The sequence below is a fragment of the Chironomus tepperi genome, unplaced genomic scaffold, assembly GCF_022539635.2.
Source record: "Chironomus tepperi strain 1889 unplaced genomic scaffold, CSIRO-AGI_Ctep_v1 contig_373, whole genome shotgun sequence".
In the NCBI taxonomy this organism is placed as follows: Eukaryota; Metazoa; Arthropoda; class Insecta; order Diptera; family Chironomidae; genus Chironomus; species Chironomus tepperi.
The window spans coordinates 210,463-354,641 of NW_027226495.1; the positions used below are offsets into that span (position 1 = coordinate 210,463).

General features: G+C 33.4%; 8 protein-coding genes and 2 non-coding genes across 12 annotated transcripts; 5 read left to right on the forward strand and 5 right to left on the reverse strand.

The window, feature by feature from the left end:
* Nucleotides 1–4,597: 4,597 nt before the first annotated feature.
* LOC139095679 (putative uncharacterized protein DDB_G0289263) lies at nucleotides 4,598–68,726 on the reverse strand. The gene is made up of 5 exons (XM_070647118.1): nucleotides 67,508–68,726; nucleotides 13,164–13,351; nucleotides 8,162–8,381; nucleotides 7,194–7,313; nucleotides 4,598–5,376 (listed from the first exon to the last, which is right to left on the reverse strand). The coding sequence occupies exons 1-5, from the start codon at nucleotides 68,719–68,721 to the stop codon at nucleotides 4,833–4,835; spliced, it is 2,286 nt and encodes a 761-aa protein (XP_070503219.1). The 5' UTR covers nucleotides 68,722–68,726; the 3' UTR covers nucleotides 4,598–4,832.
* A 12,180-nt stretch (nucleotides 68,727–80,906) lies between these two features.
* LOC139095680 (sphingomyelin phosphodiesterase-like) lies at nucleotides 80,907–86,101 on the reverse strand. Of its 3 annotated transcripts, none has more exons than XM_070647119.1 (8): nucleotides 85,624–86,101; nucleotides 85,352–85,570; nucleotides 85,081–85,297; nucleotides 84,908–85,021; nucleotides 84,832–84,847; nucleotides 84,711–84,772; nucleotides 81,339–81,826; nucleotides 80,907–81,284 (listed from the first exon to the last, which is right to left on the reverse strand). In XM_070647119.1, the coding sequence occupies exons 1-8, from the start codon at nucleotides 86,053–86,055 to the stop codon at nucleotides 80,949–80,951; spliced, it is 1,884 nt and encodes a 627-aa protein (XP_070503220.1). In that variant the 5' UTR covers nucleotides 86,056–86,101; the 3' UTR covers nucleotides 80,907–80,948. The 3 variants fall into 3 exon arrangements, with proteins under 3 accessions (XP_070503220.1, XP_070503222.1, XP_070503221.1); XM_070647121.1 differs by lacking the exon at nucleotides 81,339–81,826 and adding an exon at nucleotides 84,170–84,654 and having other exon boundaries at nucleotides 80,912–81,284; nucleotides 85,624–86,099; XM_070647120.1 differs by lacking the exons at nucleotides 80,907–81,284; nucleotides 81,339–81,826 and adding exons at nucleotides 83,695–84,110; nucleotides 84,170–84,654 and having other exon boundaries at nucleotides 85,624–86,096.
* On the reverse strand, nucleotides 82,256–83,219 carry LOC139095683 (uncharacterized). Its single transcript, XM_070647125.1, has 2 exons — nucleotides 82,777–83,219; nucleotides 82,256–82,715 (listed from the first exon to the last, which is right to left on the reverse strand). Exons 1-2 carry the CDS (start codon nucleotides 83,206–83,208, stop codon nucleotides 82,485–82,487), a joined length of 663 nt encoding a protein of 220 aa, XP_070503226.1. The 5' UTR covers nucleotides 83,209–83,219; the 3' UTR covers nucleotides 82,256–82,484.
* A 1,170-nt stretch (nucleotides 86,102–87,271) lies between the features above and the next one.
* LOC139095691 (salivary glue protein Sgs-3-like) lies at nucleotides 87,272–89,487 on the forward strand. Its single transcript, XM_070647132.1, has 2 exons — nucleotides 87,272–87,288; nucleotides 88,992–89,487. The coding sequence occupies exons 1-2, from the start codon at nucleotides 87,272–87,274 to the stop codon at nucleotides 89,485–89,487; spliced, it is 513 nt and encodes a 170-aa protein (XP_070503233.1).
* Nucleotides 89,488–89,947: 460 nt separating this feature from the next.
* On the reverse strand, nucleotides 89,948–93,296 carry LOC139095692 (dynein axonemal intermediate chain 4-like). The gene is made up of 6 exons (XM_070647135.1): nucleotides 93,193–93,296; nucleotides 92,268–92,436; nucleotides 91,965–92,189; nucleotides 91,440–91,790; nucleotides 90,787–91,392; nucleotides 89,948–90,670 (listed from the first exon to the last, which is right to left on the reverse strand). Exons 1-6 carry the CDS (start codon nucleotides 93,294–93,296, stop codon nucleotides 89,948–89,950), a joined length of 2,178 nt encoding a protein of 725 aa, XP_070503236.1.
* A 12,494-nt stretch (nucleotides 93,297–105,790) lies between these two features.
* On the forward strand, nucleotides 105,791–109,361 carry LOC139095682 (2-acylglycerol O-acyltransferase 2-A-like). Its single transcript, XM_070647124.1, has 6 exons — nucleotides 105,791–106,080; nucleotides 107,714–107,811; nucleotides 107,867–107,998; nucleotides 108,056–108,290; nucleotides 108,347–108,491; nucleotides 109,049–109,361. Exons 1-6 carry the CDS (start codon nucleotides 105,910–105,912, stop codon nucleotides 109,354–109,356), a joined length of 1,089 nt encoding a protein of 362 aa, XP_070503225.1. The 5' UTR covers nucleotides 105,791–105,909; the 3' UTR covers nucleotides 109,357–109,361.
* Nucleotides 109,362–114,445: 5,084 nt separating this feature from the next.
* Nucleotides 114,446–116,779, forward strand: LOC139095681 (uncharacterized). Its single transcript, XM_070647123.1, has 2 exons — nucleotides 114,446–115,908; nucleotides 116,263–116,779. Exons 1-2 carry the CDS (start codon nucleotides 114,465–114,467, stop codon nucleotides 116,643–116,645), a joined length of 1,827 nt encoding a protein of 608 aa, XP_070503224.1. The 5' UTR covers nucleotides 114,446–114,464; the 3' UTR covers nucleotides 116,646–116,779.
* Nucleotides 116,780–133,329: 16,550 nt separating this feature from the next.
* LOC139095693 (uncharacterized) lies at nucleotides 133,330–136,368 on the forward strand. Its single transcript, XM_070647136.1, has 6 exons — nucleotides 133,330–133,344; nucleotides 133,472–133,634; nucleotides 133,717–134,012; nucleotides 134,118–135,348; nucleotides 135,421–136,008; nucleotides 136,081–136,368. The coding sequence occupies exons 1-6, from the start codon at nucleotides 133,330–133,332 to the stop codon at nucleotides 136,350–136,352; spliced, it is 2,565 nt and encodes an 854-aa protein (XP_070503237.1). The 3' UTR covers nucleotides 136,353–136,368.
* Nucleotides 136,369–142,779: 6,411 nt separating this feature from the next.
* TRNAA-AGC (transfer RNA alanine (anticodon AGC)) lies at nucleotides 142,780–142,852 on the reverse strand. The gene has a single exon. It is a non-coding gene; the product is annotated as a tRNA-Ala (tRNA).
* Nucleotides 142,853–143,096: 244 nt separating this feature from the next.
* TRNAA-AGC (transfer RNA alanine (anticodon AGC)) lies at nucleotides 143,097–143,169 on the forward strand. Its single transcript has one exon. It is a non-coding gene; the product is annotated as a tRNA-Ala (tRNA).
* Nucleotides 143,170–144,179: the final 1,010 nt, after the last annotated feature.

A 144,179-nucleotide genomic window follows, 5' to 3' on the forward strand; every position in this document is an offset into this window, starting at 1 on the left:
CACAAAAATATTTACTTAAAAAATAACAGTAATTTTTTAGAGATTATTATTAGCAATTATTTGATGATTTTACAAAAAAATTAAAGCATTGTTGAATTTTTTTCCCTGACTTAATATCCAATAATGTTATTTATATTTATTTGAAAATTGTGTTTGAGCATTAATTTTATAAAAAATATAAAGCATAAACAGCTTTTAATAAAGCTAATTACTGTTTTGATTCAATGATTTTTAGGTGTTGTGTTGCTGTCAGCTGTGAAGCAAGAAACATTTTTTTGATACCTACAAATGAGTTGTTATTAAGGTACGTGGGGTGATGTGTGTTAAGTTTTTGTTTTGTAATTTCACTACATTTAATTGGAAATTTAGAGAAATATTAGCATCGCAACTTTATCCACGTACCTTGACTGATGTTTCACTTTTGAGGGGGTTTTGTGTCAATTTTTATTGCAGCTTTCTACTTAAGTGAGGCTAAAAGGGTCCATCAACCAGAGTTACAAAACAGACACTTGTGACAGGCGAAAACCATACAAATTCTTGATAATTTGTATTGTTTTTTTTTTTTCAAAACCATACAAATTATTAAGAAATTGTATGGTTTTTGCCTGTCACAGATGCCTGTTTTGCAACTCTGCCACCAACTCCAAAAAATCATCAAAAATCCACAAATTAAATCTCAATTCCAAATCCGACCAAAAAATCACAAACTCAAGACAAAGAGAAAATTCATGTTGGACATTTTAGTGACTGATCGTGAATGTCAGTCATCGAATCAACATCGAGAAAAGAGGAAAAGAGCATTTATGATGCAAGAGATAATGATTTTTTTGTGGGAAACTTAATTGACTTATTACAGGTTTCAATTTCCATCGTGCATGTCATTATTATTTTCTATTCATTTTATATCCAATAGTCTTATGATTCGTGTTATTATTATATTTTGTGCTGGAGCCAGGGGTATATTCTGGAGATGCTGGATCTTTTGGGTGTACATTAGGTAGAATCGCATGAAAGAAGCTATTGATTGAGTTAGCATGGCATTTGGTATCGGTAATTGGTAGAATAAAATTAGCGACAAAGCCAAATTTAGACATCTAAGGATCATAATTAATGTGTACGACCAGCAAAAGAAGGAAGTGAGTTTATTAGGCATCGTGTGGCCGAACTTATCCTAACATGCAAAGAGATCGCTTTTAGGCACCGTAAGGTGCCAACAAAAGCTATCCACCTGTCTATATTGAGAATTTTGTCTCGTAGCTTGTACAAATTCTCTGTTCACATGCTAAGCCATGATAAGCTGACATTTTTTCATCACTGTTCTGCGTCAAGTAGCTTTTGGAGTTTCTGGAGTTTCTGCCAAGGAACCCGGCAGATTTCATCCTAGGGCTGTATGAGCAATCCAGCAAAGCTCGAAGTCGGCTTGAGTCAAAAAACTTTGAGTCGACTTAACTAGATTTCAAGCTCTGCAAGTCCGTAATTGTCCAGTCGTACTTCCTGATAAGTACGTCTGTGTCCTTTTTCAGATGCATTGCTATTTACAGAAGCTTCTCACTTTAAGGCCAATCTTCTAGATTTCCATCGTAATCATCAAATGTATTTTCATTAATTTAAAAATTGGATATTTTGTTTCATTAATCTTTTATCCAGTCTCTAGATAAGGCTATACCCGTTTAATCGTTTAGAAAAGAATAAAATCCTAAACCTTCCTAAATTCTCGACAAAATCAATTTTTTAAAAACCCGAGTGACATCAAAATTGTTGCTGGAGGTAGCTTCCATTTATGATCATTAGCAAAGCCTTTAAAGCTCTATGACAGAGCTACTTTACCATTAGTATCAGAAAACTAAACCCCTGACTCGCATAAACTTAAATGAGATTCATTTTCTGTTGTGCAATATATAAAGTTCATTGTGTGAGTATTATGAATATGATTATGGACAAAAGCCTCCAGAAAGTCCAACAATAGAAGAGAAAATTCTCACTGAATACTTTTTTTTGTGCTTCGTTTGCATGACAAAACACAAAAAAAAGAGCTGAAATTCAATAATAAAACATTATTTCTCGTTCCTTCACCCGTAGACAGTAAATAAATGGTATTAAAATCCCATAAATATCGATGTTCATTGTGTGAGTCAAACAATACAGGAAAAAGAGCTTTTTTTTCGGAGGGATTTCATATCTCATTCAGCCACATGAAATGAATGAAAATAATTTCCATTTAAATAGGTGGAAGAGATGCTGAATAAAAAAAAAGGAGAAGGATTTTATCACCTCACATTATTAATGATACTGGATGGTATTACGATGTTTTGCATTGTTGCTTGTTGTTCATAATTTACAACAGAAATTGCATACATCATGTGGGGCTTCAGGAAAGGCTTATGCTGTGAATAATGTGTTTTATAGATTAGGCATTTTTATTTGTATAGAAATTAATGAAAAATTAGAATTTTTTGAAAATTTGAGTAATCAAGACCAAAAATTACCCGATTTTTCCACAAGTCGAAAACTCCATACAAATATTGGAATTTTGGACAAATTTTGAACATTTTCCTTTTGAAGGTCCGGGTTCAAGCCCAAAGCTGAAAATATTTTTTTCGGAATTTCAATTATTTTCTGCACTTTTTTGCAAGTTTCGTACGTAATTTAAGAATTTCTTTGAATATTAAGACTCAAAATAGTCCATTAGAACCCCAATAGTGCTAAATTTAGAAGTTTCCCGATTTTTTTCCAAAAGTGTGTCAATTTTTTGCGAAAATACTCTTTCCACCTTATAGATTAAGCATTTTTATTTTTGAAAAAATTAATAAAAATTCCAATTTATTAAAAATTTTAGTGGAATTCTTCAATTTTTTTTTTTTTCATTTTTTCAAATATTTTGGACCAAAAATTGCTAATTTTTAAATTTCTCGCTACAAATTAAGCTGTCTGTTGTTTCAAAGAGCATTTTAGACACCTTGGCGTAATTTATCACATGCTAGAATATGACACATCCCCTGATTGATCAAAAATTCGCTTCTCATGCCGTTGTGATATCGACTTGGTGTCGAATTCAATTTAAATCCAAAATTCGATTTAAATCCGTCAACATTGCAAACTCAAGCCGGTCTGATGCCGGATTTTGGATCCATTAACCGACTTAAGCTATTCAGAATGATAATCTAGTGATATATATCCCCTCAGGAACTGAAAATCTGCAATTCAATTAATGGAATTTTCAATACAAATTCTTAAATATTTTTTTAAATTTTTTATTCAAACAATTTCTTTTATTTACATTAATAATACATATCGTTAGAAACACAAGTAATATTTACAAATTATACAAGTAGGTATAATAATAAAACGAGTAATCAACGTGGTGCATATCATGATAAAATAATAATCGATTGTCGGACACTATCATAAAGTAAAGCAGAAATTGCAATTTTAATGATTTTTTCATGCAAATATTTACCATGTGAATCATGTGAACCGTTAGAACTAGTCATCAATTGGACGTTAAATTGCCATCTTCGATCAAAAGTATAATTAGAAGCTATAAAGTATTTTTTCCCACATGGGTTTTATGTTGAAAAAATTGCAAAAGCTACCATTTTTAAAGAAGTGTCCAATTCTTGATAATAACAGTTGTGATGAGTTTTTCGAAATTTTTTTGATTCATAATTTTAATAAACTTAATGAAAGTTTAATAATTTTCCAATAATTTTTTTGAAGAATAATTTTTTTGAACTATAAGGTTGTATTCAAAATAAGAAAAGTTGCTAACAGAAATCTAAAATTAATTTTGTCAAATAGTTTGCATTAAGGCACTTTAGCTAGCGTAGCTAAAATTAGAGAAGGAGTTTGTCGTTAAAATTGAAAAAATTAAAAGACAAAAAGACTGTGATACTGATTGTCAATTGAATCTATTCCTAGGATATTTAAAAATCGTTCGTTTTCAAGTAACGCCAAAAACTATAAAATAGACATCATTCAAAAAATTCTGACTTCACCTCGGCTAGCTAGCAATAATATCTCAAAAAAGTTTAATTGTTCGAAATTTACAGTAATTTAATTTTAATAAAATTCTTTTCTTTTTGTTCATCTTCTAATCTTTACAAAAAAATAATGCATGATTCTAAATTTATAGAAAAATAAGAAAATCACAAAATAAAAGATAAAAGAAGTTCGTATAACAACCGTATTTTCAGACCATACACTGGTATATAAATGAAAAAAAAATTAAGAATAATGAATTAATTTTAAGAAGAACTTCCAAAATATATAAAAAAAAGAAATTTTTTCACTAAAGGAAAAGATAAGCCCGAACGACACAAATGAAGAAGGTTTCTCCACAGAGCTTTTAAATGGTTAATTAAAGCTAGTTCATTAACAACAAATGAAAGGCTTATGGGCGCCAAACTGAGATTGTTACCATCACTAAATGGAAGTTTTATGGACGTCTAACGAAGGCGTCAAAGGGAAGCCTTATGGTCGCCAAACGAAAGCGCCAATTGTAAGCCAAATAGAAGCCACAGGAAGGCCGCGGCAAATGAAATCCACCTCCGTTAGGTGTCCATAAGGCTCCGATTGACGCCTCAGTGATACTTATGCGTTTATAAGGTTTCCGTTTGGTGCCTCAATTAGGCGTCCGTAAGACTTCCATTTGACGCCTCCGTTTGGCGTCCATAAAACTTCCATTTGGTGTTAATGAAAGCCTAATGGACGCCTAACTAAAGCGGCATCCAATTGGTATTAAAAGAGGTTTCCCAGAGCATTAAAAACTCCTAGTCGACCCTTTCTTTATCTGTGTCACTCGGGAAGGTTAAAAATAAGATAAATCACTGTCATCACACAAGTGTATTATTATCATTAATTAATTTACTAAGATTATTAGAATTATTATTAATTGTTACAATTGTTATCATTCCAGTATCATGTTCATTACAGACTGTCGTTGTCTTCTTCATTGGTACTGCTGTTGCTTGTGTATTTAATTTAGATGTAGCGTTGACAAAATCATTATTTACTGATGACTCGCATGAATTCACTTTAATTTGACTCTGATGATGCAAATTAGGAACATCTGTTGTGCTATTTTGATTAATTAAAATTTGTTGTTGACTTTTTTGATTAATTTGTGTCATTTCTCGTACTTGAATTGGTCGTGATGATAACTTAATGTCATTACTCTCCACAACATCTTTTGGTGATGGCACAGATAATCGATTGTTGCAATTTTGTTGTATATTTACTCCATTTGCCATATTACCAACATTGTTGCTTGTTATTCCATTCATTGTTGTATTATTATTGTTATTATTATGACTATTGCTATTGAATACGCTTGATGATCCATTTGGATGTGATATGACTGTATTATGACGATGAGATCTGTAATGGGAAATAGAGAATTTTTTGTTTAAAAGCTCAATTTTGGGTAAATTTGGGGGGATTTAATAGGGGATAATGCTGGAATATGGGATATATAGCCTAAACATGCAGCTATTAGCCACATATAAATCATAAACTTAGGGAGAAAAAATTGGAAATAAATTGCAATTCAATATAAAAATTCCTGCTCGCTATTAGGGGTCGTTCACATATTCCGTTAGGCTCTTAGAGTCAAGAGCGTAGTCTTGGTAAAGCCTAGTAGCCCCAAACCCTCTTTTTGTTCTAAAGACCGTTATCCCCGGCAACGGACGCTCATCGTCGACCGTTGTCCCTGTCCACAGACGCTCATCGTCGACCGTTGTCCCTGGTGGCCAGTTTCCAACGGCGTCGTTGTTCCCCAACTGATTTTCAGATGCCAAAGCTTTTAAAGCCATAGTTAAAAGTATAGCCGACAACGGCCACCAATTGGGACAACGGCTACCAACTGGGACAACGGCCACCAATTGGGACAAAGGTCACTAATTGGGACAACGGCCACCAATTGGGACAACGGCCACCAATTGGGACAATGGCCACCAATTGGGACAATGGCCACCAATTGGGACAACGGCCACCAATTGGGACAACGGCCATTAATTGGGACAACGGCCACCAATTGGGACAATGGCCACCAATTGGGACAATGGCCACCAATTGGGACAATGGCCACCAATTGGGACAACGGCCACCAATTGGGACAACGGCCACCAATTGGGACAATGGCCACCAATTGGGACAAAAGTCACTTATTGGCACAACGGCCATTAATTGGGACAACGGCCACCAATTGGGACAATGGCTGCCGTTTCGGCATTAGGCCCGTACCGGCATTTCAATTCTGCACGTCACCTAACATGCGAACAACCCCATAGGTATAAGTTATTGCCATCATTTCCTGAATTGGACAATTTGATTGCGAAAATGATAACACGACAATAAAAACTCGAAAGGAACAAAGCATTCAGAAGTTCCAAATAGGCAGGAGCAGTTATCAGATGTTCAATGCAATTCAGTTTTATGATTGCCACAAATATTTTTTTTTCTCCTCTTTCGATGCCATTGCTAATTCCGTACACAAAGGCACTCGCACACATTCATTTTTGGTGATGCTCACTTTTTCTAGTTGCGAAAGGCAATGGAGCAATAAAAAATTGGCACAAACTGAAATAAAATTCGACATAAAAGCAATTTTGTTTTTGAAACATGCCGTGAAGATTCTCTCCTTTGAACAAGCACAAGAGCAGTTAAATGCTTTCGAAGCACGCGCGAATTTATTTCTCATTGCAATAAAAAAATAAAGGAAAATACAAAATGTTATAGTCGACGGGAATAAGTTACATGGATTCTTGAATGAAGTACATGATGTTAGAAATTATCATAAAAATATTATGACCAGGAGATGCTGTGTTTGTTCGTTTATGTCTTTGGGGATATGCCGTTTGAGATGGAATGCTATGTTTCGTGGATGGTATGAGATATTTAAATTTATAAAATTGAATGTGAAAAATTCAAAATTAATTTTTTTTTGGAGCATTTGAGTTCAAGAGGGTAGCTAGGAGGGCAGTAAGGGGGCGTTCATAAGCTCCGTGTCCTCTCCCACCATTGAGGCGTTTCCTAACAATTGGGAATCAAAATTTGCACTGCTTAGCTAAATTAAGCCTCTCCATTGCTCCCTTAATCGTCACGTAATTTCCGAACGTCCCTAAAATTCGAGCCTAAAGCTCCAATCCAGCCCAAAAGATTCTATTCATATTAAACTGAAAAATTAATCTACAAACCTTAAATGTGGTGCAACATTCGAACGATATGATGGTGGTGGTGATGAAGATGATTGCTGATGTGCCACTGCAGCTAGCCTTCTACCATGTGACTGTCTGTCACGATCCAAGAGTAGTAACCTTTAAGAAATGAGAAAGATGGATATTAAATTTATTTGCAATTGAGGATTTGTTGTAGTTAAAGATTAAAATAATTTCGAACAATATAAGACAGCTGACAAGAGCTGAACCCGAACAGCACAAGTCGTTCAATGGTTCCAAAATCTGACACCAGGTCGGCAAAGTACCGGATTTACACTAGGGTCACGTCAACCCGGAGCTGGTTTTTCGATTTATTAAAACGATTTGTACTATTTTGACATATACAACGCGTAGAAATAACCGGGAATCCTACACCTGACCGACAAGATACCGAATTTAATCCAATTTCACCATTAAATCAATCTGGATCTGGATTTTTGATTGATTAACCGATTTGAGTTTTTTTATCATATAAAGTGTGTAAGAATAGCCGAAAATCCAGCACAAGACCTAAATGATGCTGGATTTAAAACAAATCCACCATCAAATCAGAGATGCCAATTTGGATCTGGATTTTTGATCGATCAACGAATTTGTGTTATTCGGACACACTAATAAGTCACAAGGCATAAAAATGGCCAAAAATCCAGCTCCCAAGTCACCTGACTCTAGCCTGAGATTGGATTTAGTCAAATCTAGCATTTATCTATAATCACGCTGGTCTGAGTCCAGAATTTCATCTATTTAAACCTCATGTGCCTTCCAGAATATTTGTTAACTATTCTAGTATCCAAATCCTGCCCCCAAGTTGCAAGACTATAGCTTGAGGCCAGATTTTGTCAAATCTAGCATTAAACTATAGTAAAGCAATCTTGAGTCCAGAATTTCAAACATGTGCCTTCCTATATATTTGTCATCTCTTAACTATCCTGTCACAAAAAACTCACCTCAATCTATACTCTTGCATGCTCGCCTGATACGTTGGTGGTGGTTGTCGATGTGTAAATTCCGAATAAAGTAGACCATGTGACATGCTACTATTTCTCAAGCATTGTTGTCGTCCACAATGATCAAATTCTGTCCCTTCCATACCAAAACATGCTGAGCCGTCAGCTGTGGTAATTCGCCATGCTACGCCACTTATAGTCACTAAAACAACACCAATTCCTGAAAAATGAGATGGACATTTGGTTAGTATTAAGATATATGCTAAATTTTGGGATATAGAGGATGAGAAGCATAAAAAAGTCAATAAATCTGAGCTATAATATGTATAAAAATTAATAAGCCATAAAGAGCTGTATCTATGGCACTAAAAACTAAAAAGCCATAGTTTTCGGAATTAAAAACTTTTTAATCACCAAAAAAATTTTTACGACTCAATTTTCTAGTCCATTATTAGAACTTTTCATTCAATTAAACTTTTCTATGGAAAATACGCTCCAAAAACTTTCTAAACGAGAATGTTTCCCAACCATATACAGCACAACGACTCTCAACATACTCATTCATGCCTGTCACGTTGCTGCAGTTACACGACAATCATAATTCTAAAAATTTTTAACATTTTGTGCTTTTAATTATTTTTTTGCGCCTCCCTTCCATTATTATTTACGGCTTTTCACTCGCAAGCTTCAGTCATAAATTTTAAAACTTTTTTGTTTTTTGCTGTTCTGAATGCTAAATAGATGTGCTTAATAAATTTCAATTAATTTATATTTTCTGAGAGATCTGTGTGATTGTGATTACATTAAGGTTGATGGATGTTGTGAAAATGTTATTGCGTATGAGTTTTTGCTAAATTATTGCTTAAATTTATAAGATTCGTGTGACAGTCGAGTAAGTGATGATGAAGGGTGATGTTTGAGGATGAATGAAATGCAATTGGATTTTAGGTTTGGATGATTTGATGATGTCATGAGCGACACAATCTTAGGAATCGTAATTTAATTCGAAATCCACCGTCATGCTGTCTTCAGGGTCTTATTGCTAATTTGGCGCCTTATAGCTGCCCTAGAGATTATTTTGCAGTAAATATGAGTCGAAATCCACCGTCACGATGTCGTCAGTGTCTTATTGTTAATATGGGTCCTTATAGCCGCCCTAAAGAACACCTTGTGCTTTTCGGGTATGTCTGTTGACTATTAGGTATTGCAAATAGTAAGCAGACAGTTAACCCCTGTAGCTAGTTCAATATTTGTAACAAACAAAAGTGATTCACTAGTTAGATACTTGTAGGTTACTTACTCCAGAATCACAAACACGCCCGAGTAGCATAAATCGGTTAATCGATCAAAAATTGGGCCTCGGGCCAATAACTCTGTATTGGTGATGGATTCGAATTAAAAGTCTCTTGCAAAAAGACTGTTAATAGAGATAATTGGTATCGGTAGTTGGCAATCGGCAGTCAGCGATAATACTTTAATTAAGACTAAAGCATTGACATTTCATCCGGCCGATGCAATCTTTCATCCGGATGAAATTTTTGTATGGAGATCAAGAATCCTTTCGTCCGGATGAAACGTGTGGCAATGCCTTGATTAAGACAGACCATGGATCACAATTGATCACTAAGGCCATCGAAGAAAGTACCATGCCAAAGTCACGTCCACCAGATGCTGGATTTTGGATCAATTAACCGACTTGTGCTATTTTGAGTATATTCCCTGCTGCAAGCTACATATCACGGTAGCCAGCGATAGAGTCAGCTTCAGGAGCCGACTGTGGGAGGCCATGGATCACACTTAATCTGTACGGCCAGCGAAGTAAGTAAGTAAGTAAGTAAGTACGCTATAATTCATGACTGGAAATTAGTCCTGGATATCCGAACCTGCATTTATTATAGAATGGGATGCATGTCAGATTGGCAGAAGTTATTTAAAGATAGAGCTGTCTACAGACGTTCTTTAAACTTGGCAATGGACCCCCGTGCGCCCCAGCCAAGGAAGTATGTAAGTAAGGATGCATGTGCTGTTCATTCAGACTATATTTGACCCTAACATCCTAATGGCTTCACATATCAATTATAACTCAATTCCTGATATAAGCTTTGTCGAAATTACATCCTTGCAAATTCCAAACAAAATTGAATTTCAATTCAAAAAGTAATTTATATAAATAATTAAATTTAAGCTCTATAAAGACTCTTTTCATTCAATAGTTCTCCTTAATTACTTAATACTATAGTATTGAATTCATTGAAATTGACTCGAATGCAATCAAGATGTGATGTAGTTTTCATCTTATAAAATGAAATCATTGAACTGACCTTTCAGTTTTCTACAATTCAGTAATTCCTTTATATGTTTTTCAAAGCCCGAGCAATACAGGGTGATTGGTGGGGTACCGGTTGGTCGTCGTGTTTAGGGTAAGGAGCAAAGATGGTCTTATGGCACAGATGTTGCTGATTTGACCAATTTTCACGGTCAACCACATTGTGCCGCTCGGGAAATACAATATAAAGCACACATGTAACTGAAAATTTATTTCAACTTTCAGCAGAGAAACAGAAGGACATGAGTAGTAAGGGGATATGGAATATTTATTGTCGACACAAAAAAAAAAGGAAAGAAAAGAGGAAGGAATAAAAGCTTATTGTTATTAAATCTTGTTAAATAATGTTCTCATGCTTTTACTTGAGTGAATTTTCAATTGTTAAAATCCTTTTAATAAAACTCTTCCTTCCTATTTCCTATCTTTTATTATATTTTATTATAAAAATAAATTTGAAATTTTCAAACTTTTTCATTTATCTTATTTGTATCACCTGATGAACATTTTCTTGACAGATGATTATTTCTCATGAGTTAAGTGAATTAAATGGTTTTAAATTAGCTTGGGGAATTTTGATTTTTTGGAATTGGAATTTATCAAATTCAGGTAAGTAGAAAAGGAAAGTAAAACTATTTAAAAATCAATATTTGATAGTAACTGATACGAACATGAACAAACTATAGACAAGGGCAATTTAGAAGCGTATTCAAGAACGAGGAGAGAGGTTGGTGGTTTGGGAGTCAATGCTCCTCCAAGTCTCAGATATTCAAAAAAAGATTGTTAAATTTTTTCAATTTTTCAAATTTTTGTTGAGCTGTCTGAGCCTTGTCCTAATAATTTTTGAAAAATCTCCAAATTGCTAGTGAGTTTTCGAGTAAAAATCGGCGATCCAACAAAAAAAAAAATAATCCCTAACATCCACTTGCCCCCTTAAAACATTTCTGACTACATTCCTGTGGTTGAGCGACGTGATTTCTTTAATAAGCCTAGATATTAGAGAACTCAATTTTTACCAAAATTTAACAGACTTGAATCGACTTTTAGATACACAATCCTAGTCGACATCGAGTTTCCATAGTAAGAACATATTAGTAAGAGTGTAGCAATTAATTATTCGTGCGTAGAATTTTTAAGCTTAATGTAATTTCTAATTTTCAGAGCTACTTGCTCCATAATCAACAAGAAGGGGTTTGAGTCGAAATTTGCTCATTATTTTGTACTTTTTCAACTCTTTGGAATGGTTTGAATTATTTTTCACCAAAATTTGGATATTCAAAGACTCTTACAAACAATTTACCTCCGTCATGTTCAAAGCATGGCAAATATCTCATGAAGAGAAGCTGTTTAAAGAGATGACATTACTTACTTACTTACTTTTGGCTGGGGCGCACGGGGGCCCATTGCCGCGTTTAAAGAATGTCTGTAGACAGCTCTATCTTTCGATAACCTCTGCCAATTAGGGATATTGAGAACTCTAGCGTCCTTATCCACACAACCAATCCAGGACATTTTCGGTCTTCCTTTTGCCGTCTACAAAGTCTGCAAAGGTTACTCTATATACTGGGGCATTCTGTGGTCGTCTGTTCATAGAGATGACATTGGGTATCGATAATTGCGATTGAGTCAAGTTTAGGAGGGCAACTCTAAGGGAGGTCATGGATTACAACTGATCAGTTCGACCAGCGAAGTAAGTAGATATTTCCAGAGCGATTTATCGATTCGAATTTTTTATGAATAGTAAACTCGACTCCATCCCAAATTCAATTGAATTTGAAGTTCATCTCATATCTACGCAATTGCTCATTAGAATAATTTGCTAATGAAATTAAAAAATCTCTTAAAATTCTACAGAAACATTTCACTTTGGCGTTAAAAACTTGAATTAATTCATTTCATGACTCGAATTTCTAAAACTTCCTTTACAAATTTCCATACTTTCAAGGCTTTTATCTAAGAAGAAATTCACAAATTTCATTGAAATTTTATCAAGGATCATTTCAAAGTTTTCCAAAGGAAATGTTCAAGATTTATTCATAAATGTCTGGCACTTTAATAAGAATGAGCAAAAAATGAGGGTAAATGTTGCAAAAATAACAAAATACTTGACTAAATTACAAAATAAAATAAGAATCATAAAAAGCTCATCAGCAAGCAAGCAAGCAACAAAATAAGAAAATTGCATGAATCAGTATCCGAACACATTATACAAATAAATGATGAAATTATTCATTTTTGAAGGTCCCCCCCATCCGACCGGTTCCATAAGACACTGTAGATGGATATAAGACAGTGATATATTTGCATATGCTTGATAAATACGCACAAAAACTTCCAAAAATTTGATAATAAAGATTGTCGTAAATTATGGAACTTGAAAATTATCGTCCATTTGTCTCTTGATGCCTGTTCCATGAATAATTTTACATTGCCTCTGTTTCATATCAGACGAAAACTTCAAAATTACTTTATTTCCATTTTTAAGTTGTTGCAAAAATCTGGTGCCAACCCAAAAAAAAATTTATGCTAATAAACATAAAATTTATTAATGTTACTGTCTGTGCTTTATTGTCATTTTAAACAATTTTCTTTGAGATATTTATGTCCGTACATGCCGAAAGGTTAAGGAAGTAATTTTTGTGTGGCATCTGGTATAAATTTGTTATAATAAATTCTTACCTATCATAAGAAGTGAAATGGTAAGGTGTGTTGATGGCTGTCCTGCAAGACCACTCGCACCCCAAGCAGCACCGCCGAGAGCGCACGCAACACCACCTAATGCTATCATCGCTATTATGCCTAATGAACGTGGACTATGAAAAAATTGACCGCAACATCCTTTCCGTCCGGAATGCTCTGATGGGGATCTGGAATGAGAAAAAAGGAGAAAAATTAATCAAAAATTTTTGCTTGTGACACGTGCGTTGATAATATTGCAAGTTATTTTTGTGCTACATAATTTTTGGGGCAGGGTTGATTTATTGATATTGGTGGATATTGGTGACATACGACACACTTTATGTCAGAGCATGAAGTCGACACGGATTTTGAATGGATTTGAGTTGAATTGAGTAATTCGAGTCGACTTCGACCTCTGCTTAATGTAGACTTGCAGTAAGTCCCCCAAAACCCAAAAATGTACCCTAAATTGTGACTTCCCATCCAACTTCCAATCCACCAATTCTGGAAAAACAATTCATTTCATTAGAAACAAGATGAAGACTTTACACTGACAAAGATCCAAACAGTCACACCAACAAAAAGTCATGCAATGTTCTGTCAAAATAAGAAAAATTGCAGAAGTCTGTGCCATATGGTAAATATTTTATTTTATTAAGAAATATAAGTCTTGCTTAATGAAAGCATGACAAAAATTTATTAATTAAAAATATGTCCGCTGTCATGTTTATTTTCATTCAGTCAGTTGTGCTTTAAACATCTAAATTGGATGTGTATTTAAAGAATTAATTTTAGAAGATATTTGTGTAGAATTTTTGTTAATCGGGAATTTAGGGTCAGACAGGAATGACTCTGAGTTTAGGCCGGATTTAATCGAATCTGTCCTGAGTTTAGAATCACTCTGTGAAGCTTAGGGCTGTATTTTCAGCCGTCATCTCTCCGAGCATGAATAACAATGTTTTGGGAAAAAATTGAGATGAATTCTGAATTGAAGACAGATTTAAGATTAATCCTGCAACTTAATCAGTAAAGTCAAGCCTTAATCTTTCCAAAAAATCACAAAACACCCCAAAAATTCCAATAATTTCACAATTTAAAGCCTCAACACTTTATATATTCATAAAGTTAACCATGTGTCCAAAAATAATTTTTTTTTCCTGACGAACACTTCCTAACAACCATGTTTACTTCCAAAATCTGAAAAATATTTTTGCTCCATCAATTTCCAATCATCATGTGATGTTTCAATTTCAAAAACACATTTTCAGGTTGAACTATCAAAAAAAAAAAAATATTTCCATACATCATCACATATTTGAACTGTAGAAAATATTTATGAAAATAGTATTTTAATATCCTGTACACATGCTTTCAATAAATTGCATGTTTCATCGACAGTAGCATATGCTGTGTTGCAATTGAATTTCTTTTTTTTTTGTTAGTGTAACGCCCACACGATCATATTTTGGAACGGATATTAGTTCCAACATTTTACTGCTTCTATTATTGCGTGTCGGGTCAATAACAGCACTATAATATCGAGAAAAAAGGAATAAAAACTGTTTTATATACTCTCAAGCATTTTATACAGCCATAACCCTTTTTAAAAGTGTATAATAAAGTTTTTTACTATGTCTGATTCTTTCTCCAGTTACTGAAATTGTTTAGTGAAGATGAAATATGAAAAGGTTTTTGACACCTGGCAGCTGACACTCAAATTTCATACATAAAAATGATATTGGGGAGAAATTAAGGAGAATTAATAGAGGAAAAGAAATATGGATAGAAACTGGAATGAGGTCTTTCAATATGGTTTTTGGGAAATTTATTTGGGATTTTATGAATCTTAGGATTGAGGATTTTTGAAGGTTTGGAGTTAGTTTTGGGGTTGAGCAGCCCCTTCCTTCATAAATTGTTGACCAAATTCTTCTAGTTACTAGAGTTTTTAAGGCAAGAATCTCAAACTTAAAGTTTGGATTTCATACAAATTATTTCAAATATTTTTGATAATCTCAGAGCAGATTCCGAACCGATCTTGAGGAGCTTACTCGAATAGTATACATCTGTTAATCGATCTAAAATCCTACTCCTGATCGAAATGACTCTGGTATGGTGTGAAATTAATTTAAATTCGACTTCTGGTCAGAGCCATGCCGGGGTCAAACCCAATCCAGAGAAAAAGCTGGAGACGCTGCAATTCTTACTGTCGACGTAATCGTGTGAACCAATGTAGTATATAGTTCATAATATGACTAAATCTGATTTAAACTGACTAAATTGTAATTTATAAACGTGCTCATTCAGACTCAATTTCATACAAAGATTGTCACATTTTTAATTTAATATCGAACACCAAAGAATCTCTATATGACTATACTATACTCGTTTTGACATCACGTAACACTGAAAATAAGGATTCTTAAGACTGATACCAAGACTTTCCAGTCTCGGTTACGAAATATGTCGATACTTAAATAGCAAAAATCGATTTATTAATCCCAAATATAGCACTTGACCGACGTGACTCTTAATATTAGTCGAATTAAGATTGAGACTCAGAAATATTCTCTTTTAATCTCGTATGCTTTTTCGCTATAGGGATCGGGATCGGGATATATCAGGATTTCCCGATTCCGAAAAATCTCGGGATCCCGAAAACTTCATAAGTCGAGATCCGGAATGAAAATTGCCAATTTTGGCCAATTTTGCATTTTAAATGTCAATTTTTTAAAATTATTCTAAAAAGATCTAAAACTCAATCTCAAGAATTCGTCAAATACGAGATTTTGGAAACCTCTGACTGAAAATGGTCATCCTTAGGCAACAAAATTAGGCACCCCAATACCAAATAACTTATTGAATTGATTTTAATTGCTCAAATCCTTCAAAAAATACAATAATAAAACAATTAAAAAGATATTCACAATTAAATAATTCAAAGTTATGCGTTTTATGCAATTCAGGGCTAATGGCAGTTCAACGAGTGAGTCGCCGATAATATGCTTTCTTGATATCGGGAGAGTCCCGTACCGGTCCCACTCCGAGTTCCGAAAATCTTCCGGGACCGGGATTTTGGGAAAGCATAGCCGAAACCACCGCACTCAAACCTAGATTTACAGTCTAAAGTAGCTTCCAATCCACTCCAAAATCCAATATACCATTCAATCATTTAATGACAGATTCAGATATCACTGTAATTTCATAACAGATTCAGATTCAATGTATGTCAATTACAGGACATTTAAGAATTAATTGAGTTTTACAAAAGCTTTTCATAACAGCCAAAAAAAAAATTAAAACGAACCCCCTCCAAAAAAAGGCTCTATTCAACATTTAATCACATAAAAGAAAATTTCCAATATTATTTCCGCAAAAAAAGCTCCACAGTGGATGTGATGGTCATTGAAAGTCATTGATGATGAAAATGTACACTATCAATAACATGTACACGAGCATAAGTGAAATTCAATGAGAAAAAAGGCTGATTAAATTGAGCAGAAAATCAACATTGAGAGAACGGCATCAGTGAAATTGAGAGGCGGAATGATCAACGACATCAGTAGCTAAAAGCTGTATAAATTCATTTTTTTTTATTATTATTATTTTCATTGAACAATAAGGAGACATAAAATGTTATTATCAGGAAGCAACGGCAGCAATAGTGGCTTAAAAAATAAATGTTTATTTAATAACAATATACAGGATGTGTATGCATCCACAGCATGAACATGGATTGATAACAGCATCAAAAATTTATGGTACAACAAAAGAACTGAACGCATTGTTGCGGAAAGCAAAAAAAACGCACAAAATTTCATCATTGTTGTGTCTATTGATGTTCATCGCCTTTATCATCATTGCCTGTTATGTCATTGACAATTTATCGTATGACTGAAAATTAATGTTCATTGAATTTATTTGTTCATTTCTCATTTGATGCTCCAATTATTATTGCTGATGCTGTATGTTGATGATCATGAAAACATTGTTGTGCGATTTGATGCTGTTTATCATTTTTATGTGCTGAATATTTTTATGTTTTTGAAGATTTGCATAATTTTTGGAGACGAGTTTTTTATCATTGTGACCTCAAATTGTGCAGAAAATGGGAATAACCTATGAATATGCAAGGCTTGAAATTTGCGATATATATGTGCAAGCCAAAATACGCTTGCAAGGGCACCGTTACGTTTTTGGACTAACGCAGAGTAAGACGCAAGGCACCTAGACACAAGGCACCTAGACACAAAGCACCTGGACGCAGGTAACTAGACTGACATCTACACTAGTTTGCCGTATTGTGCCGTAAATGCTGTCAGAGCAGGTCATTAACTAGACAATAACTCGCACTTAATGTATTTTTGCCCCGTTCGGGAATTACAGAATTTCCAGGCCTGGTGTATACGCTTTGTAATCAAAATTCAGATTTTTCAATGTATTGCGTCTCATGAGGCACCAAGGAATTGACACTTAAAACCATTTCATCCGATACAAAGACAAACGTTCATCCGGAACGATAGAAACTTTCATCCGCATTCATCTGGAACAATGTCAATGCCTTTATGAATGACATGCGTAAGTGAATCACATAATGATCATTTAGTCATGGGATCTACTAAGCGTCGAAATGTCGCTATTATACTGATGTAACGAATTGATATCGATGACAATTAAATGACAGACATCTCGAAAAGCAGATGGCTTTGAAATGGCCCTAAATTCTGCTGTAGATCGACTTAACACTGTCCTAAGCCCAGATTTCATCAAATTTGACAAAAAGCTAGAATCCAGCTGGGTTTAAGATGGATTTTCAGTAAATTCTATGTGCCATATAACTTCCGAGCAATATGATTGACATGCCAATTGACAAAGCAACACAATTCACACTATTTAAACTATTTAGCCTTCACAGCTCCTCACAGCATTCATTAACATCCAAGTTCAATAACAATACCCAATTCAATACTGATCATTCATTAAATTTAAACAAATAATTTGCAACCTCGCATCACGAACATCTTCTTATCCCCATCAGTTCAACTAACTCATGTTAACCTTCATGTTGTTCATTGTCTCATTAAAAAATGATTGACAACAGCTTTAATTGATTACAATATAAAGTGACAGACAAACAAAGCAAGAAAATTTCAACAAAAAAACTATTTTGACCATAAAAGTAAAGTCAACAACCGAATCAGAGGCCATAAATGTGATAAGAATTGGCAATTCAATTGTCAAGCTTTATAACATTGACACACTAAGGTTTGCCAAAGCTTTATAAATAGACATGTAAACAATACGTCACAAAAACGCTTATTGATGGACATACATGGGACATATTTAAATGATTAAATGACAAATGCTGCATTTTTGCTGCTCACATTCGCCTTAAATTACGAAAAAAAAATCAATTTGATTTATTTTGGACCGTGCGACACATGTGACAATTAAATTGAATGTTAAATAATTTGATTTACGTAACCTTTTTTGAAGCACATGAGGTTTTATTTTTTATTAATTGAATTTTTATGTTTCGCATTAAATGGAATATTTTTGCATTAATTGGATTGAGTTAGATGAATGAGTTTGGGGGGAGAGATTATTTAAATTTTTTTTTTTGGGAAGGTTAAAGTTGTTTGGAGCTTGTTTTTAAGGTATTTGCTAAATTTCGTTGGAGGTCATAATTAGGTCGTCTTGCAATAATTAATAATTAATAAGAAAATTTACATATTTTATTGATACTAGAGTTGCAATATGTGACAGATTGACGTAAATAGTCCACCTTACGACAGGCCATGACCTGTGATAGACGAGATCTGCGACAGGTCATGCTTGTGACAGGCCAAATCTATCCGTCAACAGGTCATCTTTTAATAAACACCTGTCACCTCTACTTGGGACAGGTACCTGTAATTGCAACTCTAGTTGACACTAAACCCAAGTTCCTACTCCAAACAGCACTCATGACTGCTTAGTCAGTAATCAAACAAACAAACTAAAAACGCTAAAAACACAATCAACAAAATTAAATTTTAATTTTCCTAAAATTAAAGCACTAACAATCAACTCCCAAAATAGTCAATAAAAATTCAATTCCAATAATCACATTCCATGCAACAAACTAGCTCCGAAAAATTGAAATTTTATGAAAGCATTATAAACTGTTTATTGCTATTGATTAGTTCAATTTTCACAAATGTGTCCACTGCACACTCAATTGGGTACGAGAGAATTTATGGCAATAAGTGAAATGGGAAAGACAATAAAAATTAATTTTTTTTGCTGTGGATTTTTTCATCGCAATTAAAAATTAATTTTTTATCAAATTGGAATCAAATTTTGTTGAGTAACAAAACAATAAGTTCTCAAATGTTGTCTATTCATGACTTGATTACAGACACAAACAAAGGCATGAGCAGTCATTTGAATAAATTCACACGCATATCATGTAATTGAAAATTGGAAATGACATAAAGCGAAGAGGAAAGAAAAAAAGTGAAATTAAAAAATGATTTAACATCGGCAGTAACACAGATACAGAGAGAGATATGAGATGAAAAGACTTCAAATGAACTCAACTGTTGCCATTTTTATGCTCTTTTGCTGTTTTTATTATTTTAGAAAATGAAAGTTTAAAAATTTCCGTATGAAAAGTAAAAAAGTTTTTAATTCTTTACAATTAAGTGAGCACAAAATCAGCAAAGTGTAAAGCATGAAGACAAAATTTTGAGGTTTTTTGTTGTAATTCTTAAGTAATTTTGGATTAATTTAAATTAGGATTATGAAATTAATTGAATTTCTTTAGGATAGACCCGAGCAAGCTGTAGATGGAGCTTTTAAGGCTCCTAAACCCTTTTCACTAATACCAAACGGAAGCAGCTTGATGTGAAGACCAAATGGCATCTATAAAACTGCCAAACGGAAGCGGCTTCATTTTAATAGTAAAAAAGGCTCCTCCAAGCCTTACAAGCTCCCTTGCCGAACCCATCTCCATCTGTGTCACTCGGTACCCAACTCTTCTATTGAAAACAATCAAATAATTTATGCCTGCTGAATTAAATTTATATAATTATTGAAAATTCACTCAAAATTTTCCAACCTCATGAGCATGTTTACTTTATGAGAAATTCCATTATCGCATGTGCCTTGTCTTAGCTTAATCAGTTGGAAAATTAATTTCCATATTCATAAGTTTTCATGATTTTAATTGGCATAAAGGCTTTATTCGCATATGCTGAATGTATGTAAAGTGTGTGTGTGGGTGCTTGAGATTGTTTTGAATGAGTTAAGTGATTTTAAATTATTAATTTTGTAATTTTTTGGAATTTTAGTGCTTTAATATTCTAGAAAAATATTGAATTTTAGAGCTTTATAGTCAAGTTTGTGGAACTAGGATTTAATTTGTTGATAAATTCAAGAAATTGGCATCAATTTTAACTCAACTTACGGTTTTAAATGTCACAAATATTAATCAATAATCCACAACGTACAAAATTCAGCATCAAATTGACCCACAAATGCAAAAATATTCATTACTTGACAGTAGCTGTCTTATGAGTTATTAAGGTGGATGAGGGCAAAGCTTGAAAGTCAAACCCTTTATTTGGATAAATTCTGTAATGTGCGAATAACTGATGCGGACGTGATTCGGAAAAATTTGAGATAATATTTGAATGTTTTTTCAGAAAAATTCCGCCATCTTGAAAAACATCAAAACATTTAAAAATTTTAGTTTTTCACTCAGAGACCCCCCAAACTCGAGGACCACCTTCAATAAATTTCTAATTTTTAGCTTGAATTGTTTCATTAAAATCAAGATAACCAACTTAATTATGTTCATTAAAGCTTTTTAATCATTTAATCGAAGTACAAAGCTAAATTAATCAGCTTAAAGTTATTTTTTTCAAAAATATTCTAAATTTTTGATTTTGTTTTCATTGTTTGTTTACAAACATTCTGAGAAAACAATGAAAAACTAAAATGTTTTTAATGTTCACTTTTCATCATTATTTGAGACTTTTCGTTTAATTTTCTATAATTATTTAGTTTAGTTTAAGCATAATCTTGCTTTAAATTCAATAATTAAAGGCTAATTAAGAGTTTCATTTTCTTGGATTATTAACGTTCATTTGAAATTCAAATTTGTTTCCGAAAATAAGGACCATTCGAAATTGAAATTCCGAAAATAAGAACTCGTTCGCACATTTTAGGACAAATTTAGTTAAGCGCTTGGAGTTTTTGTAAGAAAATGCCTAAAAACCACCTCCCGGAAGGCACACGAAATACAAATGAACGAAAATCATGCACTAGGTCGACTTGACTCTGATCTGAAGCCGGATTTCATCAAATCTGGTTTAGGGTCATCTTCACACTGACCACACATTGATTAAAGACTAGATTTTCGTTGGTTTGAGACCAACTCTGCCCTGGTTTGTGGTTGACTTAACAGTGGTATTAGGCTAATTTCAAACTGGTCTTAGGCTAACTTCACACTGGTCTGGGCCCATATTTTCGGCAATTTTTGGGGCATACGCCGTCTAGGCCTTAGTTGTTGGGTTTTCCAATAAGAAAATTCAAATTTGGAGACCCTCCAAACTCAGAGACCCCCCAAACTCGAGGACCACCTTCAATAAATTTCTAACTCCTTCCCTGCAACCTTGTTTCATTCTTAAACTACTTAAATAATCAATTAGAACCATCAAGTATCATATTAATAAATCACTGCCTTCACAAAACTCATATTAACTAAACTAATCCAATTAGGGCATCGAAAAAAGAAATTGACATGACTTCAATCTTATTTTCATACTTTTATTTAAATACTCTCAGAACTGGCACACATTTGACATTAAAGATTTATTGCGAAAAAATTTAAAAATTCTGTTTTTGAATTTGCTTAATATTTTTTCTTACAAGTAATTCGACATCAACGTTTGAATCTAGTTTAATATTGTAATAAAAATCGCTCTTTTGAATGTTCAAAGTGGGCGAATGCTAAAAATAACAACCTTCACCTTACAATTATGACGGTTCATTAAAAAGAGAAATAGCAAATTTTACATTCAATTACTTTTGATTTTATTCTTGAGGCACTGAGTGGAATTGAAAAGGAATTTAAATTGAAAATTAAGAAAAATAATTAAATTTTTAGAGACTTTTTTGAATTTTGAGTATTTAATGATTTTTGAATTTATTTTTTTTAAAAATATTTTTGAATTTTTTAAATTTCGAAAATTTAAAATTTTTGAATTTTTAATTTTTTTTGAATTTTGTAAAATTTTGAACTTTGTGAATTTTAAATTTTTATGTTTTGTGAATTTTTTAATTTTGCGTCTTTTGAATTTTTAAATTTTGTGAATTTTAATTTTATAAATTTTAAATATTTTTTTAAGTTTTGAATTTTGAAATTTCGTAAATTTTGTTTTTATTTTTGCGAAATTTAGTTTTAAAAATTTGGAAAAAATTGATTTAAAATGTTTTGAAATTCAAATTTTCAAAATTTTGTAAATTTGATAAATTTAAAATTTTGAAAATTTTTGGTTTTTTAAGTTTTAAATTTTGAATTTTTAAATTTTATGAATTTGAAATTTTGTAAAATTTTTAAAAGTTTACTTTTTAACATTAAATTTAAATTATGTAATTTTTTGATTTTTTATAAATTTTTAAAACTTTAAATTTAAAATTTTAAAAATTAAAATTTTTTAAATTTAAATTCAAAATTTCAATTCAACAGTTTTAAATTTTTTTAAATATTTTCCTTGAGTGTAAAAAACAAGCCTAACAATCTAAAACATCTTTTTGTTTTCTTCATTTATACACACATAGCCTGCATTGTGCCTGCAACACTCAAGTTTGATGAAATGAAACCTAATCGTGATTTATGTTAAACGTACAAATGCCCTAAATAAAAAGAAAAAAAAAAAATTTTGAAGCTTTCTGATCGCCATATTGAGAAAGAAGATGAAATGTGAGAAAAAAATTTCAAAAGTTCATCGGTATTTTAAAATGTATTGTATTTTAATGAAGAGTTAAATTAAGAGTTTTATGGGCTGAAGATTTGATTTCAGATAATTTTTTTAAATAGTTGAGAAATTTTGAATATGAAAATTAATATATGGGGGTCGTTCAGTTGTTCCGTAACGCTATTAGGGGTTAGGGTTCTCGTAACCGAGACCAAGACTTCAAGTTCTCTGAAGGATCAGGAAAATTTGCTTGCAGTCTGAGTTTTGATCTCGAAATTTTGTCAAAACCGATACTTCGGGAAACAAACTAAGGAAGAAGTTGGTGTGATTTAGGAACGGGTACTAAGGAAGAGTTGGAGGATCAAAATACTGATATATAATTACATAATAAGCAAATGACCCCAAAAACAGCTGATTTAAATGAAAATGAGTCATTATTTGTAATATTGAGACACAAATATGCATAAAATTTAATTTTTTTTAATTTATTCAGTTATTTTATTCATAATAACTGCAAATTAAGATAAGCTACTAAAATGTTGCATAAGTCTGAATAAATTGTGATTTTATGAATGAATGACGAATGCAAATTAACTCAGATTGGTATGTAAGAAATTGAAATTTGACAATTTAAGGCTTTGAGCAGTGTTGTTCAAACATTTGAATGCGACATGACACACATTGGTGGTGATTCTTGATCAAAACCTAATATGGCATACGATTTTTGACATTTTAAAATTTTTGGCGACACACTAGTGACCGCGGCTCTTGGTTTGCACAACGCTGGTTTAGAAGTTTTAATAAAAGTTTGACGTAGTCTCCCAGAAGGCACATGGTGTGCTAAAGTTAGACAAAAATGTCTCCAATCTAGTGTGGAGTCAGATTATGCCAAATCAGACGTAAATTTGGTGTCACACCAACCTGAAGACACAATTCTGAATTTTTCAAGTTCCTGAAAGTCAAACGGAGTTGAAAAACCCCAAAAAAGTGGCCTAGGCCAGCGTGACTCTAGCTTGGAATCGAATTTGGTGAAATTTGGTGAACATACTGGACTCAAACTGACTTGAGGCTTCATATTTCCCTTTTTTGTGTCGTATGCCTTTGAGATGTGCACTTTAGCAGGAATATGAAGCCACAATGCCCATATTCTAACATGAACTGATCGGAAATTGCCTTAACTGAATCTCAACACAATTGCAAGACTTTCCAACCCAAAAAAGAACCAAAACTAAAAAAATCTTTCATCGATTTTCAATTTTTATTCTCACTTTATCTCTGTTCGCTTTTATGTTTACGGCACAATTCCATTAGCATGATCATAAAAAGTCACAACTTCCTTTCTTTCTTTTACTTTCTATTGTGCGTGTTCCCTTCCTCATTGACATACGCAGAATGTACAGTATAGAAAAAAAAATATAAAAATGTGTTGAACTTTTTTTTTTTAGATGAAAATTTTTTTTTTCTTTTTACGCTTTTAATAAAATTAAATTGAATGTAAATCTGCATTGAATGTTATCACGTCGACAAGATCTTTCTCTCTTTTCATTTCTTTGCTATTTTGCATGAATTTTCTATTGAAATTTTATTTTTTTCTTGAAAATTTAAGAGCATTTTTCCTCACTTTATATTCAATTTTGCATGAAATAGAAACTTTTTTTCTCTTTCTACATTAGTGCTGGGTGAATAAATGACTTCAATCAATAACCTTTTTTCTGTTATTTAGCAGTTTATTCCTTAGAAATCTTTAGTTATGCTAATATAGTATTTTGAAAAGATTTTTTTATTCTATAAGGTTTTTTTGTTGAATTTTTTTGATATTATTAGTCGAAATTTTGGAATTTTTAGACAGTTCTTTGAGTGAAAATTAGGAAATTCTCTTAAATTTCTAGGAATAGAGGCGAGAAATCGACATACACTAATTATAAAACTTGGCTATACCCAGAAACAGACTCTAGGCATGATTAGACACTAATAAATACACATATTGCCTAGATCAGTCCAACTTCTTCATTCTACTTCCTTCACTGGCCATACAGATCAATTGTGATCCATGGCCACCCTCAAATGACGCCTTGTGCTGGCTCTATCACTGACTTCTGTCTCCCAATTTCCAATACAAAGTGCAATTCAAAGTGCAATCTATCGACAGTTTCCCTCTCAAACCAATCCCACTACAGACCAAATCACAAAGTTCTGCTTCACCAGAATCAGAATCAATTTTTTAAGCTTGATGGTTTTTATTCAATATTATAATCACAAGAATTATATTGCAAAATAATTGCAGAAAAATTAAAATTCATGATAATTTATTTCCAAAAATTACAAAACATTTTCCAATAAAAATTTCATTTCCTCCATTCAGTCATCCATAACTCCAATAAATTATTGCAAAAAATATCCACAATATCCACAAAATTTCTCTTCAACTAGCAAAACAATTAATTTTTATACGTAAATGTAATACTAAAATTGGATGAAACCTTGTTAAGACATCAACCTTCATATGATTGTTTAATGAGGAATAAAACTGAATACAAAATAATGCAAGAAGCTTAAAATGAAAATTAAATTGTTTGTAAATGATTCAGCAATTTCAATGTTTAATGGAACGTAACTAGCTTAATTTTATGTTATACATATATGATAAAGCCATCCATACATAAATCACCTTGAAAATGAACTTTAATGATATTGAAAATTTACTTTGTAGTTTGTTTAATTGTGGTCATCTAGTTGATGAGATGGTGAGATGGGTTATGGGATGGAATTAAACTCTATTGTCTTAAAAAACCAGTAAACTGTTGTCGTTTGGATGTTAATATAGATGAATTGGACATTGGTGTGTCAAGTAGGTTTGAATATAATGCAGATCTGTAAGTTAACCTGATTTTTAGATTGACTCCCGCGATTTGGCATGACTTGACTATTTATTAAAGGCATTTTCATTTCAAATTACTAAAATTCCATAAAAATGAGATCGTACCCTCAACTTGAGCTGCACAATGCATGGAACAGCATTTTCGACAGTGTCGTTAGGCCAACTTTCAGTCTTACCTCTAAGACGACGGCTCTTATGCTTTCTCGATGTCAGGACCGGGAACTCCCGGGAAAGTTCCATCGCAGTCCAGTATCATTGCCGAAAGTCTTACGGAATCAGATTCGTGACTCCGCCTTGGATCGACGATCTTGACCTAACGACGTTGACTTGGATCGACGACCTTGGCTTGGATCGACGACCTTTATCGCCGGAACTTAAGGTTGGTACATTATGGAGTTAAATTAGGAACATTTATCTATCTAGCTTGGATTTAAGACCTACATCGCGAAAAGGTGAGGTTGGTACATGATGGAGTTAAGTTTTAAAGCAGCTAAATTGATATTTATTAAGCGTTCGCCACCTTAAGAATGCCGTTAATGGAGCAACGTATTCCCTAACAGACAATAAGTATACGTACCTAAATGAGCGTGCTCATAAGTAAACTCAATCTTTATAAGTGAGTATGCTCAATTTTCTGAATAAACCAGGGAAGTAACTCATGAGTTTGCTCTTTGTCTGCACGAATTCGGCGCCAAAACGAACAAGTTGTGCTGTTCGGGCAAGCTTCATCAACTTCATATTCACAATTAAAACACTGCTAATCCAAATATTCAAATTAAATTCAAATCCACAGCAAACAAAAACCGACTACAAAAAGCTAAATTTGATACTCTAATAATCCTCTACATATCCAACACGCATCCATCAATTAAACAATACAACATGACAAAAACAACCCAAAAAAGCTCATAACTCTAATAAAATAACAACAAAACCGCCTTTTGTTTTAATCCACAGTATCTGTTGTTGCTTATCAAATAAATCCCACAAAAAAAATGTCAAATTCAAATATTAAATTTTAGCACTGGAACAGTTTATCGATGTTATTACACAAGCAGATGCAGCAGTAAAGGCATCACAACATGAAAAAGTCCCGCAATGCAAACATAAACAAAATAGAAATAAAAAAAAATAGCAAAATTGGAATGAGGAATAGAGGGATGGCAATTAAAATGACAATCACAATTGTGGAATTGTATAAAATGGCAATTGACAAGAACATGAAATGATTTTGATGCGCAGAGATGTGGAAAAATGTGGAACAAGTAATATAAAGATTTGTTGTTATGCAAGTTTTGAGATGAATGAGAATTGTTATGCAACTAGATTCTAGAAAATAATAATAATGATAATGGAAGTGGGAATTAAAAAAAAATTTCTAGAAAATTTTATGACATAGAAGATTAATTGAGGATTGTCAGTGCGATAAGAGAATGCATGAGATGGTTTAAATGGGATTTGTAGCTTAAGATTTGGTTATAAATTTAATTGTAATTTTCGAGATGATTTTTAGAGAATTCTGGAGGTTTTAGAGACTGTTGCTCAGAATTTTGACTCATAAGAGCACATAATCGACTTTTGAAGAAGCCTCGGAAGAAACTCTTGGAACGAAGCTGTTGATAGAGACAGTGTTGCACTTGAGATTAGGAATTGGCTAGTGGAAACCAGCTATAGAGCTAATGAAGACGCATGGTCTTCTATAGAAGTAGCTTCAGACGAGATCTATGAGAAGTCATGCATCACAACCGAGACGCTCCTGTACTTTTGTACCTTGCTGCTGTGTCCTAACAAAGCCTCAAAATGTCCCAATTTTCAATTATTTTCTTCACTTTTTTGCAAGTTTCTCACTTAATTAACGTATTTATTTGAATATTAAGACATTCAATGATTAGGTTTGCATGACTCAAGCTTAAAGGCAGATACGATGGAATCTTATCTCAGGCTAGACTCATGCGGGTCAAGAACCAGATGTCTGCCTTTTATTACGTCATGTGTCTTCCGTGCTGGTATATTTCAACGATTTGACCTTGAAGAATGTTCAATATTAAGCTACATATCTTCAAGAATCCCAAAAAATTCTGAGAATGTCGCCGAAAAAATTCTCAGCAATTCCGATGACTTGGAAGACACACGACCTAAAAATTACTGAAATTCTAGCTCTCAGCCCGACTTTACTCAAGACTAAACCCGGTTTTCATCGAATCTGACTTTAAACCAGAGTCACATTAGTCTGGGTCTGGATTTCACCGAGCTTGGCCTGAAGCATTCTAAAACTGTCCTTAAAAAATTCCTAACAATACCACTTACCCGAAAAGTAAAATGTCTATAAGTGACTGAAAATCTGGCTCTCAAGCCGACTTGACTCTAGACTAACGTCTGACTTCACTGAATCTGGCATGAAACTAAAGTCACACAGATCTTGAGCTAGATTTCACCAAATATGGATTGAAACCAAAGTCACACAGACCTGAGCTTGGATTTTCAGCCATGTGACCTTCAATGTATGTCAATTCTATGTCATGTACCCTTAGATTCACTCCCCATAGTTCCAATCACATCATAACAATAAAAGCACCAAAGAACAATTCAAAACCAAACCAAATTTTATTCCTCTTATCACGATTTACGAGATTGCTTTTTTTGTAATTTAACGTCAGTTCCCATTCATATTTCATCAGAGAATGTTAAAAAAATATGTGTATTCATAAAAAAACCTCAGTTACTGATGAGACAGAATAAAATATATAAAAAAAAGAGCTAGAATGGAAATGAAGCAGTTGAAGATGAACAAAACGACACAAGAGAGAATATGTTTTAATCCTCAGGCAGATTGAAGTGAAACTGAATTGTTCTCCTCATTTCTGGTTCATCAAATTTATTGCTGTGCTGTTGTTTTTTTGTGCTGTATGTTTTAGTTTTTCATTCTCAATTGCACATCCAAAAAAAACTTATTTTTTACTGTATTTTCATTTCACATCTCAATTGCATATAATTTTATAACATTTGAAGCTGTGCTTTGCTTTCGGTGATGAGAATGAATTGTGGTGGACAGTGTGGGATGGATGAGCGTTGTTTTAAGGATCATGTGTGGGATTTTTGAAGCTTTCGGAGTCATATGGTGGATGATTGTTGGTAGATTTGAAACCTTAGCAAGCAAAGAGCAGTGCAAATAGCTCTCAATAGCAGATGAAGCTGTAAGCAATGCTCATGAGAATTTTACTCTAACAGACAATAAGCATACTCACTTATCCGAGCGTGCCCATGACTATCCTCAATCATTATAATTAAGCATGCTTAATTTTGGAAGCATACTCATTAATATGCTCCTTGAAATAGGTGAACAAGCTGTCGAGAGCATGATCTTTACCTGTTACGGAAAGTTAGTCATAGATACAAATTAAAAAAATATTGAAAATCCCCTCGTTTGGGTCAATCAGACCATTTAATCAGGTAAATTTATGTGTAGACTAATAAATTTTCAAATCATTTTGGTAAAATGGATCATATTTTTGTTTTTAAAAATATCATTATTAATTAAGAAGAACCTCCTCAATTTCAAGCTGTTTTGACCCTCAATCAACAAGACATAAATCGTCCGAATCCAAGGGAGTGGTTTACTTATTATTATGAAACGCTCTTAGGGGTAAGATGGTCGAAAATTTGCTCTTTTATTCTAGTTTTAAATTAACAAATTAATGATTATGCCAACTTTGCAGGGTCAAATTATCGGGACTCTTTAAAATTCTCAGTGAGCAGGTCTGAAAGGCTCGAAGGGCTAAAGAGCCGGGAATTGCAAAAAGTCAATCTTTCGTATTACGTAATAACTGAACGAACTCCAGCCTCTGTAAAATTGGGGAAGTCAAAGTCTGAATTCTAAACTGAATAAAGCAGCCAACTATATAAAGAAGGTTCTCATGGTATTCCTAGATATTGCTAAATACACCCAGAGTGACCAAGCCATGATAAGGAGGATAAAGAATAGAGTAAAACCCTATCCCAAATATGTTGTCTGAAGGGTGTTGCTGCCCAGGAGGCTTAAAAACAGAGCATGTCTAAAATCAACTTGTACAAAGCAATGCTCGATTTCAACTCAAATTTCAGTCGAGTAAATTTTTTTATGCAAAATTCGAGTCGAATTTGAGCTCTAATAGAAAAAATGCAACAAAACAGCCATGAAGTATGCTGTCATGGTCCAGAAATACCACTACGGTACCTAAAAATGGACTTATTGCCTATTGAGTAGTTATGCGAACAGGAAAGCAATAACAAAAAATACTCAATGCAAACATCAATTAACCCCAGTCTTTATTCCTAGAAATTCACGCTAATAAAACTTTTTTTTTTCATTAAATCCCCCAGATCAATTACGATTTTAAGCTTGAAAATAGACAGCAGCATGACACTTGAAAGTCCAAATGACAAAAATAAAAATATTCAAATTTATTTGTTTATTCACTCATGTGACGGAATAGCATGAAGGATATACATGGCATAAAAATATATATTTTCGTATTCTGATCTATCATCATCGCTGATAAGGGGTTATTATGGATTATTGTGACAAAAAATAAAATGCATTAAAAATAGGAATTGCCTTGCATGATTTTTAGGTATTTTTTGGGTATGGGCAGGGGGTGCTGGTTGGTATATCTTTGTTATTATGTCAATTTCGGGTTTTATTGCCGCATCATACAAAATTTTTTACGGCCTTTGCTTATCTCAGCTTTCTGTAATGAGTTTGCGCATTTTTTGTTGAGGCATGCAATGAACAAATTTGGAACTCGTACTTGAAATTTAGATTGTCGTAGATGCAAAACTTGTTAATTTTTGATCACGTTTATAATTGACTCAAAGCCTTGAATGAAACCACAACATGCCCGATTCCAATCAACAAAGCTTTGAACAACCATAACAAGATCCTTCAAAAACTGCCCCACAGTCATCGGTTCTATTGTTATTTATTTCATTGCTGCCGGTTCTTGTGCAAAAATAATCATTTTTATGCGAATAAAAAAAAAGCTGTGAATGAATGAGAAACGTGACTTGATACATTAAAATTTTTTGTGTATCGTGCGACACATTTATGTATGAGCCTATTTAATCCTTCAATGCACGTTCATGCGTTAGTGTGTCAAGCTCAGATTGAGAATTTTGTGGTGAAATTAATTTTTTTCCTTTCCATTTCTTATTGTCTGCGCTTCACTTCGTCGAGATACTTATTATTGCTTGTCCATATGTGATGATTATCACTATTAAGACTGACTAATGAGCTGAGAAAATTTAATGGGAATGTCGAGATGAAATCGAGATGGGTTTGGTGTTGATGAAATTTATGGGATGAATTTATGGCAGGGTTGGTGATTTTTAGGTGCTTGATATCGATGTAGATAGTCGATTTGAGTTGGGTAATCGACTTGAGCAAGATACTTGACTTGAGGCAGTTAATCTACTTGATCAAGCTACTTGAATTGAGCTGGCTAATTGACTTGAGCAATCTACTTGACTTGAGGCAGTTAATCTACTTGATCAAGCTACTTGAATTGAGCTAGCTAATTGACTTGAGTTATCTAATCAATTTGAGCCAGATACCCGACTTGAGCTGACTAGTTGACTTGAGCAAGCTACTTGACTTGAGGCAGTTAATCTACTTGATTAAACTACTTGAATTGAGCTAGCTAATTTACTTGAACAATTTACTTCAAGTGAGTAAGCTAATCGACTTGAGCTAACAAAACTGCTCAACTTGAGCCAACTTCCTGGACTGATGAGTTGACGCTACAAGTTTTGGTGGTAAAATCAAAGTTTTGAGAGCTAAATTAAGACTTTATTCAACATGATGGTCAAAATAGAGCAAATGAAGCTGTAATTTCCAGCTCCACCTTCTGCCTATATTTGTTATGACATGGTCATACTAAAGCAGTCATTCAACATCAACTGACGTAAATTATACCTTGCGAATTCAACATTTTGGCTTAATTTTAGCCAATAAAACTCTATCCGATCATGAAACTTCCCATAAAAATAATTTTCAACTCAATCTCCCCAAATTTGATGATCGATTTATCAACCTGAGCTCATAAAAGAGCTTTTAGCAAATTTTTAAAAACCTCAAAAATTAATGAACCAAAAACGAAATCATGACTCTAATATATCATGTATTAATGATAATCCACGTTCCATTTACTTCAACTTCTCAGTACAATCAGCAAAAAGCATCTGAAATGATCCATAAAACTCACATAATCTCCTTTAAAATTTAGGTTCCAGCCATATTAATCACATCAAAACATAACAGTACAGAAACAGCGTAAGTAGTTGTTAATGGCGCGAAAAACAAAAGCCAGCATGATGAGACAGTCGTTAAACTGTACCATGGTAGATCTACTTAGCAGAAAAATAATTTGTGCTGATTACACTTTGTGTCTCTTCTCTTTTTTTGTCATATTTTTTACTGTCACATTCTGCCTACATTCATTTATTCTCTTCTTTTGTCTATCATACCTTTTTATTGTCATCGCATCGTCTAATTTTTGCTTTTGTTCAGAGAGGCTTTTTTATAATGTGCGATATTTTTGTGCATGCTGTTTGGAGATGATGAACAGTTTGATCTTGGAAATGAAAATGTTTTATGATTTGTTATTAATGTATCAATATTAGATAAATCGGAGTCTTGGGTCGGCTGTTTGGATTACTCTAAGGTACGCTCTACAGCAATGTTGTCCAAACCGTGGCCCTGGTAATAACCTTTGGCTTGCCCTTGACCAAACCACGGACTACGTATCCATATTTCCCTCCACTGCATTAGATCACATTTTTTTTAGGCTATAGCAAAATGTTTCTCGAACTTTTTTTGATTCAGGGCACAATATTCAACATTTTGAAGAACTATCGTCACATCAGAGTCTTAAAGAGCTATGTTACGACTCACAAGTAGATGCTTTACTACGAAAAGGTCATCAGCAAGTCAATTTAAGCTCTTACACTGGAAAATTGAATAGAGTTTCGACCCTAAGATCCCTTCTTCAGCTAGGCATCAACTTTAGTAGTGGTTTAAAGGAGAAAACTAAAACTAAAATAAAAAGCATTATGACCAATATAACATCAATAGTTTAAAAATTGAAGTATGAGTCGAAATGTTTGACATAGAACTTCCGTGTCTAATGATTGGAACACCTACTCTGCGGCCGTGGGTTCGAAACTCAGCAGCAGAAATTTTTAGATTGTTCTTTTTCAAATCATATTTAGTAGAAAGGCAGCTTACAGTCTCCATTTGGCAGTAATTTCATCAAAAGTGTGATTCAGATTCCCTCTAAAATGTGAAGATCTGCTGAGTGCAGTGATTTTGTGCACCATCACTTGATAAACAATCATTATACCCTACCACAGCTTTGGATCTCAATGAATGTTAGCCAAATTAAATTCCTTGAGCACCAGACCAAGCAGTAAACCACCCTAAACCTTCATTAAATGCGCACAATTCATATCCATCCAACAACTTATCTCTCCATCAATTTCATCTTTGTCTTTGTAAAAAGGTAGAAAAAAAAACAATTTAGCAGTCACTTTAGAAAGACAGTAAAGAAGAAAGAGATGTAACACGATGATTAATAAATATGAGCAATGTGAAAGAAGAAAGAAGAAGTCAAAGACATCATGATGAGTCTCATGAGAAGAACCAAAGTTGAACTTATATACATGAACACAGAGATGAGTCCAAAATCAGGTCAAAGAAAGTCTCACATTCACAATAAATTAACTATTTCCTCGACTTTACTAATGCCTGACTCTTTTTTTTTTGTTCTTCATCCATGACTCTTATGCTGTTTTATGACCACAATAATGCGGTGCGATTGAATTAAGTCAAACATTGGAGGCAGCAGTAGCTGCTCAATTCTTTTTTTCTCCTCAATTTTTCATGCATGGAAACGATGAGACGATAACGGATTCTTCATGCACTTACGGCATGTCGTCTATTGGCAAGTAAGCAACAAGAAAAGAATGAAAAGCGGACCGACTGCAGTGATGTTTTAGGTTAATATTATGAAGCCAATTGAGATTACTTTGATTAAATTTTTTTATTTCTTTTCTTTTCTTCCTGCAACTAACCGCAACGGCATCGGATCGAGATGAATATTAAATTTTTGTTATTTTTTTTCTCATGTCGTGTTTTTTTTTTTGCTGCTTCATGTGGTTCTGGTTTTTTAGCTTATTAATTTTTGTGTTGTTGTTGTGAAACTTGATGCTGATGAAAAATGAATGAAATTGTCTTAGAAATTTTTGAAATTAGTCTTGGTAACGTATGGTGTTATTAAGGGAGTATTTAGGGGAGTTTTGAGGAACAGAATTTCTTTGAAACTCCAATTTTTGAATCAGGCAGTTCACAGTATATACACAGTACTTACACAGTACATTCACAGAACATGCCAGGTAAGATAAAAGGTACTGATATCAATTATAAATTCACTTTCAGGTGCTATAGATCTTTGCTTTGTTATCGACATCTAATGATTCCTGAGGTTCAGGTAATGATGAATTTTCAAGATCTCGATTGAGGCTGAGATTGGATAGACTCTGATCGAGAGGTGAAGCCTGTGATAAAGTCGAGAAGACTGTGACTGAGATTAAGGAACTATAAACAAGATATGGAGACTTTGAATAAAATCAGGAAACTGTGACCAAGATGGAGAGACTGTGACCAAGATTGAGAGATTGTGACCGAGATGGAGAGACTGTGAACAAAATGGAGAGACTGTGAAGAACATAAGAAGACTGTAACCAAGATGGAGAGACTGTAATCAAGATGCAGAGACTGTGACCAGATGGAGGGACTGTCACCAAGATGGAGAGACTGTGACCAAGATCTGGAGACTGTGGTCAAGAGATTGTGACCAAGATGAGGAGATTGTGTTCAAGATTGAGAGACTGTAGCTGATATGGGGATTGAAGCCGAGACAGACACAAAACAGACGAAGACTGTGACTGTGACTGAGACAGACAGGGACAGTATCGGAGACAGACAGGTTACAGTCCCCAGTAATTGAGAAAAATGGGGACTGTAATCGAGACGGAGTAAATCTCGGAACCCAATCTGTAAAATCTTGTTCTCAGTCGCATGAAATCTTACTAACCCTCACATGGCCCTCCCATCTCAAGCCAAAACTTAAAAATAATCAATTTCTCAATCCAACACACCCAACAACAACGTCCATCACCTCACAAAATGCTATCATGTCTTACATTACCACAAACAACTAAAAATTTCATAACAACATTTTTCCATCAATTTAATTTTTCTAGAAATTTTCACTCAATCGTGAAATCAAAAGCACTTAAAATTATTTTGCATTAAGTCATACATACGTGCATATCCGTAAGTAAGACGGAAGCAAAATATGTATGATAAAAAACATAAAAAATTAAAATTATTGCGCAACAAATTTTCATTTAAAAATAAAATGCAAAAAAAAAATGAAAACAGAAATTAAATCATGAAGTTTAATGAGGAATAATTGCGATATGCTTCATGTCATGAAGCATTTGCCTGTTTATTTATGATAAACAATCCGAATGTGCGTTTGAAAGTGAAATGAAGACTCTCTGAACTGACTTAATTGGCTACAAATGGATGAGATTATGTGGATGCGATAAGAAAGTAAGGCAAGCAATAAGAGTGAAAGTTTGTTGGATGTCAAAAATTTTACATTCACGTGTCATGCTGACCAGAAGTAATTTGCGTGTTACTTAATGGCATTTTAAAGTTTAAATTCTCAGAAAATTAAGGCACATTAATACCCTCAGTTATTGGTAATTTTATGGATCATTCTCATACCTTTTACGTACCCAAACACCTTAATCTGAATTTCGTGAGTCTAATTTTTATTAAAGATCAACGGAATTAAACTGCCTGACATTTACCCAATTTCAGAATCAATAAAAAAAAGACTTGATGAAGTTGCGACATACAACAAGCTTTAAACTTTTGTTCCAATTTATCAACGTCAAAAATAACATTGTTCATTATTGAAAATGAAAATGAAAATCGATGTGATGTGATGAACACTTGAAAGTGCCCTACAGCTGATTTAATGAGCGTCAAAAGTGATTCAGCGTGAAATGTGACTGGCTTTTTATGGCTCGTCTTCTTTTTCATTTTGTGTGATTGATGGGGAATGGTGGGATGCTTTTGTTTTTTGGAAATTTAATGAGTAAAATCAGAAAGTACAAAAAAGGTATCTAAGCATGTTAATGGAATAGAGTTAAAGGCAAAAGGTAAGAGGAAATGGCATATCTTGGGGATTTTGACGATTCTTGGGATATTTACAACTCTTTCTCTAACAAAAAATGAGTATACTCACTCTCTGACAGTCAAAGAGTGTGCTTGGTCTTATTAAGTAGACATAAAAGTTAAGCATACTCGCGAGTTTGCAGCTAACTCTGATATTAACAGCTTTCTCCTCGATAGGGATCTAAATGAGCTTGATAATGAGTATACTGAATTAATATAATATTGAATATTGCCAATTTTGAGAACATAGTCATGAACATGCTACTTGTCTTTTGGGGATTCAAAATGCAATGACTGGAAAATCAGATTTTCATGAGAATCAACAGATCATAGTCAAGCGCTTGATGTTGACTCGGGTTTTAATCGAAAATTCAAGAATTTGGATCTTGAATATTGATTGTGAAGTATGATCTCAATTAGATAATGCCTTAAGCTTGTTCTGTCGCTTAGTTGTCTGCTTATCAATTACCAATATTAAGTGCAATAATATCTCAATCAACAGCCTCATTTCTTCTAGAATTCGAACTCCAAAAGTCCAAAAAGACACATTCACTGTAGTTCAGGGTCCAATAGAGGTGTCTTTGCTGTAGAATCTTGTTAAATCTGATTCAATAAGCGAAAAATCGACCCGATATCAAGTAGATACAATTACGTTCGACCTAGTCATTAACTTGACTTCAATTAGTCTTAACGAATTTTAATCCACTCCGGGATGTTTCCTTACAGTAGACGACTTCATGTTCTTGGGCTAAAGTCTAAAAGTCTTGGAATTTGGGTCAGGATTTGGAATTTGGGTATTTGGGTCATAAAAATACTACAGCTCTTAGGAAGTAGTTTTCAAAAGTAAAATTTAATATTAAATGGAAGCATCCAGTCCTATAGCATTTCTGCATCATTAGATTTATTTCAAGATCATTTCGGTCCTTAATTTTTTAGGATTTGAGGTATGTATCAGATTTGGGTTTCGATACCCCTAGTCACTGCAGCCTCACTCTCATCTCTACAGAATCGTCTATATAACATTAGTTATCTCATCTTCTAATCTACCCCAACACAACACCTTACAATTCAATTAAATCCATCCAATTCAATAGATTCCTAAATTTTAAAAATATTTAAATTACGCACTTAACTCCATCTCAATTACATTAACATTTTATTACGCGCTATCCTTTTTTTACAAATAACAGAATTTAAATCGTTTAAAAATAACATCCGAGACTATAAAGTCCTTTGATAAATTGAATTAGAAAACAAATGTAGAACATTAACATCAGATTTAAGCGAAAGGACATAACAATGAGAAAAATTGGGTCGACCTTTTTTTAAGCACAAAAAATGCCTTTTTTAAGGTTCACGTTTTAATCATGTCCACGTGATAATCATTGAAATGTAATCAACGAATATAAAATTTCTGTCCTTTTCATGCTTCACGCTATGCTTCCTCACTGACTTTCTCTGTTGGTGACACCAAGGAACATTTTGCAAATGACAATCTAATTGCTTATTTTCATTGCTTATTCCTTTTTCATTTCACCTGAATGACTTCCAGCAATACTGAATATTTTTTTGCAGACGTCTGATGAAAAAGACACGATAAGGAAAATTGCAGTTCCAATTTTAAACATTTTTTCAACTATTCTCCCACTCCATTTATGCTGCTCGTTCCTTCCAACAATTACAATTGTATCATTTTACTTTGTTTGTGCTGCTTGTTGTCATTTTGTACCAATTTTACGACAAACAACAATGAAGGGCAACATCAACAACGTTTAGGTATCAGTAGCAGTAGGTGGACGGGTGGAAATAAATATAAAAAAAGGAATCAGGCACAGTCATGAGTAGAGTATGAGGATGGAATTGATAAAGGCACATTATGTATTCATTGAGGTTACATGTTCGGTCAGTTGAAATGAAAAATATATGTGAAATGTAAATTTACAAAGAACAGATGAATACGGAAGTAAGGAAGCAGGCAAAAAAAGAAGAGATGAATTTTATTTATTTTTTGACTGTGGAGCACAGAAAAGAGAAAAGAAATTGGAAGATGCTGAATGAAATGAATAAAGAACTGATAGAGAAGTAGAAGAAAGAAGAAATTGTAATGAATGACTTGATGGAGATGAAGCTATGACTTCTGTGGGGGACATGGTTGCTTGCTATATCCTTATAATGGGAGCTACGAAGATGGTCTAGCTATAACCATTAAGGATGAGCATTAAGATCCCTTGAGGTGTTCAATTCCATGTCTAATAGTTGACATGGACCATGACTAGGCAGGTACAGGTGCTAATCAGTGTAAGTACAGGGACTAGTCAATGCAGGTGTAGAAGATAGTCAATGTGCATACCGGAGCTAGTCAATGAGTGTACAAAGGCTTCTCAGTGCAGGTACAGTAACTAATCAGTGTTGATATAGCAATTAGTCCGTGCAGTTACAGGGCCTATTTAGTGCTGGGACAGGGGCTAGTCACTAGTTAGTGCAGGTACAGAAGCTAGTTAGTGCAGTTACAAAGGCTAGTCATTGCAGGTTGAGGGACTAGTCAGTGCAGATATAGATGCCAATAATTGCAAGTACAGGGACTACTCAGTGCAGATATAAGGGCCAGTCAGTACCATCATGTACATGGGCTAGTCAATTCAGGTACAGGGTCTAGTTAATTCAGGTGCAGAGGCTAGTCAACAGTGCAGCTACAGAGACTAGTCAGTGTAAGTACAGGGGTAAAGCAGTGCAAGTACAGGGGTTAGTCAGTGTAAGTACAAGGGCTATTCATTGCAGTTACTAGTAGGGTTTCTGGAAGCGGTTTTTCAAAAACCGCACAACCGCACTTTTTGACCTTAAAATGCGGTTTTTAAAAAACCGCGGTTTTGAAAGAAAAAACCGCGGTTTTAGAACTTTGTATGGAAAAAATTCATTTAAATCCACAAAATGTAAATTTTTGAAGATAACTTCGAAAATAAATAGAAATTTTCTATTAACTTGAAAAACTGGACTAAAATTTTGCAAATTGATAAGAACAACTTTAAAATAGAAAGATTTAATACTTTCATGCATAAAACTCCAAATTTAAATTTTTTAAAAAAATTCATACATTTGTATGAAAATTGAAAACCGCAAAAAACCGCAAAACCGCGGTTTTTGAAATTCTGAAAAACCGCAAAACTGCGGTTTTGGAAAAACGCGGTTTTTCAGAAACCCTAGTTACAGGGGCTAGTCGGGTAGGCACATGGGTCAGTTAGTGCTGCTTAATGCTCTGTCAGTCCTTCTCTCATCATAAAATCTCTGGCTATTTACCGGAATCAGTAAAATTCAATCTTTAATACTAGATTTTCAAGTCAAGATTCCAGTCGTTTCAAAGTAAAATTCACCAGGAAGTTGACAATTCAATTTCATATCCAACATTAAAACCACACAAAAATATGAAATATTCATAAAAAGTAATCCTTTATGGTCATCCATTACAAGATGTAAGAATCAACATTGAATTTCATTTGACTAAATAAATACAAATTTTTTTATTAGTTCCAGTACGGAAGCAAAGGTTTGAGGAAGATATAATGTAGAATTATGTAGAAATTGATAAATGTGTGTGCACGCAAGAATGAATAATGTAAATATTTGGTAGTTCAAAAATCTTTTTAAGGAAATAACAATACAAGGTTATGAGCTGCTGAGAAATTATGAATGATTTTTCACATAACAATGACGTAAAGTAATTACTTTTTTCTCTCTTTTTTAACATTAATTTTCGCTTTTTTGGTGATTTTTTTTTCGTGGCGGTGGGTTTTTTGGCGTTGTTTAGAATTTGGCAACAAAAGAACTAATCCCGTGGAAGAATTTAGAGGGATTTTGGAAATTGATAAATTGTTAAAATTTAAAAAAAATTGAAATTTCAGAAGAATTAAAAAATTTTAAAAAAATCTGAGTTTGAAAAAGTTTAGAAAAAATTTGAAAATTTAGAAAAATTTGAAAATTTTAGAAAAAGTTGAAAATCTAGAATAATTTAAAAATTCAAAACAAATTTAAAAGAAATTTTGAAAGTTTAAAAGAAATTTTGAAAATCTAAAAGAAATTTTGAAAATTTTGAAGAAATTTAAAATTTTTGAAGAAATTTAGAAATTTTGAAGAAATTTAAAAATTTTGAAGAAATTTAAAAATTTTGAAGAAATTTAAAAAGTTTGAAGAAATTTGAAAATTTTGAAGAAATTTAAATAATGTTGAAGAAATTTGAAGAATTTTGAATAAATTTGAAGAATTTTGAATAAATTTGAAGAATTTTGAATAAATTGTAGTAATTTCAAAATATTGAAAAAATTGAAATTTAACAAGGAACTTTAAAAATTTAAAAGAAATTTAAAAAGTTTGAAGAAATTTAAAAATTTAGAAAAAACATATAATTTTTTTAAGAAATTTTTTTTTTTTTTTAAAATAAAAATCCTATGGGGATTTTTATTATTTATTCATCCTTCCTCTTAAATCGAGCGACAACGTTACAAACAAGAACTCTTAAAGCGCTACGATTTTAAACTTAACAATAATTCTTTTATAATATTTTCTTATAATAATTTAAAAAAAAAGTTTAAAAATTATAAGAAAATTTAATAATTTTGAAGGAATTTTGAAGGAAAGTTTTTGAAGAATTTTGAAGAATTCTGAAAATTTTGAAGAATTCTGAAAGTTTTGAAGAAATTTAAAAGTTTTGAAGAAAATAAAAATTTTTGCAGAAATTTGAAATTTTTTACGAAATTCAAAAACTTTGAAGAAATTTAAAATATTTCAAAAAAATATTAAAACTGCTCAAAATTTAATTTGTTCCAAATCACAAAAGCCAAAAGCAAAAACTTTCAATTTCCTCACAAAATATTCCCACGGAACCACCATACATTCACAACCATTAGCATTCAAATATTTTTATTAAAATATTCTCGCAAATAGCACCTTCAACAATCATAAATCATGCTAAATACAATAATACATTCAGTAACACCGAATATAACGCACAAGAAAAACTTTCAAGAGAATAAAATTTATGTATTTTAATAACTTTAACACAATAGCTCCACACATGTACGCAATACCGGAGTGTTTATGTGATTAAGCACCTTCATCTATTATCTTTTATGATTGTGACTCTCATATCAACACGAAAAATTAGGAAATCACATCAAAAAAATCAAATATGAAGGTAAAATTCCATTTTTACCTAATAAAAATTCATAAAAGTGGATTAACGATTGACTATCGTTAGATATTGAACATAAATATTCCATAAATGGCCTTCAAATGGTCTTCAACATCGTAGACTTTATGGATTTATGATAAATTTACATTTAAATCACTTGACCATATTGAATATTGATCAAATAGAAAATAATCAATTAAAAGCAGGTTTCGTTCTTCCGCTATCGATTATTAATGCTTCATTTAAGGTCTATTACAAAGATTATTGATGCTTCTAATCAAATAGTGGGTTTTGTATGTAAATTAAGGAAATCAATTGATTTTTTTGGTTAATTTTTTAAGTCATTCTGTTTGTTTAACGTGCTTTTGACGGCGCTTTACTGTTTTTTTGTTTGATTAAAATTCATTTTCTGGTAAATTCAACACGCTTGACTTTGAAAATGTACAAAAAGTTTTATACGAGGTGTACATTACCGTTCCGTTATATTTGCTAATGGAGCAGCTAAATGGTCGTTTATATGTGATGTCTAGATGTTTAAAAAGAAGGCCCGAATGGCACAATGTGACGAATCTCATTATTCGTCGTAAGAAATCCGTCTAGAATCTAGAAGAAATCGGGTCTAAATCCGGATGGATGACATCAGGACAACTTCGCGTCATGACGTCAATAAGGCTACGCAGCGGTAGCCTAGCAGACATGCTGCGCTGTTCGAAATGAGCTCTAATGCTGCATGATAGTTAAATTTTTGGTTTTTTATAGACATCACTAGTAATCAACCCCATAACAATTTTTTTAATGATTTATTTTACTATTTATCGCCAAATTTTGAGTAAAACTAATTGTTTACTTAACCATATCCAGCGATTCATTGCTTGCGACAAAATCGATTTTAGATAGTAATTATAAGGTTTTATAAATAAATTTCCTTAAGATATAAAGAGCATGATAGTTTAAATGAGCTACATAGATCATTTAAGATCAATGTTTTCTTCAAGTGGACATCTTGACATAATATCTAAGAGATTACTACCACTTATAGTGGACTAATGATATAATATCTATTCAATAACTAGATCTATAGTGGACTACTAATTACATTATTTTTGGAATTTTCCAAAAAATTAGTCATTGGTCGACATTAAGTCTGGTTTTTTGCAAGACATTATGTTAAGCTATCAACTCAGTAACCTTCCCGGAAAGCACACGATACAAAAATGGTCAAAAATCCGACTTGGCTCTGAACTGAGGCTCATCTAATTTGGCCTAGAATCAGATTCACGATAACCATAGTTCAGATAGTTAGTATATTTGAGAATTTTTAATATTTTGAGGAAAAATCATGAGCATGGTCTTTGTATGTTAGGATTTATTTCATATTGTATGCTTAAATTCATGAAAATTTCAATCCAGACAGAATTATAGACTTCAATTATTCACCTATGTTTCTCATTTTATTCCATTTAAACATAAAGTCAATATACTTCTAATCAATATTATATCTAGCAGTTGTACATTGAAAATATCTCTCTCTTTAACATCCAACAATCGACATTCTCAAGCCAAGACATTTATTCAAACATTCCTGACCCTCCATAAAACAGAGAATGAAAAAAAAAGATCCAAAAAATCACTTCTAAAACTAACCAATTTTAAGTTAAAGCAGAACTTCTTTTCCTTCATTCCTTCACATCCTTTCTATACATGATAAAAATGACAATTTATGTGATTCTGTGTTAACATGAAATTTGTGGCACATCTGAAAATGGGTTTTTGTGGTTTTCGATGCTCATTTATTTTTCTACTATTTATTCGATTCTCCCTGCCTCTTGTATCTTATTACTCCCATTGGTGTAGTTTTTGACACACTGAAAGTAATTTCAATGTTTTTTATACTTTTAGCACAAAAAACAGCAACAGCAAAAAAAGTAGAAAGTGAAGAAATAAAACAGCAACAAAAAAATTGAGTAGGAGAGAAATAAATTAAATTAAGTCCGATGTAACCCATTGTGTGTATGCAAGTTTATACAATTCTATACACATATTATCAGGTTACTGGACTGCTTTATGTGGGTCTTGTATAATTTCTTTAAAAGTTTTTGTTTTTGGCAATTTTTTTTACCTTTTTCGAATAATTTTTCGTGTTTTAAGGATTGTCATACGAAGGAGGTGGAGTTGGAGGATGTTTGTAAAGGATGTGGAAGATTGGGTGAATGGAATAAATCTCATAAAGCTCAGATTTTGATTGAAATTTATCTATTTCGGTAGATTAGATGGAGATAGTTTAATATGATGTTCAGTTTACGTAAATCATTATTTTAAAAGCTTAACGTTTAGTTAAAACGTGACTATAAATCTCGAAAATGACATAAGAATAATTTTGAAATTATGTTGTGATGAGAAACGTTGCTTGAAAGATCAGCTTTCAATTGAAGAGTTGCTCTGAATTTCAATATTCAACTTTATACTCTAACAACCAAAGAGCATACTTTCAAAAGCTTGCTGTACTTAAGTATACAAGTTGAGCATGATCACAAGCGTGTTCTCAGCTTATTCTGCTGTTGAAAGCATGCTCTTTGTCTGCTAGGGATAGTTTAACTATGGTTCAAGTTATATCGTTGTAAGTAAGTACAACTTTCGATTAAAGCGTTGCTTTAAAGCACATGTGCTGATAAAAGCGCTACTTTGACGTTGAAAATTTAGATAAAGCGTAGCTTAATTAAATTCCATCCTACAATTGAAGCATTGCTTTGGAGTTCAGTATTCATTAAAAGCATTACTTTAAAACGAAACGTTGTTTTCATTTCATCTTTCAACTAAAGTGTTGCTTTGGAGACTAACTTTCTATTGAGGCGTTGATTTGAATCCCAGAATATAGTAAATCATGGCTTGGAAGCTAAATTGTATTGAAGTATATCCAAAATCAAAGCTTGATAAAAGCAATTGATATCAAACCTTTAGGAAAAATGTAGTTTAGAGGACTAATTTGGAGTAGAGGCGTCACTTCAGAGATCAGCTTTAACCACAAGAATTGATTAAATTTTCAACTTAAAATTTGAATCTCAGCTTAAGTGTTGCTTTAAAGCTTAATCTCAGCTCTTAACTCTCAGCTTTAAACATTCCTATATTATTCCAAAACATTTTAAGCATTTTCAGCATCACTTACCACACAATCGACAAATCAATCTCAATCTCCAATTCCTAATAAACTCTTAAATTATTCAAATACTAAATCGATGTAGTCTGTCTGCTGAGTGTGTAAAAAAATAAAATTCTTCTATTATCTACAAAATTCATTGAAATTCGATTCCTTCTTCTTCATTATTATTGTTATGGACGGATATGTTGTTATGTGACATGTAGATGTCCATTTTGTCCAATAGAAGAAAAAAATTGTCAACAATCAAGTATGTCCATTCAAATATTCACCACATTGAGGCAGAAGACAGCTTTTTTCACATTTGTTCATGTCAATTACATGCAACATTGTGTATTTGGAATGGAAAGGTCCAAACATAAGAAGTAGGAATGTAGAGTGAGTGGTAAAGTTCATGGATATAAGAAAAATCAATACCAAATTGATGAATACAAATGTTGTGACTGACTAGCAGAAGAAGAAAATTGAAAAAAAATGGAAGCATTGCTTTTTCATGTCAATTTTTTATTGGATATTTCAGTTCTTCAAGTCATCAATTCTCAATTTTTTTTTATATCCATAAAAATTCATCTTCATGTGCCGCATCGTCATCACGAGATGAAATCAAAATGTAATAATATTTTTTTTTTTTTATTTTATGTATGCTGCATCACAGTTCAACATCATTTCATGCCTGCCATCAAATTTTATTCTAATCTCATCGAATTATGATCATCGAGCATGAGAATTCAATTCGGCTTGCGTCACAGGGTGAGATTTCTCTTTTATATTCTTGGACATGGATGATATTGGAATTTTATTATACTTTTTTTGGGAATCTTGGAGAGGTTGAATGGATGGATGATTAGTAATGGTCAGTTTTTATAGCTCTGATGCTTTGAGTTCAATTTTAATGTGGAATTTTAAATTTTGATGACTTTGATATTTATTGGTGATGACTAGTTGAAAAATTGAGATCATGTTGAAGTTTACAATCAAAGCCGCATCAACAGTCAGTTCTATTGTGATACATGGTCTCTAACAGTTGGCGTCTGGAGCATTCCTGCGGGTTTGCCGATGTTTCGTTGACTAACAATCCACTAAAATTGACTTGAAAGTCTCCAAACTATCCTAATGAGTGCCTAAGCCTTGTTTCTTTCCAAAACAAAACCTTCAATTTCAATTCCAAATCAATTCAATATATAAATAACAAATGAAACTAAATTACATAAAAAAAGTTCAGCATCAACTAAAAATCAACGTCCAACTCCACAAATAATCCATTAAATCACTCCTAAAATCGCTCAAACTGTTCAATTTTCATCTGAATTTAAAAAGGTCATGAATGACAAATTAAGAAAAAAAAATAAAAAAAATGAAAGCAAAATTGAGAATTAAAAAAAATGTTGAAATGAAGAAAAAAAGCGATTAAAACTGCTCGCTCGGAGCTACAAAAAACTATTGAAATTGAAGAAAATAAAAAGCATAAATTCATCACAATTCAAGAAACATCGAGCGATTGTTTGGAAATCGAAATGAAATAAAAAAAAGCTCCGAATAAAAACAATTTTTCTGGATGATTGAATTTTTATTGAATAAAAATAAAAAAAAAGAGAATTGAAAATAAAGAGATAAAGAATGAAGAACAAACGGAATTAAATAAGCTCGTGGGACGTTGGAAATGAAAGTCTAGAGATGAAAACTTTGAAAATAAATTAAAAATAAATTGATGAGTGAATTTTAATGATTATTTTTTAAAATAATTGTTTGAATTGTCTTTGAGGTTAAAGGAGTTGTTATGATGTATTGCGCTTGGAGTTGGTTCATTTATTACGTAACACAATAAATCGACTATCTTGTCCCTCTCCTTCCATTATACACTTTGATCATACCTCTAAGAAGTTACGTAATAAGCTAACAATCATTAACGAATAATGGTTTAATTTAGTGATAGAGCAACATCACCATGCTACACCATGCTACAATTTTATCAATTTAAATTTCAACGCTGCTTTAATTTGCATTTGAAAATTATACTAGTGGTGAATAAAGTATGAATGTATCATAATTGAGAGATTTAGACTTATGCTATATTTCTAGTATGCTCTAATTACTTCAAATTAACTCTTTTATACTCTTTTATGTTCAAGTAAGGTCAAGGAGACTTGAATGGTTTCTAATAACTTTAAGAATGCTATAGAATAAGATCTAGAAGACTTTATTAGAGGTATATTTTATTCTCAGGAACTGACATTCTTTTTGAGCAATAAAAGTCAAAACAGTGTTCTAAGTCGACTTAAAGTTTGTATGAAGTCGAGTGAACTTGAGTCGACTTTGAGTCATACAAAATCCAAATCAAATTAAATATCAATCCAGATAAAATCATAAATCTATTCCCAAATTATCCTAAGTAATAATAATCTTCACCTAATCAAAATACCGTTCCTCAAAACCAATCAGATTGCAAAATTTCCGAAAATTAATCTATTGTAAGATTCTTGCTAAATTCTCTTTAACTTCCTGTGAATAATCGACTCAATAATCTCATTTGAAAATTTCAAAAGCTTTAACTTCGTTTTATTGAAAATCAACAATATTGCAAATTAAAATCTACAGCCAATCTGTTATGTAATCACTACCAAAATTCAGTTATTGGGAAATGAGTGAGTTAAAATTTGGCAATAAATTAAATGTATGAGAACTATTTCCATTAGAAATCAGCAAAAAATATTGAAATAATTCTAAATATTTCAACTAATGCTGCATGAAATCAGCACATCAGCATAAATTCTACCAAAAAAAGAATGGAATCATCACATTTGATGATATTAATTCAGGAGGATTTTCATCTTATGATTACATCCATTATGCATGTTGAATGATGATCATCTTACGGTATGTACAATTTATTTCAATTTTAGTTCAACATTTTTTGATGAGAAAAGATGAAGATTAAGAATGAATAAGAATATATAGGAACGATGAAATAGAATTAAATTTAATTAACAAACTTAGATGATTTACATTTGGGCTTGCTCAATGAATTATCGGGAGATTTATTACTTTAATGGCTTAGAATTTTTTTTAAGCATCTTTGATTTTAATAAGGAATTGAGAATAATGAAGGAGAGATGGGCAAAGTAACAACAAATTAATGGTTTTTAAAATTTATAATTTTGAATTTTTTAAAAATTTTTGCCTGTTCTAAAAATTTTAATTTTTTTGAAATTTAAAAAATTTAATATTTTTTTGTAATTGAAATTTAGGATTTAAATTTTTTTAAAATTTTTTGAAATTCAAGATTAAAATTTTTTTGAGATTTAGAATTTGAAATTTTATTAAAATTTCAGTTTTATAGTTTTTTAAAATTTAAGATTTGAAATTTTTTGAAATTTAAAATTTGAAATTTAAGATTTGAATTTTTTAAAGTTTTAGGTTTTGAGATTATTTTAAAATTTCAGATTTGAAAAGATTTTGAAATTTAAGTTTTGAATTTTTTAAAATTTCAGATTTGTATTTTTTGAGGTTTAAGATTTGAAATTTTTTAAAATTTAACATTTGAAATTTTTTGAAATTTAAAATTTTTTTAAATTTTTAAAATTGAAAAGATTTTAATTTTTTTGAAATTTAATATTTTAATTTTTTAGAAATTTAAGATTTGTTATTTTTTGAAATTTAAGATTTAAAATTTTTTGAAATTTTACATTTGAAATTTTTTGAGATTTAGGATTAAATATTTTTGAAATTGAAAAGATTTAAAATTTTTTGAAATTTAAAAATATTAAAATTTTGTAAGTTTTGAAATTGAAACGATTTTAAATTTTTTTAGTTTTCAAGGTTAAAATATTTTAAATTTTGAAAATCAAAATCTTTTCAATTTTCTGAGTTAAAAAATTAAAATTTATTAAAAATTTAAATGTTCAAAATTTCAAGATTTTCAAATTTCAATTTCTCAATTTTTAGTTTATTCAAAATTTAATGTTCTTTATAATTAATTTTTTGATTGATTTTAGTTTTTTTAGAATTTTAAGTTCATTTTAAAATTTCTTATTTTTGACTTTTGAAACTAAAATTTAAAAATTTTTTAAATTTAATAAATTAAAAACTTTAAAAAAATTTAAAATCTTTTAAAATTGAAAAATTTAAAAAATTTTAAAATTAAAAAATTAAAAATCTTTTAAGATTTGAAATTTTTAAAAAGCACTTAGAAGTCCAATCAAAAATGTCAAAACTTAGCCCATCTCACACAAAAAAAAAACTTCACAGCCAACACCTTAATATTCCGCATATCTTCCTCATCTTTTATAAAGCAGCACTCAACACCCTATAACTCATTCTTATTATTAAACAGACATTCAAAAACGCACATTTACACATTCTATTATGAATTATAATAATAATAATAATTTATGAATTAACATGAACAATTTTGAGCTTATTGTGCCTGTACATATTTCCTTCTCAGCACATTACGTATTTACACGACTTACAATGACTTTAAAGTTTTTAATTCTCTACATACTAATGACAATAATGATGACGATCGTGATGATCTAATCTAAAAAGTTTTAAGCATAAACTGCTACATGCTACATGAAATTCAATTACCATGAATGTGTTATTGGATAATACAGAATAATCAGCTACAATGATTGAGAATCAAAGAACAAGGAAATGGCCATGTGCTTATTACAATTATATGTAATTAGTTGGCATTGATGCTAATGTACATGAATGGTTTTGTTATTATTTTAATTCATCATTATTGCTTGATAAGATATGTAAATGCGAGGATTTTGTGCTGATTTTTGAGGTTAGAATTTCAAATTTTTTAACGGTTTTCTGAAATTTTCATGAAATTTTGAAAAAAAAATTTGAGATAGTTTTAACTGAAATTCCCACAAACCTTAGTCACAACCTTAATCATTCACAGCACAACCATTTTGAGGTTAAAATCTACAATTTTTAACGGTTTTTTAAAATTTGAATGAAATTTTAAATTTTCATGAAATTTTGAAAAAAAAAATTGAAAAAGTTTTAACTGAAATTCTCACAAACCTTGGTCACAACCTTGAACATTCACAGCACAACCGTTTTGAGGTTCAAATTTTAAATTTTTTTAACGGTTTTTTAAAATTTGAATGAAATTTTCATGAAAATTTGAAAAAAAATTTGAGATAGTTTTAACTGAAATTCCCACAAACCTTAGTCACAACCTTAATCATTCACAAGCTCATGCCAAACCACAACATGTCCCCTATACCCCCCCCCCCCTCATACCCCCTCAAAATCTACACAATTTTCCCACAACAACAAATTAAACAAGAAAATTTAATTGAAATGAAAAACAACTCGCATTTCCAACCTTGGGTAAAGCGCTTCGATTGTTATGTATTACTGTCAATTTCTGTTATTATTGTAGATAATCGTATTCATAGTCAATCAACATTAACAATTGCATCCAAGCTTCTATTTTATATTCAATTTGAAGAAAATAAAAATGTTTTGAATAGAAAAATCTTAAAAAATAAAAACATGAATTTCATTGATCTGTTAGCATTGATAGAATGTACAGCTAGAATTGAACATGAATCGTCCATGATGTATCAATCTTTAAAAAGCAATCACGTTTCTACATCTTTTACAGGCTCATCATTATTTTTTTTTTCTTTCTTCTTTAGCTTGTAGAAGAAGCTTGTATTGAAGAGGAAATCATGTTGATGGCTGTAATTCGTCTGTTGGTTTGTGGTCGTTGATTCTTAAGTGTCTTGCATATTCTGAGCTTATACAAATGTTAGGTCATGTACAGGTGTCTAGGTAGCTACAACTAACAAACAATGAGCATGCTCAAATGGTACCTTAATGATATCACGTTAAGGCAGATAAAGGTTTGGGTATTATTAAACTTGTCTAAGCAAACACTGGATACATGAGCGCTTCTCATCAGGTCTTCAAAGAGACTGACATGGCAAAAGTGACCTGTTGGAACTCCTTTAAGGAAGGTCTTTGAATTTGACTAATATTTGGAATCGGCAATTGGTAAGCGGAAGATAGCGATAAAGATGGTTTTAAGTGACACCTATGGGAAGTCATGGATCTCAATTGAACTCAGTACAATTAGTAAATAGTTGGTTAAAAGGCTTATATTGTCTTCAAGCACAGCTGACATGTCTAAAATATAATTAATCTGGGTTAATATATTCAATTTCTGGCTTTTTACAACTTAATCTATACCAGACAGTAAAATTAAATGCAGTAGAACTAAATAACTAACTTAGTATACAGAATTACACCTATTAAGGTAGTTTCCGAAAAGCACACGTCGTAAATATGGTCTAAAATACAGAACCAGACCAGTGTGACTTTAGTCCCAGACCAGATTTGATTAATCAAGTTTCAGGCTAGAGTCAGTCGGCCCTTAGCTGAATTTTTACCTATTTTTACCTTTCGAGCAAGTTGATATCAATTTAATAAGAATTTCAAAAATTAAAATCAGAGAATGGCTTTTTCAAAATCGACCGTTAATTTTTTTCAAAAAAATATTTTTTGTCGTTAATATTAAATTTTTTCATCTGTTACTTTTCTTCGTAACAGAAATTTGTATTTTAAAATAAGTTGAGATCGAAATGTTCGAATTTTTTGTCGAAAATCGAAAAACTCGAATTTGAGACGGCCACTTTTTGGTCAAAATGACTTCTAACTCATGCGTATGCTCATTAGGTACCCTATGGGACTCATATGCCAAGCATATACTCGTATGTAAAGGAACAAACTTCATAAATCCCCAAAAAATTCTAATTTTTCCCCAAGTACCACCCATCAATGTCTTTCATACTTGACCTTCCCACCAACAAAAACAAGAACCTAGCATAAATATAAAAAATAAATTCGATTTATAAAGGATGATGAATAACAGCAAACGCAAGAAAAAAAATATAAAAAATATTGTAATTGACATCTTACGTAGCATAATGGCAATGTTGTGCTTCGTCTCCCATCATAAAATGTCATCAATTATAATCTATGTCAGCATATTCTTCATTCGTTTCACCTGCCAATTCATTATTCTAAGCTTTATATATTTTTTTTATGTGCGATGCTTCTCTCAGCAGCACTCAAGGAAGATGTAGTGTAAGATTTATTGTGTTAAATGTGTCAATTGCGGTGAAATTCAATTTTTTTTATCCTATTTGTATCAAATGAGAATGAATGGATGAAGACAGCCTTAACTTGCACGAGATGTAGCCATAAGGAAATAAATTTTTATTTTGTAATATGACATGTTGTGGGACGAAGATGATGATTGCTTTGTAGACTTTTAAATTTTTAATGAGATTATGAGGTGGAATTGATTGGAATCGATTGATTTGTAAAGGATTTTGAGGGAGTTGGATGTAAAATTTATGAAATTAGATTCAATTTACATCGATAGATTGGTATAGAGCAGTTGTGGGCAACCTATTGTTTGTTGTGGCACACCTTTGAGGTAAGCCTTGGTTAATCCTCAATTCATGGCAATATCAATAATTTTTGACGACAAACAGGTTGCCCATTACTGCCCTGAATTAGAAAACATCTACAGCCACCCATAAATCTATAAATACAGACCGGAATCAAATTACTTGTCGTGGCCCACCTTGGTGATAAGCCTCGATCAGAGTTGCCAAATAGGTGCCTGTGGGTAGGTGTCTAGCAGTATCATGGTAGCTTTTGACTTTGTCTAGGCTTTGCCTATGGAAAGGCAAACTAATCGACTCGAGGACATCACGTCATAGGGGTCAAATTACAGTCCAGAATCAAATTATTCGTCGTAACACACTTTGGTGGTAAGCCTCGATTGGGCCTCGATTCAAGGCATTTCAAATAATTTTTGGCAGTTCACAGGTTGCTCACCACTGCCTTGAATTAGAAAACATCCGTAAATACAGCCCCGGAACCAAATTTACAATCGATGACTCTTTTGTGGGCTGCAAGGAGATTTAGGTCATAGAAAAGTGAAAATTTTTGATGAATAATTGACATATTGAGTCCAATTATCATCAACTTTTTTTTATGCCTAATATCCGATCAAGACTCAACAATTAAGCAACTATTTTGCACAATTTTTCCATTGTTTCACTTTTTATTGTTCATCTTATATCAGCATAACCTCATTGTCTCTCACTTTTACCACTACTATTCCATTGTTACGTCATTAAGAGTGCATTTAATTGAAAAAGTTTTTCCTTCTCTTTGCAGCAACAACCAGCAGCAGCAGCAGCATCTCGACTATTACTTCCAACACCATCCAGCACACAGAACACTGAATGTGTGTTAATTTTTGTGATGCACTTTAAAAAGCAATTAAAATGAAATGAAATTGCGGTTACAGTTGAATAGTTATTTCTGTGGTGATTCATAGCTCCTTATATAGCTGACTGCTGCAATAAAATATTGTTGTCTCGTACTTTTTTGTGTGCAAAATAGTCGCATCACTCAATCTTTTATTTGCAATTAAGGAAAAGTTGGTATTTTGTGCAAAAAGTTTCTTCGTTTTTGAGTTTGTTCTATATTTACTTAACTATGACTGCTCGTTCAATTTTATACTGACATAACGGTATAGAAAAAAAAATGGAAAGGAAGCACTTTGAGGTCTTTAACTAATTGGTTTGAGCAATCAAATTCAAGGAATGGGAAGTTTAGGTTTGGAAACATGTTGAAAATAATTGATGGATAAGGTGAATTTTGGTGAATTTTTGAAGAGATGTATAATTTTGGAATTGATGGGGGTTGTTAAGTAAAGTATGAGATCCAGTCAAATGTCTATTAATAACTAGGGTGGCCAGAGGATTTTCGCAAAATATCGAGACACTTTTGGAAAAAATCGGGACATTTCAAAGTTTGGCACTAAAGTACAGCAGCGTCAAAAATACAGCAGATGGCCGCCCAATTAATAACCCTAAACATCCAAAGAATATTCTCATAAATATGCCGATTAACACGCTCATTTAGGTGAGTATGTCCATTGTTGAGCGGCATGTTGCAGAAATTTTCATTTACTAAGGCAAAATGAGTCATGAACACTCTGTACTAGGGGTGTAGTTAGAAATATTATAAGGGAATTTTGAAATTATTTTGTATGGAACATTTAGGTAGAATTTTTGGATTTTTGTCTCGAAAAACCCTTAGAAATTGATGATTTCTTCCAATATAATTGAGTTATGATTCCAAAACACTGAACCTTCTGTACTGCACGATGTCGTTAGGTCATCTGTGTAATTTTGTCATTTTGCCGTCAATAACGGTGCCCCAACGACTACGCGTTGTCACTCTATCCGAAATTAGGATGATTTTTTGCATTTGCGGGACAATTTTTGATTAATTCCTTAATTTTGATTAGCTGATAAGCTCAAAAATTCTCTAAATGCATGAACTTAATTATGAGCATTGAGGCTTGAGGCTAGAGTACCTAAAAGAACTCATGACGACTAGGGTCGAGTAACTTAAATGACAAATAATGAAAGAAGTACCAAAAAAATTAATGAAAATTGTCTAAAGATGACAATATTGGCAAATTGACATACTTTGTCACCTGTGCTTTATGCCTCCTACATGACAGCCTCATATGACACTACACCAAAAATTCAAATTTTAATCTAGTTCCTTCCCATTGCAAAATTTCCTCTCCAGAAAAAAAAAAATTGATAAAGAGAAAGTTTTACTCGGTTCTTGTGGATTTATCATGATGACATGAATGGAGATGGATAGTTCTTAAGTGTCTGAACCCATAGTTATAATCTTTGATATAAATTATGAAAAAAAATGGGTTTTTATGGTGATGATGATGATGAACTTCGTTTAGTTTTGTTGAATAAATTGTTAATATTCTTAAAATGTTCATGAGAAAAATGGAAGATGTTCAAGCTTTTGTTTTACAGAGAGGATTAGCTGTGGAATTTGAATTATTCATTGATGATTCTTGAATGGAATTGGATTGTGTGGGATGGATTCCCGAGATAGACAGTGTCGTTAGAGTTGGAATCAGTTCCAACGGTGCCATTAGGGTAATTTCACATTTCTTTCTGCCTGTTAGGGGTCATGGATCACAGCTGATCTGCACGGTCAGCAAAGTAAGTCCGACTACCTAGCAGTCCCCTAGCGAGCACATAGTGCTGCTCAGTATTGATTGCTATTTTATGAACTCAATTGATCATTTTATAGTCTGTTAAAGAAAGATCTACGCCCGTCAATCATTTACTGAGTTAGCCACTCAGTCTACCTACAAAATCATCTAAAATCCTACTTCATCTTCAATAAAAAGCTCAATGAATAAAATGTTCATAATGTGTATCCATAAAAAACCCTTTTTCGACCTTCACATAATTTTGTTCTCTCTCTCTACTCCTATTTTATATTCAATTTAACAGTAGTTGTAGTCTTATAATATTACAGAATGAAAAGCAATTTAGTGTGTCACTTGTAGCGCTCATACCCGCAATTCAAATGCTCCTGTTCATGTCTTATGAAATTGCTTTTTTTTTATATTGCTTTGCATTATCATAAAAAACTATTTTTTCTTCAGTCATTCTTTAAAGATGTAGAAAGAGCTGTTGGTATAAACATGAAAAGGACTTTATAATGTCTACTAAATCTATAAAAGAATGGATTTTTTATTCCATTTTATATTCATGCCTCGTAGAATTGTTTTGCAACATAAACTTCATCATCATCATCATAATAATAATAATAATGCTGGTATAATAAATGATTTCTTTCTTCTCCACTCCTTCAGTGTTTTTCTTGTGCTATAAAAATGAAATAGAGATAGTTGGAATGGTAAGATCGAGTTAATGGTAAGTATAGGCGCTTTTAAATTAGTTTTTATGGATTCTTACTAATAATTCGTCATTCTGTCCATTTCCTAAACAGTTTTGTGAACAAAGTCTTAATTTTTGGGAACAAAATAGTCTATAAACAACTATCAAGGTACCGATAAGGAATATTCGCCGTATTTTGATGTTTTGGCATTACTTTGGCGACAAATTGGCTACAAAATTATGGTTTAGCGATTTCGCTGCATCGCTTGTCGACAGAAATCCTAAATTAACTCTCGAGTTAATCAAAACTTGGCATGGTGATAGCTATGAATTTATGTAGGACTCCCTCATTTAGTTTCATGAAACTGCATTAACTATAGACCCATGGACCTTTTTTTCTATTAGTCCATTAATGAGCTCTATTGTTGCTTTGGCTCTAATCAACTCTATAGTGCACTTGATTCTGGTCAATTTTATGATTCCATAGAAAGAATTCTCCAGACCGAAACTGAGAAGTGTTGGTCTTGAAAAACTTAAAATATGCCATGTTGCTGTAATATGCCGTGGCAATTTTCATGTTAATTGGCTTGATGCTATGTTGCCGCCACCTGGACCATTTGGACTTGTTCGACTTCGTCGAAACTGAATTTTGGGAACATTACTACAACTAAGGTTCCGGAGAGTAAAGTACAATACACAGCATCATCTGAATAGGACTCAAATCCACATCCTCTCGATTACATGTCCAGTACTCTTGCCAAATGAGCTACCGAGGGTTGCTAGGGAGCATGCATCGATGCTAACTTTTACTTTCTTTCTTTACCAATGTTCAATGCACAGCTCTTTTCATTGTACTGGACTGAGACACTAAATTCCAGCTCCAAGACTTCAAGCAACCATATTCACTAGATTATTAACAGGAAAGCTTCTTCTTCCTAGATCTTAATCGAGTATTAACTAAACTCACTCCCATACTGCTTCAATATCTCTCCACCGTATTCATATAGCACAGAAATTGTTGAACACAACAAGTGAGTAACAATTTAATTCCACAGGAATATTGCTATATCTACACATAAAACAGTCATAAAATAAATGAATAACGACCAATGCAATAAAACAAGTAAAATTTATCTACAGACAAAGTGGGAACCATAGAACATGAAAATTAAGCAACAAAAGGCTTAGAAAAAAAATATAGCTATAGATACGGGTAGATGAAATATATATGAAAGAGTTATAAAGCATCATAAATAACGTTAACAAAAAAAAAATTGCATATAGACGAGGCAGCAACAACAACAAAAAAAATCACAACAATAAACTTTCACTTACCGCACGAACTACAAAACAATAAAAAACGATGAAAAGCGGAGCAAGGAGAATAAAAAAGTATTTAACAAAAAAAAGAGAGAGATCATAAAAATAGTTTTCCGACACATAAAGAAAAAATAAGAGAGAGAATGAATATACAGCATTAAAAAAAGTGCAATTTATGCAACAACAACAAACAGTGCGCAATAACACCACATTTTCATCATTAAAGAAAGCTGCTGATGCTGTTTCAGCTATTGTTTTCTCAATGTGCATTCTGCTGTGCCCGAGTGGCATATATGGAGAAGGGCCCGGCACGGAGCATTTAAGGCTCTGTCATGGAGTATTTACGATTCTACCCCGGAGCATTTAAGGCACTGTCATGGAATATTTAGGATTCTACCCCGGAGCATTTAAGGCTCTGTCATGGAGCATTTAGGATTCTACCCCGGAGCATTTAAGGCTCTGTCATGGAGTATTTAGGATTCTACCCCGGAGCATTTAAGGCTCTGTCATGGAGTATTTAGGATTCTACCCCGGAGCATTTAGGGCTCTGTTATGGAGCATTTAGGGCTCTAGCATGGTGCAGGCTCTGTAATGGAGCATTAAAAGCTCCATTAAACCTGTTTTATCAACACCAAATGCAAGCCGTCTCCCAGTTGACGTCCATAAGACTGGCGTCCAAAGAAAGAAGCTTAGCTGAGCCCTATAAGCTCCGAGGCTTATGTGCTCATGTGTATCACTCGGGTCTGTTATGCTGCGTGTTTATTATGGGATTTATTAAATGAACTAACTGAACTATATGTGAAAATGTGTGAATCTAAATTGTTGATGCTGTGAAAATGTACTTTACGTTAATAATTCATTCAATCATTACACAACCTTGTTATTAGTTTCCATACATGCTATTATTGTGGATATTTTCAAAAAATATATAAATTAAATGAAAGCAAAAATCTGAAAGTGAATTTAAAAGCATAAATTTTTGTTATGAGTTCATCCATCTAGTCGTTATTATTCCGTTCCGTGCATTCATTAGAGTTGATCTTTTTCGAAAAAAATGAATAAAATCTATTGAAATTTATTTATAGATACACTTTTATGCTTTACTTTATAAGGTAAATAATTCAACAATAGATACTCAGTGAAATTCAATATTTATCATGTTTGATATGGAACTAATAAGGTTTATTGTTTGAAATTGAGTGAAACTGAATATTAAATTTTGTTTATGTAATGCCTTGTTTGAATGTTAGTGGGGTGTATGGTTCAGTTGTGTAGCAGGAGGAGGCCAACATCCATGAGGTAGAGTTTTGGGTACAGTGCTTTAATTTGCAAGGGTTTTTGGCGACAGAAATCATAAAACCACAAAAAATTATGCGACAAACTCGCATCAAGAAATTTCTGGCAATACCACTGAGGTGGAATTAAAGGGCATGTTCAGGGAGGTTGAGGATTTTTGAAGGTTTCAAACTTTAATGCTAGAATCTCAAATTGACCTGATAAAAATACCCAGACTGTGCTTTTCAAAGTTTGAAGTAACTTTAGCCACTCATAGCCACTTATACCCAATGATCCAAGTAATATACAAACAATAAAAAGCCTTCAAGTATCAAAATCTTCAACAAAGTTTCGTACATGATGAAAATTAACACCAACTTTTAAATGCTTGTACAGACTTTCTTCTCAGAAATTTGTCTACAAAATTTTGTGTAAATTTCTCAAATTTTACCACAATTAAAGCAAAATTAAGCCAGACCACATGAGTTCGTAGAAGAAGGAATTGGATCAGTGGTGGGCAATCTGTGTGCCGCGGTACACTATTGTGCATTTCAAAATTCTTGAAAATGCTATGAACAGTATGACTTATTCGAATTCGGTTGATGCTCACTAAGGGTATTGGATCAGGTGTGGACAATTTATGTACCGCGGTACACTACTGTCCATTTAAAAATTCTTAAAAATGCTGTGAATCGGATGACTTTTGTAATTTTGCAATTTTGGTCGAAGATGGCAATTTTGCAAGGTGTGTCGCAAAAAATAAAAGGTTGCCCAACACTGGATAATCGAGAAACAAATTTTATGATAGACTTCACATATTCTTTAGAAAATTGATGCTTGAACCTTAATAATAGAATATCTAGGTTAGCATTTATGTTACAATGAACTCCACATCACTCAATGTAATTTCATTGAAAATATCAAGCACAACTTAAATCCACAAAAAAATTCTCGTGAATCTCACAACAACCCGTTAAATTAGAAAGATGCATGAAAATCTCAAGCAATTTAACTAAGCTTCTTGAAAAAAAAAAGTAATTTTCTAAATAGTCAATATTTATGCTTAACACCATTAAGCATCTTAAAAGAAATTTCCAAATTCACACACATAACCGAAAAAAATTTTTTCATCTCATCAAAATGCAGCATTAAGTAGATTTTAAAATGAGCATTAACACAAGCATTATGATCACATTTGTAATACGTTATGAATATATAAAAAAATCTCTTGATCTCATCATAGTAAGCATTCTCATAAATGATGATGTTCATCAACAGTTAAAATATTTCATCCGTGCATGTGCTTATTCTCACTAATGTATTAAATAAGATTCGGAAAAGAATTTAAAAGATTTAAAGCATTCAAGTGTTTTTTTAAAAGGTGAAGAATTTATGGAATTAAACGAAGAAGAACCTCAACAATTTACACTTAAATCTTGGTGGATGTGATGCATTTTGAGTGTTATGGATTAGAATTTTGAAGTGGATTGTCGTGGTCTTTAAGATGGATGCTTGAAAAGGTTTCCGATGTCGGGACCGAGACTGAAACTTTCTGGCTATTCTCGATCTTTGTCTTGAGAATTTGTCGGAACCGAGACTTCGAGAAACCTTAACTGTTTGGTAACCTAATGAGCATACTCTTTGGTACCTAACAAGCAAAGTATAGCTTAGATCTAAATAGAGGTCGAACTCGGCTGTAATTTTTTATGAATTAGAGTCAAGTCGACTTTTCCATATAAAATCCTAATCGACTTAGAGTTTTGATTCAATAGATAAATACAATTGGGTATTCAGGGAGGGGAAGGAGATAATTAATGGCAAAAATTTCAAGATTCAAAGAAAATGGTCGTTCTCTCCCCAATCTTCTCTAGTAAAGTTTTATGGCTACGCATCTGCATAGATCAAACTCTAATCCAGTGGTGGGCAAACTGTGTACCGCCAATATGATTCCGAAAATGCCAGGAATCACATGAATTGTGCGTTTTCAATCAAAGCTAACCACCAAGGTGTGCCTCGAAAAATTAAAGGTCCTCACTCTTGACCAGACTCACTGGTTTAAAGTATAGCTTAGAGCAGTGGTTGCCCACCTTTTCATTCTCGCTGTGGTAAGCTTGATTAATTGAAAGCCACGATCAAAATTGCACATGACATAGGATTCAAACTAGTAATTCGCAGCTCTCAGATTGCCCATTACTGCTTTAAATCTACTTTAGTCAAATAAAGTTGGATATTTACGATATCTGAAATCATTGATTCTAATACTAGTCACACTAAATTTATGACAAGAACAAATTCAATTCCCCATCCAAAAATAGAACTTAAATGAATTTTTTTTTACACTGAAAAATCTAATCCCCAACTAACAAAATTTCCCATGGATTAAAGTATCAACCTAATGCATTTTCATCTCCGAGCATTCAAATATGGAAACAATTTTCATGCGTAAATGGAACTCCAATCAATTAACATTCAGCTACTGAGTAAATAGAAAAAAATGCTTATAGCTGAGAAATTTCACATTCATAGCGACTTTATGTGAAAGAATATATTGAACAATGCACAGCTGCTCTTATCTACATAAACTTCATCATCATCTCTATCTCTAATGGTCTTTTAAGTTTTAATGGTCACTCAATTGCCTTCATCTGTGCACTGACTGACTCGACTGTGTGTGTCTATATCATTGGAATAAAAACTTTTAATAGTTTTAAGCTGTAGTAAATTAAGCAGATGAAGATGGAAGATTGAGACTAAGGCAGAAGAAAAGTTTCTTATTTGCAGCTGATGCCAATAAATCGATAACAGAACTAGCAATAATAAGAGAAGGAATAAGTTGAGAAATTCTAAATTACTTTAATGTGTTTAATTTATTTATGTTCAGTATGGATTTTAAAGTTGGGTGCCATATGCATTTTTAAGGTGATTGTTGGATTAGAATTAGTAGAATTAGAAACGAAATTCAAGAAAGAATGGAGGATAGCGTCTTATTTTGGATTTATTTCTATAGTTTGTTCACTAATCCTAAACGGACAGGATTGTATGATTTGGCGCGAGGCTGACGTGACCTTTGTCTGGGATGGGAATCAAGGCATCGACACTATTTATTCGCTTTCATCCGGCTCATACAAATCATTCATCCGGATGAAACATGTGCCAATGCCTTGATGGAAATTCTCTAGATCTGATAAAAGTGAAGATGATTCACAAGATTAGATTAAATCCAGACTCAAGTCAGACTTAAGTCGATCTAGAGTCCGATTATCTTGTTATTTCTAAGTCACGTGACGTCTAAGGATCATGCAAGGAGGTGCAACTTGGTCGCTGGTCTATAAGCTGGATACAAAATTGAAAAGCACATTAGAACTTAATAATGTCACAATGCATGTAGATTTCTAGATCATCTATACAAAAAAAAAATATTTTACCTCGGTTTTACATCAAAAAGTCGCTATAAGCAAGCTTGCAGATCTTAAAGTCGATTCTACTCAAGTCAACTTTTCCATACAAAGTCTATGTCGAGTTTGTGCTTTGTTATAATCAATGATCATCGAGTAAGATACCATAAAGCTCCTATCAATCAATAGTCACCCCTCTATCCACTCCTATATCAACTTTATCAGAAAGTTACTTAACTTCATATGTCATCAAACCACTGAAATCAATTACTTAATTTACATTCACTTCAAACCTTAGTCATTCAAAGTTTGAAACATTAAATAAACTTATAAAATAAATTAAAATAAGAAAGATATTTAAAAAAACAAAAACATACCCATAAAATGGGCATGCTGACGGGGAGTGGTATTAAAATGGCAAATACAATAGTTTAAGTAGTTGGGATATAACGAACGATTGAGATGCAAAGCGATAAGTAAGAGTAAAAAGGCAACAACAACAAAATAGGTGTGACTGAAGTACCACGGCATGAAGTGTCCGATTGGTCTGAAACTTTGTCAGAATTAAGTCCATATTGTGTCCATTTGCGTCCAACAAAAAAATATTTTCGTCCTACTTCCAGTTCCTGGATATAGCATGTTGAAGTTTTGGTGATTTATGCCGTCGTACTTCAGGATTTAAAACGGCATCCCCTCCTAAAATCAACTTTATTCAACATATTATACATCAAAATTGATCTACTAATTGCGTCCATTTACGTCCTGCAAACATTTTGAGGAACCGATGTCTTAGACACAAGTTATGGCTACTCAAAATTCCCGACCAGGCTGCTTACAGGTCAAAATATTTTATTCTTCCAAAAACTTTTTAATTATCATGTTATACATCAAATCAGATCTACTGTTTCCCAGCATTTCAAATTTGAAATAATTTTTTACGTCCAGATCAGCGTTTAGGACTTATGGCAGTTCCAGTTTTAGTCCCCTACCTGAATATATGAAAAGTTTCTTAACTTTGCCCATACATGTTATATATCTAAACATATCTATTTTCATCAAAAATAACGAATTTGGTAAAAAATCTTAATTTTGATCATTTTTTAAATCACATATGGTATTTAAAAAATCATTAATTAATTTTTCAAATTAAAATTTCGATAATTTGAAAAAAAATTTAATTTTTAATTTAATCTCAAAAATCTCAATAACAATTGAAAATTCTGAACACTATTAAAAAATTGTTTTTGTATTGTTTTAAATGTTCGATAAAATTTTTAAAATTTATTTACTTACTGTAATTTATGTTTAGGTATTTTGATAGAAAATATCAAATTATTTGAAATTTTCTAAAGTCTAATAAAAAGAATTTTCAATTGTTATTGAGATTTTTGAGATTAAATTAAAAATTAAATTTTTTTCAAATTATCGAAATTTTAATTTGAAAAATTAATTAATGATTTTTTAAATACCATAAGTGATTTAAAAAAGATCAAAATTAAGACTTTTACCAAATTCGTTATTTTTGATGAAAATAGATATGTTTAGACATATAACATGTATTGGCAAAGTTAAGAAACTTTTCATATATTCAGGTAGGGACTAAAACTGGAACTGCCATAAGTCCTAAACGCTGATCTGGACGTAAAAAATTAGTTCCAATTTGAAATGTAGAGAAAAAGTAGATCTGATTTGATATATAACATGATAATTAAAAAGTTTTTGGAAGAATAAAATATTTTGACCTGTAAGCAGCCTGGTCGGGAATTTTGAGTAGCCATAACTTGTGTCTAAGACATCGGTTCCTCAAAATGTTTTCAGGACGTAAATGGACGCAATTAATAGATCAATTTTGATATGTAATATGTTGAGTAAAGTTGATTTTTGGAGGGGATGCCGTTTTAAATCCTGAAGTACGACGGCATAAATCACCAAAACTTCAACATGCTATATCCAGGAACTGGAAGTAGGACGAAAATATTTTTTTGTTGGACGCAAATGGACACAATATGGACTTAATTCTGACAAAGTTTCAGACCAATCGGACACTTCATGCCGTGGTACTTCAGTCACACCAATATAGAAACTCTCATGATGTCATGGTAAATTTTCTGATAAAATTTCGTAACATAAATGGACGTAAATGCACTTCTATTGAAATAGACTTCGCATGTCTGAATATTTCGGCTTAATGGAATCAAAAAAACTACTCAACTTTGACCCAAAAAAACAGTATAAAGTACTTTGAGGCACACACGAGGTAAAGAAGTTAATTGGATTCTTACTATATGTCTAATAAGAAGCATGTGCATGAGAATTTGAAGGCGTATCCATGTACAACTAATTTATGGATTTTCTATTCATTTCATTTGCTTTTTTTTCTCCCTTTTTCTGTCTTGATTAAATTTATGAGCACTGCAGCTTGGCTGAATTGTGCACTCGAAATATTCATATCCGGCGGTATATGAATTGAAGTAAATTGTTAGTGATTTTTTGTATTTTGAAGGGTATGGGATGGGTTATGGATTTTATTTTTGGATATATATTGAGATAAATATTGACGGTCTTTATGCTTTTTGGAAGTGGATTTTTATGTGTCTTTATTGGGGATGATTGGAAATGAGGTAACAGCTAAATAATTACGTATAGTCTTGATCGTTACTGAGTTCTAGTTCGATTTCAGACATTTGGCTTCTTAACTTGAAGGTTAAGGGTAGTAGCTTGCTAGACCAAAGCACCCTGCACTAACCAGAGTCTAGTTCGATTCTGCTCCACTATGTGACTTGGATTGACAGTCTCCTGGAAGATTGAGGTTGGAGCATGATGGTCTTAAGCTAGGTTGGCCAGAAAATTTTCGCAAAATATCGACACTTTTAGAAAAAATCGGGCCATTTCTAAGTTTGGAACTATTGGGGTTCTTTTGTACTATTATTAGGAGTTTTTGACTTCTTGAAAAATCGGGACATTTTGAAGTTTTGAGCAAGGTTGAATCACATTAGCAATGTTGAAAAGTACAGCAGCGTCCAGGCAAAAATACAGCACATGGTCTTCCCTATCTTAAGCTAGGTGCAGCAAAGGCCACATATATTGCTTTAATAAGGAAGCTATTGATAAAGACAGTGCTGCACTTTGACTCATTAGAAGTCATGGATCACAATTGATCAGTACGACCACCCAAGTAACTAAATAATGCCACACTCTTAAGGATAGAGGAAGGAATGCTTCTAAAATTCAATATCTCACGTTACGTATTTAGTGAACGTGCCCCTTATGGAATCAGTTTCTATAGTTGTAAGGTTTAAGGTTAAAAAGTCAATTAATGAAGTTTATTGAGAATTTCCAGACATTTTCATTGGTATTTCTGTTTTAAAATTCCTCATGACTTGCTCATGACTTTATGACTTCCATCCAAGGTCAAGCATGATTGAACATTCAATATGCATCGAACATTATCCAATTAATTCCAATAAGAACTTAAAAATCTTTAAAACTGCAATTTTTACTACGCAATTTAGATTTCTTAACCTTTCTACCTGCCATACATGCCCTATCAGTTCACACAAAATTTCATTCTCAATATTTTACATCTTTAACTCATATCTACTTCTATTGTTAATAATCGAACACAAAAAGAACTAAATTTATGTGTACAAAAATTTATTATAAAAGATTTCCTTTATTTTGAGTCTTTTTGATCTCCTTTTTGGGCTTAATTTTATTTTCTGTAGAATGAAATCTTTTGTGCTGTCTATTTTGGGATCAAATGAGGAGCAGATGATGAACAAAAAATTCTACCTTTTAATTTTTTCGATGATTTTCAGGTCCAAAAATAGGAAAATAAAATTTTTTATTTCACAAAATTTCTTGTGTCACAAAAAATGGAATTGGAACTGAGCAGTGCTGGTGACTTTTATTATGCAATTGTCTCAAATGACATGAAATATTTGATGAAAAATTTGTAGCGACAGATAGTGAACGTAATGGAATTGATATTGAATAACTGGGCACAGCACATAATTGCCAACAATTTTGTTTTTGAAGTCAAATTTGGAATTGGAATCAAAATTGAGAAAAATTGCTTTTGGCACTCGACAATCGAGGAACAAAAAAGTCATTCAAATTAATTAATTTATCGTCTTTATCGCTCAGAATTTCACAAAGAAAATTGAAAAAATTAAAGAATTTTTGTTGTGTATGCCTTCAAAAAAGGCAGCACTAAAAATAAGAAGTAATCAGCATCACAAGAGGCATAGAATGTGATCAATTAGTGAAGATAACGAACGAAGTGGAAATGAAATGTAAAAAAACAGCCATGAACAGCCTCTTCAGTTCCTCTCGACTTCAATTTTCATTCAATTTCTTACTTCCAACGGCATACAGCAATAATGCACGAAGTACAAGAAGAAAGAACCGTAAAATTAATAATTCTAGAAAATTTCTTGCAAATTCTTCTTTTTACTTCCATTTTGTGGTCACTTCTTGATGTTCATTCATAAATTTGTGAGATACGAAGAAGACTGCATGAAGTTTTTGAGGGATTGAGAAGATTTATTGATGATTTTCGGACGGAAGCTTGTTAATTTTGATAGAATTTTGAGATTTGCAGGCTTTCAATTTTGAGGAAATTGGGTGATTATTCTATTAAATGTTCAGCATTAACCAGCACCAGAAGAGTAACTTTAACAGGGAAAGTGACCGCTTCTAGGTACCGCAGTGACCTGTCTGTACCTTGACAGCAATGGCATCGATAATTTAGAGTCGGTAGCCAGCAAAAGAACCAGCTTCAGACGCAAACTAAGGGAAATCATGGATCACAACTAAACTGTACGGCCAGCGAAGTAAGTTAAGCAAATAGTCAATTCTAAACCAGTTTAGCTTGTATACCCCCCAAAATGCATGACGTCATCAAAAACATAATTCCATTTGCAAGCATAAATTCACAGAAAATTCAACTCCTTTGAAGTTACTTCCTGTCCAAAAATTCTATTCTAAAAATTATTCTGCTCAATTTTTTCACTAAAAAATCTTTAAAATTCTTCGTTCAAATACAAAATCAAAGAAAAAATACTTTGTGTTCAGTCTGTAGCATAACTAATCAATACACAGCATAAAAATACAGACAAAAAGTAGAAAAGCAACACAAAAAGAAGTTTTTTTTTACTCTCGTCATCGTCATCGTCATTTGAAGAAATCGAAAATGGAAAGAAAAGAGAAAACAACACAAGACACAATCACGACATATACAGCACATACAGCAGATGAGAGAGTAAGAGAGAGATGAGGAGATGCAAGCAAGTCAGTAAGAAAACAAGAAATAAGAAGTAGAAATTGAAAGAAAAGAGAAATAAATAAAAATAAACTAAAATGCTGTGCTTAACTTACAAGCCATTGCAAGCCACAAATTGAACAGAAAGAAATTTTTTACAGCACCCAGAAACAGACAGTAAAATGGTACGAGAATGTGAAATGAATTTCTATCTAAGCAAATGCAATTAAAATCTGTTGTACCTGCCAAGTACTTGCCTGACTTAATTGCTGTCGTTGATATGTTTGAGATTCTTTGCTGATAAGATCCAGTTTGACAGAATTTATGGATGAATCCGCGGGCAATTTTAAATGCACTCGTGCCACAATCAACTAAAATTGCTAAGCAGCTGCTCACCAAATTCATAATTTTTGGACAAAACAACTTTTTGTCAATTTTTTGGCAGACGATTTTTGCATCTGAGAACGCATTGAAAATTGAAAAACTCAAAATTTATCAGTTCCAACTTGCTGTCTATCAGTACAAGAACCTTTAATGTTTATTAAATGACCCAACACAAAACAAACAAATGCAGACCAAAATCCATAAAAATTTGAATAAACAGAACTCGTGATGAATATGAAAGAGAAAGGAGAAAAGAAGAACAACAACAACAATTGTAAGACATGACTAAGTATGGACATGCACAACATAAATAAGAAGAAACAGCCAAGAAACTTGAATTTAAGTGAAATTATTGAGCAATGGGAAGGAAGAAGAAGAAGTGAAAATTGGATCAGACGCATTTTATGCAGCACATATTGCAAAATGTTTAATAACTGTCCAAAAATAAAAATGTAGAGCACAAGAACTTACCTTCTGATGATCGGAATCGGAAATGAAAATCGGCAATCATCAACAACAATGGGTGCAGGTGCAATTAATTGTGGCTGTTGGATAGGAGGTGGTGGTGGCGGTACTGGTGCGGGTGTATGCAATGGAAACAGTGGAAGTGTCGTGTATGGAGGCGGTAAGTGATTATTAATAATATCGGGTAACATTTCATAGCCAGAAATGACGCGTTCCACGCCATTAAGTCCGCGACTATTACTGTTATTAGGAACACCATTTGGTCGATTTGAATGATGCACAGACACATGATGCCGATGTCCATGTTGTGCCCTTTGTCTCGCTTGACGTCTTTCACGTCGTTCACGCCTTCGTTGCTCGCGAAATGTCGCTTCCACTTTACAGCTACTACCGCAATTTTCATTTTGATTATTTACACTTTCCACATTATTATCAGTTGCCGTAGTCGTTGCTGCTGTCTCATTGCACTCATTACTAACTATTGTGATTTGATTGATTACATTTTCATTAATTGATGTTCCTGCTACCGCATTGTTGTTGTTCCTCTTCTCATTTTCAATTTCCATTGATATTAATCCAATTTTATCATTCGGTTGATTTGTTATGCTGTCTAATGTCTTATTATGATAATCCACATTGGAATTGCTAATTACAATTTGATCAGCCACACAAATTTCATTTAAATCATCACGCTTTATTGATTTTGATGGATTTTGATGATTTACACCATTAATATTTAATTCACAGTCCACAAAAGCACTTCCATCAATTTTTAATAAATTTTCATTATTTTTAATTAAAATATCATTACAATTGGCAATATCAAACTTATTAACACTGACATTAAATGGTATATTACTTCCACTAATATTTTGGACTAAATTTTCAATGCCGTGATTTACGGCTGTTGATTCCGTTGTAGTTGTTGTTGCACGAAAGCAACTCACGATATTCACAAGATTATTAGCATTCTCATTATTATGTTGCTGTAAATTGCTATTATTTTGATTCTGATTCACTTGAATGGTTAGCACTGGCTTTTGCCGTTCAGCCACATCGCTCACGACATTATGCAGCATAGAATTATTTTCAATAATTTGATCGGTTGATGTTGGATTTGGTGGTGATATATATATTGAGCTTGTACAATTGGTAATATTATTGCGATCCTGACCTCGTGATTGAGGCTTTGGATGCTCACTTTCCACTTTTAATTGCATTTTTTTGATATTTTTTTCAAATTATTTTTTTTTAATTTTTTTTTGTGCTCTGCTTTAAATTTTTTTCATTTCCATCTTTTTTCTTGTGCTATTCTTACTCGTTGCTTAATAATTTAAATTAATTAATCACACAGAAATTGCAAGTAATTGAACAAACTACACACAAATGAAATCCAAAAAAATATCCAACGAACTGAAAAATTGAAAGAAAAAGAGAACCGACAATAACAGACTTGTGTACGTTGAAATCTCACGATCGACTGAAGAGCAACGACTTGGTTAAGTTTACACACAGAAACTCTTTGATCGTTTTCTCTCTTTTGTGAGTTTCTTATGACTCTCATTCGTAAGACGTAGACGATGAAATGACTATTACATAAACGTGATCGAGAGAAGTTTGTATAGATGATCGGTACATTTATGTTTGATGGGTGCTGGGTATCTCATCGAATAGATTGAGTGCAGAATATTGTATATAGCAGAGCTCGAGGTGTACTAAGATTTTATCCGAAATGTCGATTTGAGTCGACCATGAGTTGTAATATTTCTTGGGGCAACGTTCATTCAAATTAAGTTACACAAATAACATTTTTGGATCCTTTTCCTACACATTAACGTATTTTAACAAAATAATCAATTAAAAGGTCGTAACAAAGTTATGAACCTCCATGGCTCTTAGAATTGCATAAGTTTCGAACGTTTTCTGGAATTCAGCCAAGAATTGAAGATATGCATTACCTGTATTTTAGAGGCACACCCGAATAGCTCAAGTTGGTTAATCTATACAAATACAGTGGTGTGACTCTGGTATGGTGTCGGATTTGAGCCGAATACTGCACCAACTCAAATTCATGCTGGCTTGGGTCCAAAATATTGATTAATTCGTTATAGTTTTCAGTTGTTTTTACTGTTCATCCAAAACTGCAATTCTGCGTTTTTTTGTAGATAGGTCTGCAATTTTCCTGTCTAATTTTGATTAACTACTGACCAAAGTACTCATTTTTACTTACTTACTGGAAACATGCTCCGTGGAGCTTAGGTTTCTACAAAGGTCTTCCATCTGACTATGTTGCTGGCTGTATCACAGAGTATGTACAAATTTTCCGTCTTTGCATCTAACTGACAAAGGACTCATAGGGAGAGACTATGGATATAGACGGTAGGCGTTGATTCGGGGCATACGCAGAAATTATTTGATTTCGGTCTTTTGTCTCGTAATTGAATAATTTTCACCAAAAAAGGGGAGGGAACAACTTTGGTGACAAAGTTTATCATATTTTTTTTCATTATGCGTGACAACTCTCCGGAGAGGGTTTCAAGTTCAAATTTTCCTTCTCCCTTCTAAATCCCTAGCAATAGAGCAAAATCCAGACTTCATCTTTGGAAAACCATAGATCGATCACAACATTAAGCCTATAGCATTCAGCCTAGTAAATTTATTTTTTGCCCGGTATTGATCCAACCATTTAAACCATTTAAAGCCTAATAACTAACTCAAAGAACGTGTCCGATGAGATAAAATTAAAAATCCATTTTTCTCCAACTTCCATTCCATGTCCAATAAGCATAATATCAACACAAAATTTCCATATTAATGCATTTTAAATATTTAAATTGAACAAAAAACCGACAACAACCTAAAAGGTGCCACAGAATTACTGTTCTTTATTTTCTTTCTCACACTTCACATTAAAAATGCATCAAAAAAAAAAAGTTAATGTCAATTTTACATTAGCTCCCATGCATCTAATCCATTTACAGTTTCTACGATCAAAGTCACAGTCATAAATATTCAAATCTTATTTCCCAAAAAGTCTCCCGAGACAAGACAAGCAGGAGATTTATCTTATTTTGAATTTTTTATTATTATTTGTATTAAAATTATCATAAATCACTTTCTTATCATGCGAGACAACGATTAATACCTAATCATCACGTCTTCTTTTTTTGTGTTATTTCTTGCTTTTCTTTGTTCTTGACATTTTTTGATGCTATAATCAATGATTTATAGCGAAAAATATGTGAATTTATGTATGTTGTATCTATGCTTATGTCTAGTGAAGTGATTGGGAACCAGTGTGATGTGGCATACTCGTTTGTACTACTAGTGTATGAGTTGTGTTGGGTGTCCGTCTGTGCTAATGTTTAGGGCAGTTTAGGGCAGTCTATGTGTCGCACTACACTAGTATATTATTATTATTATTATTATTATGTATGAGTATATAATTCTTAAAAGACCCGGCTTTATGAGGCTGGAGGCTCTGCGATTGACAATATGTTGTATAACACCCTTTAGACCTACAGTTTACATTTCAAAGACACGAGGGCTTCATAAAACCTGATGCACCCTGCAGTGTATCTAGTTACATTTCGTGCGCACAAGATTTCGTAAAGAAAATCATCCAGATACTAGTAAATCTTTGTATAACTAGCGATAGAGACACATTATGTGCCAAAGACCTCAAAACTGCACCCAACACACGAACCAAGCTTCGTAACTAGAATAGTGAGAGGTGCGAAAATTAGACATGATTCCTAGGACTAAACTCAGGATCTTTTGGCACGTAAGGCCAATGCTCTACCATTTAGATAGGGCGGCCATCTGCTGTATTTTTGCTGGGACGTTGATGTACTTTTCAGTCTTGCTGCTGTGTCCCGACCAAGTCCCGATAAAGCCTCAAAATAATGCCAAACTTAGATGTGTCCAGACTTTTTTTCATTAGTGTCCCGATATTTTGCAAAAATCCTCTGGCCACCCTATGCCGGTGAAGGCTTATCACTAAGATGTGCCCCGAAAAATAAAATGTTGCTCACCCCTGCTTTAGTGCAAAATATTCTTGAATAACAATTTTCATAGTTTGAGGAACTGCTAAAAGGAAAACAAAAACAAAGAAAAAAAATTGACGGGAAAAACAAAACAAAAAAAGTTTATTTCCAACAAAATTGATAAGAAGTTCCTTCATCTCGATAAAAATATAAGTAATTTTTTTGTTTGTTAAAGGCATGAAGAAGACTTTTATGGAGGTATAAAAGCGATTGAAAAAAAGGAAACATCTTTTCGGCGAGATTTTCTTCTTATTTAATGTGGCATGAGGCATAAAATCAGATGGTGAAAAAAAGTTTAGCATTTTTTGGTGATTATTTACACATTTTTGTTATAATTATGTTAGAAAGATTGGAGATGAGCTAGATGAGATATGGATTTTTGTGGATTTATAGCTAATGCCAAGGTAATGATTGTTATTTTTGTACATTTGGTTAAATACTGCGTCAGTCTTGCTATGTGTAGGTTTTTAATACTGACGTGTGTGCCGACACGTTGTCTTGACGTTGGTATACTTAGCAGACAGCTCCTTAAAGTCATCTTTAGTCTCAAGAAAGAAGGAGGTAAATATAAATGAAGGAACATAGCAGAATTGTATCAACTTCAGAGTAAGGAGGACTTCCAATGAGGAGGCGTCTTTTTGGACAATTGGAGTTCGGACTCTCAAATCCTGTCAATTCTGATCAACTGTATGAAGACGCTGATATTATAAGACAAGACAAAGTGACTGAGGCTTTGATGGACTGAAGCATATTATTAGAAAACCTGTTGAAGCTCTCTTTAAGGTCAAAGGTGGTCAAGGTCTTTAAATCTAACTTTGGAGATCTTGAAAAAAGAGCTCGTAGAAGACTAAAGAACTCTTAGAAGGAAGCTGTTGATAGAGACAGTATTGCAACTTGGTATTTGTAAATTGGTAAACGGAATCTTGCGCGCATTCTAGGGCTTCTAGCGCTGCAACGATAAGAGCCAGCTTTGGGTGCCATCTGAATGATGCCATGGTGTTTAAACTTGATATTAGAGGAACTAGAGTTTACTAAATCTGATGATCGTCAGTGTCACACTGACTTGGGACACGCTTTTTCAAGATACATACTTATAAGACGTACCAATGTGCCACCTAATGCTGACCAGTCAGCCATATTACAGGGCCTCGTTTAATGAACTTTTTAAGCTTCCTCAATTTTGATAACGAAGTATGATTGTGACTATATTCACTACAATAAGCATGTTCTTTGTATGTCGTATCAAAAATCTAAAATGAACATAATTATCTGAAGATCCCTCAGATAATACCATTTAACCACCTGGATCAGAACTCATCCACAGTAAATTAACAAAAAATTTCCCAATTTTCAAAATCGACCCATTTAACCTTAAAAGCATCTCCAATTGAATCTCAAATAAAACAACATTTCTAATCAAAATTTTTCCTATTTTACATCCTAAACAGCACAAAATTGCATACACAAATCGTTGCAAAAAAAATATATAGGGAACGACAGAACAATTATTCGTTCACATATGAGTAAAAATACAGCAGTAAATTGTGTCTAAATTGAGTTGTTAATAGCATGCACGTACGTATTCGTTTCACTTCTATGTCCTGTAGTACTGAAAAAAAAAGTTTTTTATTGCAATAAGTTATAATACACATCAGATACGTATTGCTATAAGTAAAAAATGGGTGTATTGGAGGTTGTATGGATTGGATGTGAATTTTAGGGAGATATAAGAGCTTTAGTTTGAGAACTAAATTAAATAGACAATGAGAATGCTTTCATGGCATTACTATGATGGTATTACAGGGTTGTTAACATGCTATTTGTCTGTTAGGGGAGTTGTTGAAGCCTACTGCTTGGTATATCTTGTTGTATGTGCAGTTTTACAGAACTCTTAGAGAACAATCTAGATCAGTGGTGCGCAACTTTTTTCCCTGTGACACATGAAATATGTGATCATAATACACATTCTGTCGGAAACAGAATATGTTGCAACCCTGGATGGTATTATGGCATCATTAAAGCATACTCTTTGCCTGTTAGGGGGTTGTTGAACCATGCTGCTTGGTATATCTTATTGTATACGCAGATTTTCGGATTGTTTTAGAATACAATCAAGATCAGTGGTGCGAAACTTTTTTAAGGGGATAATGTCTTGGTCGTAAGCCTATGCAAGGCTCGACCGGAACGGCAAAAATCATTCAGATGCATTTATGGTTTTTCCAAAATTGTAAAGCGGCGCACAATCTGATCATCTAGATTCTAAAAGATACACAATCTACGCAAGATTATTCCAGATACATTTATCTCGGAGTTTTGACTACGTGTCCCCCTTTTGGATACACCTTTGCGCAAAACATTCCAGACTCGAAGTAGTGACAGATTTTGAACGAATACGTAAGTTCACAGCAATAAACACATCGTAGAAATGGTCTGAGAATCCTATCCCTAGCTCGACTTGACTCTGACCTGAAGCATGATTATGTTAAATTTTAGCTGAGACAGAAACTAGTGCAAGAATCGCGCAAGACTAGTATGACGACGATGTAGTCGGGTTAGGGTCAGATTCTTGATCATTTCTACGTCATGTGCTTTCCAGTTTGACTTCATACATTTACATTCAAATCTGAGTCTAATTCAATCTCTGAGATATTAAGCACGATATATCAACTGGTCAGGTTTTTCTTTGATTATTTGAATATTCAGTCTTAAGAACGACGCTACCAGTTGTCCATAAAGTCGTTCAGTGCATGCCTATAGCTAGTTAAATAAAAACTTGCCCACCTGAGTCAGAATGGCAATTAATTCAATAAATCCAAAGCCAATCCAATTGACCTGCCTCAAAACTAGCAGTACATTGAAAATACTAACAGAAGAATTTTCATTTGTAGCAAAGTGGAAGCAGCATCAGTAGGATACAAAAAAAGCATCACGTATCATTAAATCATTGAGAATATATGTTTGTTTGTGTATGTGAGTGGGTGTGTGTGTGTGTGTGTGTCTAGCACACTGCAATAAGAGTAATGTGAAAAAGATTTAGGAGCATTTCACATGATGGTTTAGGGGCAATCTATATATTTATTTTCTAGTGTATCTATAGGAGCAAAAAAAATTAAATGTACATTCATGCTTGCTAATGCAACTCAATGACTTTTAATCCTCTATCAATTATTGCAACCTGTAGCCTGAATATCTGTGTGTGAATCACATGCAAATTTTTTGGCGACAATTTATCATTGCATCGAATTAAAAGCAGCACAGGATGAACAAACAAAAAGATGATAGTCCATTAAGGATGATCAGCATTAAGCCACAGAATAATCAATAAAAAAAAAAGTTTTTTTCAGCAATTTTTTTTTATCTATTTCGTGATTGGGAAAATGCTGCAATTTGTGAAAATTGATTTCCTCAAATTTTCCATATTAAAAAAAAAATATTGAAAATCTCAACAATAAACAGCCATAAAAGAACTAGCATAAGCAAATAAACAGAACGATAATCCTATTTTGACTTCAATTGACTCGATGAGCAATTTTCAATTCACTTTTTATTGCTATGTATATTATAGATATATATGTTATGACTGCATGTATGCTGCTTACTCACTCGCTTTATATGCAATCAAATTTTTATATTATGCATATCTTTCTCACACTCTCCATATCTGTATATTTAGCAGTGGTGGACAACCTTTTATTTTTTGTGGGACACTTGTAGCTTGCTTTGGGTTTGCAATGAGTGTTGATGTGCAGCACAGGTTATTTAGCCTCTCTTACCCAAGTATCTACTCCCATCTCCTCGCAGTGCATTCTTGGCTATGACAAACCGCTTAAGCGGGTGCGTAACGTCCTTCAACTTTTCCTACCAAAGGACCTCCTCGCGATAGTTTCTTGGCAATGCCAAACTGCTCAATCAGTGCGGTACTAATGGATAAGTTTACTTTGAAACTGAGGCCTAAGCAAGTGCTTATTTACTTATTGGAACTATGCTCCGACTTAGAGCCTAGGTTGCTACAAAAGGCCTTCCATATCACTCTGTTGCTGGCTGTATCACAAAGCTTGCACAAATTCTCAGTTTTGACATCTAACAGACATTCCTTCATTACCGTCCTATGTTGCTCTTGGAGCACCTGGACGCCTTTTTCCTTGTGGATTCCAACCAAGGGCAGTATAGCAAGCTTGTGTCTCACCTCCAGCCAGTTGAAAGTTTGTGGCCTATCCAGCCTAGCTAGTTCACCCTTGTTAAACAATCAATAGCTACACAGGCCGGATTTATAAACGACGACACACACCTTGGTAGTGTTGACTAAAATCGGACACGGCATACAGTTAATGGCATATCCAAAAATATTGCGGCATATTAGGGTACCGCAGCACACAGGTTACCAACCCCTGATCTATATTTTTCTCTAAATTGCATTCAAATATATGTTGAATATATAGATAGTCGTTGTATGTATACGGTAATGGCAATAAGAATAATAATGATATTGTGTTATGCAAAATATACAAGGGATAAGTGTTCCTATTCAGAAATTTCTATGAAGCTTTACTCAATGCTGTAAAAATTCCTATTTTGGAATTTATTTTTAATGAAAATGTGGAATTATTTTTGTGAGAATTGTTCTTGGCTGTATTTATTGAAATATTTTATTAATTTCCGTTCTATAAAATTCTGAAGAATATAGTTTGAATGACTAAGTTAAATTACAAGAGTTGTTCATTTAAATGATTGGGGATTTAAGCATTATGTTGGCATTTATGAGATTTATTGAATGTTTTTGTACACTTTTTTAACTATCTTCTTATTTATTTGCCGTTACATAATAGATTGAGTGATGATTTCATTCACCAACGTGTGCAAACTACTAACAAGAGTTCGAAGTCGACTTGGATTTTGTATGAAATTGAGTCGAATTTCCCATTCAAAATGCGAGTCAATTTCGAGCTCTGCTTCTAATCAATAAAACAAAGTTTCACAAATTCCCAACACCAGTCGGTCAACAGCTCGGTTTAAAGCTGAATTAAACATTTTGGGTCTCCTTGAGTCCACGTGCTGACTTTCAAGTGCTTGCAAGGCTACAATCTTTTATTTTTTCTAGGATATGTGATAATGTTTCTCAATATTTCTCAAGTGTCCACTGTCAAAATACTTATTTGTGACGCAAAATACATATCCGGAAGACACACGACGTAAAAGATTTTAGCCTGACAATACCTGTGACCTATGCTTTCTCGCTATCGGGATCAGGATCGGGATATCCCGGAAAATCGCGAAAATTTTAATTCCGATCCTGATCTTGAAAATTTATCGGGACCGGGATTTCGAGAAAGCATACTCTGACCTGGACCGGATTTTATGGAATCTGGTCTGCTTACAGAGTCAAGCTGGCCTGGTGCTGGATTTTCTAAAAATGACTAGATTTTCCGACAATCCCGGAATAACTCGATATCAATCCCGTCTTGTGACCCTTTAGATCTTCTAGATAACATTACATTCTAAAGATCATTTACGACTCTAAAATACTACAAATTTGGGAAACATACATAGAAATTCCTTACTAAGATTAAGAATATACAATAATTGTACATAAATCCCAAATCATCAACAATATCCACCCCTTGATCCCATTCATATTTATCCTTCTTGCTTGCCTTTATTCTTACCAACTCGATTCTTTTCTCCTCATCCAGATTCACATATATTGCTTTATTTTTCAAATTTTGTGGAAAAAATATGAAAATAAATTGATTGTATACAAAAGCACATGCAGTGAAAGAGCAAGGATGATAGGAAGAACAGCACAAAAAAACAACATTTTTTTAATAAAAAAATTTTCTTTCCAAAAAAATAAAAAAAGAATGAAATTTAAACAAAAGAAGTGAAAAATACAAAGCACATATGGCTTGCCATACATAAGGTATGGAATGGTAAAAAAATTCTTTAGGATTTCAAAATTGCTTTTCTTTTGTGTATGTTGTTTATTGAGCGGAACAAAAGAGCGAGTAAAAATATTTGCATACATTTCACATATGCGAAAGTAATATTTACGTGCGAAAAGCTGTTTGGTAAATAACTTGGAATGTTCCTTTGTTTTACAGACACAAAAAAAGCTTCTTTCAATCATTAATAATATTTTTTTTGTTGTCATTGCTGTTTGGCTTTAGGATATAAAATCCTGGAAATCGGCTTAAGATTTATCTTCAAGTAAACATTTGTATTTACCTTAATCTCCTCCTTGCTTTTACTCTCAATGACATTCTTCAAATACTTAAGGATGAGTGCTGAAATCTTTACAGATTGTTCTTGAATCAGATTTATTTGTAATCGAGCTAAGAAGATGCCTTGTGAAGAGCCACAGAGTTAAAGTATTGTTCTTATGCTTTGGCTTCTTATTATACTCACTTACTTCCTTGCATGGGGCTTACGGGACCCCATTGTCACGTTTAGAGAACGTCTGCAGACAATTCTACCTTTCGATAACTTCTGTCAGTTTGGGATACTGAGGTTTATCAACTCATCAAATCCAGGAACTATTTGGGCTTCCCATCGATTACGCTTTCACGAAATTAAAGTGTAAATATTAACTTAAAATTGGAATTTTCAATCCCGATCCCGACTTTTGAAACTTTCGGGATCCCGGGATTTTTGGCCATCTAAAAAAGTCAGCGAATGTTACTCTTTATACTGAGGCATTCTGTGGCCGTCTGTTCACATGACTTGCTCATCTCATTCGATTCACATGGTGAAAAGTGACAATATTAGCATCCTGGAAAAGCTGATAGAGTTCATTCTTTCAAAGACACCAAGTGCTTCCTCATCTGTTTCTGTGGAATTCCAGGGTTTTGAGCCATACAATGAAATGACCCAAACAAGAGTCTTGCATAGTATGACCTTGGTGCTTCTAGACAGATTCTGCGACGTAAAGAGGTGCTTTAGACTGTAGTATGAATCGTATAACTAACTAATTGGAACCATGCTCCAATGTGAAGCCTAGTTTTTTTACTTATCACAAAGTTCGCACAAATTTTCCATCTTAGCATCTAACTGACATTCTTTTGCATCTAACTGACATTCTGATATACCTCGTATGGCTTCTTATTATGGTTTTTGTAATTATCTCGAATAAAACAAGTTAGTTAATCAATCAGAATTCCAACATCCGTCACCAATGGATTTAACCTGAATTTGGCAGCAAATTAGTGTCAATCCAGCCGAAAACTTGAGTTTTGTATTGATTAACGGATTTGTGCTGTTTTGGTATCCGTAGATCAGTAACCGAGTTGCAAAACAAGAACCTGCAACAGTCAAAAAACGGACAATTTTTTAATTATTTGTATGCTTGTAACCGGCACCTTTTTTGCATCTCTGATTAGAAAGCTTTCCTTAATACGCTCCTGATTGCCAAAGTCTGTCTAATCTTCTGTGTCAATATTACATACCAATGCTAACATCGTGACCTGTTCTAAGACGAATACATTATTAATTCCTTTACATGCTCTATTGTAAAATTTACAATTTCATTACATCACGACAATCAAGCTATGCTAAATTCTTCAAGTGCTGTATAATAAAAGAAGACAAAAAAATATTCAATAACCGTTAAAAATTCTATTCATTCAACAAATGTTCAGCTCTAAACCGCACATAAATTTACCATTTATTTTGGAGAAGCATAAAAAATTCTTAAATAATAAGAATCGAAATCTAAATTCAATAGAAAGCTGTCTATTAAGTTAAAGATCACAACCACAAAATAGAAAAGATTTTGAATTAAACAAAAGAAGAAGATGTCAGCATATAGCTGTTATTTGTGGCCATAATTAACGGTTAATTGTTTCCATGTCATAAGATATGTCTAATATGTATAGACAATAATAATAAAATTAAATCTTTCAAATTTTTGTGAATATGGTAATGATGACCATAAAATAGAATTTCCATTTTGAACTTGGAAAGAATTCATTTAATCTACTTAGAGGTCATTTGTGATGTAATTATACTTAATTCTATTGTTATTGAGGAGATAGAGGAAATTCCAGAGAAAAGTTTATGTAATAAGCGAGAATTTGAATTATTGGTATTCAATAGCTTTATTTCTTTTCTTTTTTGGATATTTCTATTCATCTTTTCTATATTTGAATCATCTGAATCATCGCCCGAACAGCACAACGTGTTCATTGGGATGTCGCTTCTTAATTGTATTAACAGTAAGATGCAAAGTTGCTCTGACGACCAAGCATACTCAATTAAATGAGTAAACTCAACAAATTTGATTGAGCTTACTCATTTTTGTGAACGTCTTTATGAGCATCCTATTTTCTCGTTCGGAACGGCTGAATTTAATGTATTTTTGATCGCGAGAAATGCGGTTAGTCGTATTGTGCCACTCGGTTATCTTTATGACTCATTTTCTGACTTGCTTTGATTCTGTTCTTTAAAATTACTAATTCTTTTCTTTTTACAGCAATAAAGAATTCCAAATAGAATAAATCGGTTTATTGATCAAAAATTAGGCCTCAGGTCAAGTTTTTGCAAGGTGTCGGATTTTGTTTGGATCTAACAAGTCAGAGTCAGCTTCTTGCGGATAGACAAATTGTACGAGCTAGGTGACCAAAGAGTCGAATGAAAGTATATTGTTGTAATCCAATTGATAACTGATTAATTAACAATTGATAAATTATTCGCCAAAGAGCTTTTAAATGTCCTCAAAACCTCTTTATTAACACCATATGCATCCATATGCATCCATATGGCTACCAAAAAAAACTGGCTTACGCTTGGTGTTAGTAAGAGAATCTTTTGGAGCCTTAAAAGATCCGTGGTGGAAGTAAGTAAGAGTTGTGCTGACCCAGCACCGGATTTTGGATCGATTAACCAATTTGTGTCATTCAAAAATCAACAAAATGATACAATTGTAATTATTGGAAGAAACCAGCAGTATAAATGAGTAAGAGAATCAACATGAAATAGTTGAAAAAATATTTAAATTGGAACTACAATGTTGCTTATCGTGTCTATTTCATCAGACGTCTGCAAAAAAAATATTCAGTATTGCTGCAAGTCATTCAGGTGAAATGAAAAAGGAATAAGCAATGAAAATAAGCAATTAGATTGTCATTTGCAAAATGTTCCTTGGTGTCACCAACAGAGAAAGTTAGTGAGGAAGCATAGCGTGAAGCATGAAAAGGACAGAAATTTTATATTCGTTGATTACATTTCAATGATTATCACGTGGACATGATTAAAACGTGAACAAGGTGTTTTGGAGAAAAATGTGCCTGAAAAAGGTTGTGGAATGTTTTGCGTTGCGATTTTTTTATGTATTCTTTAGAACTTTTGGGGTTTTATTCAGACATAATGTCCTCTAAAGTATTTCACCGAATTTCCAAACCCGTCAAACCTTAAACAAGTGGAAATGATCTAATTTCATCGCATTTACGTTGGTCATTAACTTCATTATTTGTGATTCGACACAAGTTGTTCCTTAAGCAATTATCATCACATCCTCTAGCCAAAATGAATGGACTGTTGGACTGTCTAAATCCATAATAGTCAGTCAACATTTGACGACTTCTTGACAGAATATTGGACACGAAATTGTCTAAAGTTGCTGGTGATGTGTTGCCGATACCAAAGTGTTCTGTAAATCTGTAAAGCCTTTGCCATACTGGACTAGTTGCTGGATTCATGTTAGCTTCATTAAGGTTGTATGACCAGGATTCTTTTTCATTTACTTGCTATAAAAATTAAAATGATAATTTATAGCAAATTTCATATCAAGCAATACTCACAAAATGGACACGATCAACATGATAAACATTATAATTTGGACTTGTACCACTGCTTGGTGTTGTAGCACCACCAAGCCACCCAACATTAACTGGAATTCTATGCTGATCTCTTGCATAATAAATGATAAATTCATCCTGATGAGAATGTCCAAAGAATTGCCCGCCAATAATTCTATGGAATCTCTCAATGACTCTACGATACTCTCGTGACCACCAACGAGAACAACTTGATCCACTAGTACTCATATGAGTGACAACATGAACCAATTCTCCAGCTCTTTCAGCAGCCAAAAGTGTGTCATGGAACCATTGAAGTTGCTCTGCAATTTGATCTGTGCTGTACATCATCCAGAAGTTACCATTGTAGCAGTCATTGTTGTTAAGAGCTACAATACGAAGTCTTGAGTCTGGTGAAAGTGTTGTGTAGTATCCACCACGAAGAATTGTTGCCCGGGTCGATGCTGGAAGCCAGTGACTCCAAGCAGTTGCTAGAATATTTTTAAGTTAGGAATTTATCATTTTATCAGTGAATTTCATAGCTCACCAGCATGCTGATAAAGCCAATGAGTTGCTAAATGTGGTTCCGTAATGTGTGGTGGTGCAAATCTAGTAAGGATGATAATTTAAACTTGTAAGAACTTGATAAGATATTTAATTATACTCACTGATTTGTTGGATTTGCTAGAATTAAGATAAGAATTTTATGAGGAAAATCGGATACTCATTTTGCTATTTTTGTTTACCTTCATGATTGCCAAGGACAACAAAAACTGGCTTGTTGCCAAAAACAGTTCTGAGCATTCCATAGATTCTATCAAAAATTTGGATGTTTCCTTCTTGGGTGTCTCCCAAATACCTGAAAAATTTTATTATTTGCAGCAATATCTATTTAGAAACTCTTCAAAGCTCCTTACCATGATCTACATAGTCACCAGTAACGTAAACCATGTCAGCATCTGGATGTGCAGCATTCGCTGATCTCAATGTGTCTTCAACAGCTTGCCATGGTGAACCACATGATCTATAGTCACCCCATTGTCCAGCTCTATCTTCAGGATTTGGTGCTAATCCATTGGCTCTTCGACAGCAAATTGGATCACCACAGTTGGCGAATCCACCGACTAAATAGTTCTATTGGACATAAAATCAATAATAATGTAGGAAGTGGATTAAGTATGAACTTACAGGATCATAATGGATATCCGTAAAGTGAAGGATCTTCATTTCATTCGAGTTTCTTGGTGTGAAGACAGTTTTAGGTCCTGTAATCGGTAGACCAGGAGATACATTGATTGTAAAATCGAAAACTGGATCTGGATCTCCACATTCGGGTTGGAAAACGATTGAGCACATTTGATTTGCTGTCAATGAAGAGAACTATATCCTGCGGATCAAATCAACGTAAGATTTGGACAGGCAATAATTAACAATCACTTACCACATGCTTCCTAATAGCACCCTCACACACAATAATACTGTAAGTTGTTAGTTGTAAGCACAACGCAATAGAATCTTGAGTCAACTGCTCTCTATCTCTCTGTCCAGTACGATATTGATTCAACATCAATGCAAATGTTGTTCGACATGCAACACACGTCATTAGAGCTTCATCTGCATCCATATCGCTAACTTCATTGGTAGCGAATTCCTTTGGAATTTGCATCATTCTTAACATTCCTTCCAATGCTGGAGTTTGAATACCAGTTCTTGTAAAATTTGTATATTCGCTGATGAAGAGATCAACAAATGTGTCAATATGCTTCAGCATATTCTCGCGATTTTCAATTTCCTTCTCAGTTCGAACTTTGTATGCTGATGCACAGTACAAAGTGCAAAGCAGCAAGAATGCAAACTTTATAAATTTCTCCATTTTGTCCGATTTATTCACATCGAAAGTGAAAGACTGAATGAAATTTCTCAAGTCACTTAATTTCACTTTTATATCGAATAGCATGGATTAGGTGTCGAAAATATATTTTTTATCGGAAGGATCAAGTGCTTAAGGGTTGGATACAAATGGCGTGTGTCATAGATTGGACACAAAGTATTATTATCCTGGTCTTATACCTGAATAACAAAATGAGGAAAATTTCATGCTTTGTCATGAATAAGTTTCGAAATCAGCTGTCATGTAGCCTTCTAGGCACAATTGGATCTAGCTGTCTATATGATGGCGTATCGGCGTCCTAGCAGCAGCATTGTACCTTTCGGGACAGCTTCAAATTACTTACTTACTTTGCTGTTCGTACAGCTTAATTGTGATCCATGACCTTTGTCAGATGGTGCCTGAAACTGGCTCTATCGCTTGCTTTAGCTTGCCGACGATAGGTGCCTTATATACAGTGATTGAAACAGCTTTTTATTTTATGCCTGGATTATCCAACTCTATAGCTTTTATTAACAAAATTCAAATTTATTCAACAATTCGTCTACAAATTATGTAAGTGGAAATGATCTAATTTCATCGCATTTTCTAGTGTCACTAACTTCATTTGCCACAATTCGACACAAGCTGTGACGAAGACAGTTATCATCACATCCTCTAGCCAAAATAAATGGACTGTTGGACATTCTAAATCCATAATAGTCAGTCAACAATCGGCGACTTCTTGACAGAACATTTGACACGAAATTGTCTAAGCTTGCTGGTGATGTGTTGGGGATATTAAAGTGTTCTGTAAATCTGTAAAGCATTCGCCATACTGGACTTGTTGCTGGATTCATGTTAGCTTCGTTAAGGTTGTATGACCAGGACTCTTTCTCATTTACTTGCTGTAAATGTTACAAGATGCTTACTATTTTGAACCAGATTTATATCAAGCCATACTCACATAATGAACACGATCAACATAATAAACATTATAATTTGGGCTATGTCCACTGTGTGTTGTAATTGTACCTCCGACCCAACCAGCGTTAATCGCTACTGTATGCTGATCTCTAGCATAGAAAACGACAACGTCATCCTGATGAGAATGTCCAAAGAATTGTGCACCAATAATCCTGTGGAATCTCTCAATGACTCTACGATACTCTCTTGACCACCAACGAGAGCAGCTTGATCCACTGCTCATGTGTGTGACTACATGAACCATTTCTCCAGCTCTTTCAGCAGCCAAAAGTGTATCATGGAACCATTGAAGTTGCTCTGCAATTTGATCTGTGCTGTACATCATCCAGAAGTTCAAATTATAGCAATCATTGTTGTTTAATCCAATAATTCGGAGTCTTGAATCAGGAGAAAGTGTTGTGTAGTATCCACCACGAAGAATTGTTGCCCGAGTTGATGCTGGAAGCCAGTGACTCCAAGCCGTTGCTATAAAAACAAAAACAATGATGATTTTCATATCGTAAATTAATTAGATAGCTCACCAGCATGCTGATAAAGCCAATGAGTAGATAAGCTGGGATCTGTTATGTGTGGCGGTGCAAATCTGGAAAAAGTATAGTTTAAAGCACATGATAAGATAGTCAGGTATTGTTAAATACTCACTGATTTGTTGGATTTGCTGGAATTAAGATACACTAATTAGATCATGAAATAAATAAAAAATATTTTTGGCCCATACCTTCATGATTACCAAGGACGATAAAAACTGGCTTGTTGCCAAAAACAGTCCTGAACATTGCATAAAGTCTGTCAAATATTTGAGTATTTCCAGCTTGTGTTGTTTCCCAAATACCTGAAAATTTTTTGATTATTTGCAGCTATATCCACTAAAAACTCTATTAAGTTCCTTACCATGGTCCACATAGTCACCAGTGACATAAACCATGTCAGCATCTGGATGTTGAGCATGGGCAGAACGAATAGCATTTTCAACTGATTGCCATGGTGTTCCACAAGCTCTATAGTCACCCCATTGTCCAGCTCTATCTTCAGGATTTGGAGCTATACCATTGGCTCTGCGACAACAAATTGGATCTGCACAGTTGGCTTGTCCACCGACTAAATAGTTCTATTGGAAATAAAAATCAATGAAAATGCTTGAAAGGATTAGATACGAACTTACAGGATCATAATGGATATCCGTAAAGTGAAGGATCTTCATTTCGTTGGAGTTTCTTGGTGTGAAGACAGTTTTAGGTCCTGTAATCGGTAGACCAGGAGATACATTGATTGTAAAATCATATATTGGATCTGGATCTCCACAATCAGGTGCTAAAACGATTGAGCACATTTGATTTGCTGTCAATGATGGACGGCTGTCGACAATGAAGAGAATTATATCCTGTGGATCAAATTTACATAGATTTGGACAGACAATAGTTAACAATCACTTACTGCATACTTCCTCACAGCACCCTCACACACAATAATACTATAAGATGTAAGTTGTAAGCATAAAGTAATAGAATCTTGAGTCAACTGCTCTCTATCTCTCTGTCCTGTACGATATTGATTTAACATCAATGCAAAGGTGGATCGACATGCGACACATGTCATTATAGCTGCATCTGCATCCATATCACCAACTTCTTGAAATAAAAATTCTCTTGGGATTTGCATCATCTTCAGCATGCCTTCTAATTCTGGTGTTTTAATGCCTGTTATTGTGTAATTTGTGTATTCGCTGGCGAAAAGGTCAGCAAATGTGTCGACATGCTTCAACATATTGTCGCGGTTGGCAATTTCCTGTTCCGTACGAATTCTGTGTGCTGATGCACAGCACAGAGTACAAAGCAGCAAAATTCCTAGTTTTAATAATTTATCCATTTTGGTCCGACTTGTTTCCACCAAAAGAGAAAGACTGAATGAAATTTTGCAAGCTTTTGTTCCTTACTTTTATGTCAGTAAAGAGTTTTAAAATTAGAAATAGAAATAATGTTATCAAAATCCATCTATGATTGATAATGAAAGTAGCTTTATCATATTTTCATTAATTTTAGTGATAAAAGTTAAGCATGAACATCGCGTGCTATCGAATTTCTGAATGTGAATGATGATAAGACATTTTTAACATCGATGAATGTAAACAAACGTGACTTTAGGGTAAGAGGTGTATTTGGGGGAATTTGGGGACTTGATGCTGAACAATCTTTTATTTTTCGCGGCAAACCTTAGTGGTAAGTCTCGACCGGAACCCTACACGACATACACACTTCTGATGATGATGATTAGTTCCTATTGATCTACTATGAAGCAAAGGAATAAAATGACTTACAGGTTACTGTTCCTGGCTAAATTGACTACTTCTGCTGGTTTCTTGGGTTGTTGCTCTGCCTCCTTCTCTATGGTTGGACTCCAAGTGATTTTCTTCTACCAACACTCCTTTTGCCTTTTACTTACTTCCTTCGCTGGCCGTACAGATCAAATGTGATCCATGGCCTCTCCATGGTTGCCATTCACGTTCCATACAATGCCTTCTGTTGAACTCAGGAGTGGATATAACTCACTTTTGCGACGATCATTTTGAATATTCATGACTTTTTTAATTAATTTCATCATCCACCTTTTGAGAATTGAAACCTTCATCGGAATTAAAATGATATTCGATATTTCGTGAAAGTTTTTCTAATTTGCAAGAAGTATAAAGGTAAGAATCCGGCATGCTTAAGAGTCATTTCACGAAAGGATATTGAATTCGGGATAATAAATCATAATCCACAAAGAAAAGAAAAGTTTTTTCATCATTCCAGAAGTGTTTAAAGGTAGAGTAAGGAGTGTGTATTCAGGGGATTAGAGTTACAGGGCTATTCCATCTACAGGGTTGTAAGAGCAAATTCTCCACTTCTATGTTTTGGGAAAAATTCTTAAATTTGCCAGGGTTTTGGATATAAAATTCTCAAAATTCCTCTAAATTTTTACGATACGTACAAAAATGATAACCCAATCTCCGCTTCTTACTTCAAAACTTCTTCTGGCTACGCCCCCGACTAGCGACTTTTAAAATATTTCATTAAATCTGGAAAAGGTGGAGTATGCTTAATGGATGAGTGTTAATGAAAGGTACTTAAGCGCATTTGTAAAAGCTCTCAAATTTCTGCTACAATCTCTGTAAAACACTAGTACATATTTACTGGAACTATGTTTCGATTTTTAGCCTAGGTTATTACATAAGGCTTTTCATCTGCTTTTATCGCTGGCCACATCACAAAGCATGTACAAATGTTCTGTTTTGACATCTAATTGACACTCTCACATTCCTGTTCTACGCCATATAGCTTAAATCTACTGTGAGACACAAAATGGATAGGATGGAACCAAATTTACACCAGATAGCCCTTCCGGATAACTGGTTTATTGTGCCAAACTCTAGCAAGTTTGAAAGCACTGACTTACACGTTAAAGTTCAAAAATACAAAACCTAATAAGTCTCCTCTACTGCAGATTTTGTGGATGGCAAAAGATCGCGAGGAAGACTGAAGAATTCCTGGATTGGATGTGTTGAAAAGGACGCTAGAGTCCTTAATATCTCGAACTAGCAGAAGGTTTCGAAGGATAGAGCTGTCTATAGACATTCTCTATGCGCGGCAATGGACCCTCGTGCGCATCAACCAATGAATTAAGTAAGTAAGTATAATTTTCCAAAATTTCTAAATTTTAATCCCAAATATCCAACACAACCTGAATCAAATCTGCTCTAACTCTGAACAAATAAAAATCAATTTCAAGACAAAAAGCCTTCCAGACTCACAGCAAAGTTTCTAACCCAATAAAAATTCCAAGAAAAATCACTCGAAATCAAAAAGGAAACTTTTGGGCATCGAAGAATAAGAAAAAATTCATAACATGAAACACTTTTAGTCAATGATTTACTTCAATTTCCTCTTTTTTTTACTCACGCTAAGATATTTTACGGTACTATAGATACATTTCTACAATTCTCAAAGATGTGTAGCACGTAGTAGTTGAAAATCATTTTTTTTTCTCTCCATCTTCTATTTCTGCCTTCATTTCAACTTTTGCGATACATTAATTCATCACGTATTTCGTGCTACTTGAAAAGGAGGGGCTGATGTGCTAAGAGTCAGTGTACAGAATATAGAAATAGGATAGAAATAAAGCATAAATTGTCGATATTTCATATATATGTTTTGTCAGGGTTGGGGATGGTGTGAATTGATGGAGATTATTGGGAAGTACCCTGAGCGGTTTCTATCAGACTAAGAAATTGGTTTTAGGTACCATGTAAGCAAGTTCTTTGGCTGTAAAGTGTGAGCTTTGCAAATTTCACTTTTGGTCGTTAAACACAGTCAAAATCAATTTAATGTATTGTCATCAACAAAGCGACAACAAAGCGCCAAACGACAACATAGCTAGAAAACGACAACATAGCTAGAAAACGACAAGAAAGCGACAAAACGACAACAAAGCGACAAAACGACAAGAAAGCGACACAACGACAAGAAATCAACCAAACGACAACAAAGCGACACAACGACAAGAAAGCGACAAAACGCCAACAAAGCGACACAACGACCTCAAAGCGACAAAACGACAAGAAAGCGACACAACGACAAGAAAACAACAAAACGACAACAAAGCGACACAACGACAAGAAAGCGACAAAACGCCAACAAAGCGACAAAACGACAACATAGCGACAAAACGACAAGAAAGTGACAAAACGACAGGAAAGTGGCAAAATGCAACAAAGCGACACAACGACAACATAGCGACAAAACGACAAGAAAGTGACAAAACGACAGCAAAGCGACAAAACGACAACAAAGCGACAAAACGACAGCAAAGCGACAAAACAACAACATAGCGACAAAACGACAAGAAAGTGGCAAAACGCCAACAAAGCGACACAACGACAACAAAGTGACAAAACGACAACAAAGTGACAAAACGACAACAAAGCGACAAAACGACAAAAAAGCGACACAGCAACAAGAAAGCGACAAACCAACAAAACGACAACAAAGCGACAAAACGACAGCAAAGCGACAAAACAACAACATAGCGACAAAACGACAAGAAAGTGGCAAAACGCCAACAAAGCGACACAACGACAACAAAGTGACAAAACGACAACAAAGTGACAAAACGACAACAAAGCGACAAAACGACAAAAAAGCGACACAGCAACAAGAAAGCGACAAACCAACAAAACGACAACAAAGCGACAGAACGACCAGAAAGCGACAAAGCGACAAACCAACAAAACGACAACAAAGCGACAGAACGACCAGAAAGTGACAAAACGACAACAAAGCGACAAAACTAAAACAAAGCGACAAAACGACAAGGAAGCAACTGTTGTGCTGCTCAAGTTAAATCACATGAAACTCTTAAATCTACTATAAATTGATCAATTCTGACTTAAGCTGTATTTTCCTTGAAAACAAGCAATTGTCACAACCCTGTAGCTAGCTCAACTGTAGTGAAGTGTACAATATATTCTGTCAGGATATTGTGACTATAGAAAGAATATAATCTTTCACTTTCTACCTTTTTTATTGGAATTAATATGTATCTTGGAGAAAAATGAGGAAGTTTTAATAAATGTTGATAGAAGTGACAAAATTTAAGCACCAGAACGGCGCAACTGTCTGTCCTGAAATCGAAACTTCTTTAATCACCACAAACTTTCCAAATATTCAGCAGTAAATTCAATTCAAAATTCTCTTTATTCACTCCAAAATACCAAAATAACTCCTTACGATTTACATGACATATCACCTCTCTGTTCCGTCCCATATCCCAAATAACCCAACTGCTTCACCTGCTTCTCAAGTTCCTGTTTATTTGTCAATGATCGAAACAGTGATTTTTGCAATTCATCATATTGAAAATGAGGCGGAAATGGAAAATCTTCAAGTGAACACACGTGCACATTTCCTTCCTCATCACCAACGAGAAGTGAACGCCCGCATGGAGTAAATTTGATGATACTTATTTGACGATTTTCAAATGTACGCGTCGATGCTGGTTTTAAGTTTTTTCGTCTCAAGTCCCAAATTTGTACAGCATCATGTGTACAACTAGCGATTATTGTTGAATGTATTGGTGACCAGTATGCAGTATGAATGGCTGAAAATCCATCACATAGTTCAATAATTGGTTCAAAAATGTCTTCAATCCAGATTCGGATTGTCCAGTCACTGCCACATGTGAGGTAAATTTTTGGTGAAAATGGTGAAAAATGGATGGAATATACACCACTGTGGTGAACTTGCAAGACACTTAAATGCTGATGTGGGAAGTTAATTGAGCAGATATGAATGCATCCTTCGTCAGTTCCAACAAAATACATGTCAGTATTTAATGGATGCTTTTGAAGGCACAGAGCTTGTGGATGTCGATCAGCTTCAATAAAAGTTTTCTTATGTTCAACATGCAGTGCCTCAACAACACCTTCAATCTTGCTAGTCTCAACTGTCTGTATCCAACGAGATAAGGACCAGTAGCTATTTCATACTTCATGATTCGTCCATCCTGTGAGCCTGTAATGATAAATTCTTTGTCTTTAATTTGTATCCACTGGATCTGCCACACAGGCTCATAACCAGGCGATGATGTTCGTTCACTTTTTGCCACAACAATGTGATGCTCAACAGCTGCATTACTTTCATCCGATACATCGAGAATTTCAATTGTTCCATCAAACAAAGCAACAGCAAGTAGCTGTGGAGTTTGCTTGGAAAATTCAACAGCTGTGACAGGAGTTCTGTATCGATATCGACGCTCTGGATTCACTGGATTCTTAATGCTCCACAAGAGTACAGCACCGGATGTTCGGTTCTTACTTTCACGATAATAATAAGTTCCATATCCAACAGCAAGTAGATCACCATTTGTATGACACCAGCTCATGTCTACAACATCTTTACCCATCGTATCAACACATTTGTATGTCCACAATGTTTGCAGACGATAGAGATACTTAATATTCAAATCCAGTGGATTAGTATCAATCATGTTACGGAATCGTCTTTGTCGTTCACGAAAGACATTTCCAGCAAGTAGTCGTTGTAGAATCATGGATGAAAGATGAAAATTTTCATTTGTGTTAAGCACTTCGTCGATATTTTCACCTTCCCGACTGTATGTCGTCACTTCCATTTTACTATGCAACTCATCATCAAGTTGAATTTCTTTGTTCTTTTAGCCAAATCAGCATACGTGTCAAACATCTCAAAATTACTCACAAATGATTCCTGGTCTTGCTTCTTAATCCGTTCTGTATTTGCACTTCGTGACTTTACCAAAACATTTTCAGTTTGAACTTCAGCTTCGCATGTTCGTCGGTTCTTTCCAGGTCCTTTTGTTAGATATTCATATTCATAATTGTACTTTTCAACAGCTGCTGCTTCGTCGGTTCCTTTTGGGACTGTCAAGCTGATGTTTTCAAAAAGGACAATGTCGTCAGTTTCTGTAAGGGTTAATTTCATAAAATTCTTGGGATTTTGAGCAGATGGATGGGATCTGCGGTCTTCCTTGATGTGACGTAGAGTTGCTTCAACATCGAGGACTTCTGATGAGTCTGTACGGTCGGGTACCTAAGGTAGGAAATGGATTATATAGGTTAGGGAGGTATTTTGGTTCAGGAAATACTGCTGTCTAAACTTGGTAGTAAGCCACGAAAACCACCTGGCATGCGGTTCATGAGTACCCCGACACACAGTGTGGACAGCACTGCAGCAGAAGATTCAATAAATCACAACATGACTTACCTCAGCCGTAATATCATCCATATCCGGCAATATTTCCGATATTCTAGCTTCAATCAATGGCTCATTAAATGACGGAATTCTCGTTCTCACAAAATGATCAACTAATGTATCCCAAAGTGATTCTGTTCGTTGTCGTCTATCCTCTTCCGTATAACTCTCCTCAACATCTATTAAATCTGATTCCGTTAATGGATGAGGTGTTGCATTTCTACCATTGTGTCTAATCTAAAAATGTTTATTGTGTATAAACAACTGGACATTCGTGTTGCTATGCAATTGAGATTGGTAGCGATGGTAACTTACCACGATTTGTTTACGTAACTTGAGAACATTGTAAATATCTCGGTCGTAATAGGCGAGGTTCTTTTTTCGTGCATTTTGAATGATTGTTGGACGTGGTGGATGTTTATTCTTGCCTTGTTTGGTCAAGTCCTCTTGATATGTCTTTGAAGCGGGCTTTGTTTGATGTGGGCTGGAATGGGAGGTAAATGGGAATATTAAATGGGTTTAAGAAGGGTTAAGAATGTGTTGCTGGATGTTTAAAGTTTTTAGGGAATTATAAGGAACACTGTAGGGTTCAAAACACGTAAATCTGATGCTTGAATGGGACAGGCTGTGATCAGTCGACCATGTGTCAAGTTATAGCAGTGATGGGCAATTCGTGTGCCACGGATCACTAGTATGCCGCCCAAAAATTTTTGGAAATGCCATAAATCTTTTCAGGCTCAATTAAATCTCTTGTATTACTACCAAATGTAAGCCGTCTCCGCTTGGCGTCCATAAGGCTGCCTAATTTAAGCCGTTTCCACTTGGCGTCCATAAGGCTGCCTAATTTGAGCCGTTTCTTTTTGGTATTAGTAAATGAGATTAAAAGGAACCTTAAAAGCTTCGTAGTGGAGCCTTAAGTGCTCCTTGATGGAGCCTTAAGTGCTCCTTGGTGGAGCCTTAAGTGCTCCTTGATGGAGCCTTAAGTGCTCCTTGATGGAGCTTTAAATGCTCCTTGGTGGAACCTTAAAAGCTCCGTGGTGGAGCCTTCATCAATTTTGTCGCTCCGAACCGTATGCCATGATAGGTTTCGGTCGATTCTTACCAACAAAGTGTGCAGCAAAATAGTAAAAATTACCCACCACTTAGCAGTGGCGTAACTTGCCATGAAGTGCCAAGATTACAGTTAGGTCGATTAATCAGCGTTTGTTCCATCCAGGATCATTTATATGCACAAATATACCTTATAATCCACTTTTTTAATGCACTTTTCAATTCCGAACGTGAACTTGACCCATCTTCAATTGCCGGTCCACTTTCTATAGCCTTTTTCCATAGATTTGCCATTTTTTCAACAAAAAAAAATCCAATTTTCACAAAAAAAATTAATTAAAATTTTTCATATATCCCACAAGCATGCTTTGATCGATAATTTTCATCGCCAATTTTCTAAAAAAGACACAGAACTAAAAAATAAAAAAATTGAACATATATCACATATCGTGTACTATTAATCCTCTTATAAGCTTCTTTTTCGTTCATTTCAATGAGACCATAAATATTGTACGACCACTTCCTAACGTTCCTGTGAACGAGCATTATCCCTGAAAAAAAAAAAAAATCATGATGTAGATAAATGTTATGCATATACATGGATATGGTACAATCATACCATAAGTAAATGGGGATTTTCGATCATGTGAAGCATAAAATAACATTTTTTTGTTCATGCTTTTTTGGATGGAGCGTGCAGATAGAATTTTATCGATAATATCACTAGCTTGAAAACATATAAATTTTCCATGTGGCAAAATGCTAAAAGCTTCCTCATCACTCTTTCTATGAAACTTGAATGTGTGCTTTATGGTAGAGTTTATGATCAAGGGATGCTTAGTCGTTGGATGGGAAGGGGAACTATGGAAAGGTAGAGATGGTAGGAAAGGATAGGGAAGGATAAGGAAGAATAAGGAAGGATAAGGAAGGATAGGGAAGGATAGGGAAGGATAGGGAAGGATAGGGAAGGATAGGGAAGGATAGGGAAGGATAGGAAATGATAGGGAAGGATAGGGAAGGATAGGAAAGGATAGGGAAGGCAAGGAAGGTTGAGCAGATCCTAATTTGGAAGAATATCCAAAATTTTCCACCCCTTGGATCCACTTACATCCCAAACTACCATATCATAGCAATAATATACATCTCTTATCAATACAAAATCCACAAGAACTTAAGACATATTCGTAAGCTGAGAAAGAGTATGAAGGAAGTAGAAACAAGATATAAATAATAAGATTCTGTAAGGAACGTTACATTGCAATAATGATAATGAAAATAAGCTTTATTAAAATAGAGAACGGATGGAAAATTGGATTTATAATGAGTGAAGCATCTGTATAACTTAAGTGTAATATTGCTTGACTAAGTTTGTAATAAGACATTACAGCAATATTGGATTTTTTAACAAGCTGTCTTACTTTGAAATAATTTAATAAAATTATATAGAAATTCCATGAATTTATGACGATATTAATCATAAGCACATGCACTGCTGCCCCAAAATCTACCAAAAATTTATTTATTTCTTCCAACATATTTACTACAAATGAGTTCTTGAGTTTTCCATTAAAATATTTCCATAAATTATAAACATAATCCCTGCCATGTATATCATTCCTATCTAAATTACTTCACTCAATTTGAATAATAATTTAATACTGCTGTGAAGCTTTATTTACACATTTAAATCATTTGGAGTAATTGTTTAGTTTAGTTGTTTGTAACAGAATCGAGCTGTGTTTTGGATGTGTTATGCAGAGTCGAGTCGACCTTTTCCATACAGAATTCAAGTCAACTTAGTGCTTTTGAAAATTAAATTAATTTCCTAGCAATGATCCTAGCAATCCTACAACAAGGAAAAATAGTATAGCTGCGTCTCGGCAACTTACTTACTTACTTTACTTCCTAGGCGAAGGCGCACTGGGCCCATTGCCGCATTTAGAATTCGTCGGAAGCTGGATCTGTCTTTAGATTGCTTTTGCCAATTTCTAACTCCCAGCACTTTTGCATCATTGCTCACACAGCAATCCCATGAGCTTTTTGGTCTACCTCTCCTCGGCAACTAGTCAAGGCATTTTCCATAAAAATTTTGCTGCACACAGGTTATTCACCACTGTTTAAAGTTCTTAAAAGGCATGCTTTCAACAGCATGCTCTCTACAGCTTGCTCTACTTAAATGTACTGGCTGAACATGCTCGTTAGCTATATTCTTGGTATATTCTTAAGATCAAGCTCTTTGTTTGCTTAGGTCAGATTTTAAGCACTCATCGATCTAGTTCTACAGTTGGACATGTTGACTACATGCTGGCATTAACTTGCAAATTCACACTTTGCTGATTTTGTGCTCACTAAAATGTAAATAATACGGAAATGTCGAAATAAAAACTTTCATTTTCTAAAATAATAAAAACAGCAAAAGAGCATAAAAATGGCAACAGTTGAGTTCATTTGAAGTCTTTTCATCTCATATCTCTCTGTATCTGTGTTACTGCCGATGTTAAATCATTTTTAATTTCACTTTTTTCTTTCCTCTCCGCTTTATGTCATTTCCAATTTTCAATTACATGATATGCGTGTGAATTTATTCAAATGACTGCTCATGCCTTTGTTTTGTGTCTGTAGTCAAGTCATGAATAGACAACATTTGAGAACTTATTGTTTTGTTACTCAACAAAATTTGATTCCAATTTGATAAAAAATTAATTTTTATTGTCTTTCCCATTTCACTTATTTGCCATTAATTCTCTCGTACCCAATTGAGTGTGCAGTGGACACATTTGTGAAAATTGAACTAATCAATAGCAATAAACAGATTTTATAAAATTTCAATTTTTGTTGATGCTGTTTTGTTGGAATTAAAGCTATTTTTCAGAACACGGCACAAAAAAATCTGTGACTGACGTGGAAAAAACACGAGCACATGACCACCATATTTTTTATGTCCATTTCAATTAATGAATTTTTTAAAATTAAATGTCTACCAATGTCATTGATCTGATGCAATTTAAGTATATTGAAACATAAAGGTGGACACAATGGACACAAATATGAAAATTCAATTATTTAAATTAAAAAATATTTCCACAATTATTTCATACCACAATTCAATTAACTACCGCATGTGTTTTATTAAAAGAATTCAGTCAATCGATATTAATTTGAATTAATTAAGGTAATGCATTTATGCTGACATTTATATTATGTTGTACTAAAAAATTATCCCGTAGAATTTGATAATAATTTGGGTATGGAAAATTAGTACTAAAAAAACAATCCGAATGGGATAATATTTTGGGTATGGGAAATTGGTACTAAAAAATTATCCCGTAGAATGGGATAATAATTTGGGTATGGAAAATTTGTACTAAAAAATTATCCCGTAGAATGGGATAATAATTTGGGTATGAAAAATTGGTACTAAAAATTTATCCCGTACAATGGAATAATAATTTGGGTATGAAAAATTCGTACTAAAAAATTATCCCGTAGAATGAGATAATAATTTGGGTATGGAAAATTAGTACTAAAAACTTATCCCGTAGAATGGGATAATAATTTGGGTATGGAAAATTAGTACTAAAAACTTATCCCGTAGAATGGGATAATAATTTGGGTACAGAAATTTAGTACTAAAAAATTATCCCGAAGAATGGGATAATAATTTGGGTATGGATAATTCGTACTAAAAAATTATCCTGTAGAATGGGATAATAATTTGGGTATGGAAAATTAGTACTAAAAAATTATCCCGTAGAATGGGATAATAATTTGGGTATGGAAGATTTGTACTAAAAAATTATCCCGTAGAATGGGATAATAATTTGGGTATGAAAATTGGTACTAAAAAATTATGCCGTAGAATGGGATAATAATTTGGGTTTGGAAAATTGTACTTAAAAAATTATCCCGTAGAATGGGATAATAATTTGGGTATGGAAAATTTGTACGAAAAAATTATCCCGTAGAATGGGATAATAATTTAGTATGGAAAATTTGTACTAAAAATCGTTAAATCACGTTATCAATTACATGACGATAATCACAGCAATAATGATGCTTAAGGGATTTAACGCTCTAAGTACTAAAAAGCACAGTTTCGCTTTGTTCTTTAAGTGTCTGAAAGTTGTTCACGTTGACTTCTCATAAATTAGCATGATTATTATCACAATTTATTTTGTTTCACATCAGCAAAGCTAGAAAAAGTTTTAAATTTATGTTTTTAAGGAAAAAGTTTTTTTTTATGTGACATTTTTCATTATTTTTGATTTATTTAAAATTGCGGTGAATAAATGATGATGGTAAGTACTTGTGTGGACATTTTGATGCTGAGTTGTGGGTTTGAATTTGATGGATTGTTCAATTAGTTGTAGATTGGTTACTATAGAATGGAATAGAATTGTATGTTGGGCTTGGTTATTGCAAAGTAACATTTTAATTACTGATATGTTGCTCTCTTATGGTTTCTACAGTATAAACAGGATTGAATTCCATTCGAATTTCATCTTAAATCAGTCAGAATTTTATTTCAATCTGTCAGAAATAATTTTTTTAATCATTTAATTACACTATAATTCGTAAAGAATTCATATAAAAATTCATCAAAAATTTGTCAGAATTTTATTCAAATCCGTCAGAATTCCATCAGAAATCCATTAGAAATTCGGTATAGCACATTCGGTGAACAATATGTAGGAATCTAGTCGACAAAAGTAACAGTTAGCAAAAGCCAGTGGAGAAATGTCAGGTAACAATCATAGGGCAATCGTCATAATCACATCAGAACCCCTGATGACATTTTGATCTGATTATCCTTTGATGGCATTATTCCTGGTAGCCTACAAAAAAAATACAAGTAAGAATTATTACTGTCTAGCCTTGAATCCATAATCACCGAGTTGATATTACAATGCCCCTAACAGCCAAAAAGTATGCTTTTAGACCACCACAGTACTAAAAGCGGACTCTTTGTCTGTTAGGGATAATTGGGTACCAAAATATTAAACCAGTCCATCACAAAACAACGTACGACTCACTGAGTTGAATGAATTTTGAATTATAAAAACAATTTCTTACTGCATCATGTCTTCGTCTAGCACAAAAAAACATGATTACTCAAAGGGGTTCATTCACACATTGCGTCATGCTCTTTAATTTTGCGACGCATGAAACAATGAGAATGAGATTTTGTTGTAGAAATGAGGAAAAACTGTCAAAAAGTCAGTGTTTCTTGTTACGTCATAAAGGAACAACCCCAAAGTTCATGACTTCTTCCTGTGCACAAACACAAAAAATATATGTATTTTTAATCAAATATGACCATAAAGAATTGCTTATCGCTTTCACACCCTTTTGCCTCTTCTAAATTTTTGATTGTGCCAGAAAAGTCAGCAAAAGAAGCAGCAAAAAAAGTTCTCTGAGCTTCCCAACTCTGATATCAATAAAAAAAATTGAATTATCTTTTTATAGCTATGCCATTTTTTATGACTTTCCTATCTATTCTTCTCTTTAACCCAAAGTCATTTTTGATATCATCCCTACTTTTTTATACACATATCATATAATTTTTTGTGTACTCATCCATTCTCGTAGACTTGGAAGCATCTCATCATTCAGAGGAAAAAAATGTTTATGAATGAAAGGATTTTTTTATGGATGAGAAAAAATTATGTTTTTTTGGACTTCCTTTTATTGACGAATTCAAGGAATATGAAGACTCATTGAAATTTATTAAAAACTTATGAGATGAATGACGATAGAGGAAACATTTATGGTTTTAGTGATATTAAATTAATTAATTGAAGATTGTAGTTTTGGAAGAGAAATAACTTGAAAATTCATCTGCATTCAGCCGTATTTATGAATTTGCAAGCATGTTCCACTTCCTTAAAGTTTTGACGAGGTTTGTTTGAGCTTTTTATGCGCTGTGCTTTGATAGGCGTAGGATAGCGTAGGACTATTATGAAGGAATGCCAATTAGAATTCAAAACTGAGAATTTTTACTAGATTTGTGATACAGCCAGCAGCAGAGTTAGATGAAAAGCATTTTAGAGCTACCTAAGCTACATGTCGGAGCATGGTTCAAGTAAGTAAGTTGTGCTTTGATATCTTTGATAGTTTTTGTTACAATTTTAGATTTTCTGATAGAATTTGACTTTAAAACTCAATGATCTTATCTTGTCCAGTATTTGAATCAAACTTATGTTTTTGTGATCTATCGTTCTTGTGATTGTTTTCTTACTCTGTGCCATCAATGATCATTTTTTGGATACCTTGCCCAAGGAAGGAATACTAAGAAATGGATATTAAGGAAAAGGCTGGGAACCCGCACTATGCAGCATAATTTTGTCCCAAGACTAGATCAGCTAATACAGCATCGCGTGCTTAGAATAGAATAGAATATAATGTTGGGTTCGCTTATAGCAACAGCACTGCAATCGATGATCTGTTGTACCATCCCAAATCCTCTACAAAATGCCTATGTCCTTGATGAAGCCAATAATGTCCAAATAGCGTTGTTTTGTTTTGTGTCCAAATCGCGTGCTTTTCGAGATTATACTCAAAATCCCGGACATGGATACCGCTTGAAAAATCCATATGCTTTGGATGTCCATGTTCGGTATCCATTCCTGGCTCAATTTTTTTTTTCTACTCTAATTCAGCGATTCTTATCTTATCCCAAAACAAAATGTAAGAACTTCAAGCATATCGGATCCCTCAACGAGATTACTTCCCATTTATCAGCAATTCTCCCAAAAATTCTTCAAATTTCTTCTATCGATTCAAATCTAATTTCTCATCTTCATCCTCGTCCAAACTATCAATTACATTAAACAGCCTTTTACCTCAAGAAAATTTTTTTTGTATTGCCCGTAATTTTTCATCCTATATTGTATCTATTGATGAAATAAACTACAGGTCATTAATAATCATTTTTTACTCCTTAAATCCATTTCATTTTTCCTTTAATAGACATCAATTTATATTCACATTTACTTAGGTCAAGGAATGAGAAAAAATTTCATTCTTCTTGATACAATCCCGAGGGACACAGATGAAGAAGGATTCGAGCATGAAGTTTTTGATGCTCTGCTTTGATATCAATTGGAAGACACGTGAATTTTGCGTCCAAATGACTGTCAAAGGGTGATAAAGCAGTAGAGAAGCCTTAAAATCGCCACGGCAGAGCCTTCTCAATTTATGTCACTCGGTATTCAAGCACTTTTTTCCTCTACTTTAGTGGCTTTTCCATTTCCTATTTCATGGATTGAAGTCTTGCGCTTTGTGAGCAGACTTTAACTGTATCAATAAATTACATTTTCAAATAATGATCGAAACGTGTTAAAGGAGATAGTTTTGAGATAGGAATGGCATATTTTTACGTTTATTGAATGAATAACTCATATTTTTGATGTAAATGGGTCAATTGGATGAATTGAAGATTTGTAAGGGAAATGTGACGAATTGTGAATTGGAAAATGTGATGGAATTCTGAGTAGCACAACATAGTTGCTAGGATGTGTTGTGTATTTGTGTGTAAATCAACATGGAATGGCTATTTTTGGTCCATTTTGTCGCTGCGAAATGAAACGTTCTTCACCATGTCTCGTGCAAATGATGCAATACCGAATACTTCAACGTGTTTGCCAAGCTACCGGTACTTACTTACTTTGCTGGCCTAATAGATCAGCTGTGATCCATGGCCTCCTTCAGTTGACGTCTAATACTAGGTATATCGTCAATTACCTATACCAAGTGCTAGTCCACCGGTCCGTCGTCGTATTAATCGCATATGACGCGAAGTTGCTCTGACAAAAATTCGGTTCGTCTCGTTGTGTTGCTCAAGAATTGTATAATACCCCAACAGATCTTATACTGAATGAGTATGCTCACGAATCCGCTCATTTAGGTAAATATGCTCAATCACAGTTAGGGATATTGTTGGGATCTAGTCTCAATATAGCCACGGTTTAGAGTAGGCATTGATAATGGCACCAAAAATACATGATTCTCCATTTTCTAGAGTTTTCAACCATTTAATAAACCAAACCATTAATTTCCCACAAATCTTAATGCTCAACCAAAAAAACAGACAAAATTTCCCCATAAATAAAACTCATATGACATCCTCGACAAACCAGTTTCTCAATTTAACTTATTATTATTTTGATTACTTGTTATCATAACAAGAATCAACACGAGAATTCTCAATTTATTTTCATTTTTGCCTCATCTCCAATTCGAGAGCTTTTTTTTTCATCTCTTCCCTATGCTGTTACATTGTTATATTCAACAGCATCTACAATCTATAAATCATTTTATTTTCGATCTCATCTTATCGCTGATAAGTATATGGAATTAGAAATGAGATAGACATTCTAAAAAAAGCACACAAAATGATAAAATGACTTAGCTGTTGTAATGCATAAAATGAGAAGATGAGAAACAAGCCATTTGATTATCATTCAAAATCATGCTTTCTGGATTAACAAGCAGATAGGAATAACAATTGGAAAAGTATGCAAAATTATTTTTTTTGTGGGATTTTTAATGATATTCTGTTTGTTTGGCTGAATTTTTTGGGGATTTTTACGGAGGTTTTGGCATGATGTCTGGTAGTTTAGACGACAAGTTCCTGAACATTTGCGAAATGCAGTTTCTATATTAATATTGCTGATAATTCTAGGGTTCGTCCAAAACTACAGGGCTGCAGACAAAAAAGAGGACAGTCTGCAGCCTTAAGCGAACTGTAAGGTACATCCTGAATGCCCATCTAAAATAAAGGAAAAGCAGGGTTGCGGTTCTTGGTTGAACTCTAAAAAATTCATAATAATCTTAAAAATTTAACTGAATGTGAAAACGATTGCAAATCCATGAAGCACATTGTAATTCTCAAGGTACCTCTATACCGCTATGTTGACGGAAAGACGTCCAAAAAACACAAATCGGCTACTTACTTATCAAAACCATGCTCCGACTTGTTGCCAAGGTAGGGTAACCAGTGGATTTTTGCAAAAAATCGGGACATTTGGAGGCTTTATCGGGACACAGCAGCAAAGTAGAAAAATATATCAGCGTCCCGGTAAAAATACAGCAGATGGACGCCCTGTGCTTAGGTTATATGCCTGATTCTATTGCTGGTCACATCACAAAGCAGCACAAATCGATTAATTGATCCGATCCCAATCCAGTCTGACTCTGACATGGTGTCTAATTTAGTTTAAATCGGGTACCATACCTCTGACTGTGCCATCAATCTGAATAACACAAGTTGATTAAACGATCCACAATTTGGTACTAGACAGGCATGACTCTCACTTGGTTCCGAATTCAATTTTGATATAGCACCATTCCAGAATCACGTCGGTCTAGTTCTGGATTTTATATCAATCAGCCGACGTGAGCTATTCGGGAATATACACACCCTGGCTATTGCCAATTTTTAGGCGATAAATGAAAAATGCGCTCTTACCATCCGTAAACCTACCCACATCAATTCCTAATTTTCTTCAAGTGTTTAAAGCACAGTTCCTTCATTACGAATAATTCAAAGATTTTTCACTTACTCTACTCATTCCTTTATTTTTTGTCAAGTCATTCATTCACTCATGTCAGCTTACTTATTTACATCCCACTGTTTCTCATTTTACTCAGTCTCTATGTATTTCCTTAAATTTGCAATTCAATGTGTTTACACATAATGATTTAATGATTATTTATGCTATCATCGTGATTTATTGAATTCTTCTTCATCGTCTCACATCCATTTTGATTATTCGATGATGCTTTTGTGTGCTTTTTGTAGATAAATTGCAAAATGAGATTTAGATTGATAAAATTGTATCTGCATATCAATTAGATGCTTGCTTCATCGTGGTTGTGTGATGTTGATGAGGTTCAAATGACAAATAGACGATCTGTGAATGATGAGGTTGAAGTTAATTTGATTAGAAATTTTTCGGGAATATTGGAATTGAGTGTGCTTGAGCTGATTGATTGGAATTTTGATGCTTTTGAAGAGATGTTTTTGAAATTTTGTCAACTGTCGTCAGGTATGAAATTCAGTGGAATTCAGGATGATGCAAAATGTACCGGAAAACTCATGATTACGATATGGAATAGTGCACTTTGGTATTGCCTGAATAGTTCAAATCACTTTGTGGATGGCAAAAGATCGCGAGGAAGACCAAAGAATTCCTGGATTGGATGTGTTGAAAAGGACGCTAGAGTCCTTAATATTCCGAACTGGCAGAAGGTATCGAAGGATAGAGCCGTCTTCAGACATTCCCTACGCGCGTCAATGGGCTCTCATGCGCCCCATCCAAGGAAGTAAGTAAGTTAAAATCAAGGATGGATTCAGGTGTTGTGTATCAAATTAATTTGAGTGTCAGTTGATTAATCGGTTAATTGATTCAAAATCTGGTATCAGTCTGGTGTGGTTCTGGATCAAAATTGAATCCGTAGACAAGTGAGAGTCACGTCAGCCTGATACCGAATTTTGAATCATTGGACCGATTTGTGTTATACGGAATGGTTATTAAACTACCATGTTCCTATGTAGTGTTTAGGTTGAAAATTGTCGTTTTTGTTGTGTCTTCGTTGTAAGTCCAGTCATGTGATGCTGTAAACCTTCAGTCAAACTGCTTTAGAAAGGCTTTTACTTTATTCTTTAATGTTCTTATCCAACCACATTGCTCGGTCGTCAGCGGTGAATTTAGCGATATCAGTGAATATCACGAGAAGGCATAAACTTGACACTTGGTCAGCTTCGGAATCAGACTTCGTCAATTCCCAAGATTGGCAATTGTAAAGCGATAAGTCCAACAATGAAGACAGCTTCAACCGTTATCTATTCCAGACTACACATCGCAACTGATCTGTTTGACCAACGAAGATTATTCTATTTTATTAATACCAAGTATGCAGCTTAACAACCAACTGATGAAATTATTAACTCAAATTTCATTTACATTTTAAGCATCGTACTCAAAAGTTCTTGAAAGTCAAACTCGATTTTTTAATTAAAAACTTATTTTTCCATCCTTCACTGCCAACTCTTGATCTCATTAAGTATTTTTTATTAAGGCACACGAAATTATAAAATTTATTGCAAAGGTGAACCATGTGAAGTGATTTAAAAATAAAGGAACTACAATGTATGCAGTACAGACAGTTTTGTCGGTGTACATTATGACTAGGTTAAATGACGAATTATTTATTATTTTAATCTGTTTATTTTGGAGGCACACATGCATCACGAGAAATTAATTTTAAACTCTTGTCTTTTCGTGAATTTTTATTATCTTTTGAAGTAAATTTGCCGTGTTTCTTCCTTAATCTTTTGTAGTCAACTGTAAATTTAAAAATAGAAAATAATCCCAAAAGGTTGCAAATTTATCAATTTCTAATCAAGTCATAGTGACAAAATTCATCAGCACGTGATGATCATATAAATGACATGCCCTAGTTTCTGATGTATGTATAAACTTTGAACGTCTAGCCCCTTGTGATAGTTTTTATAGAAAATTGTGATTGTGTGAAAATTATTGTTAAATTCAGTTCAATCGCAAATAAAGATACAGTCGGGAATCTCAATAGACAAAGATCATGTTATGAATACACTCATAAAATTGAGAATGCTCTCTTATTTTTAAATACTATAAAGTCGAATCGACTTTCTGATTTTCGAATTTTAAAGTTGCCAAATTTGAGTCACAATACATGAATTAAGCATGTAGTTACCATTAGTCAGGTGAAGAGTTGAACACGGTATCATTCTGAAATTAAAAAATTTGGGATTCATGTTTCAATTTTGTGGCATATGAAAAAGTCAAAAACTAGTTTTAGAAATGCAGAAGAAATTGATCAAACAAATTTGACAAGTTTCTATCCGTAAAAAGCAAAGAGTATGCTTTTATGGCACAGATATCCCCTTTCTTACTTTAAATCGATTGTCGTATAGATCAGTTGTGATCCTTGACCTCCTACAGGAGTCGCCTGATGCTGGTTTTATCGCTAGCTTCCACTTGCAAACTTCCGATACCAAGTACAATACTATCTCTTTCGACAGCCTCCTTACAAGAGTTCTTTGGCCGTCCACGAGCCAGAAAGTCAGCTTGAAGATCATAGTTAATAGAATGTCCACATGTCGTCTAATAACATGTCCAGCCCATAGCAGCCTGCAGCCAGAAAGTCCCCTAGGATACCTAAAAGTGACATTTTGCCTGTAAGAGTATGAGCCCTCTACATCCCTTACTCAAATTGATCAAATTAGGTCTCAAGCCAGAGCCACACCTTCTTGAGGATGAACTTTTGAGCTTTACTTCATTGTGTTTCTTCAAGTTTCTTCTGGAACTATTTAATGAATAATATTAAGACTCGAAGACATGATTTGACTTTTTTAAATTGCACAAATTGTTTAATCGAGTTATCATCCAGCCTTAATCCGACATGACTCTGTTTTGGTGCCTGATTCATTTTAAATCAAACTGTAACGTTGCAAAAAATTGAAAATTAACATGAATGTAAAAACTAACAACGATCATGTATTATATTAAACCCAAAAAAAAAAAATCCACTACAAAATTAATACAAAATTCAACCCAATTTTGTTACTAGGGGACGATTTTTCATTTCATTCTGTCCATTCCGCGAAACACACAAAAAACAAAAAATTCTCTCATTCTCTCGCACGTCAACCAAAAAAAAAATTCACATGCTCAATTTTCGTCTTAGCATTCACTTTTTTTTGTCACTTGATTTATTGGAGATCGCTGGTCTATATTCATTCTCACTCGCGTTATTATCGTCGATGGTTGTTTTTCATTCACTTTCCTGTGTGTCATCCGCAAAAAATAAGAGAAAAAAATTGTTTTTTCTTATTAATGAGTAGAAAAATTTAGAATCTAAAATGCTGCTCATTATTCAGCAATATTTTAAGTCAATATCATTGTCAATTAAATGGAGACCATTAAATACACTTGCAATTGATCGTTATATGGAATTATTTGGTGCTCTTTTGTTTGGATACATTGTATTTTTTATCGAAATAACATGTGCTTATCTTGTTTATCGCATGATTGTGAGTATTAATGTCTATAAATATTTTTCATATAATCTAAATTGAAATGAAAGTAAACAAAAAATAATCAGTGCCGGCTTTTTTCAGTGCCGTGGTTCATGATCGTTTGATGATCGTTCATTCATAATTTTTATGACAATTAAGGAATTGCGCAATGTTTTTGTTTTTAAAAACTTTTTCAAGTTTAATGTCTTTTTACTAGACACAAAAATGATGTTTCTAAGAGAAAATGGCAATGAGAGGAAGTGATGATAAAATGAGAGATTTTTTTTCGTGTATTTTAAAGATTTGCATAATGAAAAGTGAGAGGGATTAGTAATGGACTTAAAAATATGTGTTTTTTTTTGTAATTTAAATCCAAAAATACACTGAAAGTCAAATGACGTAAAATATTCATTGAAACAGCGAGATTTTGTCCCAGAATCGACTTTTTTGCAATATTTTCATGCAATGTTCCTTTGAAGATAAACCTCAAATGAAATCCACCTGATTCTACTGACCAGAGTTTCAAAACTAGCACCTGTGACAGGCAAATTCTTAGTAATTTGTATGTATTTCTTAGAAATCCACTCTCTTTCTTATCAAGAATTTTAACGGAAAATTTTTCTGTCACAGGTGCCTGTTTTGCAACTCTCTTACTGACTTGAAAGCGAGGATAGTAGAAATTCATCTATTTTTCAAATCATATAATTTGCTGTTAATGTCAGATAATTCAGGCAAAAAACAGCCTTTAGGTACCGAAATGGTGTTTTTGTGGCATACTCTTTGTCGGTTAGTGCAACTTCTTTTAATCACGATCGTCGATTTCACAAATTTTTATTGTCTTAATAAATATTGTAGTGAATGCATTTTTTTGCATAATGCACGTTCAAAACCTTGAAAGCATGAATACTTTTGTTTATCAACAAATTTTAAAGGTCACACTTCATGTGTTTTTGAATATTTCTTCGAAAAATAGAGCATTGCTGCGTGCTATAAATAAATAATAATTAGTGACACTTTAAAGATCAATAAACCGAGCAACAAAGATTGACCAGGCTCCACCAAAACTCCATTTAAACTCGCTGCTTAGTTGCTTTTATAGCTTACACTTAGAAATCATCCCTAAATTTAGAATTGATCCATACTAGCCATCCATAATGCTTTAAATTCGGAATAGTTCAAAATCGGTCTCTTTGCCTGTTGCTGAGCATATGACTATCGCTCAGAGGAGGTGGCAATTTGATGTTAATCAAAGCAGCCATGACGGAGGTTTAGATCGTTTGCGTTGTTCGACCAATAGCCATTAAGTTCAAAGCAAAAATTAAACCAATAGTACAAATCGGCTAATCGATCCGAAATTCCACACTAGACCATCGTGACTCTGTCATGATTTAAGTAAATCCCGAAGTCGACCCGATTTTGTATGGAATTCCATTCAAAATTTGAGTCGACTTCGAGCTCTGAATTTAAGCTAAATCTCAAGTCGGGATTTCTCAATCTAACGAAAAGATTGAACACAATCTCAATAGGTCATTACCCTCAGCTCGATCCTCTCATAAATCTCACATAATAATTTTATTATATTTTAATCTCATTCTTCTCATTTTTTAAATGACTTTTGTTTATCATCCAAAAAAAATAATTATTTCAGTTTTATGGAGGTCCAATTACTCATCTCTTTCTCGCCGGCTACATAATATTCATGATAATTGATAGAAAAGCAGACAGAGATTGCAGCCGGGGTCAAGGGTTAGTTTAATTAAATTTTAATTTACATCAAAATAAACAAAATATTTATTTATAGATCTGATTGGATTCGAAACATGAAAATATTTAAATATACAGCAAATTACTATCCTGTAAAGCTAATAAAGACAGTTAATTTATCTGTAGATAAAAATTATTTATTTGCAGTCTTTCCACATGGTGTAATTGGGTAATTAAAACTAATTAACTTAGCACATTAAGTATCTAATTACATAATCATCAACAGTTGTGGATATTATTGTAGTTTTGTCACGAATGGTACAAACTTTCATCAGCTATTTCCAGGCATACGATCACGTCAGGTATCACTTTCATATCACTTTTTTATTCCATTTTTTCGTGAATTAGTTTTGGCATGGGGTGCAATGTCAGCTAATTATGAAGGCATTAAGAATGCATTAGGACAATCGACTGATGAAAATTTCAAATTGAATGTTAAGGATGGATATAGATCGAATGCGGTAAGATGACTTTTAGTAAACTTTTATGGACAATTTAGCAGTTTTCATCATCATAGGTAGTTTTATCAGTTGGTGGAGCTCAAGAAGCTATGAAATCTAAACCTGGAGAGTACAGAATATATTTAAAGAAACGGAAAGGATTTATCAAAGCTGTACTAGAAACAGGAGCATCTTTGGTGCCTGTTTTCAGCTTTGGAGAAGGTATGTTGAATTTTTGTGACTATTTATGTTATGCTGGATATTTATGTCGAGTCAAATAGACTGCGATCTCTAACAGACAGTGAGCATTATCACTTAAATGATGGTGCTTATGAATATACTTAATCAAGGTCTGGGAACTTACCTAAATAAGCATACTCATAAATATACTCAATTAAGGCCTGGAAACTCCAGAATTAAGGGAATGTTTCATACAAATTTGGGAATACTGGTGAATATTGGGAATATTTTCATATAAAATGGGATTTAATTGAGTATACTCATAAAAATGCTCCTTGTCTGTTCAGGGATTAGTCGATCGCATGAACTCCAAAAAGACACCTCTCCATATTTTTTTCACTCGGGTTTAGCTCTGGCAAGAGTTTGTTTTCATCAGGAACGTATTCAGGGGTTGATTCAAAGAACCCTTTCAATTTCATATGAAATCCAGTCGACTTCAAACTCCAAAAAACTGAAGTGGATAATCCGAATTCGAGGATAATCCACTTTAGTGAAACAGGCCGTAAATTCTAATTTATATCCAAATTTACATTCCACAGTTGACGTCTACGACCAAATTGATGGACCAAAACTTCGAATATTTCAAACATTTATGAAACGTCTAACAACAATAGCACCAATCATATTTGTTGGACGAAGTTTTCTACCAATCGGTGGTATTCCCTACAGAAAACCCATCAATATAATTGTTGGAGCACCAATTGAAGTTACAAAGAATCCAAATCCATCTCAAAGTGATATTGATAATTTACATGACAGATATATGGTGGAATTGGAGAAATTATTTGAGGAGCATAAGTGGAAGTATCTTAAGAATGCAAAGGATGTTAATTTAATTATTGAATAAAGTGATTTTTTATTGATAAGGCTTAACTTCTTGTGACTTTAGGCGTAAGATTTATTCCAAAGATTGAAGACATTTCAGCCATTCCATTCAATCACGTCCATAACAAGCAACATTTTTATCAGCAACATTTCTCACTTAACTAATGAAAGCATTTACGATTACTCGAGATAATGTGCCCTTGACCTGATAAAAGCACATCTACGTGATGCATTGATAGGTTGGTAGGCAATTTTATCCTGTATATTGCCAAATTGAATACGTCTATAAGTGATTGATTGCGATTGATTTCAATTTTAGCACATGCTTTTTCAATTTATCCATCATGATACTTTTTGCTGCTCTGGCTTCCTTTTTTTTTTGTGTGTCAGGATATGTATGGTGTACACAAAAAATCTTATGAACTTTGATTAGAAAAGTTTGTTTCTGGTTCCGAGTTGTGCATTACAGTTTAAGGTTCTTAATGATGATGATGATGGTGATTAGTTCCTATTGATCCACAGAGCGTTAATAAAGCATATTAACAGGTTTTTTCCTGGATTAAATGGCAATTCCTACTGCTTTCTATTTTTACAGCTCTGCCTCATTTTTGTGGTTGCATCCCTGATCACTGTCATCAATCGATGCATATCAACTAATCCGCCTTACCCACAAGATGTCAAACTACTTAAAACCATGATGACAAGACCACAAATCTGACAACAAGCTCAGATTCTCAATTAATCCATCAACTCATCTCCCAATTTCTTAATCGTTGTCAGCTCGGGTTCTTTAAACTCTTTAAATTGATAATGTTCACATCATCACCAACTGACGATTGTGAGAATGAAGTTCAAAGCACCAGCAAGAGAGAGAAGAAAAAAAAAATTCATTTCCTCATCTTCATGATGACATAAGAAGAGTAAGAGCCAGACAAATGTGCAATAGGAATTGAAATATGTGATGATAAATTATCAAATGAAATGGAAATGAAAAAGTACACTGACACATTTAAAAATGCAGCATGAAAAGGAATGAAACATCATGCACGAGAATTAATTAATGAATTCGTAACGCATTGAATGAATGAGAAACTGTCTGCCATATGGCACTAATAATTTCTGGCATCAACACCTAACAATGTTGAAATTTTAGATTGTTAACGAATTTTTGCACAGCGAAAATGGAACTGAATATGTAAACACGTGCTGACTTCTCCCACCATTGTACGATAAACATGTGATGTAAGTTCCCACTTTTTTTTATTAAATTTTTCCCATGAAACCGAAAATTACTCCAGCATGCATTTCAGTTTAGTCGTTCATGTCATTGCATTACATTCGCTGTTATGCTCATCATCATGTATTTATATTATTATTATTATTATTCTTTAACAATAGCTGAATATTCTTGCATACATAATCATCATAATTCTCTCTGTGTAGAATGTTCAACTGTTCATATGTTAATGTGCTTACATTCAACTTACACAATCGTCAACATACATGAATGTACATAAAGAAATTATTTTGTATTTTTTTTGTCATCAAAAGGATTCGTGAAGTGAAATTTAAGATGAGATTAAAGGAAGGAGTTGACAATGAATTTTAATGGATGTAATTTGAAGCAATTTTGGGATTTGATGTCTTAGGCATTGCTGTTGGAATATTGAGATACTTTAATCACTGTGAGAAATTTTGTTAGAATGACTTTCTAAATTTCTGAATCAGATTGAAGCTAAATATGGAGGAATGCTCAAAATTGATGCCAACCAATCAGACTTCTGAAATTGGCAGACTAAATCCAGTGATAATGCCAGCTTTAGTCGTCATTAAGCTAGGTTTAAGTGTCACAAGCTTGATTTAGGCGTCATTTAGCCAGCTTTAGGTAGGGTGGCTTGAGAATTTTCGCAAAATATCGGGACACTTTAAAGAAAAATCTTGACATTTCTAAGTTTGGTACTTTTGGGGTTCTTTTAGACTATTTTAAGTCTTAATATTCAGATAACTTCTTAAATTACGTACGAAACTTGCAAAAACAAGCAACAAGGTGGAAAAGTACAGCAGCGTCCCGGCAAAAATACAGCAGATGGCCGCCCTAGCTTTAGGCATCATCAAGTCAACTTTAGGCGTCATCTAAGGAAGGTCATGAATCACAATAGATTTAAACGACCAACAAAGTAAGGAAGTAAGTTTTGTCAACTAGAATTGATAGCAGGACTTTAGCAATTCAGACTCCAAATGTCCAAAAAGATGCTTTCACTGTAGTATAGAGTCAGAAAATCCAAAAATACAGTAAAGTCCTCAATTTCCTCCAAGAAAAATACTGCACAGCAGTCCACAATAATTTTGGGCAGTGATGGGCAACTTGTGTGCTGCGGCACAAAAATTTGAAAACTCTATAAGCCGTGTGTCGTGTGCAGCTTCGGTCGTAGTTTACTACCAAACTGTGTCGCTAAAAGTAAAATGTTGCTCATCACTCCTTTAGTGTGTCTGACCGTCAATTTGATTCTGATCTTCAAAAAATCAAGGAAGGAGCCTCCTCAGTGGATTCGACTAAATTCTAAACTTTGGTGTCTACTATAATGCATCTGATTTTAAGAAGAAGAGAACAGTTTGCACACATTTAAGCAAATAACTAAAACATTAGTACATGTAAAACATGTAAAACATCAAAACATGCAAAACATTGTCATTTTGCAACGTTGAGCAACAAAACAAAAACAAACGACAATGCTGCGACTTATTATAATCGACATAAAAATACTTTTATTTGCTATCTATTAAGAAGCTTAAGCGCAGTCCAAAGTTAAATACAGTAGTTCAGTAAAATTGTTAAAGGTGTTATACAAAGTGCTTTAAAATTAGTAAAAAGTTCTGTGCAAGATTACTAATTTAACAATTGTTAGATCAGTGAAATTTTAGAGATTTTTAAAGCTGTATGCGGACATAAGAAGCTACAATTTGATAGCAAAACACTTGAAATGAATTCAATCGGAACAATCAACTCATCCTACATATTTGATTATGACGAAAACTGTGAAAATATTGAAAATCTAGACAATAAATTCATAATTAAAGTTAAATCATCTAGTCTGGATGATGTCATCATTTTATTTAAAGAACCAAATTTTGAGCGATTCATTTACAAAGCATTCAATTGTTTCATTGTGTGTGTCGAGTTTGAAAGCAATGAAGAGGAAGAAGAAGATGATGTTGATGATGAATGCACAGCAATGCGTTTGGAGGGAACATTCAAGGCTGATCGACTTATCATTTTGCAATTAAATCAAAATTTGTGGATTAAAAAATGCTTACAGAAAAAGTTTTTCAATATGAAAAGTCCAAAGATGAAAAAGTATCAGAAACTTTTGGACAGCATTAATTTTAGTGGAAATATTCTAAATTCACAATTAAGTCTGTCATGTGCCAAAAACCTTATTACATCAGATGCTGAGGATTTTGTGATAAAACTAATAAAATTATTTAAATTTGATAGTCAAAAGGAAGTTGATAAGGAATTGTTTGAAATAGCATTGGAACAAAAATGTTCATTTGATGTAATTCAGTCAATGAAGAGCTTTCACAGAAATACGGAAGAGTCTTCAAATGAAATGACTAAACATGAAATTGATGCACTATTTGGGCAAAAGGAATTACAATTTTTGATGATGAAATTATTGAGAATTATAAGCAGGAACTAAGGAAAGAAGACAAAGAAAAAATCACAGATGAAATTAAAAAATTCCACAAAAATGAGAATTCATTGATCCAGCATTTATGTTCAAGATCACAAATAGCACTTTATACCATGAAAACAGGGACTGAGAAAATTGAGCAATATTACAGGAAACTAATCGATCTAAGCTTGGATTCAGTAACAGATTTGCTGAAAATCATCGATCACAAATTGTTTATAATTTTCGACTTTGAATCCAATTCAATTGAACGATCATATTTGACAGGATCAAGAAACGATCGAGGAATATTTGATCAAGATAGACAGAGGATATTCATTGGTGCCAAAAATTCACATGACTCATCAAGTCAGGAATATGAAAGAAGAGAATGGGAAATAATTGGAATTTTGATCCACGAAATTTGTCATTATGTCAACTTTAAAGTATTCAACAACAACTGCAAACCTTATTGTAAAGATGATGACAATATCAAGGAATATGAAGCAATTATAAATGAGTATAAAAGTTGGACAGATCATCATGAAATTGTGGGTCGAGTATTTGATTATCCAGAGGTAATGTGGCATGCTGAGCTGATTGTTCGTCCTGTTCAAATGATTGTCAGTTATAAAGTTTTGGAACCAGAAACTATTCAAAAATTGGAAGAAAAATATCAAAAATTGTTTAATTATTCTACACATAAAGTTCTACCTCAAATTAAAAATTATCTTAATCCAGACAATCAGCTTAAAAGACAAATCAATGAAATTTCTTCATTCAGATTAGATCAAATTGATTTGAAGCCAATTAAGCAGCTGTTAAGCTATGACAAAGAAAAACTGATACATTTTGTGGAAACAAATTCTCCAAAATTGGCAATGGCAAATTTTAGTTTAAATCTTGGGAATGATTTTGCCATTTTTACAACTTTTAAAGACTTAACAGATGAATTTAAAGGAAGTGAAGTTTTGTCACTTTGGTGTAGCGATTGGAGGATCAAAATTGTAATTTTTTGTGATCAATTGGATGAAAAGTCAAAACAAATTGAAGAATGCATTAAGAAGCTTGATAATTCAGACCGACTGAATCAAATTTTCATCATTTTCGAAGAAAAGTCAGAAAACATGGAAAAGCTTAAAGAAAAGTTTACGAAAAAAGTTGATAACCTGGAAAAATTAAGCTTTAATTTCACAGACTTGACTGAGGAATCAAAAGACATAATCCTACAAAAAATGTGATATTTCAAGGAAGTCAAGAACAATTGTCTGAAATTATCACAAAAGACTCTAAAGCTGCACAGTTCCTTCCAATAAATCACTTCTTAGAATCATTAGATCCAATTGTTATTGGAAAACTGCCTGAGAAGAATGCAGACTATGATGACAAGGTGTTCATTCAAAGGAAATTGACACACAAAAATGATGATCAAGTCGTGGAATTTTCAACTGAAAAGATGGAAGAAATAATAGAGCTTTTAGCTACAAAACAGTACATAATAATATCAGATGAAGTTGGAAAAGGAAAGTCAACTTTAATGACATATTTAGCATATCAGTTCCTACACAGCACACTACCTCATATCAAAGGAAAGTTCTTCGTTGTTAAGATAAACTTACATCAACATACGAACGAGATTGAAAGGTTTGAGGAAGGCAAGAACATTGAAGAATTTATTTTTGACAGTTTTGTAAAGAGTTCCAATTTTGAGGAATTAGAATGGAAAGTTTTTGAAGAATATTATCAAAATGGTAGATTTATTTTGATGCTTGATGGATTCGATGAAATTGCATCAAGATATGAAGTGCAAACGTCTAATTTCATACAAAAAGCATTAGATTCCAAGTTATCAAACGTAATTATAGCAACAAGACCATCAGCTTTAAGGATCTTAGAAAGTTCAAACGCATTCATACTCAATATAATGCCAATCCTTCAAAGTGACCAAAAAATTTTCCTAACAAATTATTTTAAATCTCAAAATTCAATTTCAAATACATTCTTAGAATTTGAGCTTGATGAACTGATCACAAAAATCTTTAATAAACTTTCTAACTCTATACGTGAAAATTTTGCAAATTTTAGAAATGGAAACATTATGTTTTCATCTCCACTGCATTTAAAAATGTTCGCTGATGTAATATTTCAAAAAATTCTCAAAAATAAATGCAACTTTGAGGATGCAATTAATAGCATAATACGCTTAAATATGTACCAAATTTATGATGAGTTTATTCAAAATAAATTTACAATTGCACAAGAGGATAAAGGTGATGTAGTAAAAAGTGAAATAAAAAATTTAGAACGTAGAGGATTCAAAAGACTTGACTTTTATAAATGCGTTAGAAAACTAGCATTTAATACGGTTCATCCTGCATTTAAAGATAATCCTTTGAACATTGATGAACGAGAAAAGGAATTAATGCAATATTATGGAGTAATTTTGATACAAAATAATGAAATACATTTTATTCATCGATCGTATGCAGAATTTTTCATCGCACATTTATTTTTAGAGGAACTGATTGATGGAAACATTTCATCCAATTTTGAAAAAGAACATTTCTTAGTCAGTTTATTGACAGACATTAATTATGAAGTTATTAAAGGATTTATCGATAAAGCGCTTTCTGATAAAGAATTATATGATAAAATTTCAACTGAAAGCTTTCAATGCTTAGGCAAATTCATAATAAAGGAATTCGAAATACTTGAAGGAAATGATAAAAACTTTTTACATTGTGTATTTCATCATGAATTAAATGAAAGACTGCGTAGAGAACCTAGACAAGACTTTGTATTTTTGTCACATTTGATGATGCAATCTCTAATGTGTTGCAATGATGAAGAAGATGTAAATGTCATTAAAAGTATTCTTGAACTGCCTTGGGATATTAACAGTGAGTATTATCAGCACCATTTTTAACACCAAAAATAAGTTTAAATTCAAATTCCACTTTTAATTCAAATTCAATTTAAAATTCACCTAGAAATGAGTTTGAATTTGAATTTTTGATCGTGACTATAGATTAAGTTGAGATTTTTGGTCAAATCCAGATGCATTGTCAATTTTATAAAATTTCTTTGGACCAAAACACTTTATTACACCTAATGGCTGCCGAATGACGGCCACATGGCATTCGAGTGGTAATTTTTGTGAAAATCAACATAAAAATTGCCATTTCGACACAAATTGGCTTCCATAAAGAAATTATGCTATTCGGGACACTAAAAGCATGTCTAATTCTTTACAGATATACCAGACCACTTAAAACCAGATGATTATCAATATATGTACACAATGGAAACAGGAAAAAATCTTTTTCATCTAACATGTGAATTAGGATTAAACTGTTTATTATCAGCAGTTTGGGAACTTGCAGAAAATGTGTTTAAAGATGACTCAAAGATGTATTTTCTAACTACGAGTTCAACATCACCATATGACAGCAACTATAATGCAGTCATGTATGCATTTAGACGAATTGAACGAAATCGTGGAAAATTTAATTTACAAAAGTGTTTAACAATCGATAAACTGCGAAATTCAAATAATATCAATATTTTAGAAGAAATTAATTTGTCTGGAATTGATAATTTTAATTTAACATCGCTTTTTTGCTATTTAATAGTATGAAGAAATTAAAATTTAATGACGAGGAAGTATATGAAGTATATTCATCAAATATTGAATCAATTTGTAAATTCGAATTTATTTCATTAAATCTACAATTATATTTGCTGTCAGATTATTTAATAATCGACTCCAAAATTGCTTCCTATATTTTAGAAGATCTTAGGTTTATTTCAACTGAGATCATCCTTAATTTAAAAGGAAACACTGAAATATTTTTGAATTTTTTAAAAGAAAAACTTTCTGATGTAAATTATAAATCTTATTTTGCGTCAATATTTATATTATGCATGCAAAGTAAAAATTCATGGTCTTTAATTAATGATGAAAAAGCATTAATTTTATATTCAGAATTTAAAAATATCTACAGTGATTTGAACATACAAAATGAATTTTTCAAAACTTGTGAATATTTTTTTGACTTATTTGTAGAAAAAAAGATGGATTAGCCTTTGATGTATGCATACAAACATATTTTAAAATTTTAGATGAAGATCATTTGACAATGCTACTGTTAAATAATAATACCAATATAATCATTAAAATATTTAATTCGTTTGAAAATTCATCTTATATATTTGATAGAAAAGGAAGAAAAAAATGTTTTTAAATTTATTAGAATCTAAATATTCTGATAAAGAGAAGCTGCTTTTCATATTCAAGGAATCTCATTTATTAGAAATTTCAACATTTAATGAAGAAAACTTCTCATTAGTTTATGAATTTTGTGAAAATCATTTTGAAAATGTGGAAATTGCCGCTTTATTTTTTCCACCTGGAGAAAGAGAAAAAATTAGCTTAAAATTTATAAATGTACTAAATGTAATCATGAACTTGTTTCAAGATATATTTGATCGTGAAAAATGGAATCAATTCTTTTTTCATACATATAACAATAATGAAACTATAATTCATGAACTTTTAAAAGAAAATTTAACTGAAAATGCAGCATTATTAATTGATTTAGCAAGAGAAAAACTTGAAGATGATTTCGATATTTTGATGAATTTAGAAGACACAAATGGCGACTCAATTGCAACTTTGCAAATTACAAATCAAATTAATAACCTTTAAAGCTTTTCTTCTAATAAATGTAATTGCCTTATTAATAAATGTAAACGATTAAAATATAAAATAAAGAAGAAAATAAGACATGAAATAATACTAAAAAATTGTTCAATTTACTTGCATTTTTGTTAATTTTAATTAAATTTTTTTCCAGCCATTCATTGCAGAATAAAAAATAAAAAACTTTTTATTTATTAAAGAATATAAAAAATATTGCAATGTTTTCATTCATGCACATTTTGATTAAATTGATACACACAAATCCCGAAATTGATTCAATTCATCATGGGAATTGAGGAAATAAACGAGAGAGAAAATGAAATAATTTTTTTTTGTTGTTGTTGCCATTATTTATTGAAATAAAAATGTTATTTCATTCGAGGAACTGATAGAGGATGAAAAAAAAAATAAAATAAAATTTATTAATAATATTTTTCAGAATTATTGATCGAAATTGTTTTACATTGCGCAGGGCTTAGACACAAATCAGAATAAAACACAAGACAATTTTAGAGATTTTTGTAATTTTTCAGTTTATACGCCGGAATTGAACCCCTCTTCTAGGGGAGGATCCTGATATTCCTCAACTGAGTTTGCACAGGAAACACTGAAGAAGAATCAATTGTTGTCCATTGTATTTTGCATATGGTCGCCGTTGTTGATTTCTATGGATTTATTGCAATGTAAAACCATTCCTATCGATATTATAGGTCTGCCATCCTTCAGATGGGATTTGTATAGGCTTTTAATCTTTTAAGTTTATATTCATGGCTCAGTCACCAGGGATGGTAATTTAATTATAACAGCGTATTCAACGAGAAGATAAGCACTTTACATTTAATCAGCTTCGGAGTCAGACTTCTGCTTACCCAATTCCCAATGAAGAATGTAAAGCACATGATTCTAGAAAATCAGACAGATGCTGAACATATCATTAATAAAATCATCAAAAATCAAAATTAACTCAATTTACTGCCATAAAAAATGTTTCAACCCTAAATAAATAAATTCATTAATAAACTCACAATAAAATTTTATTTTATTTCCGATATTTTTTACCACATTATGCCTCAATAAATTTTAAATTTTAAAACCATAATTATATATATATATATTTACAATTAAAAATTCAATAATGTCTGTGACCATTCGGTTAAAGATTTCTGTTTATTTTCGTCCGCATAGTTCCTCTCTTTATTTTTATCATGTTTAACTGCATAATTGAATTAATTATCTCATTTCACTGCACTAAATTAAGTTGTGCATAATTTAATTTATTTGCTTTTGCTTTTCTATAATTGTACAATATTGGTTCACCGTATTGTGGACATTTCGATATTGTTGGCTACTTGAGCATCTTTATTGATGATGCATAATTATTTCATTTGCAAATATTGAGTCGTATTTTTTTATTGATGCTGATTTGTAGAGTTGTAGTGTAGATGCTGATTGTTTGTTCTTAGTGAGAGCGTTTCCACTTGGGTTTCTGGAAGTCTCGGCTTTGATGAATGATTGAGACCGAGAACGAGACCGAGACACAGATACATAGTGATACTGGAACACAGACATACAACGACACAGACTTACAGAGACACAAAGACGCAAAGACATTGAGACACTCAGAAAGATATCGAGAACGAACCCAGAGTCAGAGATACAGAGACACAAAAACACAAAATCACAGAGACACATAGCCACAGAGATACATAGACAAAGACATACGGAGACACAGAGACACAGAGACAGAGACACAGACACAGACACAGAGAGACAGAGACACAGAGCCAGAGACACAGAGACAGAGACACAGAGACAGAGACACAGAGACAGAGACACAGGTACAGAGACACAGGTACAGAGACACAGACACAGAGACACATACACAGAGACACAGAGACAGAGACACAGAGACAGAGACACAGAGACAGAGACACAGAGACACAGAGACACAGAGACACAGAGACACAGAGACAGAGACACAGAGACAGAGACACAGAGACACAGAGACAGAGCCACAGAGACAGAGACACAGAGACAGAAACACAGAGACAGAGACACAGAGACAGAGACACAGAGACAGAGACACAGAGACAGAGACACAGAGACAGAGACAGAGACACAGAGACAGAGACACAGAGACAGAGACACAGAGACAGAGACACAGAGACACAGAGACACAGAGACACAGAGACACAGAGACAGAGACACAGAGACAGAGACACAGAGACAGAGACACAGAGACAGAGACACAGAGACACAGAGACAGAGCCACAGAGACAGAGACACAGAGACAGAAACACAGAGACAGAGACACAGAGACAGAGACACAGAGACAGAGACACAGAGACAGAGACACAGAGACAGCGACACAGAACGAGAAGTCGTTCTCGAAAGCTCTTAGTTAATACAATTTATGACCTCAAAAAAAAGTCCTGACTACACAATTCTAATTTAAAGCAACTCTAATCTAATCTCATCATCAGAAGCAATAAGCTCTTAGTAACTCAAGTTTATCAAAAATCCTCAATCCTCTTAAATTCACTTTTATAAGCCACGAGTGGCCAATTTAATACAAAACTTTTTTTGAATATCAACGACAATAGAATAATTCAAATCCTATCCAAAACTTTTTTTTTTTTTCAAGAAGAATAATCACAAAAGTGCCATAAAAACTCTTATTCCTCAAGTTCCAACAAAAGCTTCAAAATAAAAACTTTTTTTTCTAAAGACGATGAAAAATCATCTCTAATAATTGACATTGATAATTTATTAATGAAACATGCAAGAACAACAAAAAGTACTTAAATTATGATGATGAAGGAAGAAATGGATGCGATGAAGTTTTGTCGAACCAAAAAAAAAACCGTCAGAATTCATTAGAAATGCAAATGACAGGCGAAACTTTTTTTTTGCTGTTTTCTAAAGCTTTTGTTATTTTTTGGGATGGATAACTAAGTGTATTTGTTGTAGAAAAGGAAGAACAACGGGAAAGAAGTCAAATAGATGGAAATTGATACTTTTAAAGATGTTTTGTGGATGGAGGGAAAGGATTTGTTAATTAATTTAGGGAAGATTTAATTAAAATTGTGGAATTTTTTGGTATTTGGAACCTTTGCTGTAGGTTCCAGAGAAGCATGTACAATTCTCACTCGAGTGGGACTCGAACCCACGTCCTCTTAATTATATATACAGAGCTCATACCTACTGAGCTACCGGGAGTTGTTAGGGAGCATGACACAACGCTTATTTAAACCTCCTTTCTCTACAGCAATGCTAAATGAACAGTTCTTTTTGAACAAACTCACAAATTCCAACAAATATTCGTAATTGTTGCTGACTTGGACTCTAGTAATAGAATAATATCATGTCTCTTATTATTTCAGCTCTATTACATTCAGATAATCTTTAAAATAAATAAATTTTAATCCCTATCCGAGCAGCACATCAATGTTATGAGGCAGCCGTATGGCAGCTACGTTGCAGTGTCATGTGGTTGTCATATTTTTTAAGCAATACCACGGCAACGTAGGGGGCAATGTTTTGTCATTGTGGCATCAGTGAAAGCGTTATACTTTAAGTTGCATGGACGATCATTTCAATCTATTATCACGATGGTCGGCAACCTTCTATTTTTCGCGGAACCTTGGTGAGAACCTTCGATCGGTACTGCACAAGGCATACAGTTCATGGCATTTCCAAACATTTTTGACGGCACATTAGTGTGTCGTGTCACATTAGTGTGTCGTATCAAATTAGTGTGTCGCGCAACATTAGTGTGTCGTGCCATAATAGTGTATCGTACCACATTAGTGTGTCGTGCCACAATAGTGTATCGGATCACATTAGTGTGTCATGCCACATTAGTGTGTCGTGCCACATTAGTGTGTCGTGCCACAATAGTGTGTCGTGTCACATATGTTGCCCACAACTGGTCTATCGCATGGCTTCCATTGCCGTAATGTGCCACTCGGGCTAAACAACTTTTTGTATCTCAACCAGAGCACATTTGCAGCAATCCATGCTTGACAAAAATTTCATTTGCCATCTAAAAGAAAAATAAAAATTCAAAGAAAATAAACTTTTTATCCAGATTCACTTGAGAACTTTTTCTTTCTTCATTTCAACAGCATCGGCTGAGTTTAATAGCTTTCAAAAGTTCAATTTCACACAATTGTATGTATAAATACAAACAATCCAAAAAGATGGGAAGTAAAAAAGGAAGGAAAAGAGAGAAAAAAATCTTGGTTTTAGAGAAAATGCAAAAGTTCTTTTTAAGAAAGCTTTGGGGATGTTTAATAATGACGTCTGGTTTTTTGGGATCGGAGAATTGAAGCTGCTGACTTATAGACTTACTCGTTGCTTGTATAAATCAGCTATGACTCATGGACACTCTCAGCTGATGTCTAAACCTAGTTTGAAGCTATTTTACAAAACTAACTTACTTTGCTGATCGTACAGATCAATTGTAATCCATGATTTTCTTCAGATGACACCTTAAACAGGCTTCAACTTGTCATTTCCTAGCACCAAGTGCAAACTCACTTCTTTATCAACATCATCTTTCCAAAATTTCTTTGGTCGTCCAAGAGCACTTATACCATCTAGAAAATCTGATTTGAAAACCTTATATAATGAAGCTTCTTTGAAGGTCTCTTGTTACTACATTCAGTCCCTCAAAGCTTTGTTGAAGCTTCAATTTGATTTCTAGCTTGAAGTTAATGATCGCGATTTGCTTGCTCAATGCACCCTAACTTAACCTGAGCCTCATTTGATTCCGATATGTGGTTTGAATTCAGGTTGGTGTTTGGTGGAGTTGAGCTAAGTGTAGAGCGGCAATCTGCTGTATTTTTGCCGGGACGCTACTGTACTTTTTAGCCTTGCAGCTGTGTCCCGACAAAGCCTCAAAATGTCCCGATATTTCAAAAAGTCCAAAACTCCTTACAAATGTTAGAATTTTTGACAAATTTTGAACATTTTCGTTTTGATCCAGGTTCAAACCCAGGACGTGGTTCATGGGACCGATCCAACTTCGGCTGAACTTCAGATTTACTTGAATTATTGTAGCAAAATGCTAAGTTAAAATATTCATGTTTTTGTGACTAAACAATTGAGATGATACAAATAATGGAAATTTTTTGCATAAGGATTGTGGGTTCAAATCCTCATATTTTATTTCGAGAAAATTGTTGAATTTATTAAGAACAAAAATCCCAAAAACCCTCAATTTTTGCATTCCATAACAGAAATTAAATCAAAATCAACAACCATCTACGTCCCTAATTCCAAAATGTCACTTATGAATGAATCCCTTCCAAAATAAAAAATGTGAAACTTAAACAATTACAACTTTCACCAAGTTTAACAGGAGAAAATAAAATAAAAATGTTTGCAGCTAAATTTGGAAAATGGATTTTTGTTGTAACATTTTGTGGATGAAGTTTCTTCCTCTTTTCCTTTACTTCCGTCTATTTCGTGAAAAAGAGAAAGCTTAAGCTAAAATAAAATTTCTTTTTCCACTTTACAGAACAAGAAAGAAGCTTCCTTCCTAAGAAAAAAATCTCAAATGCATGCAAAAACATTGAAGGAAATTCCTTCGAACATCAAACATCAATTTTAAACTTTACTGTTTTATGACTAACATGATTGAGGATTAAAGTGTGTGAGAGGGATTAAGCTGCATCTCTTATTCCCATATTTCATTAAATATCATCGCGACTGAAGGAATTTTTAATGTGAATTTATTGGATTTCCTGTTCTATGTGACTTGGGAAATTGTCTTTTATGATTATATATCTGGTTTGTCATTCGGGTTTCAGCTTGATGAAGCTGATTATTCCTGGAATATTGTTATATGATAGCAATAATAGCCAGAATTGTAAAACAGGCAGCTTTTCGTACAATTTCTTGATAATTTGAATAGCTCTGTAGGAAGCACCATATAAATTATCAAGAATTTGTACGGATTTGGTCTGTCAAAGCTGCCTGTTTTGCTACTCAGATAATAACATCAATCATATGACAAGTTTGCAAATGTTTCTATTTGCAAGAGACTAGGAGCAATTGACATGGTACAGTAATGACATGCTCTAATTTCAAAACAGTCAGAGAAATCACGGTAAATTTCAATATCCATTGGATTCAAAATGACCAAAAACAATCAAGAATGACTAGAAACAATTAAAAATAATCTCGAGCGACACAATGCGGCGAATCGGATTTTTAGTCACAATAATCAGCCGGAAGCCGGCAATATAACCAGCATTAGGCGACATCTGAGGAAGTCCATGGATCACAGTTGATCTCTACGGCCAGCGAAGTAAGTAAGTAAGTAATCAGCCGTCAAAGAAATTTCGTATATTATCGTTATTACTGCGAAGCTGTGGTGCCCTTTCGAATACGTAGTGCTGTTCGGGAATGAGATTTATCAGTTCGGTATCTTTAGTTAAAGTCAATTGATAGTCAAACCAGCTTGATAGTCAAATTTAGATACATTCTGAATACCAGCAGGTTTGTGACAGTATAGTCCTTAGTATTAGCAATTAGCAAAGGGCACCCAGCAATTGAGTCAGTTTTAGACGTCAATTGTGAAAGGCCTTAGATCACAGCTGATCGATACGGCCAGCAAAGTAAGAAAGTAAGCATTTAAAATTCGTAAATAGGGTCCCTAACTCCCCTCTAGCTACACCTCTGATGTGATCTATAATTAAATCCAACAAAGCATTTAAATCATTCAATTCATAACATCACGTCCAAATCCATCCACTCAATACCAACTTTACCCAACAATTTAAATTAGCAAACGCTAACTAATAAAATATCACTTAGAATTCAATTATCACTTCATTCTTTCCTGTAAATTTTGTGAGACTGATTACTCACATGTATTAAAAGTTATGACGGAATTGACACAATGGAAAAATATTCTCAATGTCGCAGCTTATTAGAATAAATCTTATAGACATATTTTTATTGACATTTTTCTACAAAAAAAATTAAATAAATTAATTAAATTATCACAAAAATTCTTAGACATAGTAATAAATTAAAGCGTTCCTGCTAATCAAATGTTGCTGTGATGCTCAGGTATTTTGGTTAATCAATAAAAATTCTTATGAATTAAGGCTTTAATGAAGGTTTTTTGGCTGCTGATTTAACCGATTGGTTGATTTCCGCCATAAGTTGGTGGACGGGTTCGTACTGGTCGTCTGGTTGTTTTACGCTGCTCTTGAAGTCGTTGACGCTTGATTTCTTGCTGTTTATACACAAACATTGGTCTAAAAATTTAAATGAATTTAGTAAATCAACATTTTTTGATGGATGTCCGCAAATCTCACCTAAAAACCAAAGCTCTTTTTGCAACAACTTTATTTTCATCTGTTGGCGCCTCCCTTTTCACTTTTGTCGATTTTTCAACTTTGTCATCTGGAAGTGACAGAAATGCAATGAATTCTTCTATAGTTATGACATCCTTGTCGGAAGTTTTGGGAGTTTTTGTGGTTTCATTATCATCTGGTATTTGTGTGGTTGTTGGAATTTCTGTGGTGGTTGCAGCTTCTGTAGTGGTGGTGTCTGCTTCTGTAGAGCTTTCGTCTGATGCTGGGAAGGGATGTACTTGATGTATGAGGAGTATGATGAATGCGATCTGTAAGTTAGGATTTTGGGAATTATTTTATATTTATTTAGAACTTAGTGAAGATCTTAGTCTATTTGGTACATAATTATTGCAACATCGAGACTCGGTTTAAATTGTCAAATCTTAAATAGTCAAAATAAGATGAGTAAATATAATTACGGCTTATAAGTGACAGACATTAAAAAAATTATTTTGTATTAAATCTATGATCAGGGTTGTTAACATAAATAAAATGTAGAAAATATTATCTGAGAAAGTAATTAGTAAAGTCTGGTATATTCTCCAACTGGACATTGAGTAAATATAGTGACATATTGAAAGTTGGATCGGACATTCAAAAAATCCCTGGATACTCCAATTTAAGGAAGCATTGCAGAATACATCTGAGTTTACGACATACTCGTGTCTTTTTAATGTGTAGAGCTAATAAATGCTACAGATCCCATAATAAGGTACAATTTGGGGTCAGACACATAAGCTTTTGTCACTTATTATGTACATTATGAGCTGTTCATGGGAGTTATTGAACCAAACACTCCAATGTACATGGGTGGCCTGAGGCTACCCTAAGTTTCGCACTTTTAGAATGCTTTTGGTCTATTTTGAGTTTTAGAATATTAGAATATTGACATAAAGCGAGTAAAATAATACTCTGTCCACTTCAAAAATGATAGAAATTTTAGGAATCCTTTAATTTTTGTCAAAATTCCTCAATATTCCTCAAAATTTTGACAATTTTCAAAAATTTTCAATGAATTTTAAACACATTTTTTTCAATTTTCACTATTATTTCATGTAAAATTGAGGAAATTGCAATTTTAACAAGGACATATCCGAAATTACGGTATTTTAACCATTGCATCAATTTCGAAAGTTCTTTGAGTACTTTACAAACACTAAAAATTGCACTTTAATCAAATACAACAATTTTTTATATTAAGTCACGAGTTCTTGCTTTATTGCGTAATATGAATCCATTATTGTTTTTCATTTCAACTTATTCACTTACATTTAAGAACTTCATATTCAATTTATTACACTTTATTGACAGTAAATGATTTAAATTGTAATATTTATTTAATTTTTATTAACAACTTTTTCCTTAAGAATTGAAATTTTTTATTATTCTATCTAGTTCTTGAGATCTTTATCTCTATTTAATTCACACAAAACTGGCAAAAAATTCATCAATGTCTGACATTTTATATGAGCGGCACTAAGACGCTTAGATGTGTTAATTTACTATACTATTACACTTGATGTGCTAATTGGTGATTTTATGGAGATTCCTCACAACATTAAAACTGATTCATACAACATTTTACATCGGAAGTTGTCTGATTTATTTTTTTTCATCAATTTTTGAAAATAAACTTTTTATTCATTTTAAATTTTTAACTTAATTATGTACAAAGTTTGGATACATTTTATTTGTATTTAAATTTTTAAAGACAATTCTGACTTATCGCCTTCATCACTTAGTTTTTGATTTTATTTTGAAATTGTTTTGCTTTAATTTATGTTGTGGTTTATTCGGTTTGTTTCGCGACGCAAGACGAGTGTTGAAGTTCGCTTGCATACTTTCCGACGTATCCTCAATAGAGGGTATTTTTGCTTCAGTATGTAGATCTGATATCCTTTCATATCTTATTTTTGTTGAGAACAATTCTCAAGAATTTGTTTTGTAGTACTTGTAGTTTTTCTAGGTAACTGTTTTTGCCATCCGTTCATATGCTGGACAGCCGTATGTGAAGATGGGTCTCACGGCTAGCTTGTAATGAGAAGTTTGTTTCGAACGTCGAGATGTGAGTTCCTGCTGATGAGGGGATAAAGTAGTCTTAGTGCAGTGTGAGCTCTGTTGGTCACATATTCTACATGCTGCTTTAATGTCACTCTCTTGTCGATTATCATTCCCAGATATTTAGCTTCGGTTTCCCATTTGATGTTTTAATTGAGGACTTTTGATGTTGTCTCTAGGAAGTTGCCTGACAGTACCTATTGAATAAGGCTTGAGTCTTCTTTTATCATCCGGAAGTTGTCTGAAATTTATTATTAAAATTATTCATCAATTAACATCTTGACTTGCTAAAAATTTCCTTTCATTTTCATTTTCTAATTTTAGAAATGATTTGTTATTTAAGGTTTATTTATAGATTTGGCAAATTATGTTGATTATCAGTTGAAAATTCGTGGAAAATGACAAAAGTCGTGATATTTTTATGAAATAATAGTGTGATATTGACATAGATATTGGTATAAACCTAATTCAGCACCAAGTTAGAGTTACGCCAGAGTTACTCATTTCTATTTTTAAAAGATAACATACTTATGACATCCATGAAACCTATTTCGCGATGCATTACGAGTGTTGAAATATGCTTGCAACTTTCCGACCTAGTCACCAATAGAGTTTATTTTTGCTTCTGTGTGAGTTTTGGGAACATTTCACAAGAGTTTGTTTTGTAGTACTTGTAGTTTTTGTAGATGTGTTTTTGCCATCCGTTCAAATGCTGGAAACAGCCGTATGTGAAGATGGGTCTCACGGCTAGCTTGTAGATGAGAAGTTTGTTTCGAACGTCGAGATGTGATTTCCTGCTAATGAGGGCATAAAGTAGTCTTAGTGCAGTGTGAGCTCTGCTGGTCACATATTCTGCATGCTGCTTTAATGTCATTCTCTTGTTGATTATCATTCCCAGATATTTAGCTTCGGTTTCTTATTTGATGTTTTCGTTGAGATAGTTACATAAAGACCACTAAAGTATTTAAAGCAGTCTCTTTGTCTGTTAGGATGAATAGTGAAATAACGAGCTATTGTCCTTAATCTAGATTTGTAAATTTGTAAATTCAAACCTTGGCTTTAAATCTTATTTAACTATGTGCTTTTCGAGCTACACAAATGAAGTTGACTTCGTCATGAAGCTATTAAAGCCAAATGAAAGCCGCCTTTTTTTGGCAGTCATAAGGATGCCAAACGGACTCATGATAGTCTTATTTATGGATGCTAAATTAATGTTGTTTCCATCTCTGCACTAACTGGATGCAGAGCATTTGTGTCATTTTAAATGATTTCATATCAAGTAGGTATCAAGGAAGTTGACAAACTTTATTTTGAATATTTCTCAAAATTCTCTGACATAAAATTAATTTTCTATTATTAAAATAAAACTGAGCACTTTCATGATTTCCATCATCTATCTCAAATTGCATAAATAAACTAAAAATAAATTGCATTCATTTTTTTCCTAAAAAATTTTCATTTTTTTCTCCATATTTCTCATTCTTCTTTATCCGCGAGCATAATGGCATCGTTTATATTTCTCTGATATCGCATTTGGAAAATTTTTTTTCTCATTTTTATCATATTTTCCTCCTATTCCTTCCGAAACGTAAAAAAAAACATGAAAATATGGCAAAAAAAAAAATAATAATTCCAACCAGGGTGTGGCCGCCTCAAATTTGAGTTTTTCGACATTTCAAGATTGTCGATAAATTCGAACATTTCGAACTTAACTTATTTTAAAATAAAAATTAACGTTACGAAAAATGTAAAAATAACGGTCAAAAATAATTTGAATTTTAACAACAAAAAATTTTTTTCAAAAAGCTTAACGGTCGTTTTTGAAACAGCCACACTCTGAATTCAACAAGAAAAAAAAAAATGAAAAACGGAAGCAATTTAAAATAAAAATCTCTGATATTATTTTCATTCTAATTTCATATTCCGGCATCAGCGTTGAATTCTCTCTAGCAAAACTTAGCGTAATGATAAAATGCTGAAAGCATTCTGCGGTACAGGTTTCAAAAAAATTGTAAAATTGGGACTTGTTAAATAAATTTTTTGATTCCTTTTTTTTTTTCATTTATACTTTTTTTTTATGGATTCAAATGATTTGTTGGAATTATGGGAGAAATAAATGAAAATTGAAAGAGGAATAAAAAGTTCTGTGCCACGTTGTGAATGAATGTTTATTATTTATGAGATGATATTTGCTGTTTTTGGTTATGAGATGCATGCTTTGATGGAAGTTTGGAATTGAAAATTTCTAGAAGCTTGTGTGAATTATCGACGTTTTGGTCTAGCTCGTATGGGAAATCAGCAGAGCTCGAAGTCGATATAGTTGAAGTCGACTCGAGTCGGACCGATTGTTTTTGAGGCGACTCAAGTCGACTCGACTCGACTTCGAGCTCTGGTAATCAGGAAGCTGAGATCTGGGATTGCGTTTGGTTGTGCTATCTAGATGGTCACTAGGGAGTCATTGATTCACCAGGGTGTTATTGCAAACATTTAGAAAACCTGTAATAGCTCCATTAAATAAGGTCTTTAAAACTTACTGTGAAGATGGTAAAAAGGCTCATGGATGACCAAAAAGCTGTCGATAGAGGCAATAATGCACTTTATATTGGAAATAGACAGACAATAGACTGCAAAAGATCAATCATTTGGCATCATCTGAGAGAGGAGATGGATCACAATTGATTTGTAAGGCCAGCAAAGTAAGTAATTAAAGATCGCAATTTAGGGACGTTTTGGTAATTTATGGCTGCATCTCTTTACCCTCTCCTCGTAGCTTGCTGGGAGCACTCTATAGATTACTTTGTATTTTCATAACTTTAACGTATCGACAATTAACAGGCAGAAGCCGGCAATAGAACCAGCTTTAGGTGACATTTGAGAGAGGCCATGGATTGCTTACTTACTTACTGCAACCTTAAAATTTTGTACAAAAAGCCATGGATTGCTGGATTTCTTGTTGATAATTCATTGGCTGTACGGTCATCGATCTTGTAAGCTATTTTTTGCAAGTAAGTTAGTATGTACATAAAATCCGCAACTTAAATATTGCTTAATTCCATATTAAACATCATTATTTGCCATAATGAATCACTTTCTGGTACATAATGTGACAAATGATCTAAAAATGCCGTCGACGAATTCGAAGGTGTTAAAATTTAATTAACACTTGGATTACATTTATTATGAGTAATCAAGTCGATGATGATGAATCAAAACTACGAAATAGTTTGAAGGCATTTCAATTTTGCAATTTCGTATAAGGAAAAATTCCAATATCATTTCAGTAATCTCTGGATGAAGACTTCTTTTGTACTTTTTCTCATCAATTTTTTTCATTTTTATGAATGGAATTTCATTCAAAATATTTATTTGCAAACAGACAAAGAAATAAATAGACAAGTAAATGCGAATGATCTGTAGATATTTTGTTGTATATTCCAACATTTTAGTTGGAAATGAAAATGATGTCTGGGAATGTTAGCAATATTGACAAGGTCTGTCAATGTGTAAGGTAATATTATTCAGAATTGGAAGTTGACTCAAGTTTAGTGTGACCATCTGCTGTATTTTTGCCAGGACGCTGCTCTACTTTTTAACCTTGCTGCTGTGTCCCGACAAAGCCTCAAAATGTCAAAGAGTCGAAAATTCGATACAAATATTGGAATTTTTGACAAATTTTGAACCAAATGAATCCCAATAGTGCCAAATTTAGAAATATCCCGATTTTTTCCAAAAGTTTCCCGATATTTTTCTAAAATCCTCGAGGTCGATTAAAGCTAGAGCCTGCAATTTTGGACGAAACCTAGTCTAAAGTCAATTGTACACTTACAAGACATGAAACAACAACAATCTTGGGTTCGCTGTTTAATATGATAAATGTTTGTCTTAGCGCTTTTTTACCATGAAAAGAAAGCTTAAAATTTTCATTGATGTTCACGGTCCACAAAAGCCCACTTCAAAATTACGAAGGAATTTATCACAAAAACTGCATCAAACGAAGGCAAATAGTAAGCTCTTAAGAGCAGAGTAAGGGCTCGCGAGCATGCTCAATTAGTATATTTTAGGAAATCAAGCTCTCGAGAGCATGTACATTGTCTATTAGTGAATGAAACATAATCCAAAACTCCCTTTGCAATTAACTCACCCTGAACATCCATTTTCCTTTTATACCAATTTTATGATTTTCAAATTTAATTTTGACTGATTAAGTTTTCTTCATTCGCAAAAAATACAAACGCAAAGTAAGTCTTCAAAGAAATTTCATCTCATTTTGCAAATCTTTGTCCAATAAAGAAGCTGTAATTTTTTTTTTCATCATTCTGAAAACTATTTCAAAATGAAAATGAAAAAAATATTGAGGAAGACTAAGAAATGAGAAAGTTTATATCCTAAGTGAAGTAAAGAAGCATTCACATTCAATTCCATAAAAGGAGAAAAAGAAGGAATTGGATGGGAAATAAACGAACAATGAGATAAAGTGATATTAAGGGAAGAAAATAACTCTGTCTTTACTTACAACTCATATTTCCCTGAATAGCTGTAATTTTTTTAAGAAAAAAAAAATATTTTTCTTTATTTGTTAGCAGTGAAATTGTAAGGATGAGTAAAGTGGTAATGCTGTTTTGGAGGATTATGCAATTCCATTGTGTCTAGTCTTTTCATGGTCTCAAGAGTTTGCTTGACTTAAATGTACAAGTCAAACTTGCGCATGAAATTTTAAAATGAAGAATCAATTGCTCTTTTGAGGACTTACAACGGGAATATTAAGATTTAAGGAGTTATAATATAAGAATTGAAATGTCAGTCGAAATTAAGGCATAATTATTAACCAGCTATAGGACCAATTCCAATAGCCATCTTAAGGAAGACATGACTCATAATTGATCTATCCAGACAGCAAAGTTAGTAAGTAAGTAAGTAAAGCAGATAAAACAGGACTCTAAAAACTTCGAACACTGCAAGTGTCCGTAAATCAAGTTCACACTCACTTATTGAGCTTTATCTATCCGTAGAGCACAAAGTCGACTCAAATTTAATGTCAAGTCAAATTGTGGCTTCCGTTGGGGATTGACTCACAATTGAATCACGTAGTGATGAAATAAAAGCTCTTAACATACTGTCACAAGCAGGGTTTCCCAAAGTCTAGATTTTGAAGAATTTTCGTTGACTTAGATGTCTTGGTCTAGGTCTCAATAATCCAAACCAGTGAATATCCACGTCCGTAGGTTCATATTCTCAAGATTGAGTATCGTGGTAGGAAGTTGGAGTCCATATAAAGTTCAGAAGATGTCTACTTATGGAACCCAAATCAGAGGCCAACTGCTAGCCTTAAGGTTCTATAACAGATGCCATCAGTCGACCGAAGGTCCAATTATTAATTGAACATTTTGTTAAGTCGTCCACTCAGAAAACTGTGACTAAAAATACCTATTCAAGTAGGAAGAGTTGCAAAACAGGCATCTGCGGCAGGCAAAAACTGTACAAATGCATGTTTAGCAACTCTGAAAGTAGGAAAAATGAGTAATAGTTTCTTCAAAACCTTCATCAAAAGTGCAAACCCACAAATGCATTCAACACTCAAATCCTCACTAAAAACAGCCACTCCAGAAAATTTTCCAACTTGTATTTTCCTCCCAACACATGAAAAAGTACAGATAGAGTTGAAAATTTATCATCATGATGTGGAAAATATTTTTTGAAGCATTCTCGTTTACTTGATTATCTTATAGAAGAATAAAATCTGCAAACAAAAGAAGAAGTAGAAGTAAGGAAAAAAATCCACATCATCATCATCATCGTAGTCATATGCAACCGGTGAATATGACATTTGCATTCATTCGATATTGCTCATATTTGTTTGGATATGAAAGAATAAGGATCTGAGTGTGATGAATAAATATTAAGCACAATGAATTTAAATATGAAGCATGTCAATTTTTGTTCTAAATACTTCACCTACATTTTCATAATTCAATGATTTTGTCATAGCAACAGGACTTGATATTTGATCAATACATTTGAATTTTTATGCTGCTCGAAATTCCTGTTCATTCAGTCACAAAAATTCCAGCTGGAATAGCAAAACAACAGTTTTTGAGTGCTATATATAGGAAGAGACTTTGCTTGCAGCCATGGAGGTGATGGAAGAAGGTAATTTGATGGACAGGATTCCTATCCTGTTGCAGCGCGACATGGAGTACTATGAGGTGAGTTTTGGACAGAACTTCCTTTTTTCTGAATTTTAATAGCATTAAGTCACTATATCTCAAATTTTTGAGTTTCTACATCCAAAATCCCTTTAAAATTCCCATTCCGCTCCATTTCCATCCCCAGCAAAACCAAGTCGTCCTACAGGAAACAATTTGTTCTGGAATTGTTGGCGGACGTCTTGATTTTCCACGTTATGCATCATTTGCGTCTGTAAAAATATGTTTGTGGCTTGAGGATGAATACTTTGCAGCATATAGTCGACACTCGGGCTTGTTAGACTTGTCAGGTATAAAATTGCTCAAATTTATTAATCCTTGATTCATTTCATGTTACATAAATTCTCATTAACCCACATATCCATCACATAGAAATCAATGATGATGGCGACGACAGAGATGATGACGCCAATCTCACTGGCTGTGGTGGCATTGTTAAATCATCTGATCCAGAAAAATTTGTGTCATTGACAACAAAGTCAACAGATAGTTTATTGGAGCATATACATACATTATCGCAAGAGGCATTGGATCATGCTGATTTATCGGTATTGACAGCAACAATTGGCGCTGCTGCACTCATAAAAAACTCACTTTATGTGTATTTGCAAAATGTTAACAAGACAATGTGCCCGCCGAAGGGTGATGATAAGGGTGGATCGTTGAAGGTGAGTACGATTGATGTTACGGACTGGTCTGATGAGGAAGAAGTCAATTCAAGCTTCATGTCTCATAAAATTCTCACAATTTACTCTATATCCCATCTAATTTAGTTAAGCTACAAGCAATTCTCGGAAATGACAGAAGCACTTGCTGAACGACTTTTAGATCTCCATTGTCGACTTCTAACGCTCTACATCATCCAAGACGCCGATTGTCTTCACTGGGAATCAACTCAACCATTTTTTGAATCAGAGCGTGGCAGCTACACAATACAAATGTGGTGGCTGTACATGAAGGGAACACGACAAGATTTATGGAATTCCGTGCCACCAAGTATGGCACAGAGGGTATTTGCTGGAATGTTGAATGAAACTTTAACAATTCTCACAGTAAGATACACACAAACGGCACCGAGTAAGGCACGGTCTCAATTATTGCTTGTTGACATTTCAAATATTTTACTATGTGTCGCTGAACTTTTACCATCGATTTGTGAGCATGGTGAGGCATACATTGGCCTCAATATCACGAATCAAAGTAAAATTATTCGTGATATTCATGCAAAATGTCATGAACTTTTCTGTTGTTTATTGCTGCGTGGTGCTCCAATTGGCATACTTTATAAGCTTTTAAAAAAAGGAACGCAGTCAGTTGGTATGTTTATACCACGTAAAGGATATCCAAGTCCGTGGCTTATTTATGCATGGCCACAAATGTTTCCACCAAATTTAAATGGTCACCTTGCGACAAAGGTCAGTGAATTTGGCACATTTGCTGCACTCACAATTGAACTTAAAGTTTTACTTGCATCGCCGCAAGCAAATTGGCCACTTCTTATTAAAGTTCTTCTCATGCGTGACGCACACTTATCGCAAATAATTTTTCATCATCTTATGAAATATTTGCCAACATGCGATGAGTTTGTTGACAGTCACATGCAGCCATGCATGAATCAAGAAGGCCTAAGGACAAAATGTGATGGATTTTTGTGCGGAAAAGAGTGTAAAGATATAGCTGAGTGGGCAGCAACACAAAAAGATCCATATAAGCAGACAAATTATCAAACAATATTGGCATTAAGCTATATTGTGATAATGACGGGAAAAGTTAGCGATATAAATCGTACATTAATATCGGCATTGGATAAGAGTCAAATAAAAAATTGGGCACATTGTTTGGATCGTCGTCAAGTTTGGAATCAAAAGCGTCCGCCATGGCTTGAGGCTATTATACATTTAGTTTATCCAATATTGGATCCAATTGCACACATGTTGATATCGGCGATGCAAACAGGTGCTAGTAATTATCAATCGATGGCATTGGCTATAACATGCTTTTCAGGTGAGTTTGTGTGACTTAAACATTGTCTTAATCTCGAAAAAATTCACTTCCATTTTGTTCAATTTACAATAGAAATGTGGGATGCAATACCTGATTGTCTATACACAGTTATAATGTGCATTGTTGAGATACTTCCAGCCGACATAAAACCACTCGGTGATTCCGTACTTATTCAAATACTTTTCTGTGCATTATATACAAAACTATTGGAATGTGCATCATTTGAAGAGCCCGAAGGTGATGTACCTATTGCAACTAATGAAGTCGATCCAAATGTTGTTGTACGTTCAAAACGTTCCGTATGTCAAGTTCTAGCTGAATGCATTTGTGCTATAGATGAGGATAATAAGCATACGGAATTACTAAATTCACTCGTAAATCAATCTGTTGAAAGTCAAAAGCGAATGCGTACACTTGAGTCAGATTTAGATCCAAATAATGTCGATCGTGATGATTTAGATGTTGGTGCATCAGCACCACATGAGGCACGTTCCGATGAAGAATATGACGTTGAAAATGCTGATTATATATCTGAAGTACTAGCTAGTGATGTGCTTACGACAAGTGTGGGCAAGCAAAGTGTTAAAATGATGTATAAATACATCAAGTATAATGTGGAATTTTTATTACAACAGTTAAATGTTAGTGATGTGGATCCAGGTGAGAATAATGAATCATGATTTATTCCATGCATGAAAAGAATTTTCAATTATTTTTTTTCTCATCGTATAGATCCAAACGATCAATATCCAGGTCAGAAAATAACAGAAGAGAAAACGAATCTATTGACTTTAATGTTTCATATTGGACATCAGCCATTCGACCAATTGCTTACTGGACAAATGAATGTTGATTATATGAATTGGTTACAAACACCAATGTCATTGACACCAGAACGAGCATGGCTTCAAATCAGTCAACGTTATGAGTTTCAAGATAATGTACAATTGTCAGCACATGAACAGCTTATGGTTCAGTCTGTCACATCGCAATTGAAGAGATAAAATGATTATGGATGTATTTTTGCTTTTCTCTTTTATGTGTTACTGTCTATTGGACATGGAAATGAATTTAGAGCAGTTTCTTTTAGATAAAATAAAATAAAATGATTGAATTTTATGATGATTGGTTTTTTGTTTGATGTTGTGCATTTAAGATGGTATTTGGAATAAAATAATTTGCCATGTTGGAATTGACAATTTTTTGTTTTATTTAGTTGTTTTGCTGACTGGATAAGATTAATTGGGGGATCCATGACCTTCCTTACTTTAACTAAGGTTATAGAAGAGAATGGACACTTCTCTGTCATAAAACCCGAGTTAGAGTCGAGCCCACTCCTTCTTAATTTCATGTCAAGCGTTCTTATAATCACTGTTCCGCGCCAAGTAGCTTTTAAAGCTTCTGGTTATCATTTAACTTGTGAACTGCCCTTGGATGTGATTTAGCAAACTAGTGTCTCTTTCCAAGCACGAATATTCAAAGAATTGAAGGAATTTTAGTTCAAAGTGTGGACAGAGAATTTAAGTAAGTGCTCTTATGTACTGAGCAATCGAGGGGGTAGTTAGAGGAAGTGACTCAATGCTAACTTGAAGTTATTTTTCTATACAATTATTATTGCACAGCACTCATAAAATTATTGTTAAAATTTTTGAAAATTGTCCAATTTTCACAATTGTCAAATAAGTGTCTCAATCTTCAAATTTATGACTTTTTGGATGTTTAGATGGTTTTTGGACTGCACTATGAACTAGGGTCATACTTGGTATTAATGACTGCCAACCGGTTAGCAACTGATTCAGCTTCAAATGCCAATTAAGAGAGAACTGGACTCATTTCATTTTAGCCACAAGATTGAATACCTGAAAATGTAAGTAAGCTTAATTTACGGGTATACCTACTTATTTACTGGAACTATGTTCCAATGTGGAGACTAAAGCTTTTCATCTAACTCCATTGCTAGCCTTATCACAAAATTTGTAAAAATTATCCGTTTTGCATCTAACTGACATTCTATTAGAACCGTCCTACGTAATGCTGTTATGTACGAGTATGTTAGGGGCAGGAACCAGAACCTTTATGTTGCATGTTATATTAAAATTTATCAAGTATTTCAAAAATAAATTAATAACACGGACCCGAAAGTGAACTAGAGCTAGTTTGAGTGTCTTGTAAAGATCCTCCCTACTAAATATTACACATCAAAGTCAAGAAACTCAAAAAAGCTTAATGCCTCAAAATATTATTCATCATTTTGCATAAAAAATTCCTTCATCCCATTCGCATATTATTACAATTTATTTCATTCTTCTTACCTTTATCATTCTGATAATCCTAATTTTCCGACAAGTCATTTTTCTTGATGACAAAAAAGTGTCACAAAATGAGATGCGTACTGTAATTTATCATTCTTATGAATAAAATTTTCAAGAATAAGTAAACACAACCGAAAATCACACACACACACATGAAGGAATGGAATTTATTGTCTGTTTGTATCATGATTTCTTACCTCCATTGTTTCAACTTCACCCCCACCTTGGCATTTGCCAGTTTTTTTGCATATCTTTTTGACATTGCTGTTATCTTAGTGCTCATGTGGATGTATCTTGTGAAATGTTGTGCTTGTTCTTGTTTAGTTACTCAGTTGCTTTCCAATTTTATATTTTTTGAAATGAAAGGTTGGATAAAAATTGGATGAGGAAACATGTAGCAGAGCTGCTATTCAGTTAGTGTAATCTTAAGATTCTATAAAGTGCAAATCCCGAGTAGCAAAATGTGGCAAGTTTCATTTTTTGCAATAATCAAATTTTGTAGATGAACCCAAAAAGCTAGAACTTACGGAAAATTTGGATATGTGAAATTAGCAGACGGAAGTCAGGGATAAGGCCTTACAGATCAATTGTGATCCATGGCATCCCTAGGATGTCGTCTGAAACTGGTCAAATGGTTGGCTAATTAATACCAATTTATAATACAAAATGCAGCATTGTCTCTTTCACCAGCTTCCTTCCATGAGTTCATTGGCGAGCCCGAGATCTTTTTCGTAATTATTGGTCGAAATCACGCAGCTATCAATGCATCTTCTCGCCTTGTCGGCAACACAGCAACGTCTTAGCGATAACATTGCGTGGCTTGGGATTATAACAAGATCTCTGGCTCAAATTCGAGAAATCTCTAGCTCAGAACCCTCAAAAAACCACATCTAGATAGCAAATGACCCTTTATTTCCTAATTCCAGATACCTCAGATCAAAAATCCGAGCTTAGGACCGGCGTAATCCTGGCATGGTGTCGAATTTAAACTGAGTCCGTTTCCATACAAAGTCAATTGACCCCTAACAGGCACAAATTACGCTTTTATAATACACAAATACATCTATGATACCTAAATGCAATCTCTTTGCCTGTTAGTAGTCGCTTGTGCTATTCGGGAATGTCAGTTCTTCCAACTCTGTCTCAAAAAATGCCAACTTCTTCTATTATTTTCCTGTTTTTTGTCTTTCTATTTATTTTTGAGATTCTTATACACACAACTTGACATTTTCATAAATAGATTTGTCATACATTCTCAAGATGAAAATAAAATAAAGCAAAAAAACAGGAAAAAATAGGCTGTTCCGCGGAGCTTTTTCATAAGAAATTCTCTCTTGACTTTCTATTTATACAAGACTTTATAATAAATCATACGAAATGCTACATATGCTTGTTATGTGATGTGATTTTTGTTGCTTTTCACAAGCTTTTCAATGTTGTTGTTTTGGGAAGGATTTTAAAAATATTTAAAGTTTCTTTTACTTCCTTTTTAAATGAAATTTCACACTTTTTTTGTATTTTATCAGGAAATGAAGACATAAGAACATATGGAAACATTTTGAATGCAAATACTGCATTGACGAAACGATGAAATTGAAATTTTTATAAATATTTAGACGGAAATAAGAATTTGTTGCTTGAATTTAGACTAAAAGGCTGCTGTACTGAGCCGTTTTGTTGAATTTTCCAAAAAAAAAGCTCTGTTATATTAATTATTAAAGAGTCTTTTATAGTATTCTGAACTGGATAATGCAACTTGAATGATACAAGTCTGATTTAGTCTTGTTTACCTCTTGTCGAATAAGGGCTGCCAACTTCCAAAACTTTAAGTAGATTCTTTAAAGTACATATTTCGGCAAGGCTCGGTTGCCAGCGGTGTTGTTAGTGATAACTGTAAATTAACATGTAGTCGGCATGTTGTCGGTTTGAATCAAATCCGTCACCATGTCAGAATCATGCCAGCTTGGGATTGGATTTTAGATCAATTAACCGCTTTGTGCTATTTGGGCTACAAACTAGATTGATCAAAATGAACTTAAGATGTATGTCATTGTTGGTCTGTCAAAAATCATTCGAGATAATGTATCGAGTAGTACACTGAAATAGAGAAGACAATAAAAGACTGTAAAAGTCCTAAACATTATGTCCTGGTCCTAAAAATCTTCGAGATTTCGGAAAATCTTCCTGCAATGTGTCTTTTGGGTGTATCTGCTAACTTATGAACTTACAAGCACCTAGCAAGAAGTTCTTATCAATCGAATCCAATTCCACCCCAATCTGAATGTTCCTTCACATTAATCCTCGCTAAACAAAAATAAAAACCTGTTAAAAGCACCTCGAGAATTCTCAAGAAACACAACAGAAAGCTGAATAAAGCATCTAAAATGAAAAGTTATTTTTTGTTCCTTGCTGTACATCCTATAGCTTTAAATTTTCATTCTTCTATACTGTAAAAAAATCTGCAATTCATTTCCCCTCCACCACTATTTTATACTCCTTTGTTCCTATTCATATTAGACATTTTTATTGAACCGTTGTGAATGTGCAAAAATATAAAAAGCTTTAAAGGGAAGCTATCCCTATTGAATTGGGTGAGAAGTAACAAAACAGTGAAAATTTGAAGGCGAAAAATTGTAAATGCAAATGCAAAAGAATGGAAATTCATGATTGTAAATGCACGGATGAAAGAAGTAAAATTTATTCTGGAATTAAAGGAAGAGAATAGGAAGACAAAAGAGAACCTCTAGCGATGTAAACACGGAAAACACAGACGTTATAAACAAAGCTGAAGGAATGGGTTTGGAAGTGATAATGAGTGGATGGACTTGGCGCATTTTTGGGTGAGATGATGAGAATTGAAGGGATGTTCATCTTATGAGGATTGTGTATACTTAATGGGGATCATGTTTACTTTATGGGGAAATTTTGGTAAATTTATTTGTTCCTGGCATTTGATCCCGATCAATAAGATAATTTTTTATAATGATTCTGATCTATGGCTTCTCTTAGATGTCACCTGAATATGGCTTTACAGCAATCTTCCACATCCTAATTTCCAATGCAAAGTGCAAAACTAGCTTATTTTGCCGCCATGCTCTCTTGACATCTAGAACGTCAGGTTTGAGAACTTTAATTAGTGAAGCTTTTACAGGTCTTCATCCTAATGACTTGTCTAGCCCATCGAAGCCTAATTTTCAATAACAAAAAAGGGATGGTTTTAACCTAAAATAAAAAAATCTAGTTCTTCGAATATGAGGACTGAAAATATCTCCGAAGAACCCCTAATATACCAAATTTATAAATACATCGATTTTCCTCTTGATCTTTTGAAAATCACAAAGTCTGCAAATGGTACTCTACATACTGGGTACTGGCATCCTGTATTCAGTATGTAGTGTTCCAGGTTTCCGAGCCGTACAATTAAATGACCCGAATAGGCATCATGTATAGCATGACCTTCGTGTCTCTAGATAGATTCTTGGATGTAAAAAGGTGCTTTAAGCTGTAGTATGCACCGTAAGCTAAGTGGAACCGCATGCGGACCTACATGCTGACATCTGTTTGAGAGTTAACAAAAGATCCGAGATACTTAAGTTCTTGCACAATTTCGTTAAGATGACTGCCTAATTTCTGCTTTGTTTTGTCTGATGCAGCGACCATTAGGATCTTGGTCTTATCTTCAATCACCTTTAGTCCAATACGTTCAGCTTTACGTTTCAGCGTAAAATATGAAACGTTACAAATTTAGAAATGAACCCACTAAAATGGCTTACATCCCTGACTCTCCCATACTATCATCACATCAGCATGTATTTTACCATGAGCTAACATTTACTATCAGTAGAAAAGCTCCCTAAACCATTCTAACCAAGCAAAAAAAAAAATTGTGCACGATGAAGTAAGTTTTATGGGTTATGCAGCATAAAGGAAAGGAAATTTTATGCGATTTTCTAACCATATAATTTCTCATTTAGGAATATTTTATGAGCATTCTTTCGCTTCCTATCTGCTGCCTCATTTTCAGACTTTATCGTAAGTAAGTATCTACAATATATCCATTTCCATATCGGCTCATCCATTAATTCATTTGATGGTGTTTTTGTTGGTCAAAAACTTTCAGCCTTTACGTCTTCAAATCCTTCTTACTACTCATGGATATTTGGTACTGTATATACATTAAAATTTCTATAATAACTATTGTGGAATGGAATGAGAACGAGAAAGCAATTATACAGCTACTCCATTAACATAATTAATTTTCTCCTGATTTATTCACTCTCAATGGCTCTGTGAGTTAGTTCCATTACTATCACTACTACATTGAGTGTTATGGACATATCCATTCTGTTATTGCTATATTTCTGTATATTCACTTTTTAATCCATTAAATGATATGGACATTGTTGTGGATATTTTATATACAGTTGTACAAAAAATGGAACATCATTCATTCATTCATCCATCACTCATGGTCATTTTAGTTCTAATTTCATTTTACAATTTTTATGTGTTTGGATGGTTCTGGATGGTTTGTAAGCTTTTTTTTCAGTATTGGGTTTTGGAATGCTGTCAAGGGTGGAATAAGCGAGGATGCTTTTATGATCCAGATTGGGGTGTTGACAGGATTTTGGGATTCCATAGAGTCTGGAGGCCAGTAGAGACACAATAGAGTCCTGCCAACTCTATTTCAGCTGCGCCATACAGATTGAAAAAAGCTGAAAATCCGGCCCAGTCACTGCCTGGCACTGATTTGGGTCAGATTCGAATAAATCTGTCATCAAGGCTGAGTCAAGTCGACCTGAAGCCAGACTAAAGTCATCCAACGTTTATTGAATTTTGAAAGTGTACAGTGAGATCCGATCAGGTACAATTTAGTATTGCAAAATTTTAATATCGATTGTAAAAGGAGACAACTATACGCCCAGAAAACACACGTCGTAGAAATGATGGCAGGGTGAATCGACGTAGGTGCATGGACCGTCGAACATTCCGTCGGGCCCATGCATCTCTCCCGGGTGAATCCCAATTTCAGGTCAGAATCCTTCATCAAACAAAATTTCAAGTCATTTCTCAAAAAAAAAAAAAAAAAAAATTAAATAAAAAAATAGCAAAAAAAAATTGGATCTGCCGGGTATCGATCCCGGTACCTCTCACATGCTAAGCGAGCGCTCTACCATCTGAGCTACAAACCCGATTAGTTTTACATATTTGAAGTTCAAATCACGGCAAATTTAAAACAGTGATTGAAACTTTCTAATCATGCCGTACGTAGCTGACGTCAGAGATCAGAAGGTTGCTTACGATTATCAAAATTGCTTTATTTTTGGATTTTAAAATTAAACTTGTTGTTTAATAAAATTTTGAATGTTTATTAATAATCACACAGAAAAGAGAAAGATTGGCTGTAATTTAAGCTCCAAATATGTAAAACTAACCGGGTTTGTAGCTCAGATGGTAGAGCGCTCGCTTAGCATGTGAGAGGTACCGGGATCGATACCCGGCAGATCCAATTCTTTTTGCTATTACTTCCAATCTTTTTTTTGGTTTCACAATATTTAGGTACCGAAGTACAAAACAATTCCATCACTGAGCCACCTCTTACTTACTCCACTGGTCGTAGAGAACAATTGTGATCCATGATTTCCACAGGAGTTGCCTGAAGCTTGCTCTATCGGTGGCTTCCACTTGTCAATATCCGATACCATGCGCAACACTATCTCTATCGACAGCTTCCTTCCAATAGTACAGAGCCACCTCAACTCATTCAAAAGTCATGTCTTTGGTCATTACTATTACAGTACACGGACAGTCCGCACACAAATACCACAGCAGTCCACATCCATTCTGCTTCATTAAATGAGGTATCTAAATACGACTTTGTGGATTGTAATAAAGCTTATTGTAGGCTTAAGTAAGCTTAAATCCTGAAATTAAGCTGTCGATAGAGACTGCATTTGATATTGGTAATTGGCAGCCGGAAGCCAGCGATAGAGCCAGACTTAAACGTCATCTGAGGGAAGCCCATGGATCACAATTGACCTGAACAGCCACCGAAGTAAGTAGTCCTCATCCCCTGCATGTCAACTTCCACATTTTGATCTCATCTGAACAAAAAAAAAAGCAAATTTTTTCCAATTTCTGTGAAAGCTTTTACGAGCTGATTTGTTCAAGCGAAGCGAAAAAAAGTTCATAAAATAAATGAAAGAAAAAAAAGAAGTTACGATTTTTATGATGCAGCATGTGAGCATCATTCCTCAATATTTCTTTATATTATTTTAAGCATAAAAAAAAGATTTTTTTGTTGTTTGATGTGTTGTAAAATTTTTTAAAGCTTAATTTCCCGTGAATATGAGAGTAAGTGAGTGAGATGGAGATGTGCTGTTGTCTATGGCTGTTGGAGATGGAAGTCAACTAAAGTGCTGTTAAAAACCCACAGAAAAGAAAACATTGAATGATCCAAAACCTTTATACAGCCATTAATCCTTCATTATAAATCTAAAAATGTAAGTTAATAGGACA

Coding starts and splice junctions, on each gene's coding strand:
- LOC139095679 (XM_070647118.1), bottom strand. CDS start 68,721: ATGCAATTAAAAGTGGAAAGTGAGCATCCAAAGCCTCAATCACGAGGT. Junction 7,314..8,161: donor ATGCAAGAGTATAGATTGAG/GTGAGTTTTTTG, acceptor CATTTCTTAAAG/GTTACTACTCTTGGATCGTG. Junction 5,377..7,193: donor AATGTTGCACCACATTTAAG/GTTTGTAGATTA, acceptor TTCCCATTACAG/ATCTCATCGTCATAATACAG.
- LOC139095683 (XM_070647125.1), bottom strand. CDS start 83,208: ATGGAGAAATTTATAAAGTTTGCATTCTTGCTGCTTTGCACTTTGTAC. Junction 82,716..82,776: donor GTGCTATTAGGAAGCATGTG/GTAAGTGATTGT, acceptor CGCAGGATATAG/TTCTCTTCATTGACAGCAAA.
- LOC139095680 (XM_070647119.1), bottom strand. CDS start 86,055: ATGGATAAATTATTAAAACTAGGAATTTTGCTGCTTTGTACTCTGTGC. Junction 85,571..85,623: donor GTGCTGTGAGGAAGTATGCA/GTAAGTGATTGT, acceptor TTTGATCCACAG/GATATAATTCTCTTCATTGT. Junction 85,022..85,080: donor TGGTGACTATGTGGACCATG/GTAAGGAACTTA, acceptor AAAAATTTTCAG/GTATTTGGGAAACAACACAA.
- LOC139095692 (XM_070647135.1), bottom strand. CDS start 93,296: ATGGCAAATCTATGGAAAAAGGCTATAGAAAGTGGACCGGCAATTGAA. Junction 91,393..91,439: donor AGCAAGACCAGGAATCATTT/GTGAGTAATTTT, acceptor TTTGGCTAAAAG/AACAAAGAAATTCAACTTGA. Junction 90,671..90,786: donor CATCGCCTGGTTATGAGCCT/GTGTGGCAGATC, acceptor CGTTGGATACAG/ACAGTTGAGACTAGCAAGAT.
- LOC139095682 (XM_070647124.1), top strand. CDS start 105,910: ATGCTGCTCATTATTCAGCAATATTTTAAGTCAATATCATTGTCAATT. Junction 106,081..107,713: donor ATCTTGTTTATCGCATGATT/GTGAGTATTAAT, acceptor TAATTATTTCAG/TTTTATGGAGGTCCAATTAC. Junction 108,492..109,048: donor TGTTTTCAGCTTTGGAGAAG/GTATGTTGAATT, acceptor TACATTCCACAG/TTGACGTCTACGACCAAATT.
- LOC139095681 (XM_070647123.1), top strand. CDS start 114,465: ATGGAAGAAATAATAGAGCTTTTAGCTACAAAACAGTACATAATAATA. Junction 115,909..116,262: donor ACTGCCTTGGGATATTAACA/GTGAGTATTATC, acceptor AATTCTTTACAG/ATATACCAGACCACTTAAAA.
- LOC139095693 (XM_070647136.1), top strand. Junction 135,349..135,420: donor GGCTATAACATGCTTTTCAG/GTGAGTTTGTGT, acceptor AATTTACAATAG/AAATGTGGGATGCAATACCT. Junction 136,009..136,080: donor TGTTAGTGATGTGGATCCAG/GTGAGAATAATG, acceptor CTCATCGTATAG/ATCCAAACGATCAATATCCA.